At 41.7% G+C, this 144,179-nt stretch overlaps 1 protein-coding gene across 3 annotated transcripts; it reads left to right on the top strand.

Moving 5' to 3' along the window:
• Positions 1-26,578: 26,578 nt before the first annotated feature.
• On the top strand, positions 26,579-143,242 carry LOC126336714 (4-hydroxyphenylpyruvate dioxygenase). Of its 3 annotated transcripts, XM_050000708.1 has the most exons (13): positions 26,579-26,648; positions 54,970-54,996; positions 104,830-104,892; positions 115,943-116,047; positions 122,442-122,567; positions 122,655-122,744; positions 122,842-122,945; positions 132,131-132,208; positions 132,284-132,398; positions 133,929-134,048; positions 137,963-138,085; positions 142,691-142,807; positions 142,889-143,242. In XM_050000708.1, exons 1-13 carry the CDS (start codon positions 26,646-26,648, stop codon positions 142,961-142,963), a joined length of 1,146 nt encoding a protein of 381 aa, XP_049856665.1. In that variant the 5' UTR covers positions 26,579-26,645; the 3' UTR covers positions 142,964-143,242. The 3 variants fall into 3 exon arrangements, with proteins under 3 accessions (XP_049856665.1, XP_049856655.1, XP_049856647.1); XM_050000698.1 differs by having other exon boundaries at positions 122,442-122,744; XM_050000690.1 differs by lacking the exons at positions 26,579-26,648; positions 54,970-54,996 and adding an exon at positions 76,498-76,742.
• Positions 143,243-144,179: the final 937 nt, after the last annotated feature.

The following is a 144,179-nucleotide window of genomic DNA, read 5'->3' as shown; positions in this document are numbered from 1 at the left end:
CATGCTACTCTATCCTGTGCAAGCTTCTTCATCTCCCAGGAACTACTGCAAACTACATCCTTCTGAATCTGCTTAGTGTATTCATCTCTTGGTCTCCCTTTACGATTTTTACCCTCCACCTGCCCTCCAATACTAAATAGGTGATCCCTTGATGCCTCAGAACATCATCTACCAACCGATCCTGTGCCACAAACTCCTCTTCTCCCCAATTCTGTTCAATACCTCCTCATTAGTTATGTGATCTACCCATCTAATCTTCAGCATTCTTCTGTAGCACCACGTTTCGAAAGCTTAAATTCTCTTCTTCTCTAAACTATTTATCGTCCATGTTTCACTTCCATACATGGCTACACTCCATACAAATACTTTCAGAAAAGACTTCCTGACACTTAAATCTCTACTCGATGTTAAGAAATTTCTCTTCTTCATGAACACTTTCCTTGCCATTGCCAGTCTACATTTTATATCCTCTCTACTTCGACCATCATCGGTTATTTTGCTCCCCAAATAGCAAAACTCCTTTATTACTTTAAATGTCTCATTTCCTAATCTAAGTCCCTCAGCATCACACGGCCATTAACCTCGTTTTGCTTTTGTTGATGTTCATCTCATCATTTCAAGATACTGTCCATTCCGTTCAGCTGCTCTTCCAAGTCCTTTGCTGTCTCTGATAGAATTACAATGTCATCGGCGAACCTCAAAGTTTTTATTTCTTCTCCATCGATTTTAATACCTCCTCCAAATTTTTCTTTTCTTTCCCTTATGCTTGCTCAATATACAGATTGAATAACATGGGCGATAGGCTACAACCCTGTCTCACTCCCTTCCTAACTTCTGCTTCCCTTTCATGCCCTCGACTCTTATAACTGCCATCTGATTTCTGTACAAATTGTAAATATCCTTTCACTCCCTGTATTTGACCCCTACCACCTCTAGAATTTGAGAGAGAGTATTCCAGTCAACATTGTTAAAAGATTTCTCTAAGTCTGAAATGCAAACATAGCCCACACCATTATGGAGCCACACTCAAACCCTACCATCATCTCTTACCAACTGAAATCGGGCATTTGGAATACTATGGCCTTCATCGAAACTGTCTTGAAAGTCCGGGGCCTGCTGAACGTTATTCTCGCTCGCTTGCAGTAATTTAAGCTGTCTTTGGCTCACAAATAACTTTTTATACGAAAAAAATACTGTTGGGCTAGAGCAGCCCTAGGACTTCTAGAAACGGGGTTGGATTAGGGATGGCAGTGGGTGTAAGCATAACTCAGAGAAGTTGGAGGAAAAAAAACAAATGTAGTAGAAATATGGGTTGTTATCTATATAAAATACCGTGGGGGCAATACATTCATAACAGACCTATTTATGGGTGATGGATTGGACATGTAAATTTTACACTGTAGTGCCTAAAGCAATTTAGACCAAATGTGATCATATATGGGTTACTATCTGACAGGAAGGTACTCTTTGGGTAAGGCATCCCTAGCACATCTACGGGCGACATGAAGGTATGACTAAAATTACTGAAATCGAAAGATATTAATAGCCAATTTTTGGGTTGTAATAACCCCGATGACATGGAACTCCTAGGATTCGGGTTGGCGGTAGAAAGGCGTGCAACACAAAGCATAGCGGTGGTAGAGATGGAAACAATACTGTGAGACAAGGACATCCTTAGCATTACTACACTACAGGCCATTAAAGTTGCTACACCACGAAGATGACGTGCTACAAACGCGAAATTTAACCGACAGGAAGAAGATGCTGTGATATGCAAATGATTAGCTTTTCAGAGCATTCGCACAAGGTTGGCGCCGGTGGCGACACCTACAACGTGCTGCCATGAGGAAGGTTTCCAACCAATTTCTCACACACATACAGAAGTTGACAGGCGTTGCCTGGTGAAACGTTGTTGTGATGCCTCGTGTAAGGAGGAGAAATGCGTACCATCACGTATTATTGTAGCCTATCGCGATTGCGGTTTATCGTATCGCGACATTGCTGCTCGCGTTGGTCGAGATCCAATGACTGTTAGCAGAATATGAAATCGGTGAGTTCAGGAGGGTAATACGGAACGCCCTTCTAGATACCAACGGTCTCTTATCACTAGCAGTCGACAGGCATCTTATCCGCATGGCTGTAACGGATCGTGCAGCCACGTCGCGATCCCTCAGTCAACAGGTCGGGACGTTTGCAAGACAACAATCTGCACGAACCGAAGACTTTTGCAGCAGCATGAACTATCAGCTCGGAGACCAAGGCTGCGCCGGCCAGTGTGGCCGAGCGGTTCTAGGCGCTTCAGTCTTGAACCGCGTGACTGCTACGGTCGCAGATTCGAATCCTGCCTCGGGCATGGATGTGTGTGATGTCCTTAGGTTAGTTAGGTTTAAGTAGTTGTAAGATCTAGGGGACTGATGACCACATATGTTAAGTCCCATAGTGCTCAGAGCCATTTTTGAACTAGGGCTTCGTGTACCCTTGACGCTGCATCACAGACAGGAGCACCTGCGAAGGTGTACTCAACGACAAACCTGGGTGCACGAATGTCAAAACGTTATTTTTTCGGATGAATCCAGGTTCTATTTGCAGCATCTCGACGGTAGCATCCGTGTTTGTCGACATCGCGGTGAACGCACATTGGAAGCGTGTATTCGTCATTGCCATACTGGCGTATCACCCGGCGTGATGGTATGGGGTGCCATTGGTTACACGCCTCGGTCACCTCTTGTTCGCATTGATGGCACTTTGAACGGTGGACGTTACATTTCAGATGTGTTACGATCCGTAGCTCTACCCTTCATTCGATCCCTGCGAAGCCCTACATTTCAGCAGAATAATGCACTACCGCATGTTGCAGGTCTTGTACGGGCCTTTCTGGATACAGAAAATGTTCGACTGCTGCGCTGGCCAGCAAATTCTCCAGATCTCTCACCAACTGATACGTCTGGTCAATGGTGGCCGAGCAACTGGCTCGTCACAATACGCCAGTCATTACTCTTGATGATCTGTGGTATCGTGTTGAAGCCGCATGGGCAGCTGTACCTGTACACGCCATCCAAGCTCTGTTTGACTCAATGCCCAGGCGTATCAAGGCTGTTATTACGGCCACAGGTGGTTGTTCTGGGTACTGATTTCGCAGGATCTATTCACCCAAATTGCGTGAAAACGTAATCACATATCAATTCTAGTAAAATATATTTGTCCAATGAATGCCCGTTTATCATCTGCATTTCTTCTTGGTGTAGCAATTTTAATGGCCAGTAGTGCATGAATGGGGATACATACAGGGAGGGAAGGGATAACATATTGAAATATATGGAGAAATTACAACGAAACTAGGTACACATACGGCGTACTATCTAGAATAAACTTTGCGGAAGAAGTTGGGGGGTTTGATATCTCTAGCACCGCTATTTGTGGAGAGGGGGTGAAATTGTTAGCGTAACCCTGGAACTCTGGGAACAAATTCAACCAAATTTGGTATGTTTATGAGACTTAGTGTCCAAAAAATTGAATTAAAAGGGACACCTTTAGCACTCCTATGGGCGAGTTGGGAGTGTGGTGGGGGTAACATGCAAGAAATTGGAAAGTAGTAGTAAACAGGCTTCATTCTATTTTCTATCCGATATCAGACTGTGAAAAACGGGGAAACGCCAAGTATGATGCAACAGTGGGTGTTACACGCAGCAGCGCGAGAGAAGGGGCGTTGTTGCAGTCCCTATGTGTTTTACTTCATACACCGAATGCGGCCCACTCAGGAACTTGCTGGCTCGACCAGCAGCCAGGCGCTCGCGGCGTGGCCTGTGTGTGGCTCTTGTTTACTCCTCGTCCTCCGAAGGCCGCAGAACCTGTTGGACGGACGCGCCGCCGATCTCTGGGGCCGGTGCTACGGCTAGCCGACAACCGCTCTCGGTGTACGTATACGATGCACCAACTTTCGTCATCTTGGATCCCCACAGCGCTCTCGGTAACCAACTTGCAGTTCCCAGCTGCAATCAGTAATGGAGGACTCTCGGCAAATTTGAAACATGACATAACTGTTGTCTTTCGGGTGACCAACTCTCCGTATTTCCCGAGACCTCCCGTATTACAGCAATTTTTTTGTAATCCTTTATTGACTGCCTGTTTTCGGCCGAGATCACTGTTATAAATATTAATCCCGCGAACTTCTGCCGCTAATTAAAATTCTCGGACCAACAAGTGTCGAAAAGTTTTCGTATAATAACCAACACTATCGTTTACACATTTTTTTTCTATTCGTGCTTCTACGGAAAGACGATGATCTGGCTCCATGCAATACGAGGAGAGAAGAAACGATGACATAGCCTACGCTTGCAGTGGAGTCCCGGGAGATGGAATATTAAACCTGTTTCTCGGTCAACACTGGCAGCCCACGAATGCTCTCGACTCTTACTAATCAGCAACTATGAGACACGGAAACGACAAGGACTTGCGAAAGCGTATTATAGAGACGTTCATGTTTAAACGAACTTGTTATATAATTTATTTCTCAATTGACTCACTCATGACAACAACATTTCGCGGCGTTTCGAAAGGGCCAGCGCTGACAGATTGCTTAAGTTGGCAGCAATCGAAATCAGAGGGCAGCAAACACGAAATAAACCGACTTGCGTAGTCTTCTTTCCTTAATCGTATCTACTACATAGTAGTACACTTTTACATTATACTATATCAATACACGTTTTTGCATTCTAAAAGCTTCCTCTCGGTTTGTAAAAATACCGCCGGCCGCAGTGGCGCAACAGTCTGGAGCCGAGCGACCGCGCCTCGGGCATGGCTGTGTGTGATGTTCTTAGGTTAGTTAGGTTTAATTAGTTCTAGGCGACTGATGACCTCCGAAGTTCAGTCGCATAGTGCTCACAGCCATTTTTGTAAAAATACCCGTATGACATAACAGCGTAAAAGTAAGCCATGTGTGCCAATTTTTTAATACGTTAATCTCCATTGTCATCCATTACAAGAAATTTATATGTAGTTGTGCAGTTGAAATTTATTGCTACTAAGACTCCCCCCATGAACCATGGACCTTGCCGTTGGTGGGGAGGCTTGCGTGCCTCAGCGATACAGATGGCCGTACCGTAGGTGCAACCACAACGGAGGGGTATCTGTTGAGAGGCCAGACAAACGTGTGGTTCCTGAAGAGGGGCAGCAGCCTTTTCAGTAGTTGCAGGGGCAACAGTCTGGATGATTGACTGATCTGGCCTTGCAACATTAACCAAAACGGCCTTGCTGTGTTGGTACTGCGAACGGCTGAAAGCAAGGGGAAACTACAGCCGTAATTTTTCCCGAGGACATGCAGCTTTACTGTATGATTAAATGATGATGGCATCCTCTTGGGTAAAATATTCCGGAGGTAAAATAGTCCCCCATTCGGATCTCCGGGCGGGGACTACTCAGGAGGATGTCGTTATCAGGAGAAAGAAAACTGGCGTTCTACGGATCGGAGCGTGGAATGTCAGATCCCTTAATCGGGCAGGTAGGTTAGAAAATTTAAAAAGGGAAATGGATAGGTTAAAGTTAGATATAGTGGGAATTAGTGAAGTTCGGTGGCAGGAGGAACAAGACTTCTCGTCAGGTGACTACAGGGTTATAAACACAAAATCAAATAGGGGTAATGCAGGAGTAGGTTTAATAATGAATAGGAAAATAGGAATGCGGGTAAGCTACTACAAACAGCATAGTGAACGCATTATTGTGGCCAAGATAGATACGAAGCCCACACCTACTACAGTAGTACAAGTTTATATGCCAACTAGCTCTGCAGATGATGAAGAAATTGAAGAAATGTACGATGAAATAAAAGAAATTATTCAGATAGTGAAGGGAGACGAAAATTTAATAGTAATGGGTGACTGGAATTCGAGTGTAGGAAAAGGGAGAGAAGGAAACATAGTAGGTGAATATGGATTGGGGCTAAGAAATGAAAGAGGAAGCCGCCTAGTAGAATTTTGCACAGAGCACAACTTAATCATAGCTAACACTTGATTTAAGAATCATGAAAGAAGGTTGTATACGTGGAAGAACCCTGGAGATACTAAAAGGTATCAAATAGATTATATAATGGTAAGACAGAGATTTAGGAACCAGGTTTTAAGTTGTAAGACATTTCCAGGGGCAGATGTGGACTCTGACCACAATCTGTTGGTTATGACCTGTAGATTAAAACTGAAGAAACTGCAAAAATGTGGGAAATTAAGGAGATGGGACCTGGATAAACTGAAGGAACCAGTGGTTGTACAGAGTTTCAGAGAGAGCATAAGGGAACAATTGACAGGAATAGGGGAAAGAAATACAGTAGAAGAAGAATGGGTAGCTCTGAGGGATGTAGTAGTGAAGGCAGCAGAGGATAAAGTAGGTACAAAGACGAGGGCTGCTAGAAATCCTTGGGTAACAGAAGAAATATTGAATTTAATTGATGAAAGGAGAAAATATAAAAATGCAGTAAATGAAGCAGGCAAAAAGGAATACAAACGTCTCAAAAATGAGATCGACAGGAAGTGCAAAATGGCTAAACAGGGATGGCTAGAGGACAAATGTAAGGATGTAGAAGCTTATCTCACTAGGGGTAAGATAGATACTGCCTACAGGAAAATTAAAGAGACCTTTGGAGAGAAGAGAACCACGTGTATGAATATCAAGAGCTCAGATGGCAGCCCAGTTCTAAGCAAAGAATGGAAGGCAGAAAGGTGGAAGGAGTATATAGAAGGTTTATACAAGGGCGATGTACTTGAGGACAATATTATGGAAATAGAAGAGGATGTAGATGAAGACGAAATGGGAGATACGATACTGCGTGAAGAGTTTGACAGAGCACTGAAAGACCTGAGTCGAAACAAGGCCCCCGGAGTAGACAACATTCCATTAGAACTACTGACGGCCTTGGGAGAGCCAGTCATGACAAAACTCTACCAGCTGGTGAGCAAGATGTATGAGACAGGCGAAATACCCTCAGACTTCAAGAAGAATATAGTAATTCCAATCCCAAAGAAAGCAGGTGCTGACAGATGTGAAAATTACCGAACTATCAGTTTAATAAGCCACGGCTGCAAAATACTAACGCGAATTCTTTACAGACGAATGGAAAAACTGGTAGATGCAGACCTCGGGGAGGATCAGTTTGGATTCCGTCGAAATGTTGGAACACGTGAGGCAATACTGACCTTACGACTTATCTTAGAAGAAAGATTAAGAAAAGGCAAACCTACGTTTCTAGCATTTGTAGACTTAGAGAAAGCTTTTGACAATGTTGACTGGAATACTCTTTTTCAAATTCTAAAGGTGGCAGGGGTAAAATACAGGGAGCGAAAGGCTATTTATAATTTGTACAGAAACCAGATGGCAGTAACAAGAGTCGAGGGGCATGAAAGGGAAGCAGTGGTTGGGAAAGGAGTGAGACAGGGTTGTAGCCTCTCCCCGATGTTATTCAATCTGTATATTGAGCAAGCAGTAAAGGAAACAAAAGAAAAATTTGGAGTAGGTATTAAAATTCATGGAGACGAAGTAAAAACTTTGAGGTTCGCCGATGACATTGTAATTCTGTCAGAGACGGCAAAGGACTTGGAAGAGCAGTTGAACGGAATGGACAGTGTCTTGAAAGGAGGATATAAGATGAACATTAACAAAAGCAAAACGAGGATAATGGAATGTAGTCATATTAAATCGGGTGATGCTGAGGGAATTAGATTAGGAAATGAGACACTTAAAGTAGTAAAGGAGTTTTGCTATTTAGGAAGTAAAATAACTGATGATGGTCGAAGTAGAGAGGATATAAAATGGAGACTGGCAATGGCAAGGAAAGCGTTTCTGAAGAAGAGAAATTTGTTAACATCGAATATAGATTTATGTATCAGGAAGTCGTTTCTGAAAGTATTTGTTTGGAGTGTAGCCATGTATGGAAGTGAAACATGGACGATAACTAGTTTGGACAAGAAGAGAATAGAAGCTTTCGAAATGTGGTGCTACAGAAGAATACTGAAGATAAGGTGGATAGATCACGTAACTAATGAGGAGGTATTGAATAGGATTGGGGAGAAGAGAAGTTTGTGGCACAACTTGACTAGAAGAAGGGATCGGTTGGTAGGACATGTTTTGAGGCATCAAGGGATCACAAATTTAGCATTGGAGGGCAGCGTGGAGGGTAAAAATCGTAGAGGGAGACCGAGAGATGAGTACACTAAGCAGATTCAGAAGGATGTAGGTTGCAGTAGGTACTGGGAGATGAAGCAGCTTGCGCAGGATAGAGTAGCATGGAGAGCTGCATCAAACCAGTCTCAGGACTGAAGACAACAACAACAACAACAAGACTCCATTAGAACTCACGTAAAATCATGTCCAGATGTTCATCATCTCCCTTAAAACCACGACTAAATATTCGGAGCCCTAGTAGTATTCAGTAGTAATCCTAGATTACAAACTCTCCTCAAATTTACGATTACTGTTGATACCAATTCGAGGTTACCGCCGATCTAGTATTGTATAGGGTGTAAAACAGGAAATTTTGTTCAAATGGTTCTGCGCACTATGGGACTTAACTTCTAAGGTCATCAGTCCCCTAGAACTTAGAACTACTTAAACCTAACTAACCTAAGGACATCACACACATCCATGCCCGAGGCAGGATTCGAACCTGCGACCGTAAACTGTGCAACGTCCCCTTAGAAAAATTAGTGAATTACTGTGCTGGTAAATCCCTTACGTTATTTGCTTTTCAAACAGCTGAGCAAAACTCAGACATTTCGCGTTTCGCTCTTTACCTATTCTGATCAACACTAAAATGACACACAATATCTTTAGCGCGACGCAATCTGACTTCCAATAATCCCTACAAAAGAATGGCCCTGACTAACCTACACCTTTCACAAATCACTTACAAAAATCTTCGTTACTCGAACTACTGCAATACAGCGAGCGCCACTACTGCCAGCTAAATAAAAGATTCAAACTACTGAAGGCACTAACTACTGATAGGCATAGTTAGCAAATGAAATATTTTGATAAAGAACAAACAATGTATTTACCTTAAAAGTGTTCAAAGGTCATAATATATATATCAGTTCATGACATCCAGTCTTACAATTTACTCTCTCTGATGGACATACGTCCAGATCATCCGCTCTCAAAAATCCGCCATCTCACTTCCCCACATCCACCACTGCTGGCGGCTCACCTCCAAGTGCGCAACGCTGCGCGCTGTTAACAGCCAATTGCTCAACACTACAATAGCGAGTATTGCAACAATGCCGACCAGCCACAGACTGCACACAGCACAGTCAGTGATTTTCATTCAGAGCGCTACCTGGCGTTACCAATATAAAAACCTAAACAGCCTACCTACAACTGAAGCGCCTAGAACCGCTCGGCCACATCGGCCGCTTCTCCCATCCCCTTCCCCCACACAAACACCCTCCTCAACGACTATGACCTCCGACGACTTTTTCCTATGCCGTCGTTTTGCCAGCACTGATGAGATAAAAACAGGATCACTGAAGGAGCTGAACAGCGTAAAGAGAGGTGAGTTCCAGAAATGCATCCAAGTTTGAAAAAAGCGCTGATACAACGGTATTATATCTGAGGTGTATTGCTTTGAAGAGCACAGAGTTGATTATGGAGAATAGATACAAGTTCTTTAAGAAAAACAAAAATTCACGTTACTTTCTGATCACATCTTGTATTGTTTGTTTGTTTTTATCGGAAACTTGTTTCTGAAGGATATTTCTACCACGAGATATCGCTACGTACAAACACATGTGTAATGAAGCTATAGCCAAATCCGCATACTCAGTGCAGCCGCTTGTAATATAGTGTGCTGTGTCTCCGAACGTGAGCGGTGTAACGCCAGCTTCTGTGCACTGTCCAGACTGCCAACATGCTTCTGAGGCTCCTTTAAAGCTTGGACTGTGCGCACATTGTCACTTAAGGTAAGAAGGGTTGTCAACCGGCGCGAGAAGTTGCTTCACTGGTATCGGGAGTAATATGAGCGATGTGTTTGTCATTCAAGACGATAATACACGAACACGTCGCACCCACCTCGTAATCACGTTCCTCCAAGAGACAGTAATCGATGTAGAATGCTGACAGGAAGCCCACTGAGCACATTTAGGACCAGTTGATACTTGCAGTGTGTCGTCACAGGAACTCTCCTTAACATTAGAATATAGTGACTTGATGATCTCACTACAGCCCCATCGAAGACAGGCTTGAGCCGAAAATTCTATTTAAATTTTCTTACCATACAAATTCATTTAAAACACAACAGATATTAGTTTCAGTGCTGTCTATTATCACAATCAAAGTACAATTAAATATTTCTAAATTGTACTTCTGAATTTATTTCGTTTTCTCTTTTGGATTTGCAGAGGTTTTATTTCTTCCGTGTTTACAGTTAAAATTATTGGATATAGATTCCGCCTATTCCTTGATTCAAGGGATGGGTTAACTCGCTGATAAAACTCACATTTACATCCTTTGGTCTGCAGCACATCATACAGATAGTCCTACAAAACCATGTAATGTAAAATCAAGGTAAGAACAAAGGTCTCATTTTGTTAGATTAGTTACAACCTAGAATATATTCACTTTTACAGTTGTCCACTTTTACAGTTGTCCAATAAACAAAACCCACTGATGATGGCACAGTAGCGCTGAAACATGTTTGGGTAACAAGAAAAACAGTGTGTTGCATAAAAGGGGGAACCTATATCCAGTTATTTCGTTTTAGTGACTAGACACGGTCCAGGCCTAAGTTTTCTGAGTTATAAACATTTAAAAACCTAAACAATCAATCTCGGCAAAGTAAATTCTCTCAAAACAAAGCAACTATTAATTCATTCTTCTGTCATTATATCTCTAAATCGGTAGAAAATAGCGGATGCAGCATAAAACAAGTCTGTGTTGCTTTCTTTACATATAATCAAACTCGTGTTCTTGACAAATTTATCACAATATTTCAAATTATACTTAATTCTTCTATCGAAATTACTCCGAACAAGAGTGAGAAATGTAGGCGCAGTTACAGGGCAGAGAGTATAGGAATTTATTTCCTGTCTTGTAGGAAATATTTTCACTGGGTTTGGGAACGGTGGGTTTAGGGTGAAGGCGGGGGGGAGGGGAGAGGGTGGAGAAGTAAGAAGTAGCTGGCAGAACAATGGAAAAACTGAAAAGGCTCTGTCCTAAAGTTGCAGAGTATGCAGAACTGTTTAACTGTGGGGCCCTTCAGGTGGAGTTGGAGGAAGCAAGGAAGGAATAGATAAGGATCAAGGGAACAGAGAGATGGGGGCTACTTGGGAACTGGTAGTTGGCAGGAAGGCAAGGAGAAAGAGAACGCGATCGGTTAAGGCCCCCATACACAAGGTGACTGGTCTGCCGATTGGCTCAGGATCTGTGGCTCCTGTGGTCAGAAAAATAGGATCCGTGTTTCCTGGGACCTTGAAGGATCTGCCTGGCGTACAGGACCCAAGCCTCCAGCAGTCAGGGAAGAAAACCAGCCCTCATTCGAAGCAGGTAGCAACATGCATACTTCTAGTCGAATCTGTAAAACATTTGTCAGTCGCAAGTAGTAGGGAAAAACGACTCTGAGTGTATTGTATGTCTAAATCAAAAGAAAATGTGCCTCTATTGCTTAAATATGAATTACTGGTTTTTGTTTGAGCTCACATAGCGTTACCCAGGGTACACCATGAGGACACTAACTGTCTCACATCCCGAAAATATTTAAAAATTTAATTTTTTTTATTTTTAAATATATTTACAAAAATATTGTCATACTAGCCTGCAATGTATGCCCATAATTAAAACTGGCAATATTTCTAATTTTAATTTGTGATTCCAGATTTTACTTTATAGGAAACTTATTTCACATACAGCGTTCTTGTAATTTTTCCATCTTCGAAGTTTGGCGCCTGTTGCTTCATGAGTTTTAAATCTGGGCATGACTTTTTTCTTGTTTTTGTTTTCTGAGTAGTTTATTGCAGTTTTGATTTCGTGTTGAGTTTGCGCCCATACCTCAAGAAATCCGTATATACATGGTCTGCAGGAGAAGAACTGACTATTGTACATTCAAACTTTTGCATTCTTTGACAGTTTTCTGTTTACTGTAACTTAGTTCTGTACATGTACATGCAGGAAAGAGAGCGCTTTCGTCTATATAAGTATCCGCTCAGTAATCGCAAAATGTTTGTAGTTTTTCACATATCGACATCGCTGACATTAAGCTCTCAACAAAACAGTCACCAATCATATCAGGATCCAGCACTGTCAAACCAAATATATAAGACAGAAACTTCATGATTTCATTTCTTGAATATTAATCATATGCAGTATCAGCGTTTGTATCTTCCGCCTCCAACTCTGTGATCCGTGAAATTTACAATTTTGGGTTCTTACATCATTGTACACTTCACTTCCAGCTTTCATAATGCTTTCTTAAAAGTCTGAAAACATTGCTGGCAGAGATGATTTCAGATCTAGATTATCACATTCATCAACAACTGTTGAAAAGACGTGCTGACACGGTGAAGTTTTCTTGGCATTCAACGAAGAAATATCAGTTGGAATATCATGGCCATTAACAAGGCCATGTATCGTAAATGTCTGACAAAAAACTTTGTGCAGTTCTTGAAAGTTCCATCAACATACGTTGTGTCACACCAAGTATTTTGAGGTTTTCGGCTTGAGAAGGCATTAAAACATTCTTTTCAGCCTCATTATGTAACTGCATATCCACCCCATGTGTACTTTTTGCACTTAACGTGTCTGGAACAACATGAACCTCCAGAATACTTTTCTGTAATTTCGGTATAATTTTCTGCCTAGCTTCGTAAGTGGATTTACGAAAGCTGTCGACATCTTTAATGGTTGTCTCTGCTCAGTGTTCTCATTTCAGTTGGTTACATATATGATTTAATGGTCTCTCACATGTATCTTCCGTAGCTTCTCTCTTCATATCACAAACTATTTTTTTACTCTGAATTTTATCACCGGCTTTTTATGCATGGTTGTGGCAGTCTTGACTCTCGAGCACATCAGTATCTTCAATGGAGGAAGTTTTAATAAAACTTTTGCTATTCTTGATGTTACATGTCCATCGCACTATATCATATTTTGACCATTTTTGGAATCTGGAAACATAACCTTTCTGAAATAGCATTTTCAATAGCTGCAACAGCAGGGGGGGGGGGGGGGGAGACATGCTCATTATGAAGCGATTTGCCATAGACTGAAACCTGTGCCTGCAAACTACCATTCTTAGGGTGGCTGTATTTGTTGGCACTTAAGGTCCCTGTACACAGGCCAACCATTCAGCCAGCCCCCCCCCCCCCCCCCCTACCAAGGGATCAGCCCCAACCAATTTGCCTGTGTGTGGGCGATTTTGTAACTATTGGGTCTGTCGTCAAATTGCATCAGTTTGACGACGGGCCATTGCCTGCTAGCACTGACTGCTGCCAGCCGACACCGCATCAGTGCCAACAGGCAAGATCCACCAAGAAGTTGCCCGCATATAAAGAGCACATAGACAAGCGAGTTGGCACACTGGTAGGGCCTTGAATGGGCGGCTTTAAGCGCCCTAATACAGATGAACCGCTGAGTGGGATTACCCCGGCCCATTCCCCAGTGTGCAGGTGGTTTTATATTAGTTGGGCCCATGGTCTGATCGCATCAGTTTGACAGTGAAATGCTACCTGTAGGATACTCTAACCACTCGCTGGGGTCCACACAATATTGGATGGGTTGCGGCTATGGTTGGTGAGTCGGTCACCCAACTACTCAGTCTGTCTGTGGATATCGACCACTACCAGAGTTAAGTACAGAAGGCCCTTATGCAGGACTATTAGCAGGAAATAAAAGTAAACTAAACTCCTGCCAAAGAGGTCATGAAGGCCCAACGATACTGACCGGCCGCTGTCTCATCCTCAGTTCGTAGGCGTCACTGGATGCGGATACGGAGGGGCATGTGGTCAGCACAGCTCTCCTGCCCATATGTCAGTTTCCGAGACTGGAGCTGCTACTTTTCAATCAAGTAGCTCTTCAGTTTGCCTCACAAGGGCTGAGTACACCCTGCTTGCCAACAGCGCTTGGCAGACTGTATGGTCACCCATCCAAGTGCTAGCCCAGCCCGATAGCGTTTAACTTCGGTAATCTGACGGGAACCGGTGTTACCACTGAGGCAAGGCCATTGGCATTAGTAGGAAATGTGCTGCACATTTCAACTGGGATCAGGAAGCCTAGGAATGTGCAAAGAATTAGGAAGAAGAAATTGGTGTTGTTAGTTGGTAGCCTTGGGCGAGATTAAGCCCCTCAGGTAACTTGGGAGTAGCTTAATGGGCCAAGAGTGTTTTAAAACCAAATGCATGGCTAAGTCATGTGATAGACTTACGGTGTTAACGTTAGGACTTAACAAAAAAGGACCATGTTATGATAGTGGGTGGTGCAGGAAATAGTTCAGACAAGATTGGGGAGTATGACGTAGGTGGCGATATGGGCGAGATAGCCTTCCTCACTCGAGGTACCAAAGTACACTCTGTCAAGCTACTGCAGCGTCATGATCAGCCACATCTTACTGGAACTGTAGGGCGGATTAATGTGGGGTTATAAAGGGCACTGATGGCAGCCAACTTTGCGTGTATTGCTACGGTACCAGTATGGACTATCGATAGATGAGATTTCAGTAGAAATGGCCTACACCTAACGGGTCTGAAGAGGAAGACTGGAATAAAAAAGAAGAAAGGGATATTAGTGTTTAAGATCCCGCCGACAGCCGAGTCATTGTTGCAGAGTACAAATTTGGGTTAAGACAGATAGGAAAGGAAATCGGCTCTGTCCTTCTCAAAGGAGCCATCGCAGCAGTTGCCTCGAGCGATTTAGCGAAATCACAGAAGACCTTAATCTGGATGTCCAGACAGGGATTTGAACTGTTAACCTGCCTAATGCGAGCCCATTGTACTATCAGCTACGACACCTCACTCATTAAATTTGATTCAGCTGATACATCACAGTATAGGGGGGATCTTGAATTTTGGGTCATCCATCATCAAATACGTTTTGTCATGGGTACGATAAGTAGGTCTATTGTAGGATAAATCCAGACAACAGGCGTCACTGCTTAAAGCGTTTCTCTACCAGTTTAAAAAGTTCTGCAATAAAGATTCTGGTACATTAAGTTTGTAAGTAGGCTGTTTAGGTTCTTATATTGGTACCACCGGCGCCACGTAGCGCTCTGTATGAAAATCACTGGCTGTGCTGTGTGCTGTCTGTGGCTGGTTGGCATTATTGAAATATTCGCTATTGTAGTGTTGGGCAGTTGGATGTAAACAGCATGTAGCGTTGCGCAGTTGGAGGTGAGCCGCCAGGAATGATGGATGTGGGAAGAGAGATGGCAGAGTTTTGAGAGCAGACGATTGGACGTGTGTCCGTCAGAAAAACAAAATTTGTAATACTGGATGTCATGAACTGATATATATGTATATTATGACTTTTGTTCACTATTAAGGTACATACATTGTTTGTTCTTTCATTTGCTAACAATGCCTATCAGTAGTTAGTGCCTTCAGTAGTTAGAATTTTTATTTAGCTGTCGGTATTGGCGCTCGCTGTATTGCAGTAGTTCGAGTAACGAAAATTTTTGTGAGGTAAGTGATTTATGAAAGGTAAAGGTTATTATTAGTCAGGGCCATTCTTTTGTAGGGATTATTGGAAGTCAGATTGCGTTGCGCTAAAAATATTGTGTGTCAGTTTAGTGTTGATCAGATTAAGTAAAGAGAGAAATGTCTGAGTACTTTCAGTTTTGCTCAGCTGTTTGAAAATCAATAACGTAAGAGGTTTACTAGCACAGTCATTCATAAATTTTTCCAAGGGGATGTTTCAAGTTGCACACTTACTATGTAGGGCAAATTCACAATCACTTGTTCATCTTTCTTAGACTTCCATGTTCAACTGTTTTTATATTAGTTGTAGTAGAAAATATGCTTTCACACGAATATGTTGTCGAAAATTCTTTTGTGTTCTTTCTACTGCATGATGACGCGAGAGAACAGAGATTTGAGAAACACTACTTGATCGGTGTCCTGTGTCTACTGAAATTTCAGGCACACTATTTGACTGTTGCTCTACATCTGACGTTTCATAAACTGCCAAAGTTCTCTTTCTGACAATAAATGTAGCCATTTTTGATGACGTCTGTATATCATCACTTTGAAAGAAGGAAAATAATGCCATGTCACGAACGATACAAATAAACAGACTGAAGGAAAAGTGCACAATCTCTCACTATCACCACTCGAAGACCTTGTTAAGACATGGACCGACAGAGTGTGGCAATGTACAGCAGCAGCAGCAGCAGCAGAAGAGGCGTCTAGTGCTATAATAAGTTAAACGCACAAAATAGAGGAATTCAACACAGCTACCACTTGTGTAATACGTTCGGTGCCCCCGCCGCCCTCCAGGCGTGGTAGCTAGGGGAACGGCAGGTGTCCGATGCCACGCTCAGCGTGTTCTGAGTGTCGGCGGCGTCTAGTCTACACTATGTTTTGTTTACTGTGAGGGTCGGATTTGCGTCAGCCCGTGCCTGGGCACTCTGTAGTGAACGTCAGTTGCGATTTAGCTGGTGGTTTCTCTTTCTACCATTTGGCATGCGTACCATGTGCAGGAATGTGCATTTGTTACCAATTTATCGCTGTTTATCTACAAAACAATTACACTACTTCCCATTACAATTGCTACACCACGAAGATGACGTGCTACAGACGCGAAATGTAACCGACTAGGAGGTGTCGATAGTCAGAACACGTTACGTGTGCCATTGGCCGCCTGTTGTTCACCGAGATACCATGTCTGGCGGTTATCTAGGGTTTCGCTGAACGAAGAGACATATTTTGTATTATTTTATCACAAGCTTTTCAATTATTTTACATTGTAAACTTACCTGTCTGCCGGCCGCGGTGGTCTCGCGGTCCTAGGCGCACAGTCCGGAACGGCGCGACTGCTACGGTCTCAGGTTCGAATCCTGCCTCAGGCATGGATGTGTGTGATGTCCTTAGGTTAGTTAGGTTTAAGTAGTTCTAAGTTCTAGGGGACTAATGACCACAGCAGTTGAGTCCCATAGTGCTCAGAGCCATTTTTTTACCTAACTCGTGAAATCCCTGAAGTTACTACCTCACACACCAGGGTGTCACGACAACCAGTTTGGAAATCTGTGATACAGACAGAATGGGAACTGGCCCACGCAAATCGAATCTGCAGGTCCCTCAGTACAAATAAGAACTTCACGTTTCAATATGGTTTACCAAGCTCACATTTTCAACAAATTGTTACCTAGTTTTACGGATCAGGTACACATATAAATGCTGTTCATAATTCTCGACGTAATCTCACATATACAAACCCACGCTGTAGTCATACACAACACGCTCTTTCCTTCTCAGTACAATGCAGGACTGCCATGTTTCTACCACCCCATAACACACACAAGAAGCGAACACATCGGGCCGAGCGGTTCTATGCGCTTCAGTCTGGAACCGCATGACGGCTACGGTCGCTGGTTCGAATCCTGCCTCGGGCCTGGAAGTGTGTGATGTCCTTAGGTTGGTTAGGTTTAAGCAGTTCTAAGCTCTATGGGACTGATGACCGCAGATGTTAAGTCCCCATAGTGCTGAGAGCCATTTGAACCATTTTTGAACACATCGGAAGCCAGAACAAGGGAGCCATCTTTGTTCGGCTTCAAACTAAAGGGTCACACTGTCCACACAGCTGCCTCCAATCTCACTGACTGGACCCCGCTTAGTTAAGACAAAGCAGTGTAGCAAAAACAGTGTGACTATGCAAATAATTGACTAGTGCGCACAGATAACACAGTAAAAGACTACTCGTCAATAACAGACACATAAAACACGACATATGGAAATTATCAATAATAATAGACAATTATCAAGAAAGAGAAAGCACTGGAAAAAGTAAGATGGGGCATTTCAAAGACTTTACAATGCTTCATCAAAACACAGAAGCAATAAAGAATAAAATACAGAAATCTAAAGGCGAGCACAGTAGTTTGTACGACTATCACTCATCACTGGTGTAGAGACACAAAACCCCAATCGTTATCGACGTATGAAGTGAAAGACTCTTACTAAAGAACTACTTGAAAGTATGATGGATCATGTTTTTATATTAGAAAAGGAACAGATTTTAAATCAAGTTAAGCCCTTAGTACTGTAACTGAAGCCCAATAGTTTGAAATATCACCTATTTAATTTACAGGATTTCACATCAGTAACTAATTACTTCTTGTGTATCGATCTTCCAGTGGCGGTGTGGAAACTGTTTTCAACAAACTAATATAATAGACGAAATCTCAACTACAAAAGTAAACATACTTTGGTTTGGAGATGTACGCTGAACTGACAAAAGGCTAGGGATATCTGTTAATACGTGTAGGCGGCCTCTGTGGCCGAGCGGTTCTAGGCGCTTCAGTCCGGAACCGCGTGACCGCTACGGTCTTAAGTTCGAATCCTGCCTCGTGCATGGATGTAAGTGATGTCCTTAGGTTAGTAAGGTAAAGTGGTTCTAAGTCTAGGGGACTGATACCCTCAGAGGTTAAGTCCCCTAGTGCTCAGAGCCATTTGAACCATAATAACATGTCTGAACTTATTCTGTCCAACGTAGTGCAGCGACTCGACCTTACATGGACTCAACAATTTGTTGGATGTCCCCTGCTAAAATACTGAACCATGCTACCTCTATAGAGTATAGCCATCCATAATTGCGAAAATGTTGTTCATGCAGAATTTTCTACATGAACTGACGGCTCTATTGTGTCCCATAAATATTCGATGAGATTCGTATCGTGTGAGCTGGGTGGCCAAATCATTCGCTCAAAGTTTCCAAAATATTCTGTTATAGTGCATTGTCATGTATAAAACTTCCATCATGATTTGGGAAGATGAGGTCCCTAAATGGCTTCAGATCGTCTCCAAGTAGCCAAAAATAACCATTTCCAGTCAATTATGCGTTCAGGTGGACCAGAGGACCCAGTCCATTTGAAACGTCCCTTTAGAAAAATTTATACAATACTGTGCTTAAACTGAAACACAATATTTTTAGCGCAACACAATCTGACTTTCAAAAATCCATACAAAAGAATGGCCCTGACTAACATTAACCTATACGTTTCACATATCACTTACCTCACAATAATCTTGGTTACTCGAACTACTGCAATACAGCGAGCACCACTACTGTCAGCTAAATAAAAAATTCAAACTACTGAAGGCACTAACTACTGATAGGCATAGTTAGCAAATGAAAGATTTTGATAGAGAACAAACAATGTATTTACCTTAATATTCATAATATATATAGCAGTTCATGGCATCCAGTATTACAAATTTCAAAACTCCGCCATCTCTCTCCCCACATCCACCACTGCTGGCGGCTCACCTCCAACTGCGCAACGCTACGCGCTGTTAGCATCCAGCTGCCGCTGTCCAAAACTACAGTGGCAGACAACAATGCAAACCAGCCACAGACTGCACACAGCACAGTCAGTGATTTTTCATACAGAGTGCTACGTGGCGTTACCAATAAGAAAACCTAAACAGCCTACTTGTTTCTTTCTTGTCGGCCACGTGGTGGAGAATTTCTCTCTGAATCGTAACTGTGCGCTGGACCGTTGCGTCTAAAGTTATTCTGTCTCCCTTGATAGTAATTATTTTGGTTCCCATATTGTTTGTTTCTCTGATTGTCTCTGTGATAGTCACTATCGCTGAGAGGTGATCTTTCCCTGTAATTATTACTACTCTGCCAACGGTTGTCATACGGGTGGTGTCTGTTTTGGTCAAGATTTGTATTGTGAGAATAGCCTTGTCGTGTCCAGTTATTATTTCTTTCATCGCGGAATTGCGACGGATGTGACCTGTAATTGTTGTGTTCCTGTTTTCGCGTTCCACGATTGTCAGTGTCAATTTCTAATTCTTGTAAGAGCCCCTGAAAAGCTTCAATGTAGTCTTTGCAACGTCCTGCCAAAATAATATGCCGTAAATGTTCAGGTAATTTGATTAAGCAAATGCGGATGAGTTCTGAAGGGCTGTATGGGTTTGAAAGATACTGATTCTTATGTAACATGTCTTCAAAATATTTCACAAGACTGGAAAATTCAGATTGTTCGAAATGTTTCATCATTATGATGCCATGTTTTACTCGGTCTTGTGTAGCTTGAGACCAATATGCTGAGAGGAAGGCATGATAAAATTCTCCTTCACTGTGGCAATCGTGAATGACCGATCGCATTCTTACAGCTGGTTCATCCTCCAAATTCTAATCTGTGTTCTAATGACCAGTTGGGAGGAAAACCACGAGAGAATTGATGAAGCCACGCTTGTGGATGAATGTCGTTGCCAGAATTCTTAAATGTTTTGAATTTACGTTTAGTAATGAAGAGCTTATAGTCAAAATCATCATGTCGGCGAGTCGCATGTCGGTCATTGTTACGTCGTTTCGGCAGTTCCATCTGAAAAGTCGGTGTACCTTGCCAATTTCTTTCATGATTTCCGAAATGTCCTGTGTCATTATTTTGTGGTTGTTCTGTATTTCTATGTCCCTCTTCCCGTACTGGGGCGCGAGTGTCCTCTGAAATATGTAATTCTTGTATTACTTGAGCCAACTGATCTTGTACTTCCCGCATTTCTCTTTTGTACTGTGTGTTGATTTGATTTTGATTCTGTTTGAATTTTCTAATTTGTTCATACTCTTCAGTGTCAGTGAAGGCTACAGGTTTTATGTCATTCAGATCATCATCTACCTTTGTAGATAAGTTAGTCAACTGATCTGAAAGTTCGGTTACTTTATCAGATAGTGAACTAATTTCCTCCACGTGTTTTTCTGAACCAATTTTCAGAGTATCTACTGTGTATTTTAAGTTCTCTTGAGTTTTTGCAAGTTGCGTAACCGAATCGGTAGATGCAACTGAGTCAATTTTAGCTTGCAAGGTCTCATGATTTTCATGAACAATAGTTTGCAGGTCTTTTATGGCTGCTTCGTGATTCTGTAATGCATTTTCATGCCGCGAAAAAATAGGTTGGAAATGCTCAGAAATTTGTGTTTTTACGTCATTACAGACTTTTGGACATTTCGATTCGATTTTATGTAATTCAGTAGTTAAATCTTCACGTGTTTGTTCAAGCGTATGTTCCACTGAGTCTAACTTTTGAAGCTTTTGTTCCATTTGTTGCATTAATTGTAATAACAATGCACTGGTGTCTGAAACATGTTCCTTAGTGCTATTCGGCTATACATTTGAACCGGCAATATTCGCAGTTTGAAAAACAGAAAATGTGTCTTGACTTATTTGAGAAAACGGTGAGGACGCAAAACCTGAATCTACAGTATTTGCAAGATTGTGTCCTGTCATTTCGGAATCCTGAGGTGAGCTGTTGCCGACCGATCGATCGATAATGCTTCCAAGTTCACTAATTGTTTCACCGCCTTCATCATTATTTGCAGCCCGTTCCATTTCCCTATCCACAATTACCACATTACTTCTTTGAACATTAGTTAATTCATTTCATGGCGGTGCTAACACACTGCTTTCGTCTTCACTGTCATTTCTCAGTTTACTTTGGAGCCTAGTATTACGTTTTTCACACGCCATTATTGTCACAATATTTCACACGATAACACAAAAAAGCACAATTTGAAGAGCAAAAATAAGAGAACACATTAACATAGCACTGAAAATAATATCCAGTTAATAGCAAGCGCAGCTGCGAAATACTTCGTGCAAAACTACATGCATGCCACAACTATTTTACTGTACAACAATGAAAGACTACAACTACAAAGGAAATTCTCTCTATGATTACGCGCTAGCAATAAACAAAAGCTACACTAACACAAACTACAAGAAAAAAATCAGAAGATTCCAGTGAGGTATCCTCGGCTATGGGTCGACATATGAAACGTCCCCTTAGAAAAATTATACAAGACTGTGCTTAAACTGAAACACAATATTTTTAGCGCAACACAATCTGACTTTCAAAAATCCCTACAAAAGAATGGCCCTGACTAACATTAATCTATACGTTTCACATATCACTTACCTCACAAAAATCTTGGTTACTCGAACTACTGCAATACAGCGAGCACCACTACTGCCAGCTAAATAAAAGATTCAAACTACTGAAGGCACTAACTACTGATAGGCATAGTTAGCAAATGAAAGATTTTGATAGAGAACAAACAATGTACTTACCTTAATATTCATAATATATATAGCAGTTCATGGCATCCAGTCTTACAAATTTCAAAACTCCGCCATCTCTCTCCCCACATCCACCACTGCTGGCGGCTCACCTCCAACTGCGCAACGCTACGCGCTGTTAGCATCCAGCTGCCGCTGCCCAAAACTACAATGGTAGACAACAATGCAAACCAGCCACAGACTGCACACGGCACAGCCAGTGATTTTTCATACAGAGCGCTACGTGGCGTTACCAATAAGAAAACCTAAACAGCCTACTTACACATTCCATGTAAACACAGCCCACATCATTATGGAGCCACCACCAGCTTTCACAGTGCGTTATTGACAGATTGGGTCCATGTCTTCGCGGGGTCTGTGCCACACTCGGACCCTATCATCAGCTCTTACCAACTGAAATCGGAACTCATCTGACTAGGCCATAGTTTTTCAGTCATCTGGGCTTCAACCGCTATGGTCACGAACCCAGGAGAGGCACTGCAGGCGACGTCGTGTTGTTAGAAAAAGCACTCGCGTCGGTCAGCTGCTGCAATAGCCCATTAACGGCAAATTTGGCCGCAGTGTCCTAACGGGTTCGTTCGACGTACGTCCCGTATTGATTTCTGCGATTATTTCACGCAGCTTTGTTTGTCTGTTAGCACTGACAACTCTACGCAAACTCTGCTGATATCGGTCGTTAAGTGAAGACCGTCGGCCACTGCACTGTCCATGGTGAAAGGTACTGCCTGAAATTTGGTAATCTCGGCAAACTCTTGACACTGTGGATTCGAAATATTGAATTCTAAAACGAATTCCGAAATGGAATGTCCTATGCGTCTAGCACTAACTACCATTCTGCGTTCAAAGTCCATTAAACCTCGTAGTGCGGCTATAATCATATCGGAAACCTTTTCACACAAATCAGCTGAGTACAAATGATATCTCCGCTTTTTTTTTCATTTTTCTTTTTCTTTATTGTCATTTACACACCTGATACAGGTAGGCCAGCAGTGGCATATTAGCCGCTCTTCGGCCACAGGCTGGACTAATGATACAAAAGGATGCAATCGAAAAACAGACATGGTGGATATACAAACGTAGACATACAAAAATAAAACACACGGAACCGTTCATGAGTGCAGTGTCCAAAACAAAAACGTTCAGAAACGTGGACACGCACAGAGATGACAGAGACGACACACGCGAACGATGGAGCACAAACGATGGAACACTGGAACACGAACACGATGGCACACACAAACACTAGGCGATGATCTCTGGCGCGCGAGTTCACAATACGTGTACGAGTCTGGGGAACTGCCAAAATGGGCATAAGGTTGGGGAGGAGGGAGAGCGGAGGGTGTAGATGAGAGTGGCAGAGGAGATGGGAGGGGGTTGAAAGAAGGTGGGGGTAGAGAAAACCCGGGGCGAGGAGGGAGGGAGGAAGGGAGGAGTGAGGAGGGAGAGAAGGGAGAGAGGGTGCCCTCGGGAGAAAACACAGGGTGTAGCAGAGGAGGATCAAAGTTGGTAGGAGGGGTAGATGTAGGGGATGAGGGCATCATCAGGCAGGGGGAGTTGGTGGAAGCCACCTCGGGCGAGGGTATGGAGAGTGGAGAGATGGAGAGCAGGTAGGATGTGGGAATGCAGGCTCGGGAGTGGACGGGTGTAGGAGAGGATGGGAGAGACAAGCGGGTGAGGGAGATCATGTTTGCGGGAGGTGTAGAGGATCCATATCTGTTCGAGGAAAAGGAAGAGGTGCTGGATAAGGTCATATAGCTCTGCCAGCTTGCTGCTCGTTTATACCTTGTGTAGGCGTTACTTCCGCCATCTGTATATATGCATGACGCTATCCCATGACTTTTGTCACCTCAGGATAAATGTAAACACAAATATTACAAATGAAACTAGCAGCCTCCTCAAAATATCCTACAGAGATTTTTTATGCTCGTCAAATTAAACAAGTGTAACTACAATCATTCCATCAGTAATCAACCATGCTGTCAAAAAATAGATATGCAATGTAGCTGTAAAAATCTTGGACTCTCATTCCATTTCTGTAAAACAATAACAGTACAACTAGTTGTGGAAAAAAATCCCTAAGCTACAATCCTGCAAAATACATTTATTCCAAATGAAAATGCAAGTTCTTTCAAGAGAGCTAGAAAGCCAAAGTTGGGGTGAAGTGTACGTAGAAAATGTGGAATTCTCTAAGTTCTCAAAATTACTTAAACTGAACTTTGAAAGACAGTTCCGAAATAATGCTCACCAGTAAAAATATCTCACAAAATGAAATGGATAACAGCAATTATTTTCAAGTAGTACCAACTCCTTGAGTAGCTATCTTTCATGAAAGATCGTCCTAATGAGCCATAGTTCTTTAATATCTATCATAGATACAAAACGATTTATAGAATGGTGCTTACTGTTGCAAAAACCCACGTAATTACAAAACAATGTACAGTGCAGAGAATTAAAGCAAAGCAGTCTGGGATATGATTAAATAGGAAACAGGGAGAGAAAATGAAGAGTATAACCACTGATAAGAGAGGAGGATAAAGTAATAAGTGATCCAAACCACGTAGCACATTACGTGAGTCTCCCCTGTAAGTCAGTAAAACCGCTCGAATCATAAAAACAAAAAGACAGCATGTCTAGTTGGAGTAACAATATATGTGCTGAAACAACGAATACACACTATACTACCCGTCGGGTAGACCGTTTGCCGGGTGCAAAGTCTTTCTATTTGACGTCATCTCGGCGACTTGCGCGTTGATGGGGACGAAATGATGATGGTTAGGACAACACAGCACCCAGTCCATGAGCGGAGAAAATCTCCAATCCAGCCGGGAATCGAATCCGGGCCCTTAGGATTGACATTCCGTCACGCTGACCACTTTTTTTTTTTTTTTTTTTTTTTTTTTTTTTTTTTTTTTTTTGCCGGCCGCGGTGGCCGTGCGGTTCTGGCGCTGCAGTCCGGAACCGCGGGACTGCTACGGTCGCAGGTTCGAATCCTGCCTCGGGCATGGGTGTGTGTGATGTCCTTAGGTTAGTTAGGTTTAAGTAGTTCTAAGTTCTAGGGGACTTATGACCTAAGATGTTGAGTCCCATTGTGCTCAGAGCCATTTGAACCATTTTTTGACCACTTTTTTAATTTTTATTTTCGTTATCGTTCCTTGCATCTGCTCGTGGAGGACGTCGCAAGACACCCGTTTCAGTTCGTCGGTGATCCCTTAACTCAGTTTTATTTATTTATTATTATTATTATTATTATTACAGAGGGCAGCCAACCCTCTGACCGAACACGCTGAGTTACCGTGGCGGCATCACTCAGCTACCGGGGGCGGACGCTCCTTTGACAAACACAGTATATAATTCCTTTACATTAGGGAAATTTCCAGAGTATTTAAAACAGGCAAGATGCGGGCCTGTGCCAAAGAAAGTTAATTCAGAAGACATTGAGCAACCACTCAGGAGACTTCCACCAACTCAGTATGGGCTATTACATCGTTGGTCCCCTTCAAATGCAGACAACGAACTACAGTACAATACTCCAGATTATCAGTGGGTTGCTCCTTTTTGTTTTGGTTGCCCTAGCAACGTGCCACGGTTCTGCGACGGGGGGATTTCAGTATGTACGAGAACTACAGCCATGAACAGTACACACAAATAAAGTATTACGTAACTTTATTGTATTCGAGGTGATGATTGAAACTGCGGGACTATCTCTGGTATGGGACGGTATTGAACTGGGGACCTAGAAACGACGGAGAGTAGTACATAACTTCAAAACAGGCTACAGCAGTCCACTCACCCCTCCGCCGCCCCACACCGAACCCAGGGTTATTGTGCGGTTCGGCCCTCAATGGCCCCCCCCCCCCCCCCCCCCCCGGGAACATCTTACACCAATGTTTGGGTGGCAGAGTAATTATGGTGTACGCGTACGTGGAGAAAGTGTTTGCGCAGCAATCGCCGACATGGTGTAACTGAGGCGGAATAAGGGAAACCAGCCCGCATTCGCCGAGACAGATGGAAAACCGCCTTAAAAACCATCCACAGTCTGGTCGACACACCGGACCTCGAAACTGATCCGCCGGGCGGATTCGTGCCGGGGACCGGCGCGCCTTCCCACGCGGAAACTACCCCAGGTACTTGAGGATAAACAATGATGTGACATGGCTCCTTAACGAGAGTCAACAAGCAGAGTTTTCTCGGCGGCTCCGAGTCGCGCTCCACCTGTTGACGCGGTCCCCGGGTCACCTGGGCGACCTCGGCAGCCAGCGCGCTAGCCAATGGCGAGCCGAGAAGCCGGCGAGCCTCCAGTCCAGGCACCGCGGTTAAAAGACCGGCCGGCCACACCCCAATCAAAACACGACGCTCTGCAGCCAGCCGAGCAACGCCGATCATGGTGAGTCCCTGCCGCCTCTTGTTACCTCACTTTTCGCACGGAATAGTATTTCAAGGCAGGCACCAGTAGTCGCACGCGATCGTCTTAAAGTACATATACCAGATCTGCATAGACACACTGCGAGCCACATTACAGTGCGGGATGGAGGGTACTACGTAGCAATAACACACATTTTCTATTCTGTTGCATTAGCGTATGGAGCGAGCGAGAACTTGTCGTCTATACGCCTCTTACTTATCTTACCCTCGTTACTCTTACGCGAGATTCACTACGACGGCAGCAAAAATATCGCACTGTTTTCTAATTTAAGCAACCGCTTTTCTCAAGAACATCGTCGCCATTGTTATACATCTGCATGACTGTTCCGCAGCTCACACTTAAGTGCTTGTCAGGGGGGTCGTCGGATCACTTCCATACTATTTATCTATCATCCCACTCTCCAACAGCGTCCGAAAAAAAAAACGAAGAACAAAAAAAAAACGAAAACTTAAATCTTTCCGTGCGAGCTCCCAGTCCTCTTATTTTATTGCAGTGCTCATTTCTCTCAGTGTAGGTGGGCGTCAACATAATATTTTCGCATCCGGAGAAGGATTTTATTAAAAGATCTCGCAGAAGCGAAAAACGCACTCGCTCATATTCGTAATACTCTCGCCCCTATTTCTTGATAATACAGAACAGACTGTCCTTTTCTGAACTTTTTCGATGCCTCTCCTTTCTGGTAACGATCCTATACTACACAGCAATAATCTGGCATACTACGGACAAGTGGATTTGTTGCATCTTTTAAGTGTTGTGCCAATAAAACGAAGTCTCTGGTTCGCCTTACGCACATCATTATCTCTGTGATCGTTCCAATTTAAGTACTTTGTAACCTGAATCCTAGGCTTTTAGCTGAAATGACAGCATTTAGGTTTGTGCGATTTATCGTGTAATCTAAACGTAACGAATTCCTCTTAATATTCATGACCTGCCACTGTTCATTATTTAGGGTCAATTACCATTTTTCGCACCATACAGGTATCATTTCTAAATGATTTTGGAATTGGTTTTCAACTTCTGAAGACTTTACTAGACGGGAAATAACAGCAGCATCTGTACAGTATTTAAGAGGGCTGCTCAGACTGTCTCTTAAATCATTTATACATATCACGAACAACAGATGCTCTATAAAACTTCCTTGGGGAACGCCAGGTATCACTTCTTTTTTACTCGATGACTTTCCGCCAGTTGGTACGAACTGTCACCTTCCTGCATGAGATTTTCACTCTGCGACTGAGTGTGCGCTGATATGAAACTTCCTGGTAGATTAAAACTGTGTGCCGGACCGAGGCTCGAACTCGGGACCTTTGCCTTTCGCGGGCAAGTGCTCTACCATCTGAGCTACTCAAACACGACTGACGCTCCGTCCTCCCAGCCTTACTTCTGCCAGTACCTCGTCTCCTACCTTCCAAACTTTACAGAAGTTCTCCTGAGAACCTTGCAGAACTGGCACTCCTGAAAGTAAGGATACTGCGGAGACATGGCTTAGCCACAGCCTGAGGGAAACATCCCTGTGGCTAAGCCATGTCTCCGCAATATCCTTACTTTCAGAAGTGCTAGTTCTGCAAGCTTTTCAGGAGAGCTTCTGTAAAGTTTGGAAGGTAGGAGACGAGGTACTGGCAGAAGTAAAGCTGTGAGTACCGGCCGTGAGTCGTGCTTCGGTAGCTCAGTTGGTAGAGCACTTGCCCGCGAACGGCAAAGGTCCCGAGTTCAAGTCTCGGTCGGGCACACAATTTTAATCTGCCAGGAAGTTTCAACCCTATCAATCTATCCCAAGCCGAATAACCGCTTCCATAAGGGTCAGAGGTGGGCCAACGCGTTATTAACTTGCTGAGTTTGTGAACCTCTTTCTCTTGGATAAATCATCCATTTTTTGTGAAATTGCAATCATCAGTACATGTACTTCACATCAGCCGGTTTCCGTCATATTCGGATAATTCCTTCGTGGTTCGCCTTCTTTTTGTCTCAGAGTGTACTTCGTTGTTTTTATGATTCGTTTGTATTTTGAAGTATCATTTGCAGTTTTATTTAACAGTGAATTCATAAGAGACAGTTTATGTTCTAATAATGTTTAGAATGGCAAAGCATTTAAGAGAATGGACGTGGAATTATTAAACGGTAGGTTGGCTACCTATACGATATGTGAACCTGGCAGTCTCCTCTGCGGTATGATAGTTATATAATGAGTTCGTCTTACTGCGTATAAAGCGCTTTGTCCGAACTGTTTTATCGACATAAGTAGACGGCCTTCTTTGTACTGGTGCTAAAAACTAATATTAGCGGTTTTCTTATCTATTCGCAAACTGTAAGCGGTGTGTATATGCTTCAACAGTTTAATAGTGTTTGCTGAAGAGAGAAGTGAGATTCCGCTGTAGTTGAGTCTACCTGCAAGAAATTGTATTTTAACTTTAATTTGGACGATGTATATCAATTATTTCCTGCTTCGCATCTGCTTATCGTGGACTGTCAGCCTGGATGGGCTGTGTCATCGGGGATCTTACAGCGCTTTAATTGTTATGAACTCCAAGTAATTTGAAGTGGAATTCTCATTTATGTTTTTTAGTGCATTTGTATATTAAGTTTGTGGCTGCTTACTGCTGTACAAATCTGACTGTACACCAGCTCTCATTACGTATGCAGGCGGTTCTCAGCTTACTTTCGTATCCTTGTTTATTGACAGAGCGTAGTGCAAAGCTGTCAACGGCTCAAGGAGATCGGGTGTTACGTAATCTTTGGTCTCAGGTTGTTCTGTTTACACAGTACTTTATTCTCTTTCTCAAGTTAACGTCAACACGGTGGAGTCTCCTTAATGGATGTCCTCTAGATCAAATTCATCTCTGTCACAGGATGAATTATTTTCCTGCTTTGTCACCCTCGGTTGAAGCTTACAGATTTAATGAAACTATCACTTTAGTGTAAGTTTTTTTAATTTTTTTTTTTCCTATACACTTCACACCTCTCTGCTTCCATGCTTGATGGCGATCATGAACCATGTGCACCATGGTCCTATCTCACTAGCAGCTTTTATCTCATTTTGCCCTGCGCTGCATCTTTCTAGGCCATGCTTTCTGATTCCGGTTCTCTCAGGTACTTCAGTACTTCATTCAACCGTCCCTCCTTCCCTTCCCTCTTCTCCAACAGTCTTATCTATCACTTGAGCCTTGTCCTGCAGTTATGCAGGGTCAGCCATCATTAATCGGATTTGGCATGTTAATGTGTAAGGGGTGACCGGATGCCCTTCCTGACGCCACCATGTACCCCCTCCCCCCCCCCCCCCCCAGGACGAAAATAGTGTACCCCAACTCTCTGTGTCGAGTGGAATCCATGAATCCATGGAATGGTGTGAATGTGTTCAGATGTCTGCGAGCCGTGTAACTGAGGCGGAACATTCGCCTAGTGGGATGTGAAAACCGCCTAAAAACCACATCCGGGCTGGCCGGCACATCGGCACTCGTCGTTAATCCACGGGCGCATTCGATCCGGGGCCGGCGCGCCTACTCGAGTCTAGGAAGCAGGGCGTTAGCGCTCTTTTTTTTTTTTTTTTTTTTAACAGTAAGGAACTGAAAACTAGTAAGTGCACTCGTTGCGTCGAGTTGAGGACGCACGTAACTAAAACCATGCTAATAGTTGTAGAAAAAGGCATAAAGAAAGAGAGCAAAGTGCGGGGCGAAGGGAACCATGAAACAAAACTGAAGGGTGGAATCCATACCACCATTAACCAGTGCTACATCTTGCACCGGATGGGAAAACTAAAACTGCGAAGACCTTTTCGCACCGGGGACAAAAAGAGCAAATGGAACAAATACTACTACAGAGTGTGAGGGTTCACAACGAAACTCTCCATATGCTGTATCATCCAGGTATGACTTCTCGTAATGATGAAAGTAGATCCCACTTTGTACCGTGTAGTGTTCTATTATCGCATTGTAATTTTAGGTTCTCTTACCCGTGATGTTCTAGCTACGTGGAGGGTCGTGGAACGCACTCCACAAAAAATTGAAAAAATATTGTCGATACTTTGGGTTACGGAGGATCTTGCAATGTCGTTCCTGCAAATAGTTCCAAAAGTCTAAAGTGTCCTTAGTGCCGTCTTGAAACAAATAATGCACTGCATGTCCACGAAGCCACGTCATTGCATTAGTTTTAGTGCGTGGGTAATACGTTTCATCCGGGAATAAGATAGTCTTGGGGTCGATATGATTCGGCGTGACCCGAAGGAAGTATGCTGACATTTGCCTCACTAAGTGCCACACTGCTGTAGACTCGCCACAGCTAAGACGGTGTTCATCGTTGTCTTGAACGCCACAGCTCGTGCACTTGGGTGAGTCTACCATGTGGATCGCATGTAGCCTTGATCTGGTCACCTGCTTACCGTTGACAGTGATATACCACATCGCCGTGACGTCAGTGTCCAGTGTTACGTGGTGAATTGTCCTCCACACTACTCGCCAGTTGACGTTCGGGTGCTTCCTCTCCACGACGTTATCGGGTCGTCCACATTGCAGGACCCTATAAACCGTCTTTGCTGTCGCCAGTTGAGTCGCTGGTAAGGCAAGTCGAACGTAACTGAGTTCGAGGTAAAAGACACCGATGTAGAAGAGCGAAGAGGGGACGTGTTGTATCGGCACAGGCGGCAACAGGGAGGGCGGCGCTAGTTCTTCTATTAACAAATTGGTCAGACTGTCCGGACGGCGGTGCCATAGTTTGACTAATGTGCTCACAAATAGGGCGACCGATCTGTCATAGACGTGATAGAGGCCAAGCCCTCCCCGATCCGGGGGAAGGATGAGAGTCTCATATTTGATCCTGAAAAGCATTCCAGAACTCACGAAGGACCCAAAAGCCGCAAGTATACGGCGAGCTAACATCACCGGTATAGGTAATATCTGGGCGATGTGCGGAATGCGTGACGCTAAATGTGTGTTGACATACTGGGTCCGTTGGACGATGTCCAGGGCTCGTAGGCGGTTATTGGCAATTTCAGTCCGAACATTTCGTAAAAGCCGTCGAAAGTTGTGAGCAGCGGTCCGTCGTATATCGTCTGTAAAATCAATGCCGAGACATTTCAAACTATCACTGAGCTGTAGGGGGGTGACACTGTTCTCAGACAATCCGACCCCGATGTTCATCGCCACCGATTTTGCGACGTTGATACGACTACCAGTGGCCATGCCATATTTCGCTATCCAAGTTAGTGCGCTAGCGGTGTCGTCACCGTTGCGGATGACAATCATCAGGTCGTCAGCGTACGCTTTACATCGGAAAGTGTGGCCTCGTAACGTCATACCCGTTAGTCGTTGGCGCAGGCCGCAGTGGAGAGGTTCCGTGGCCACAGTGTAAAGTAAAGTGGACAGAGGGCAGCCTTGGCGTATCGATCGAGAAATGGTGAGGGGCTGCGAAGGTCGGACGTTGACGTTCACCTTGGACGTCGCGCCACGGAGTAGTCGCATGACGACAGTGACGAATGGCTGTGGGTACCGCATATGTTGGAGGACCGTTTCCAAATAGTTGTGGTCCACTCGGTCGAAAGCTTGACTAAAATCGATGGCCGCCAGTGCACCCTTCAGACGACATGCCCTCGCCAGTGAGATCAAGTCACGATATTCGCTGAGTGCTGTTTGAATATTATTGTCGCCTCCTAATGACGTCTGATCGGGTGCGACAACATTGCGTAGGGTCTGGCGTATCCGCGCCGCCAACAGTCGAGAAAAGATCTTAAAGTCGCAGTTCAATAGCGTCAACGGGCGGTAGTCCTGCAGTCGTGAGCCACCGGACGGTATGTGAATAGGAATAATCATCCCTTCCACAAGGGCCGCAGGGAGCGGCACGTCCGGAGATAGTAGTTCGCGACAGATGACCGTCCATCGAGAGGCTAATAAATATTGAAAAGTCCGGTAAAATTCCAAGGGGAGGCCATCAGGACCCGGAGACTTGTTGACAGCTCCTTTTCTAATGGCGTTTATCACTTCTTCTTCCGTAATTTCTTCCAACAAGGGCGCTTCCATTGCCGCGGTGACGGTGCCGTAAATCGTCTGAGGGACGTCCTCCAGTGCTGTCGGATCAGGGGTCTGACCGGAATAGAGCTGGGAATAATGATTGTAGAACGCTGTGTTTATGTCTTGTTGCGTGGTGAGGCGATGACCGCCCTCCGTGTCGATGAAGCGTATCAGCGCTCGTTGGCGTCGTTTACGTTCACGAAGGACGTGGAACATTGACGGGCGTTCGCTAGGTATCCGATCCTGCGTCCTAGAGCGGATGACTAACCCCTCTAGGTGGCGTCGCATATGAGCGAGGATCTGAGCCTTAGCACGGTGGACCGCCGTTTGTCGTTCCGGAGACGGCGCCATAGCATCGCAGTCGCGCAGGACCCGGAGGTAAAAGTCGAGTGTATGTCTTCGCCAAGTAGCGTGGTCGCGACCGTAGGTTATCAACGTTCGCCTCAGTGCCGGATTGGCGCAGTCCAACCACCAGCGGATCGTGGTGGGATATGCACGGAGGCGATTTTCACACGAATGCCACGTATCCTCAACAGCTTGGCGGCAATCCGGGTACGACAGGTGAGCGATGTTTAATTTCCATGGGCTGCGGCTTCTCCACACTTGCTGCCGCAGCAGGGTGACGGCACAAATGTAAGCTGAGTGGTCCGGGAATGCTGCAGGCCACAGTTCCGCATCCTGTGTTCCAGCGGCGAGAGAGCGTGAGACATAAATCCGATCGATACGACTGGAAGAGTGACTCGTGAAGTGCGTGAATCCCGGTCGGTGGCCGTGAAGATGTTCCCAAGTGTCCACCATCTGCAGGTCTCGAATTAGCGTCTCGAGTTCCGGGCACGGATTATGTCGTGGGAGTTGGTCTCTGGGCGCCAGTACGCAATTGTAGTCACCTCCAAACAACAGATGGTCGTGGGGGCCTTGGAAGAGCGGGGCGACGTCTTCCGCAAAGAATCGTGAACGTTCGCGACGTTTGTCCGTCCCGGAAGGTGCGTAGATATTGATAAGGCGGACACCCTGTACTGTGAGTGCCATTCCTCTTGCCCCAGGCAGAAACAGGATATCGTCCGCCACTATCCCTTCCCGAAGTACAGCGACACCGCTGCCTGTTGGGGAAGCTGGAGAGACGCAAGCATCTTAACCGTACATGCCTGGGAAATCGTCGACGTATACTTCCTGGAGAAGGGCTATGTCGATGGAAGCAGAGTTCAACATATCCTGAAGCAAGGATAACTTAGCGCCCGTCCGTATAGTGTTGATGTTTATAGTTGCAATGAGATAAGTTTGAGGTCTATCCACAGCATCCGTGTTGGCCATCAGTACCCCTGTAAGGCTGTCTCGTCACTCTAACTGATGGCGGGAAAGGGTCAACACTGGTGGGGTAAATTTCCCCCCGTGTCGTCCGACACGATGGTCAAGGAGTGTGCCTCACAGTCGTCCACCCAGTCGCCATGAAATACCATCGGCTGTTGGTGGCTGTTACTGGCTGCTGCGGCACTCCGCGCTGACTCCATCGGCTCTGCTGGCTGGGAATAGGCAGCGGCTGTCTGCTTGTGATCCTGGTGTTCTGTGGGGTCGGAGGGGCCGATGCCGTCACCACGGCGATCTGTTGAGTTTGAAGTTACAGCGGCCTCTGTACCGCCGGTACCGTCGTCGGAATTTCCACAGTCCATGTCAGACGATCGCTGCAAACACTCGTCCGATGGAGCACGCCGCCGTCTCTTGTGTTTTCGAGGGGAACGCTGTTTACGGACGTGTGCTTCAGTATCTGAATGTGGGTGGATTTCTCCAGCTGCTCCGGTGTCTGGAAGAAAAGCCGCTGTCGGCACAACCCTTGGGTCAATGTCCATCCTGGCATCCACGCCTTCTTGCAAGGTCGGTCGGTGATTATCTTCAGGTGGGGGTGCCGTTGTAGAGGCCGGATCCTGTACCATTATGGTCTCGCCATCGGGGGCGGCTATCGGACTAATGTCGTCAGAGTCGGTAAAGGTTGCTGCCCGTGTAACTTCCGCGTAATTGAGAGGAAGGGCCGTCACCGTAGAAGGAGTCATAGATTCACCTGTCGGAATTTGAGTAAGCCGTCGTCGGAGACAATCCGAACGGACGTGCCCTACTTGGCCACAACCAGAGCAAGTGCGTGGCTGACCGTCATACATAATGATCGCCCTACATCCGCCGATGACAAGATATGACGGAACATGTTTGGTCAGTTCAATTTTAATCTGTCGTACCCCGTTAAGAACGGGGTACGTTGTAAAGGTGGTCCATTTTTCGGCCATATGGCTGATCACTCTGCCGTAGGGCTGGAAAGCCGTGGTGACTACGTCCGGTGGAACTTTAAAAGGGAGTTCGAAGACGCGTATCGTACGTAGGCCAAGCCCCGCGTGATCGATAGAGACCGCCCCAATATGGCCATCAGAATGTTTGAATTTAAGATCGTTTGCATGTGCGCTCACGATTCTGTTGCACACCTCGTCACTTACTAGCTTGACGTAGACAACACTGCTCGTGATAGAGAGATGGATACCAATTATGTCTCGCGGGTCAATTTTAACGTCGTCACGTAGGAAACGTTCCACTTCAAAAGCTCGCGGTCGTGCATGATCGGGTTGAACACTGATCTTGATGGTGGTTTGTCTGTATGAATGTGCCATGTTGCGTCGGTAGTGATGGACTCTAAACTAGCGACAACGCAGTAGTAAACAACTACGCGCACTCGCGACTGCGCGGACGGGACGTAAACAAGACGTCCTCGCCGCAGCGCTGCGGAAAGCAGACTGCGCTCTCGGCTACCCCAGCGGGTTCTTCTCCCAGAGTACCGCTCCTTATTAAATAATCCCTCGTCCTCTATAAAACGGCAGAATCTCCCCTACAGAGCTATGTCCCCTGAGGTCGCATTATTCTCTAGCCTTGTTCATACCAAATCAGTACGCTTACCATTCTCACAATTTATTGATCGCATATTCTCAGCTTCTCTCCCTATTTCCTAATTGTGCTCCAACTTTATGACAGCTGCAGTATTACAATATACAGAACAGCGAAATAGACTGGATTTACTTTGGTCTAAACATGTTTTCTTAACATTATTTTCATCAACGAAACCATTATATATTTAAATCATTAGTTTTTCACTACTTCATTGATTCAGTTTCGATTGTTCCTGTATTGCCTTCGTTTACTAATAGTTCCATAAACCTTCTATTTGTTCCTCAAATATTCAGTCTGACTTTTATTTAATCCTGTATCAAATATTCCTTTTTTATTGATCGTGCTCTCATTAAACTGCAATCCTTTCCAATTTTTTTGTCTTTATCTCGTATCACCTTTTCCGAGATGAGGTAAAACAGAATTTAGAATGTTCCAAAAGTTCTCTGTGACGCTAGTACATTGTTCAGGGTGTATCTGATACGATTCCCTTTTTCTAAATCCTCGTCGCCAGTTTTGTAAAGGCCTCATCGCTACTGCTGTGGAGGCCGAGTTGCCACTATTGTTCGCCGGCCGCTGTGGCCGAGCGGTTCTAGTCGCTTCAGTCCGGAACCGCGCTGCTGCTACGGTCGCAGGTTCGAATCCTGCCTCGGGCATGGATGTGTGTGATGTCCTTAGGTTAGTTAGGTTTAAGTAGTTCTAAGTCTAGTGGACCGATGACCTCAGATGTTAAGTCCCATAGTCCTTAGAGCCGTTTGAACCATTGGAGCGACTGTTGTTACGGTAGCCCGAGTTTGTGAGTTCGTGAAACGGCTACTTGTGCAGTACACCGCTAAGACAATTTCTCGCTGTCACTATTACACAGCTATGCCCCAGAGTCAGGAATGAGGATAGGACAACCAAGTTCTACAACACTCCAACAAGTTAGTAACAAAATCACACAAATGAGTTAAAAAAGTTTAATTATCTTTGTGACTTGTCGAATAATGAAATCTGCAACACTATACGTGATATACCACAAAGAAGGCCCTCAGTGGCTAAGTGCAAATTATCGTAGGTAAACGTCACAGTACATAAAAAATGCAATTTACAACAACTGTCTGTTCACTTCCAAGAGTTCACTAAACCACGTTCCCTGTCTAAGTCAGCGCTAGACGATGATCTATAACCAAGTGGATGAGAGCTGCTCTTCTGTCTTCCGAGTAGGCTTGGTTGCGTTGTCATCCAGTCATCGCCGAATTGTAATCGGCCGGCAATTAGCCGAGGCGAAGTCGATATCTTCATCCTCTACGCTGCCCGTGGCGCTGGTGGAACTCGCGCAAGTCTCTATGGCACTGTCAATAACCGGCTCGCATCTTTGCACCTGTGGTGCTTTTGACCTGGCTGTGTCTTTTTCGGATGACACAGCACCCTCAATCTTTAACTTTTCCCTGGCCGATTTTGATGTCCACAGTAATTCATCAGCCCTTTCAATGTTTTATTTAACCCTATGCCCCACCTGCTCCGTATCATTTGGACTCTACAAACCAAATCGTTTCCTCAGCACAGTCTCCGTAGATTTCATTCAGACTTGGACTATTTTGTTATTATTACTGTTGTTGTTGTTGTATCTCCAGTCCGAACATAGTTCGATGCAACTCTCTGCAAGCCCCTGCATCTCTGAATAACTACTGCAAAATACAGCCTTCTGAATTTGCTTGCTGTCTTACTCCTGGCTCCCTCTACGATTTTCACCCCCCACACATTCCTCCACTATTAAACTGGTGATCCATTGATGTCACCGAAAGCGGTTGTTTTCACACGTTTGTAACAGCAGATTACTTATCCTTTAATTTTATGATGCTTCACCATACTATCACAGACTATCAGAGGCAAAGTCCAACAACTATTTCACATCTTACGTTAGTTACAGCACTTGTGAGACTAGTTTTCCTTGAATCCATCTGCTGGAAATTATTTTTTCAAGAAATTATGTATAATTTTAAATTGATCACTGGCTCACATACAACTCGCAGTTAAATTGGGAACATTTATTTTCGTTACGTAGTTCATTTCTCTCCAGTCTGCTATAACCTGTATAATTCGAAGCTACTATTTAGACTGGCGAAATTCAAGATTCTATGGAGTTTTTCGGCAGCCCGGGCACCCGTCTCACCCCCCTTCGGTGGATCTATTAAGTATTCGATAGTGTCTAGTCCCCTCCTTAGCACCACGTGGCTACTACTGGCTAGGACAACGACAACCTGACCCATGTAAAAAAAAATATTTTTATGACCCTGTTGGAGGCAGTTACTATGCGAGACTAACTACTTGTCAAAACTCATGCATGAACCATTTGTAAATATACATCAAAAAAGATTTTGCATCATCCCGGTCCCCAGAACTCCTGAAAATAGACGTTAACTGTGGATATTGTATCACAGACACAGTCCCTTTGACTGTTCAGAGATGCTACTAAACCCGCCCAAAGATGTCAACAACAATGCATGAGCAGCGCCTATTAGACGGAGGGGGTCCGACAGCCGATCAGTTTCAGTCATTACACCAGGTAGGAGGTCACGGTTCGTGTCGTCTGTAGTTCAACCACGCCTGTACGGTCCATATCGCGGTTCGATCGGGTCTTCATTGTTACTTTGTGCTAGGAAGGGCTCTCAACAAGGGAAGTGTCCAGGCGTCTCGGAGTGAACCAAAGGGCATGGAGGAGACACAGAGAGACAGGAACTGTCAATGACATGTCCCACTCAGGCCGCCCAAGGGCTACTACTGTAATGGATGACCGCTACCTACGGATTATAACTCGGAGGAACCCTGACAGCTTCGCCACCATATTGAGTAATGCTTTTCGTGCAGCCACAGGACGTCGTGTTACGACTCAAACTGTGCGCAATAGACTGCATGATGCGCAACTTCACTCCCGATGTCCATGGTGAGGTCCATCTTTGCAAACACGGCACCACGCAGCGCGGTACAGATGAGCCCAACAACGTGTCGAATGGACCGCTCAGGATTGGCGTCACGTTCTCTTCACCGGCGAATGTCGCATATGTCTTCAACCAGACAATCGTCGGAGATCGGTTGCAATCCGGTCAGGCTGAACGCCTTAGATACACTGTCCAACGAGTGCAGCAAGGTGGAGGTTCCCTGCTTTTTTTGGGGTTGGCATTATGTGGGGCCGACGTACGCCGCTGGCGGTCATGGAAGGTGCCGTAACAGCTGTACGATACGTGAAGCTGTCCTCAGAGGGCTAGTGCAACCATATCGGTAGCATATTGGCGAGGCATTCGTCTTAATGGACGACCATTCTTGCCCCCATCGTGCACATCTTGTGAATGACTTCCTTCAGGGTAACGACATCGCTCGACTAGAGTGGCTAGCATGATCTCAAGACATGAACCCTATCGAACATACCTGGGATAGATAGAAAAGGGCTGTTTATGGATAACGTAACCCAGAAAGTACTCTGAGGGATATACGCCGAATCGCCGTTGAGGAGTGGGACAATAAGGATCAACAGTGCGTTGATGAACTTGTGAATAGTATGCCACAACGAATACAGGCATGCATCAGTGCAAGAGGTGGTGTTAGAAATACCGATGTGTACAGCAGTCTGGACAACCACCTCTGAAGGTCTCGCTGTATGGTGGTATAACATGCAAAGTGTGGTTTTCATGAGCGATAAAAATGGTGGTAATGACGTTTGTGTTGATCTCTATTCCAGTTTTCTGTAGAGGTTCCGGAACTCACGGAACCGAGGTGATGCAAAACTTTTTTAAGTGTTTTGGACATTATCGAATATAAATGACTGAAGGAGGTTTATTAGACTCTAAGAATGATTTCTTTGGTCAGCAAGAGACGGTTACAGAGGTTGTCTTTGTTCACTAGTGCCACACATTACTCTATTTACCGAAAGACTAAACTTACAGTATATGGAACATGTCTTCACAGATGAGTTCAGGAACGCTCCCTTGCTCACACATCACGTAAGAACAACAGCGATAAAATTAAAATGATTGAGGGCACACAGACAATTGCTTTGTATCGCACTATCCAACTTGGCGCTAGAATATTGCTGTGGGTGCGAGACCACAACAGCCCTTTATCTGTCAAAATAATTTTCAGGCAAGGCATTGCGAACAACATTCCACGAATCCCTGTCTTCGGAACCAGTTTTCATTACATGACTTACCAATTTTACAGGGTGGGACAAATAAAAGTGACCTGGGGAACAGAGTTCCAGGTACAAACAGACACAGCTGAGGAAAGGAAATACAGTAGTAACCTGACTATAGCAGACGTTGAAAGTGACCATCATTCATCTCTTGGCACTTTTGGGGGGATCGAAGCTGGACAGCTGGAATTGCTGCAGTCACGTCCGTAATGTGCTGTTGCAGTTCTTTAAGATTATGAGGGTTACTGCTATACACCTTATATTTGAGGGCTCCCCACACAAAATAATTGCACACTGAATGATTAGGTGATCTAGGTGGCCAACTAAATCCGCGACCAGACTGACCTCTGCTAACAACTCTGTCAGGCGTGAAGACTGTGTAAATGTGGTCCACGTTTCGCCCGGCAGTAGGCGCAGTTGCTCCTTCCTGTTGGAAGTAACTGTACGTCTTTTCCTTCTCCTTAATGCTGCAACAGATTCACACCCAGTCGTATCCGATCCACTTTTATTTGCCCCACCCTGTATTACAGGCAAGTTGAAGTCTTTTCTACTACAATAACATGATCAGGAAATTTAAGCGTGAAATTTAAGGTTTTCTCTGAAGCGCTCTGCCACTACAGTTTCTTAGGCAGGTAGTCGGTAAAAGCATACGATTACCATGTTTGACCCAACTTTGATGCTTAACTTCACATAAGATATGTCACATTTCGAATGTGTGATAACATCACTAGATACTATAGAAATTTTTACGGAAGCAAAAAAGCCGCCGCCATTGGCTTCTAGCCTATTTTTACTATATATATCCCAGTCTGAATTTAGGATTTCCGGTTTCAGCGAGCTTTCTGTTCCTAATAGTAAGTAGCTTTTTTACTTGTATTAACTGATGCCAATTCTCAGACCTTAGCAAGGGCGATCGGGCAGTTTACTAACGCCACATTAACACTGCCCCTTTCCGATCAGCAAGGAAGAACGTTCTCCTCTGAGAGTGATGTAGCTGACCTGTCTCAGATTTCTGCAGACAGTTCATCGTTGTCCCTATGCTCCTCTAACCTAAAAACTCCGCTCGTACACGCCGCCAAACAAACTCTGCTTCCTTCGTTAGTGACATATTGAAGGGTGGCTTACAATTTTCCACGACAGCGGTCGAGAAATTGGCGTCTGAGATCGTGGCAGAATCTTTTGGGCCTCTGGTTTGTTCAACTCGGTTCTCCACAAGAGGACTGGGATCGATTCTGGATACAACGCTGCAAATAGTAAGCCGTGCTTACCTTCATCAGTCCAACCAACCATCGAAAGGAACCAGGCATGGTCTCACAGCTGGCGAGTATTCAAAAAGTGGCTCTGAGCAGTATGGGACTTAACATCTGAGATCATCGGTCCCCTAGAACGTAGAACTACTTAAACCTAACTAACCTAAGGACATCACACACATCCATTCCCGAGGCAGGATTCGAACCTGCGACCGTAGCGGTAGCGTTGTTCCTGACTGAAGTGCCTAGAACCGGTCGGCCACAACGGCGAGTATTACTCGTGCCGATATCAGCGATGATTTGCATCCGGTTGGACATAGTGTTCTCAATAGCCGCCATCGCGGCTTTCTTCTCATCTCGGACGAGATCTCCCGTTAACAAACACAGTGCACAGGGGCTTTTTTTTTTACCTATCTGCCTGCTACCGCACAGAGGGGCTCCATTAAGATGACAGTGATCAGCATACCCACGTGCTGCCCCCGACAAAACTGAACAGAAAAATCCCGTTCTGGACCAGATATGTTATCAATAAAAGGCAGCGTGTAAGTGAAGAGCCGTGCGTCCAGTTTCCACATCCGCCTTCGGTCCAGAGATACACAATACTACTACTGTCCGCCACTCAACCTGAAACTAACCGCTCAGGCACTACGCATCGAGAGACGCAGGGACCACAGGGATTCTAACAGCGCCATAGATGTCGCAACTTTCGCCACTGGTTCCCTAGGTTCAAGGCCTGTTAAAGGCCCAACCTGGATCGTTTTCTAACTGTCTGCATAAAATTCATCTGAGATAGGATGTGGGTACCAGCCCGGTATTTCCTTAGTTGGATGTGGATGAAAAAAAAAAAAATTGCTGGCTCACCTACCAGCCGTCGTCGTTAATCCACGAGGAGGATTCGATCCGAGGCGGATTCGCTGCCGGCCGCTGTGGCCGAGCGGTTCTGGGCGCTTCAGTGAGTAACAGCGCGACCGCTACGGTCGGAGGTTCGAATGCTGCCTCGGGCATGGATGTGTGTGATGTCCTTAGGTTAGTTAGGTTTAAGTAGTTCTAAGTTCTAGGGGACTGATGACCTCAGCAGTTAAGTTCCATAGTGCTCAGAGCCATTTGAACCATTTTTGAGCAGATTCGCTTCACGAATCCTGGAAGCAGCGCCTTAACGCGCTCGGTTATCTGGGCGGGGTCAGAGAAAACTTGGAGAATATCACGGGTACATTTTCTGACCATGTTATTTTAATTCGAAAGACTTCGACCTGTCAACTATAGAACTAGACTCATGTAACGAAAACTCATACAGGAGACAGGGATTTGTATAAGGTAATACTGAATCTCTTGTCTGACAATATTCTGAGTAGAGAATGGGCTGATGTGATTTCGCGCATACCGTGTGTAGGTAATAAAGTTTTTAATATCTGTAAACAGTGTGTATCGTAATTAGTAGCGAAAACTGACATGGGTGAATGTGTACAATGATAGAAGCAAAGCCTTTCCAGTAACCGTACTTCTGCAAACAGAGTATAAGCAATTGGGAGTGTGTGGTTAGCAGCGACAATGCTTTCAGTTTCAAATATTGTCATCGTTAGTATCAGTGTATTTAAAAAATAAACTCTTCTATTAAGTCCCCATTTAACTGGGCTCTAATTTCTCCCAAGAAATAATATACATGTTACAATTTGCTGGTGAGAGTTCTTCACATGTAACATACAAGTTACGCACATTAACAGTGTCTTATGGTTCAAAACTCAATATAACATTAGATTATATTTTCGTATTTCTGTTCCATTTTTTCCATGGAAGGCGAATATTTGTAAATTATAGAATTAAAAGGTCCCATTATTAAACCAGAAAGATAACAGCAATCTCATATTTTCACTCTTTCCTTTCAAATTAATAGATAGTACTTTTTTATTGAAGCTAGATGAAGCTAGAATAGTGCAGTACAATCACCAACAAACTTTACATATTCACATACACCTTTGCCTTTAACCCAAATGAATACAGATTCGTTTACAGATATTTTCCTCCTGTTACGAGTATACAATGACAAAGAAGAAGGAGAAACATATGCAGATTTACCAAAATCCTTATTAGCCAATTCCGAAATATGGTAAGTGCGAAAGGCAATAATGTCTCTGTCAACAAAACTTTCAAGTCCAGCAACACTTGGTACTCCAGTACCTCCTCGAACAAACGGTTGTAGACTTAATTTTAGTTTAGATATAAACGATACGTTTGGTCATGGTAACGATAGTACTTTTTTATTGAAGCTAGAATAGCATGTCCAGTTTTTCCTGCTTTCATTAAAAACTCTTGAAGATGAGAAAAATTGTGTCTTTTTTTATATTTAGCACTGGTACAAGTTTCAGTAATTCATTTCTGTTACAGAGCGATGTTCTTATTTTAGAAGAAAAACCAACCAATTTCCATAACCATTACACGTAGATTTATTTTTACATGTCTTACCAAGAGCCCGAGCAAAGGCAGCTAACGTGTGGGGTTGTCAAATGGCAGCTCGCTTGAGAGGAAAAATATTCTCCAACCGGTCCTGTCTACGTCGCTACAGCTTAGGAGAAGCGCTGATCTTTTCTTTGCGTCACGTCTCAGTTTTCTTCGTCTCTGTAGAGGATGTCCCAAACCTTTAGGAGCAAAATTACACAGATGCTAGGCTAGCGGCTAGAGGACTTTAAACTGCATATTTTGAGGAACCAATGCTCAATACTATTCAATCTATGCATTGAGCAGCCAGTTAAGGAAATCTACTGTAAGCACAGTTCGCCGTCTACCTGCGCATTCGTCTGTTGAATGGACCCATGACCACTCAGACGCCCAAAATGGGCTTGAAATTTTGTGTGATACGATTACTGTCTGAAAGCGTGCTTATTTTGATATAGCCATGTTACCTCTCGACCGTTTCCATACGCTTGGGCGTACACAAACACCATCTCGGCTTGTTACCGACATGAATACCGGACCATTCTGCTGCCTACAGTACGCTGCAGTAATCACACAGCTTGCGACGCACGATGGACACGCGGCACGTGTTCAGAGAAACTCTCATTCATCAGCGCCATCTACCAAGGCAAGGATGCATTTCTTTTTTCCTGTATTGGATTTCGATCCCCCCCCCCCCCCCCTCCCCTGAAAGGGAGAGGCTGGCAACAGCTTTGTACGCTGCTCTTCATCATACAGAATTTTTAAATCATAAGAAGATAAGAAACAATAAAAGCAGGCGATAAAACTGTGACGTAGATTGTAGAACTGCGGAAAATTGTAGAAAGTTAAAACAAAAAAAATTGTGGGTGGTGAAAATAAAATACACAGGAAGCAGACAGGGAAAATAGTAGACAGACAATTAAAAAAACATGGCGACAGTCTGGTTTCTGTTCGCAAGAGATATCAAAAATCTCACACAGCGATAGTATGATATCCGTTTGCAACACTTCGGGAAAGACGCACAACACTTAACAGTCACTGAAAAAACTGCACTAAAAAGGCGGCACGAAGATGACACACCACAGGCAAGGGCAAATGGGGGGGGGGGGGGGGCTGGACAGACAAGGGAGAAAAAGAGGGGCGAAGAGGAAAAACGAAGAGGGGGGACAGACGGAGGGGGAGGGTTCAGGAGAAGGGAGCAGAGCAGATGCGAGAGGGAATGGGGAAAGGCAGAGGAAGGGAACACAAAAGGACTCAGGGGAGAGAAGAGAGGCTGAGAGGGGGTAGGCGGGTAAAAAACAGGATGGAAGGGGGGGAAGAGGGAGCCCGGGAAAAGGACAGAGGAAAGGAGGGGGAGGTGAGGATCAGAGTTGATAGGAGGGATAAATGGAGGGAGAGAGCACATCATCCAGGAGAGGGAGTTGACGGAAGCCACCTTGGGAAAGGAGATGAAGGGTGTAGAGATGGAGGGTAATGGGACACAACAGTGAAGGTGCAGAAGAGGGCGGGGTTTGGAGAGGAGAGGAGCAAGCAGAGGATGAGGGGGATCAAGCCAGCGGGAGGTGTAGAGTATGCAGATATGTTCGAGGAATAGGAGCAGATGGGGGAAAGGAATGAGGTTGTAGAGGATCCGCGTGGGGGACGGGAGGCATATACGGAAGGCGAGGCGGAGTGCATGACGCTCAAGGATCTGGAGGGACTTATAGAATTTAGAGGGGGGGGGGGGTGGATGTCCAGGCGGGACTGGCATAACAGATGATGGGACAGTTTAAGGATTTGTAGGTACGGAGGATGGTAGAGGGGTTTAACCCCCATGTCTGGCCAGAGAGGAGTTTGAGGAGCCAGAGGCGGTTGTGGGCTTTGGATTGGATAGTGTGGAGATGAGGGATCCAGGTGAGGTGACGGTCAATGGTGAGGCCAAGGTAGGTGAGGGTGGGGAACGATGCATTTCTGGACACATGTTCATAAGACCGTTCTTTCCCCATTTCCAATCAGGACTCAGTCCCTGCAGTTTTTCGGTTTTATTAATATTCACCCTGTACTGGCTCTGTTTCCCAATTCCGCCGACATATTTCCAGTTTTTCACAGCATGTAAAGTCTATCTTCTACTGTCTCTTCTAGACTGCATTTACGGTACATGGAGACTCAGCATAGACCTATTTTGTAAAGTTCAGTCTTAGCAGTGACTTTCCGGTGAACCACATTATGTATCTGTGCGCGCAGGTGAAGTGTTTACCGGATAGTACAAGTTTTTCCACATTTTTCTTCCAATTTATAGTTTCTTAATGTTCTTGATTTTACACCTGTGCTTTCGTTGTAATTAGTTCCACAGCCCTCATGTCCTGATATTTCTATAGGTTTCTTCGCGTAGCTGTTCTCTACAAGCAAACCTTTGGAAGTGTTGAACTTTGCTACTAACTGGAATTCCCCCACTTTCTGGTTGTATTACGCTTGTTATGCATCTAGTCAGTCTAGCCTTCCTCGGGTTCCGGTGTACGAATGTATTGTGAAGTAAAGAGACCATGCATTTCACTGTGTTGTCCACTATCTATTCAGGCACAATCCACGGCGCATCCTCCAGCTTCATTAGACCGTGTTCTGGGTTCGCCTACCGGCCCGACGCGCCGTTTTAATCTACCAGGAAGGTTCAAAATAGTGCACACTCCGCTTCAGAGCAGAGCGAAAGAATGATTCACATTTCTGTCCCACTATGAAAATCATTTTTACGTACAAGCTTCTCCCTGAAACGATCTGCGTTGTGGGCGAGGTTAGACAATAATACAGGCACACAGATACGACTACGTATAGCATGATACCAGCTATATTGGATAATAATATTCGCGCAGCTCTTTCTAAAAAAGAACATCAGCCGTGGAACTTGGAAAGGCAATCTGTCTTTGACGTGCGCTACAGGAACTATTTTATCAGTGTATCAAAATGGTTCAAATGGCTCTACGCACTATGCGACTTAACATCTGAGGGCATCAGTCCCCTAGACTTAGAACTGATTAAACTTAACGAACCTAAGAACATCACACATATCCATGCCCGAGGCAGGATTCGAACATGCGACCGTAGCAGCAGCGAGGTTCCGGACTGAAGCGCCTAGAACCGCTCGGCCACAGCGGCCGGCTATCGGTTTATCGAGCAATACAAAAGAATCAACTTCTGAAAGAAAAAGGGCTTTGCGGCATCATAGACAATGAGACGGGTGACCAATCAGCAAAGAGTAGTATCAAGAAAGTACGTCTACCTTATACGCTATCTGATGAAAAGTATCCGGACGCCTGTTGTGTCCACTCCTCGCCTTTATGACGGCTTGAACTCTGCTGGGGATACTTTCAGTGCGGTGTCTGAATGACTGTAGAGAAGTGGTACCCACCTTAAGAGCCGAAACCAGTAAAGGTTTGGATGTTGGATGTTGGGGTTGTGGTGCGAAGTCAACGTTGGAACTCGTCCTATAGGTGTTCCATTGGGCTCAGGTCGGGTCTCTTGGCAGGGCAGTCCGTTTCAGGAATTTTACTGCCCATGAACCATTGCCTCACATTTCCTGCTTTATGACAGGATACACTGCCATCCTGATGCGAGTCATCGTTCCCGCCAACTGTTCCTCTGTGGTACTCAGTACACAATGCCGTAAAATTGAAATCCTTCCGCTTAGGTGACCACTGCCTAAAAACGAAAAACAGCCCCTTATTCTAACTCTCCGTACTTCACTTTTGGCATTATACGTGGCGGTAGATAATGGTCCAAGGACATTCGCATCCATATCCTTCCCTCTGATTGTCACAGGGTACAGAGTAATTAATCATTCAAAATCACTCGTTTCCAGCCATCCACAGTCCAATGGCGTCTTTTTTTTTCCCTACACATATTGTGCTAGCTGCACTGCTGGTAGCACTTTGAAACTCACGAGTGACTCCTTTCAGTGATTTCTAAAACTACTGTAAGTAATGCTCCAGTGTCCCTCTCCGTCAGTACATGAGGTCTGGCTGATGTTGGTTTGCCTGTGATTGTTCTTTCGCGTTTCCACTTCACAGTCGCACCACCAAAATTCGACCTTGGCAGCTTCAGAAGTGGTTGAAACGTCCCTGCCGGCCGCGGTGGTCTCGCGGTTCTAGACGCGCAGTCCGGAACCGTGAAACTGCTACGGTCGCAGGTTCGAATCCTGCCTCGGGCATGGATGTGTGTGATGTCCTTAGGTTAGTTAGGTTTAAGTAGTTCTAAGTTCTAGGGGACTGATGACCTCAGCAGTTAAGTCCCACAGTGCTCAGAGCCATTTTTGAACCTCTGCTTCCTTATACACTGGCAGCTTCGCCTCTCGTGATATTTAGTGGCCATTTCCGCATTACATATTGTTGTTGTTGTGGTCTTCAGTCCAGAGACTGGTCTGACGTAGCTCTCCATGCTACTCTATCTTGTGCAAGCTTCTTCATCTCCCAGTACCTACTGCAACCCACATTCTTCTGAATCTGTTTAGTGGATTCATCTCTTGGTCTCCCTCTACGATTTTTACCCTCAACGCTGAACTCCAATACTAAATTGGTGATCCATCGATGCCTCAGAATATGTCCTACCGATCGATCCCTTCTTCTAGTCAAGTTGTGCCACAAATTTAACATCTCTCCAATTCTATTCAATACCTCCTCATTAGGTATGTGATCTACCCATCTAACCTTCAGCATTCTTCTGTAGCACCACATTTCGAAAGCTTCTATTCTCTTTTTGTCTAAACTATTTATCGTTCACATTTCACTTCCATACATGGCTACACTCCATACAAATACTTTCAGAAACGACTTCCTGACACTTACATCTGTACTCGATGTTAAAAAATTTCTCTTCTTCAGGAACACTTTACTTGCCATTGCCAGTCTACATTTTATATCGTCTCTACTTCGATCATCAGTTATATTGCTTCCCAAAGAGCAAAACTCCTTTACTACTTTAAGTGTCTCATTTCCTAATCTAATTCCCTCAGCATCACCCGGCTTAATTAGACTACATTCCTTTATCGTCGTTTTGCTTATGTTGATGTTCATCTTATATCCTCCTTTCAAGACACTGTCCATTCCGTTCAGCTGTTCTTCCAAGTCCTGCGCTGTCTGTGACAGAATTACAATGTCATCGGCGAACCTCAAAGTTTTTATTTCTTCATGTCCCTCGACTCTTATAACTGCCATCTGGTTTCTATACAAATTGTAAATAGCCTTTCGCTCCCTGTATTTTACCCCTGCCACCTTCAGAATTAGAAAGAGAGTATTCCAGTCAACATTGTCAAAAGCTTTCTCTAAGTCTACAAATGCTAGAAACGTAGGTTTACCTTTCCTTAATCTTTCTCCTAAGATAAGTCGTAGGGTCAGTATTGCCTCACGTGTTCCACCATTTCTATGGAATCCAAACTGATATTCCCCGAGGTCGGCTTCTACCAGTTTTCTGTAAAGAAATCTTGTTAGAATTTTGCAGCCGTGGCTTATGAAACTGATAGTTCGGTAATTTTCACATCTGTCAACCCCTGCTTTCTTTGGGATTGGAATTATTATATTCTTTTTGAAGTCTGAAGGCATTTCACCTGTCTCATTCATCTTGCTCACCAGATGGTAGAGTTTTGTCAGGGCTGGCTCTCCCAAGGCTATCAGTAGTTCTAATGGAATGCAGTTTACTCCCGGGGCCTTGTTTCGACTTTGGTCTTTCAGAGCTCTATCAAACTCTTCACGCAGTATCATATCTCCCATTTCATCTTCATATACATCCTCTTCCATTTCCATAATATTGTCCTCAAGTACATCGCCCTTGTACAGACCCTCTATATACTCCTTCCACCTTCCTGCTTTCCCTTCTTTCACTACATATTAATGTCCGGATACTTTTAATCAGATGGTGTACGGTTACTGTAACGAAAGGGGAATTTGATGAATGATACCAATTTGGGACAACAGAACTTTGCAGGGATTCAATTACTCTTTCTAAGAAGAAAATGATACTAATTTATTTATATTCCATGATGATCTCCACAGAACGTCCACCGGCTGAAATACGGTTGTCCTCAGCATAACATCGTTATAACGCATAAAAATTAAGAGTTTTCGAAACTTCACTGTAAACATAACAAAGAAATACGTAATTTGTAAAGTTATTAAATAACAATGTACGTGGCTCATTAGCTGGGAAGCTAGCGCCAAATAAATACAATAAAAATGGTTGTAAATTGTGTACTAATGAGGAGAACTACCAAAATTTGCAGAAAATATCGGAAGTAATAGGAAAGCAAAGGTTAATATCCTTTGGACATCTCTACCAATTGTATTAGAACAGGCTAACGAATCAAATATTCCTGTATATCTGGATAAAAGAAATCAACAGTAGTACGGATTACATAAATAAGAAAAAAAACTAGAAAGGAATAACATCAAATAATGAATAATAATAGAATGAAACCATTTAATGAATAAAATATTAAATTTAGAACGCTTTCAAGGCGGAAGAAATAAGAAATTGGGAACAACATGGACAGTAGAAAGGAAAAGACAACATAGGGAGAATATGAAGGAGTTTTGGAAAAATGGGAAACAAAGATACGAAGATAAAAAAGATATTTTGAGTTCCGCATTTGGTAGTATTACTCAGTATAGGATCATTTACAATCACTATGTTTTTGACTTTAAAGGTTTGCAAGAATCTGTCTATATCTCACTATTAGCCTCGTCCCCCCCCCCTCCACCACCCACTACAGACACAGAGAGATGGAGAGAAAGAGAGAGTGCTTCAGTGTCTCGTCCGCCCCATAACATTCTCCTGCCTGCATTAACAGAAGGTCCCACTGATATCCGCGGCGCCAAGTGAAACCGAGACAAAACACCAACATAAAATTCCCTTCCGTTTTCCGAAAAAATGTGGCTCAATATTTGTCGCTGACGCAGCTCCACGAGTTTGTGTTGTGACGCGACACCTCTGTGAGATAGGGCTAAGGCGCACGATAAGGCACAACGCGGCGGCCTAAATGAGGCACGAGAAGACCCTGAAGAGAAAGTGGAATGTCGCCCCCGGTGCTCTCGCGGCTTTTGTGAAACACGACGAAACAGTCGCTCTGGAGGATACCGTGACCGCGAAAACATATTTTTCTTTTATTTAACCGGACGACAGTGACTGGGAATAACAAAGGAAAAGCTGGTCAAAATAAAAAGCCTTCGTTCGAACTTCAGCGAAATATTTGATTCAATTTCTATAATAATGAGTGAGATCACCCACGAGTTTAATTTTTTTACAGTAGTCAACACCTTTGACCCACGCTGACACAGATTCAGATTCATTTATTTTACGATGATTCCTGGTCCTGAGAACCAAAGGCATCGAAGAAAGGTAATACGATTTACCCATATCGCTATTGTAAACCTCTGCGACTGAAATGTCCGATAAGCAATGACGTCATGGGTGTTAAAACTTTCTAGACCTGCAACTTTATCGACTTTAGGTCCACGTACTAGAGCAACGGTGTTCCAGCCATTACCGTGCTGATTGGCATCATTATTGCTAAGGGTAAAGTTAAGAACTCCACCACAGAACACTGATGGACCATGCAGGAAGACTTGTGCACCAACATAGGTGGACTTAGAAAATTTCTGATCGGTTGCGTAAGCCGAGAACCGCCAAACGTACATCGAGAACCGGGGACTCGTGTTTGCGCACGTGTTACCCAATGTCGAACGGCGGCTAGGAGGAGCACAGACCAGGTTCTAAGGCCTTGGTTGGGACAAAGAAGTACGGCAGTCGAGCATGTGTCGCAGAGAAGTATCGGAACTGTACCCATTGTTCGGCGAAGTGTTACAGGACGTCCCCGTAGGGTCGGAGAGCAGTTCGAATATTCGTATCGTGCGTACGCTGAGACCGGCGTGATCGACGGTAACCGTTCCCTACGTTACCGTTGGAATGACAGAAACGTTGTCCACGTTTGGTAATTTGTAGCACTGTGCCACTTGATGCATCGTTAATCATTTTGACATATACGGTGCCACTAACTACAAAAACTAACTAAAACTAAACTTCGTCCAAACAGGCCTTGGAAGGCCTAACGGTACCGACCGGGCGTCGTGTCATCCTCAGCCCACAGGCGTCAGTGGATGCGGATATGGAGGGGCATGTGGTCAGCACACCACTCTCCTGGCCGCATGTCAGTTTCCGAGACCGGAGCCGCTACTTCTCAATCAAATAGCTCGTCAGTTTAGCTCACAAGGGCTGAGTGCACCAACCTTGTCGATAGTGGTCGGCAGACCGGATGGTCACCCATCCAAGTGCTAGCCCAGCCCGACAGCGCTTAACTTCGGTGATCTAACGGGAACCGGTGTTACCAGTGCGGCAAGGCCGTTGGACTGCTATTATGGACAGTTGGATTCCAGTTACGTCCTGTGGTGGAATTTTAACGTCGTCACAAAGAAACCGTTCCATGTCCAGCGCCTTCGGACGGGCGAAGTCTGGACAAAAGGTGAAACCCAAAGTCGTTTTGCGACAGCTGTATACCATTTTGGTCTATAAGGAAGGCGGCACTCTGCAGCGGGCGAAGCAAACGCAACACGCAACACGTGCCTCGCTAGCGGAGCGCTGGCGCGTGACTGCTCCGCAACACTGCCGGCCTCAGACTGGACTAACAAGGGGAGCCCGCCAATTGTGAAATTCAGATTCGATTCATGTTGCGCATAATAAAAGATCATGGCCAGAGGTGTAATGTGGCAAAGCACCAAGATGCACTTCTTAGCTGTTGTCGAGAAAATGAGTCGTGGTGCAGCGGTAAGCGCTCGGGTTCGTAATCCGAAGGTCGCCGGATCGAATCTCGTGCCATGCAATTTTTTTTGTTATTAGTTTATTGTAATTCAAATACATTAATGAATTGCTTATGCATGTTGGTGAGGCTGGATCATTCTCCAATTGTACCGCCTCCATTTTTCCGTTTTTTAAACAGGGTGTACCAAAGCTCTCCGCATTGATTTTCGACGATGTTATAAGTTGCGCTAGGGGCAGCATCTACCTTCTTTCGAAGTTAGCAGGCAACTACGCTGCTATTCGGCAGCTCGTTTCGGCCCATTCAAATCTGTCCTTCTAGTGTAACGAGCGAATAACGGAGTTTATATTTCATACCTGCCACAGCAAATCTGTGTTCGTGGGGTCTCTATTCTAATTCGAACGTTTGACTAACGCTATACGTATTCGTTTCGGAATATCGCTTCTACGTCTTCCGTTAACTATACGTGGTTAACATTAAGAAGACAATTAATAACATTTGTCAAATACAACTTTGTTTGCGGAAAACATAATGATGTTCGAAGTCGCCAGTTTTTCGACGACAAACCACTTTCAACAACTTATTATATGAATAATTGTTGCAACTGATTGCCGGGAATTATATATATATATATATATATATATATATATATATATATATATATATATATATATATATATATAATTATATATAATATTATTATATATATTATTATATATTATATATATATTATATATACATTATTATATATTATATATATATAATTATATATATATAATTACAAAAAACAAATACTAAAAAAGGGGAGCGATTAGATCCGGCGACCTTCGGAATACGAACCCGAGCGCATACCGCTGCGCCACGACGCTGTAGAAAATAATTAATCGTAGAGAGTATTTCACCCCAACGGTTTCTTTTAACTGTCGATTCTGTCGACAACGGCTGAGAAGTGCATCTTGGTGCTTTGCCACATTACACCTCTGGCCATGAGCTTTTATTATGCTCAGTATGAATCGAATCTGAATTTTACAATTGGTGGCCTCCCCTTGTAAGAAGTAAATCCTCTATCAGGTCCTGACGACCTCTTGATGTCTTCCGGCCACAGTGTAATCCTTTGCTACGTGGGTTATGCGGATGCGGTATAGAGGACCTTGGGTTCAGCACGTAGCTCTTGCGGCCGTTGTCGCCTTTCCAAACCTCGAAGCCGCTAATTATCATTCACGTACCTTCTCAGATGGTCGCCGAGTAAACCCTCTCCCCGTCCTCTCAGCGAGTACCAGGAAATGAACCAGTGTCCCCGACATGGCAGCCAGACGTGCTGACCACCCAGCTAAGGAATCGGACGCTAAACTATAAAGAACAAGTAAATTCCGTTTCCAGCTTGGCCATGAGCGTGGTGTGCTGACCTTATCCAACTGCATACCTCACCCAGATGACGGCATTGGTTGAGGATGACACAGTGGTCGGTCGGTTCCGATTGGCCCGTCTCTGATCAGAGTGGTGGAACTTTGCTTTGCTTTCCTTGTCAGCAAGATACGTTCAAACACCCTTGTTTGTATTCTAACGTCATTTGCCCACCTTCTATTACATGGTCGTCTCAGTTTTTGTTGTCTCGTAGAATCCAACAAAGAGCTTCGTTTCGCCCGGCTACGTATCTCGTCCACCTCGAGTTCGTTTTCTTTAGTCATAATTACGTCTTCCGCTCCAGTCTGTTCCATGCTGCCTTTTTTACCCAACGATTCCCAGTAATTCCCCAGCACGAATCCTTGTCTCTCTTGCTGAGCAGTCCTTAGTTTTGAATTGGTTCCACATTAAAAGTCCATTTTTCACTACTATAAGTTAAGCTGGTAATACGAACAGGTTGGGAAGCTTTCCTTTAAAGAGACAGTGGTAGCTTAGTTTCGAATGGTGTTCCAGTTTACCAAACGGGCTCTAGAAATTCTCTGTTATTCTGTTTATTTCTTTTGTAGCTCATAAAAAATTACCTTCAACTAGCAAAAAACTAGTCAATTGGCTGAACTACTTTAATGCTAGTTTATATCTTTTGTTTCCGATGTGTTGATTATTTCAGTCTTAATAGAACTGCTGTTTGATACTTCCTGTACTAAGTCACTACATCAGTTTTTTGAGTTTATTTGTACCAACGGCAAATAGTTCAATGTCACCAGAAAAGCGAAGGTTCTCCATTAACACACATTTCGTCATGGCTGTCCAAGATAAGAACTCTCATTGTATGACTACTAACAATATGGTGGTGTGGAACGTCCCTACCTGTATTTGCCTTCTATTCTGAATTTCTCACTCTCCCGATGTAGGCGAACTGAAATGCAGCATTTATGTTTAAATTCACTAGTATAATGATACAGATTGAATCACTACCCTTTTTCACTATAACTGTTAGCACAGATTAAGCCAAAGACTGCTTCAAATACTACGAGTGTAAGAGAACGTCGCTAACAATAGGCTACGACTAATGATGAAAGTAGCCGGCCGGTATGGCCGAGCGGTTCTAGGCGCTTCAGTTCGGAACCGCGCGACAGCTTCGATCGCAGGTTCAAATCCTACCTCGGGCACGGATGTGTGTGATGTCCTTAGGTTAGTTAGGTTTAAATAGTTCTAAGTCTAGGGGGCTGATGACCTCAGATGTTAAGTCGCATAGTGCATAGAGCCATCTGAACCATTAATGATGAAAGTTTTTAGACGAGAGTTCTCCGTGATGCTGACCCTTAGTTTTTATCTGTTTCAGACGACCTACACCGACAAGGGCGACAAGGTAAGCTAGGTGGCAGTCTGTGCTCGCTGTTGCTGCTGCGTAGCCTCTGCACCGAACAAACCGGTCCTACGAGACGCCGTCAACCACGCTGTCGGTTGTCAGCGTGTGACGTCCAGGCGATACGCAGGCCGTTTCCTTCCAGCCACTTTCTGAAGACTGTAGAAGAGCACTTCTGCTTCTCAATGTATTTTGTATTCGCCATCATCAGTACGCACCGCACCCTCGATATGAATTTCCCTTAAGTTCGTCACGTTTCGTTTCACAAATACACTACTGCCCATTAAAATTGCTACACCACGAAGATGACGTGCTACAGACGCGAAATTTAAACGACAGGAAGATGATGCTCCGACATGCAAATGATTAGCTATTCAGAGCATTCACACAAGGATGGCGCCGGTGGCGACACCTACAACGTGCTGACATGAGGAAAGTTTCGAACCGATTTCTCATACTCAAACAGTATTTGACCGGCGTTGCCTGGTGAAACGTTGTTGTGATGCCACGTGTAAGGAGGAGAAATGCGTACCATCACGTTTCCGACTTTGATAAAGGTCGCATTGTAGCCTATCGCGATTGCGGTTCATCGTGTCGCGACATTGCTGCTCGCGTTGGTCGAGATCCAATGACTGTTAGCAGAATATGGAATCGGTGGGTTCAGGAGGCATCGTATCACTAGCAGTCGAGATGACATGCATCTTATCCGCATGGCTGTAACGTATCGTGCAGCCACGTCTCGAATCCTGAGACAACAAATGGGGGCGCCTGCAAAACAATAACCATCTGCACGAACAGTTCGACGACGTTTTCAGCAGCATAGACTGTCAGCTCGGAGACCATGGCTGCGGTTACCCTTGACGCTGCATCACAGACAGGAGCGCCTGCGATGGTGCACTCAACGACGAACCTGGGTACACGAATGGCAAAACGTAGTTTTTTCGGATGAATCCAGGTTTTGTTTACAGTATCATGATGGTCGCATCCGTGTTTGTCGACATCGCGGTGAACGCACATTGGAAGCGTGTATTCGTCGTCGCCATACTGGCGTATCACCCAGCGTGATGGTACAGGATGCCGTTGGTTACACGTCTCGGTCATCTCTTGTTCGTATTGACGCACTGTGAACAGTGGACGTTACATTTTAGATGTGTTACTACCCGTGACCCTATCCTTCATTCGATTCTTGCGAAACCCTACATTTCAGCAGGATAATGCACGACCGCATGTTGCAGGTCGTCTCTCACGAATTGAAAACGTCTGGTCAATGGTGGCCGAGCAACTGGCTCGTCACAATACGCCAGTCACTATTCTTGATGTACTGTGGTATCGTGTTGAAGCTGCATGGGCACCTGTACCTGTACACACCATCCAAACTCTGTTTGACTCACTGCCCAGGCGTATCAAGGCCGTTATTACGGCCAGAGGTGGTTGTTCTGGGTACTGATTTCTCAGGATCTATACATCCAAATTGCGTGAAAATGTAATCACATGTCAGTTCTAGTATAATATATTTGTCCAATGAATACCCGTGTACCATCTGCATTTCTTCTTGGTGTAGCAATTTCAATGGCCAGTAGTGTAGGCTGACTGGCACTAACAAAAGATACTAAACTAAATCCTATCCTGGTCTGTGTGTTTTTAACTTCTACATTGAAGTTAGTTTCTTATCTCATAAACGCAAACGCAGAGATTCGTGCACGGTTTATTTTAAGGTAACGTACTCCAATGGGTAAGAACGGAGTCTTTACACGATAGCTTTGTTGTCCGCCTGTCCGTCATAATTTGACACTGGCAACCTCGTTCAAAAAACATGTACATAATGCCCCTTGAGCTACAATCATGAAATCCAACAAGAAGCCAGGTTGCAAATTACATGTAAAAGAAAAAAATGCAAAAATTTTTAATTTTTTATTATATCACAAAAAAATATTTTTTCGCATTTCTTTTACAACTGCCAGTCTGTCCGTCTGTTACGACCCATTTTCCTCAGAAACGGGTATAAGTATCAAGGTGAAATTAATTTCGAAGACTAAAATTTACTGTCTTCCCATTCCCATTTCGAAAAGTAGGGTAGATTAGTGGCACACATGTCGCCGAAGTGGCGTCCAAGCGAAAGACTTCCAAAAGACCATTAAGCAACACGCAATTGTTGTTTTTATCTATAGACATAATTAAGTTTGCATGGAACTCTCAGAGTACAAGCGCTACTCGCAATTGACCGGTTTTGTTTAGTTTTTAGCTGCAGCAAACATGGTGGTATTTGAACTTTGACGTTTATCTACACACATCAAAATGAAGTTTTGCATCACTCCAGTTCCCAGAACTCCAGAAGATAGGCGTTGGCTGTGGATAATGTAGCACAGACATAGTACCTTTGATTGTTCAGAGACGTCACTAAACCCGCCCAAACATGTAAGCAACCAAGCATGGTTCAAATGGTTCAAATGGCTCTGAGCACTATGGGACTCAACTGCTGTGGTCATTAGTCCCCTAGAACTTAGAACTACTTAAACCTAACTAACCTAAGGACATCACACACATCCATGCCCGAGGCAGGATTCGAACCTGCGACCGTAGCAATCGCACGGTTCCGGACTATGCGCCTAGAACCGCGAGACCACCGCGGCCGGCCAACCAAGCATGAGCACCGCCTATTAGGCGGAGGAGGCCCGACAGCCGATTAGTTCCAGTCATTCCACCAGGAAGGAGGTACACGGCTCGTGTGGTCTGTAGTTCATGGTGGAACGGCTGCTCATAAGCCACACATCAAGCCGGTAAATGCCAAACGACGCCTCGCTTGGTGTAAGAAACGTTAACAGTGGACGATTGAACAGTGGAAAAACGTCGTGTCGAGTGACGAATCACGGTGCACAATGTGGCATTCGTGGCTATGGCGAATGCCGAGTGAAGACCATTTGCCAGCGTGTGGAGTGTCAACAGTTAAGTTCGGATGCGGTAGTGTAATGGTGTGGTCGTGTTTTTCATGGAGGCGGCTTGCAGCCCTTGCTGTTTTGCGTGGCACTATCACAGCACAGGTCTACATTGATGTTTCAAGCACTATCTTGCTGCCCACTGTTGAAGAGCAATGAGGAGATGGCGATTGCATCTTTCAACACGATGGAGCACCTATTCATAATTCACGGCCTGTGGCGGAGTGGTTGCACGACAATAACATCCCTGTGGCCTACACAGAGTCCTGGCTTGAATCCTATAGAACAGCTTTTGAATGTTTTGGAACGCCGACTTTGTGCCAGGCCTCACCGGCCGACATCGATATCTCTCCTCAGTGTAACACTCTGTGAATAGTGGGCTGCCATTCCACAAGAAACATTCCAGCACCTGATTGAAACGTATGCCTGCGAGAGTGGTAGCTGTTATCAAGGCTAAGGGTGGGCCAACACATAATGAATTCCAGCATTAGCGATGGAGGGCGCCACTAACGTGTAAGTCACTTTCAGCCAGGTGTCCGGATACTTCTGACCACATAAGGTAGTAGGAACTGCTACAGTATAGTACAGAACGTAACTGAAAGAAATAAGCAATGAGACTAACAGAAATGACAGTTTTATTAAACAAACAATAATTACACTTCAGTCACAACCATTCGTGATGGTCCTCTCGACACTGCGAAAGGCGGGAGATGGTTCATTATAGGGTGTGTGATCACCGCGGGCAGCAGAGCACTAACTGCAACCGTGCTCTCATGTCGGCCACAAGATTGGGAAGGAGTTCTAGTGGTAGGGTCGTCAAGTTCTTCCACTAGGTTGACGACTGGTGCTGGCCGCAGTGGCCGAGCGGTTCTATGCGCTTAAATCCGGAACCGCGCAACTGCTACGACCGCAGGTTAGAGTCCTGCATCGGGTATGGATGTGTGTGATGTCCTTAGGTAAGCTAGGTTTAGGTAGTTCTAAGTTCTAGGGGACTGATGGCCTCAGATATTAAGTCCCATAGTGCTCAGAGCCATTTGAATCATTTGAGGACTGCTACATGGTAGTTGGTACATGTGGAAGTGTTGCAATACTTCAACAAATCCTGCATTTGCTCGATGGGATTTAAGGGGGAAGAAAGAGCAGATCAGTCCATTCGGCGAATACCCTCTCGTTCCAAGAACTCCTCTACCTGCGCTCTTCGGTGCGGTCATACATTTTCATCCATAAAAAAGAAGTCAGAATCGAAGGCCTCCTTGGAAAGATGCACATCAGGAAGGAGTAGTCCGCCCCGAGAGCTGAGTGGTCATCACGACGGAATGTCATGCAAAGGCGCCCGGGATCGATTCCTGGTTGGGTCGCTGAATTTCTCCGCTCAGGGACTGGGTGTTGTGTTGTCCTCATCATCATTTCATCCCATCGACACGCAAGTCGCCGAAGTGGCGACAACTAAAAATACCTGCACCAGGCGACCGGTCTACCCGACGGGAGGCCCTAGCCACACGACAATTCATTTTAGGAAAGAGTACAGTGCCACAATGACGTTGACTAATAAGCGTACCCTGTTTAAAGATTTGGTGGTCAGTACGGTCTTACAACATGATTCCTCCCCGCACCATAACACCTAAACCACCAATGCGATCACGCTCGACAATGCTGTATGTACCTTCATATGGTGAGAGTTGGGAACAGATTAGATTAGATTAGTACTTGTTCCATAGATCATGAATACGACACTTCGTAATGATGTGGAACGTGTCAGGTTAATAAAGGGTGTCTGTACAAGATATTGCATAACATAAAATATCACATGACACTAAATATTTTTAATTTTTATTTATTTATTTATTTTTTATTTTTTTGGTGGGTGGGTGGGTGGGTGGGGGGGAGGGAATTACCCACTTACTATATCCAAAAATTCATCTAACGAGTAGAAGGAGTTGCCATTCAGAAATTCTTTTAATTTCCTTTTAAATGCTCTATGGCTATTTGTCAGACTTTTGATGCTATTAGGTAAGTGACCAAAGGCTATTGTGACAGCATAATTATCCGTTTCAGAGCCAAAGTTAGATTTAACCTTGAGTAGTTAAGATAATTTCTTCTCCTAGTGTTGTAGCCATGTACACTGCTATTACTTTTGAATTCGTTCGGATTGTTAATAACAAATTTCATAAGTGGATATACATACGGTGAGGCTACAGTGAAGATCCCTGGCTCTTTAAATAAGTGTTTGCAGAATAATCCTGGATGAGCTCCAGTAATTATTCTGATTACACGGTTTTGTGCAATGAGCACTCTTTTATTGAATTATGAGTTACCCCAGAATATTATGCCATACGAAAGCAGAGAATGAAAATAGGCGTGGTAACCTAATTTACTGAGATGTATCTCGCCAAAAGGTGCAATGAATCTAATAGCGCACTTAATGCATCCAGTAAAACTGTCGAACTTTATCGTTCTGGTGGTCCAGCTATTGTGGTAGGGGTAGGCATAATGCTGCATGGGCGTACTGACCTCTACTTGCCCGGACACGATACACTCGCAGGTCACCATTATCGTGACTTTCTACTTCTTCCCCATGTACGCCTTTCCTCGGGTGCATTTGACCCTGACTTCATTTTTATGGATGACAATGTGCGATCGCATTGAGGAGACCCGTCCACGTCAGCCAACGTCCATTCAGAAATTGGCGACCGCGTAGGTAGAGGAACGGCACACCCTACCACAAGAACTCCTTACCAACCTTGTAGCCAGCATAGTAGGACGTTGCAGAGCAAGCACTGTCGTCCTTGGTGAACATACGGCCTATTAATAACTATGTGCCGCCGTATGTAACGCGCAGAGGACCATTATACACTACTGGCCATTAAAATTGCTACACCAAGAAGAAATCCAGATGATAAACGGGTATTCATTGGACAAATATATTATACTAGAACTGACATGTGATTACATTTTCACGCAATTTGGATGCATAGACCCTGAGAACTCAGTACCCAGAACAACCACCTCTGGCCGTAATAACGGCCTTGATACGCCTGGGCATTGAGTCAAACAGAGTTTGGATGGCGTGTACAGGCACAGCTGCCCATACGGCTTCAACACGATACCACAGTTCATCAAGAATAGTGACTGGCGTATTGTGACGAACCAGTTGCTCAGCCACCATTGACCACACGTTTTCAATTGGTGAGAGATCTGAAGAATGTGCTGGCCAGGGCAGCAGTCGAACATTTTCTGTATCCAGAAAGGCCCGTACAGGACCTGCAACATGCCGTCGTGCATTATCCTGCTGAAATGTAGGGTTTCGCAGGGATCGAATGAAGGGTAGAGCCACGAGTCGTAACACATCTGAAATGTAACGTCCACTGTTCAAAGTGCTGTGAATGTGAACAAGAGGTGACCGAGACGTGTAACCAATGGCACCCCATACCATCACGTCGGGTGATACGTTAGTATGGCGATGACGAATATACGCTTCCAATGTGCGTTCACCGCGATGTCGCTAAACACGGATGCGACCCACATGATGCTGTAAACGGAACCTGGATTCATCCGAAAAAATGACGTTTTGCCATTCGTGCGGCCAGGTTCGTCGTTGAGTACACCATCGCAGGTGATGCAGAGTCAAGGGTAACCGCAGCCATGGTCTCCGGGCTAACAGTCCATGCTGCTGCAAACGTCGTCGAACTGTTCGTGCAGACGGTTGTTGTCTTGCAAACGTCCCCATCTGTTGACTCAGGGATCGAAACGTGGCTGCACGATCCGTTACAGCCGCGCGGATAAGATGCCTGTCATATCGACTGCTAGTCATAAGAGGCCGTTGGGATCCAGCACGGCGTTCCGTATTACCCTCCTGAACCCACCGATTCGATATTCTGCTAACAGTCCTTGGGTCTCGACCAACGCGAGTAGCAATGTCGCGATAGGCTACAACCCGACCTTTATCAAAGTCGGAAACGGGGTGGTACGTATTTCTCCTCCTTACACGAGGCATCACAACAACGCTTCACTAGGGGCAACGCCTGTCAACTGCTGTTTGTGTATGAGAAGTCGGTTGGAAACTTTCCTCATGTCAGCACGTTGTAGGTGTCGCCACCGGCGCCAACCTTGTGTGAGTGCTTTGAAATGCTAGTAATTTGCATATCACAGCATCTTCTTCCTGTCGTTTAAATTTCGCGTTTGTAGCACGTCATCTTCGTGATGTAGCAATTTTAATGGCCAGTAGTGTATGTGTCGCCGTTTGTAATGTGCAGAGGACCATTATGAATTGCTGCGACTTCAGTGTAATTATTTCTTTGAATTTAAGTGTCATCTTTGTTCGCCTCATTGGATATTTCTTTCATGTACCTCATGTACAATACTGTAGCTGTTCTTTCTATGTGCGGTACAAGTTTTTTCGAGCTATGTTACTTGCCCAGTGACGTACCATGCGAAAGTTACTATCATCCTTAAGTTTTGCACACTTGTGTATACTGTTTCTCCATATCAAAAATTGTACATACAGCATTTGGTTATGTTTTCTTCCTCGCAATCGGTTTTGATCGAAAATCTGTACATTATGAAATTTGTACATATGCTTAATTGCCTTACGATTACAATACTATTATGCAATATGAATCGTCCGAGACTTTCTAATGCTATCCGTTCGCAGATTAAAATTGTGCGAAATAATGTTATAGAAGATTCAGCAGCTGGAAACCTCTCTCGCATACCCTGTATACCAATTATACCATTCATTTTAAGCAAATCAAGGTTTCGTTTGAAGTAACAATAAGGAAGGCTCCAGATCATTCACTTTAAGCGACTCCATTTCCCAATCAAGGTTTCGTTTGCAATAAGAATAAACAAGGCTCAAGTTCAGACATTAAAATACTTTTTCAATTGATTTCCAATCAAAGCGCTTTTCGCAAGATCCATTGTACCGGGTGTTCTAAAAGTCTCTCCATTTTGCCGTATGACTGTTAGCCACGCGTGCCGTATGCCGCAGTGAATATACCGAAATGAAACTCAGTGAAATACAAGCTATTAATTCATTGAATACTCATTTTTACTTACAAATTTTCGCATTGAATGTTGAAAGTGTCCCCCCTGTTGTTGAATACACAATTCAATTCGTCTAACCATGTTTCCAAACGCAAGCTGTAACATTTCTTCTGTAACAGAAGCAGTGAAAGTGGATATTGCAGTTTTCAATTCATCGACGGAATTTGGACGATTTTTATATACAGCTGCTTTCGCTGCACCCCAGAAGAAAAAGTCAGGTGGTGTTAGGTGAGGCGATCGTGGAGGCCAAAGTCCCTGTGAAATTATGCGATCACCAAAAACATCAGCAAGCAGTGACATTGAAACGCGAGCTATATGCGCGGTTGCACCATCTTGAAAATAACCGTTGGTACTGAGTACTTCATATATTTATTGACTGAACTTAACAATTTAAAATGCATTAATATTCTTGTTGCCGGCCAGTGTGGCCGTGCGGTTCTAGGCGCTTCAGTCTGGAACCGCGTGACCGCTACGGTCGCAGGTTCGAATCCTGCCTCGGGCGTGAATGTGTGTGATGTCCTTCGGTTAGTTACTTTTAAGTAGTTCTAAGTTCTAGGGGACTGATGACCACAGATGTTAAGTCCCATAATGCTTAGAGCCATTTCAACTATAATCTTGTTGTTAACAAGTACAGTCTTATGTTAAAGGTTTAAGACAACAAGTCAGCGTTACAAAAACACAAGTTCTCCGATAAATGGGTACGGAATACCACTGCTGTATCGTTGTGCGTTTATTGTTTCGCTGAAAAAAATGGCTCTGAGCGCTATGGGACTCAACTGCTGTGGTCATCAGTCCCCTAGAACTTAGAACTACTTAAACCTAACTAACCTTAGGACATCACACACATCCATGCCCGAGGCAGGATTCGAACCTGCGAACGTAGCAGTCGCACGTTTCGTTGAAAAACCCAGGCATGCGGACAATCATACGGCACCCACGGCGAACAATCATACGGCACTGCGGTGAGACTTTTTGAGTACCCCGTATGTTGCCCTTTCACGGACTGGTAGCTCACAAAATCAGTTCATACTCTTACCACCAGGATACAAAAGAACAGAAAATGTTGTACATTCAGAAGTTTTGTAATTGTACTGTGTACGAAAAAAATTACAAGCAAAAGACGAAAACAATGGGGTCTTATTCGTTCATATTGTGTACGATTTATTTTGATTCTCAGATCAAAGTGGACAAAGTTGCAACGAGAAGACGAAATTTGCGTATCGACACAATTCCCAGGGGTATCCTAGATTACTGTACATATTTACTTTCCATACGTGTTAAGCAATTGCGAAATATTGCCGGGATCGCTATAAGACATCAACTTCAAACACAAACTGAGATCGTAATTACGTGACAACTCTTACACCGTAGAAGTAGTTCTGAATGTATAATAACATGCCTTGTGTGTGTGTGTGTGTGTGTGTGTGTGTGTGTGTGTGTGTGTGTGTGTGTAGACAGAGACAGAGAGAAAGACAGGTGCTAAGTACTTCATATATTTATTGACTGAATTTAACAATTTAAAATGCAGTCATAATCTTGTTATTAACAAGTACAGACTTATGTTAAAGGTTTAAGACAACAAGTCAATGTTACGAACTGTGTATACATTTTGAGGCAGCTTAACTCAAGCTGAGCAAATTGCCCAGATTATATCCATCTAGTTTTCAAAACTTTTCCTCATTGGACACTCCCTTTCTGCTAATAATCAAAGGAAGAAAGATTATTTATTCCTCTTTTCCATTTTCGCTGTTTATACGTAAATGTTGAGCCTCAGGCATCCATTACTTCTTTTTTAAAGGAGGCTCGCGTTATACCGAACGTGATTTTTGAAACTATATGTGTGTTTTCCCTTAAAACTTCCGGGTTGATAGGCTGTGGTCGATGTATAAAACTCTCCCCTGACGTTTCGTCTCCGACTGCGGGAGACATCCTCCGAGGTAAAGTGCCGCTTTCTTAACGCTAGGGCAGCGCTGGAGCGGGTTTCCCGTGATGTAACGTGAAGTTGAGCAGCGATTTAGTGATCAGTGCTGCGTTGTTAGTAGTCACTTTGAAGCTTGTTGTGCATAAAGTCCTACAGAACGCCTTTTTCAGTCGAACAAAGTGTTTATCGTTGAAATTTTTCTTATGTAAATCGTTTGAAATGTTAAATGAAAGGTTCACGATAAAATATCGAGAGAGAGCTGATCCAGCAAACAGTGTTGTGCAGAAACTGATCATTAAATTTAGAGCGACAGGTTCAGTCGCTAACGGCAAACGTAACAGTGTAAAGAAAATTTATTCGCCGGAAAATATTGAACGTGTTCACGCGACTGTGGTAGGAAGTCCATGAAAATCAGCTAGACGTCTGTCCTCCCAACTGAACATCAAACGAACGCAATGCCAGATATCGTTGTAGCTGTTACGTATACGAACGTATAAAACAAGAGTCATACTAACATTAAAACCTACGGATTACGCCAAACGACGACACCATTGCGAATGGTTAATAACACACGACGCTGATTGCTATATGGATCCAAATCTTTACTTCATCTCAGACTAAGCCTAGTTTCACATTAGCGGCTACGTTAACTCTGAAAACTCAATCCCATATAACGCTTTGAGGTGCCTCTGTATGATCTGAATGCAGGCTTTCGATGTGCAGTTTCAGCCCAACAGATTATAGGCCCTATTTTCTTTAACAACACCGACAACTCTTAAGTGTATGTAAAGAATTGTTGCAGCCATTCATTGCACAGCTAACAGAGGAAGGAGAGTATGCGTTTCCACAGTAAGATGGTGCTGGGGCGCATACTTCACGGTTTTCAATGTCGTACGTCCACGAAGCTATCGGAAAAGAACGAGTTTCCGCAGGTTTTGGCCTCCCAGGTCGCCCCATCTTTTTGCCTGTGATTTTTATTTTTGGGGTAATTTAAAGGGTAAAGTCTACTCTACCAACCGGCGTACAATTGATGAGGTGAAAACCTACATTAGCAATGCGATCGCCGAAGTCATACCAAATGAACTGGCAATTTTTTCCAGAAACTTATCGAGGTATGCTGAGTTTGTATCGAAGTTCATGATGAGTGTTTTCAGCTCTTCCCGTGGACTATTGACTTACTGAATGTGAAGTACATACTTTTTTATAATAAAAATTTACTGCTCAGTAATTCACAATATACGGCCCAGCGAGGTGGACTCGTATTTGGGAGGACGACGATTCAAACCCGCGTCCGGCCATCCTGATTTAGGTTTTCCGTGATTTCGCTAAATCACTTCAGGCAAATGCCTGGATAGTTCCTTTGAGAGGGCACGGCCGACTTCCTTCCCCATCGTTCCCTAAACCGATGAGACCGATGACCTCGCCATTTGGTCTCCTCTCCCAAACAAACAAATTAACCAACGACCAACCAACCAATAAACGAGTGATAGTCTGTATTATACTTATAAGACATGGGGGCCCTATTTTCGCCACCCTGTATAAATGTGGTGCGTGGGAAAAAACATAGCTTATGACAAACATGTTAACGGTGAGCATATTTACATATTTTTCAATGACAAAGTATACTCTAACCCAGGGCTTCCCAACGTGTGATCTTTGGACCCCTTAGGGGCCCGCCGGCTCTTTCTAGGGGGTCCGCGGCCACCTTTCACCAAATCGTGTAAAATAATGAGTAAAATTATTGAATAAAAATGTGAAAATCAAATTCGTCACTACTTTTTTTCTTTGAAAAACATGTGTATAGCACTCGAAAGTTGGCAGTAACATTCGAATCTTTGGCAAGAATATTTGACAGCCGGCAACACAAACCAAAACATTGGTGCGGCTCCCGCTGTCGGAGGTTCGAGTCCTCCCTCGGGCATGTGTGTGTGTGTGGTGTGTGTGGGGGGGGAGGGAAGTTAAACTTAGGTCAATAGTGTGTGAAACTAGCGACTGATGACGAACATTTTTCTTCGGATCTCACGAAAAACCACACACACACACACACACACACACACACACACACACGACTGTTACGAAATATGCGTGTTCCTTACACAACAGTTGCCAAACAGTGAAAGTGAATAGACCACAGGCGGTAGTTTGTAAACAGCGAACAGTTTGGACGTGACGTTGATTGCTCTTGGAGAAAGGCAGCTCCAACGTGTGAAATGTCAGTTACCAAGTAATATTACTCAGGATATAGTGTGTTGAACAAAGTGAGTAAATCCACTAGTAAGTGTCTGGATACAGTGGGAATTCAAATTGGATCATTAGTTTCAGGTTATCTTCATTCATCTCTTAACCAAAGACTATTGATCCTTCGGAGGAGAGGGGGGGGGGGGGGAGGGGGGGCAGCTCCAACGTGTGAAATGTCAATTACCAAGTAATATTACTCAGGATATAGTGTGTTGAACAAAGTGAGTAAATCCACTAGTAAGTGTCTGGATACAGTGGGAATTCAAATTGGATCATTAGTTTCAGGTTATCTTCATTCATCTCTTAACCAAAGACTATTGATCCTTCGGAGGAGAGGGGGGGGGGAGGGGGGGCAGGCGAAGGAGGGTCATAGGGAACATGGTACTTACATTAAGAAGCTTTCCGTTCCCATGGGTTTTGCTCTGAAATTTAAAGTTACTGTGCTCTTGACTGACTAGGGGTCCGCCATGGATTTTCGACTGAAGGGGTCCGCCAGCTGAAAAAGGTTGGGAGGCCCTGCCTTAACCGTAATAGTCACTCGTTACACATCGTACTGACAGGTCACAACTCTATTATGACCGCCGGAACAAGGTAACTACCTAGGTAACTAATTAACTCTTCCCCACAGACGACCCCCTGAAAGCACTTTGCGAGCAAAGGACGCTCAAGTGAACCTAAGTCATTACCGAGAACGTAAGATATACCAACGGCTGACGTAGACTCGTTTGAGAGGATCGGAGATCTATCGGCTAGAAATGCAGGCCACCCAACAGACACAGACAGTGACTATGTCGGTAGCAGCGAAACGTTAACGAGACAGGATGTGAGCACGTGCCGGCATCTTGCAACTCCACAGCCATGACTCACGCGCTGTTTTGTGTGTTTCACTCGTAGCTGCTCTTTTAAGTCCAAACAACGTGTGAGCAATCCGCTTGGGTATTTAAAAAAAAGCTTGTCGCAAAGAGAGAGTACCAGAAGCGGAGAAGAGCAACACAGTCTGGAAAATCTTGTTGAAATTGTTTTCAACCGATGAAATATACATATCACGTATCTACCCGTGTTTCAGGAAATCTCCCTCTCGAAAACAGTAGACCACGAGGTTGTAAGATGTTCCTTACATCACTACTAGTTGAACGCAAAGCGGTGACTAATATTCTGCAAAGCAGGAAATAATACGACAAAAATTTCTCTCTGATTCGTTTATTTCCATCTCGTGCTAGCTTTGCGAAATTATGATTATGTGGCAGCTGTTTGTTCCTAGTGTTTGGACCAAATGTTCGTTTATTAGAGCCATCGGCCAAATGTATAATGTTCTGTTTTATGCTCTTTTAGGCCCTGCTTGGTTTCGTGTAATAATGCATTACTCTTTTCATAACGTGTATTTTGTGCGGAGAGAATGGTGTGCTGACCACATGCCCCTCCATATCAGTATCCGTGACACCAATCGGCTGAAGATGACATGGCGGTCGGTCGGTATCGTTGGGCCTTCCGAGGCCTTTCGAACAGAATTTGTATGAGAAATACTTTATGAACTTTGGGATCAGACTACTCGCGCTCCACATTTAACAAAGATTTTACTTCTGAATTATTAATAAGAGAATGTTTGACAAACTTTTTAAAGTCACAGACTGATAGGACATATTCAGACGCACCCAGCCCCAAAACACTTGTGGGCAGATGAAAATCAGCATGGTACAACACAGGATACACACCAACGGCACCGAGTGAGATGGACCAATGGTTAGGACACTGGAATGTGTGGTAGGGTCATATGGTTTTCTCTAGCACCTAACATGTTCTGTTTACAAGATCTTTTAATATAACACCCTTCCACTCTGCAAGACGAACCCTAAAACAGAAAATGAAGCTGGTGATCTGCACATGATGGTGTTCTATCACGTTTACATGCAATGGGTGGTACCTACCATGACAGATAGGTTGGGAGCAACCAGTTCCCCTCAGCCTTCAATGTCCTACCACATCAATCCATTGCGCTATTCGCCGGCCGGAGTGGCCTTGCGGTTCGGGGCGCTACAGTCTGGAGCCGAGCGACCGCTGCGGTCGCAGGTTCGAATCCTGCCTCGGGCATGGATGTGTGTGATGTCCTTAGGTTAGTTAGGTTTAATTAGTTCTAAGTTCTAGGCGACTGATGACCTCAGAAGTTAAGTCGCATAGTGCTCCGAACCATTTGAACCATTTTTTTTCCATTGCGCTATTATCTTTTGTTGCCCCCCATAGAGTATAAATATCTATGGGGTGAGCATTCGGATGCGCAGAACGGGAGCTCTGTCGGCAACATCTCCTGCCCTCAAGTCACGTGATTTTGGGACGGTGCATTTTAGTCCGTATAGGGCTTAGTGTATTTTGAGTGTCATCTATCGCTGCTACAGATATACCATCTTCAGAAATGCCGTATACGTGTTTTAAGGAAAGCTTAACAATCTGATACCAGGAACTAAAGTTGGCCTAAAGAAGTGAAGAGCAATAGCATTGTGCTTTTTCGCCACAATATCATATCTCAGATTCCACTTTATCTTCCACTTTACGTAAGAGTTCTAGGCGCTTCAGTTTGGAAGCGCGCGACCGTTACGGTCGCAGGTTCGGAACCTGCCTCGGGCATTGATGTGTGTGATGTTTTTAGGTTAGTTAGGTTTAAGTAGTTCTAAGTTTTAGGGGACTGATGACCTCAGAAGTTAAGTCCCATAGTGCTCAGAGCCATTTTTTCCGTAACAGGATAAGAATTGACAGTTAGCAATACTTTCTTATGCTTTCCATTGCACTTACTCGTATTTTCGAATCTCTGTTCTAATTAATTCCGTTGCAAAAACACATGACACTGTAGAACTATGAAATTATTACAGTGAATACTGTAACCGATTTGCACCACCTGCTTGTCCATTATTATTTTCAATTTTTCTTTATTTACCCTTCTGCTTTTTATAGAAAAGCAAAATATCTATAACATTTTCACCATCTCATCAGAAAAGTAAAACAGCACACTACACGCAAAAAAATAAAAAAAATACAAGATCAATGCCCGAATTTCGGAGTAATAAAAAATGATAGTCAACCATTTTTTTCGTTATCTATTGCATTGATTATTATTGTCGAATCTGTTCTAATTGATTACTTTACAATGACACCGCATAGGAAACTGTCTCGTGTAGAAATACTTAGGTACACACAAGCGTCTGAGAACGTGCATACATTATAGGAAATTAATCATATTGTCATGTATAAATTTTATTTGCATAGGAACGTAGCACCAATATGTATATACTGACTGGCAGTTTAATACACTTGCAAATTTATCTAGCACTTGTCTCGTAAATACATTGACATAAAATCGCAGAAATTATCTCTACGATACAAGATTTTACAATAGCGTGTCTCGATATGAACATATAAAATGCCTCATATCAGTATGACATTTATAAATACACATTTGTCGCACATACCTCTGAAAAGTAGCTAGTTCTTCTTTCACATACCTTCATAGCAACGACATTACTGCACCATCTCTGTTACTAAAACTCAAACGTGCAGACATATATTAAACCAAAGCGAATACGATTAATATTGAAGTTACCCCCTATTACTGCAAATTGTAGACAAGCAACGCCGTCCCAAAATCACGTGAATAACCCGGTTTGGTGTTGAAAATATTTTCAGTAGGCTAATCTCACTTCATTTATATACACTGATGAGCCAAAGAAACTGGTACACTTGCCTAGTGTCGTGTAAGGCCGCCGCACGCAGAAGTGTCGCAACACGACGTGGCATGGATTTGACTAATGCTGAAGTATTGCTGAAGGGAACTGACACCATGAATCCTGCAGCGCTGTCCATAAATCTGTAAGGGCACGAGGGGGTGGAGACCTCATCTGAACAGCACGTTGCAAGGCATCCCAGATATGCTCAATAATGGTCATGGCTGAGGAGTTTGGTTGCCAGCAAAAGTTTTTAAACTCAGAAAAATGTTCCTGGAGCCACTCTGCAGCAATTCTGGACGTGTGGGGTGTCTCATTGTCCTGCTGTATTTGCCCAAATCAGTCGGAATGCACTATAGACATGAATAGATGCAGATGGTCAGACAGGATGCTTAAGCACGTGTTAGAGTCGCATCTAGACTATCAGGCGTCCCACATCACATCAACTGCACGCGCCCCACACCACTGCAAAGCGTCCACCAGCTTGACAGTCCCCTTCTGACATGCAGGGTCCATGGATTCATGAGTTTGCCACCATATCCGTACACGTCCATCCGCTCGATACAATTTGAAACGAGACTCTTCCGACCACACAACATGTTTCCAGCCATCAACAGTCCAATGTCGGTGTTGACGGGCCCAGTCGAGGCATAAAGGTTTGTGTCGTGCAGTCATCAAGGGTACATGTGTGGGCCTTTCTCTCCGAAAGACCATATCGATTATGTTTCTTTGAACGGTTCGCACGCTGACACATGTTCATGACCCAGCACTGAAATCTGAAGCAATTTGCGGAAGAATTGCCCTTCTGTCACTTTAAACGATTCTCTTCTGTCATCGTTGTCCCGTTCTTGCACGAGCTTTTTCCAGCCGCAGCGATGTCGGGGATTTGATGTTTTAAAGGATACCTTATATTTGCGGTACAGTCGTGAAATGGTCGTACGGGAAAATTCCCACTCCATTGCTACCTCGGAGACGCTGTGTCCCATGGCTCGAGCGCCGACTATAACACCACGTTCAAACTCACTTAAATCTTGATAATCTGCCATTGTAGCAGCAGTAACCGATCTAACAGCTGCGCCAGACACTTGTTGTCTTATATAGGCGTTGCCAACCGCAGCTCCGTATTCTGTCTGTTTACATATCTCTGTGTTTGAATACGCATGCCTATATCAGTTTCTGTCGCGCTTCAGTGCATATGCCCTATGGTTCCACCTAAAACAAGCAGCTTATGCAGCAGATGTTCCTAATGCAGAGACGCATTATCAAAGTGTCATGGAACGTACAAAATCTTTCAGAAATTCTTGCACCAGCCCATGTTCCGACGAGTGCATGTCTTCGAAGCCACTGGAGAAGATTTTAACGTCAATAACTCAGTTATCTGATGATTTTTTGACATATGTTTAAATGGACCTAATCCTAGTTTTGGCGTGAGGAATCTGTCAACAGAGTTTGTAAAAGTATTCTCGACTCACCGAGTACTCAGGGTGTGCCAAAACTTTTGTGTCAGTGGACCCTAAACTGATTACTCTGAGATAGTAAATATTTACTTTTTTTCTGACGTAGATAACGTCCCCCTTATGACAACAACTTAAAAATGTCAACCTCCAGTTTCAGTACATCATTACAACATGACACACTGACAGGACGGAACTCTGGGTTCAGAATGACTTGGTCCCGTTGCTTGTACACGTGGCTGATGCTAGGGCAGTAATCATTGGTGTTGCACGAGTACGCTGCGCTCTTTGAAGTGCGCTTTTGACGAGAGTGCTTGTTGGCGAGTCGTACTGTCCTCCATCTAACACCATCTCATCAAACTCTGCGTCTTTGTCGAAATCTTTGGCAGGCTCTCTGTGCTTAAACAACCATTTCATCGCAATGTTGTATCTACGGCCACTTTTTCTATTTATTAATATGATTCCGCCTTTTCCGAAACTTTTCTCGGTACATTTATTCGGGTTTTTTTTCGGTGCTAAATCTCGTTGTACCTTTCATGAAACGTATGTCTGCAAGTTACAACCAGTCATGAATTGTGTAACAATATCAAACTCCACAGTGGTCACATCACGAACGATTACTTATTGTTCTTAAAGGTAGCGCCATCAACATCGATGCGTCAGACAGATGTCTCAAAATGTTTGTTTGTTATGGGGTGTGGAGGAATGTGAAACGGAGGTTGTGATTAAGTAGGGGACGAGAATTGTAGTCTATCTATAATGTTGTTCAATCTATGCGTTGAGAAAGCAGGAAAGGTAATAATAGTAATATTTTAAAAGAGAATTAAAGATCTGTGAGAAGAATTAAAGTTTTCGAGGTGTGCCAATGGCATTGCTTTCGTATCAGAGACGTCAAAGGACATGGAAGGTTAGTTGAACGGTATGGGCAATGCCTTAAAAAGTGGCTATAATATGAACATCAACAAAAGTAAAACAGGAGTAGCTAATAGGACGGAGTTGATTTAAATCAGGTGATGCTGAAGGAATTAAGTTAGGAAATGAGACACTATTAGTAGAACAAGAGTTCTATTTGTGCATCAGAATAACTGATGATTTCCGAAGTAGAGATGATGTAAAACGGAGACCAGAAACAGTATGAAAAGCGTTTCCGAAAAAGAAGACTATTTTAACATTAGTATCTGTACGTACGAAAGTGAAACGTGGACAATAAACATTCAGACAAGAAAAGAACATAAATTTTGATGTTTTGTGCTACAGAAGAATGCTGAAGATTAGGTGGGTAGATCGGATTACTAACGAGGTAACACTGAATCGAAACGCGGAGAAAAGAATTTGGTAGACGTATCTTGAGGCATCGATTTCGTAGAAGAAGTAAGAGGGGAAGCGTAAAACTTCTGACTACAATAATCAGTTTCAGATGGATGTTGGCTGCTGTAGTAGCTCAGAGACGAAGAGACTTGCATATGACAGGTTAGCGTGGAAAGCCGTACCAAACCAGTCTCCAGAATGAAGATTAGGATAGCAACAAGGTCAACATAAAACACGAGCCACTTTCGAACAAGCACCTGACACAATGTACATAAACGGCCTTGTAGATAACATCGGAAGCTCACTGAGGCTTTTTGCGGATGATGCTGTAGTATATCGAGAGATTGTAACAATGGAAAATTGTACTGAAATGCAGGAGAATCTGCAACGAATTGACGCATGGTAAAGGGAATGGCAGTTGAATCTCAATGTAGACAAGTGTAATGTGCTGCGAATACACAGAAAGAAAGATCCTTTATCATTTAGCTACAATATAGCAGGCCAGCAACTGGAAGCAGTTAATTCCATAAATTATCTGGGAGTAGGCATTAGGAGTGATTTAAAATGGAATGACCATATAAACTTAATGGTGCCAGACTGAGATTCATTGTAAGAATCCTTAGGAAATGCAATCCGAAAACAAAGGAAGCAGGTTACAGTACAGTTGTTCGGCGGCTGCTTGAATATTGCTCACCATTGTGGGATCCGTACCAGATAGGGATGATAGAAGAGACAGAGAAGATCCAACGGAGAGCAGCGCGCTTCGTTACAAGATCATTTAGTAATCGCGAAAGCGTTACGGAGATGATAGATAAACTCCAGTGGAAGACTTTGCAGGGGAGACGCTCAGTAGCTCGGTACGGGCTTTTTCGAGAACATATTTTCACCTATGAGTCAAGCAGTCTATTGCTCCCTCCTATGTATATCTCGGGAAGAGACTATGAGGATAAAATCAGAGAGATTAGAGCCCACACAGAGGCATTCCGACAAGCTTTCTTTCCACGAACCATACGAGACTGGAATAGAAGGGAGAACCGATAGAGGTACTCAAAGTACCCTCCGCCACACACCGTCAGGTGGCTTGCAAAGTATGGATGTAGATGTAGATGTAGACACGCATTCCTCACTCAGGACTCGAACCACCTGAAATATCGATGTCCTACCGTTTTTTAATACACTACTGGCCATTAAAATTGCTACACCAAGAAGAAATGCAGATGATAAACGGGTATTCATTGGACAAACTGACGTGTGATTACATTTTCACACAATTTGGGAACATAGACCCTGATAAATCAGTACCCAGAACAACCACCTCTGGCCGTAATAACGGCCTTGGTACGCCTGGGCATTGAGTCAAACAGAGCTTGCATTGCGTACAGCTGTCCATGCAGCTTCAACACGATACCACAGTTCATTAAAAGTAGTGACTGGTGTATTGTGATGAGCCAGTTGCTCGGCCACCATTGACCAGACGTTTTCAATTGGTGAGAGATCTGGAGAATGTGCTGGCCAGGGCAGCCAGGGTAACCGCAGCCATGATCTCCGAGTTGGTAGTACATGCTGCTGCAAAGTCGTCGAACTGTTCGTGCAGATGGTTGTTGTCTTGCAAACGTCCCCATCTGCTGACTCAGGGATCGAGACGTGGCTGCACGATCCGATACAGCCATGCGGATAAGATGCCTGTCATCTCGACTGCTAGTGATACGAGGCCCTTGGGATCCAGCACGGCGTTCCTTATTACCCTCCCGAACCCACCGATTCCATATTCTGCTAACAGTCATTGGGTCTCGACCAACGCGAGCAGCAATGTCGCTATACGATGAACCGCAATCGCGATAGGCTGCAAAACGTGATGGTAAGCAGTTCTCCTCCTTACACGAGGCATCACAGCAACGTTTCACCAGGCAACGCCGGTCAACTGCTGTTTGTGTATGAGAAGTGGGTTGGAAACTTTCCTCATGTCAGCACGTTGTAGGTGTCGCCACCGGCGCCATCCTTGTGTGAATGCTCTGAAAAGCTAATCATTTGCATATCACAGCATCTTCTTCGTGTCGGTTAAATTTCACGTCTGTAGCACATCATCTTCGTGGTGTAGCAATTTTCATGGCCAGTAGTGTATATTACAATGCTCAGTTTAGAATCCTTTACCTCACCGAAGCTAATCGTCTGTACAGTTTTGACCCGAAAGTTTCGAGACATTCTTTATGTGTTAAATGGTTCAAATGGCTCTGAGCACTATGCGACTTAACTTCTGAGGTCATCAGTAGCCTAGAACTTAGAACTAATTGAACCTTACTAACCTAAGGACATCACACACATCCATGCCCGAGGCAGCATTCGAACCTCCGACCGTAGCGGTCGCGCGGTTTCAGACTGTAGCGCCTAGAACCGCTCGGCCTACACATCCATGCCCGAGGCAGTATTCTAACCTGCGACCGTATCGGTCGCTCGGCTCCAGACTGTAGCGCCTAGAGCTGCGCGGCCACTCCGGCCGGCTATGTGTTAAATCTAAGATTCTGATTCTCTAAACTTACCTCGTCTTCAGCGATTTCTGCACGCTGCGCTAGCTGTATATAGTTGTCTCTGGAGATGAGCAGCGCTCTTCCAGAATTGACCCCAAAGTCTTCCATTGTAGCGTCTCACCTGCGGATTTAGTCTCCATTCCTCATCACTCATTACAGAAGTTTCATTAAACTAGTGTGTGTAGTAATACTGGTGAGTGCGAGTTACTGCACAGTTACGTTCAGAATATAGGCGCGCATAAAAGGAGTATTTGAGGTGTGTTTGAATGAAGCGCCGCCGGGAAAGACGAGAGATGTTGCGAGCTTATCGCGAAAGTCAAAGACCCCCGCAGGTTTACGATCCGTGACCAGGGAGATTGGTCACACAGGCAGTGACGTGTCGCCCCGCGAGACGCTGGCCGACTTGCGCGGCGCGCGCCGCCATTCAGCGGTCGGAAGCCATGCCGCACACCAGCGACCGAGTGGCGGTGGCGAGCCGCGGGCTTAGAGTGCTGGGGCGCGCCGTGGCCAACGGGCTGCAGCGGTCGCCACGCGTCGCTGGCGGCTGTCAGCGGCGCGACAGCAAGCCGGACGTGCGCCTCGACAACGGCAACGGCGTGTACCCGCGCCCGCGCAAGGTAAGACACGGGGCCGGCAACCCGCAGCTCGGCCTCATTTACCAGCCTCGTTCGGTATTCCATCGTGTCTTCCTTCGTCGTCGGCGTTGTCGTTGTTGCCGTGAGGCGCCGCTATACCAAGTGGAAGGGCGCGTCGGTCTTAGAGCATGAGATACGGTAACCTTAAGTCATTGGCAACACACAACGGTCACGGTAGCACCTGATTCCAGAATACCTGCAGTAGTTAGGATCTTGGCAGGGGTAAAATACAGGCAGCGAAAGGCTATTTACAATTTGTACCGAAATCAGATGGCAGTCATACGAGTCGAGGGGTATGAAAGGGAAGCAGTGGTGGGGAAGGGATTGAGACAGGGTTCTAGCCTCTCTCCGAGGTTATTCAATCTGTATATTGAGCAAGCAATAAAGGAAACAAAAGAATAGTTCGGAGTAGGTATTAAAATCCATGGAGAAGAAATAAAAACTTTGAGGTTCGCCGATGACATTGTAATTCTGTCAGAGACAGCAAAGGACTTGGAAGAGCAGCTGAACGGAATGGACAGTGTCTTGAAAGGAGGATATAAGATCAACATCAACAAAAGCAAAACGAGGATAATGGAATGTAGTCGAATTACGTCGGGTGATGCTGAGGGAGTTAGATTAGGAAATGAGACACTTAAAGCAGTAAAGGAGTTTTGCTATTTGGGGAGCAAAATAACATGATGGTCAAAGTAGAGAGGATATAAAATGTAGACTGGCAATGGTAAGGAAAGCGTTTCTGAAGAAGAAAGGTTTGTTAACATCGAGTATAGATTTAAATGTCAGGAAGTAATTTCTGAAAGTATTTGTATGGAGTGTAGCCATGTATGGAAGTGAAACGTGAACAATAAATAGTTTAGACAAGAAGAGAATAGAAGCTTTCAAAATGTGGTGCTACAGAAGAATGCTGAAGGTTAGATGGGTAGATCACATAACTAATGAGGAGGTATTGACTAGAATTGGGGAGAAGAGGAGCTTGTGGCACAACTTGACAAGAAGGGATCGGTTGGTAGGACATGTTCTGAGACATCGAGGGATCGCCAATTTGGTATTGGAGGGCAGCGTGGAGGGTAAAAATCGAAGAGGGAGACCAAGAGATGACTACACTAAGCAGATTCAGAAGGATGTAGGCTGCAGCAGGTACTGGGAGATGAAGAAGCTTGCGCAGGATAGAGTAGCATGGAGAGATGCATCAAACCAGTCGCAGGACTGAAGACAACAACAACAACTACTACTACTACTACTAGATCTACGAACTACCCTCTCTTGCCACGTCCCCAAAACTTAACTCGTAACGAGATCCCTTCGAAGCAAATTGTCATAAAGATCGTCTATTAGGGCTTCGTACAACGATAAGAAATGTTACAGTTTATGGAATAACTGTCTTTTTTCTTCTGTTTTATTTAACGTAACTTTATCCACAGTTTTCTTTTGCATTCACCACTCATTCACACTCATATGTGGAGTATATGCGCGTACCTGAACCCTAACTCCCAAGTTCCATCGAAATTCTTTGATGAACGGTTTTGGTTGTTCGACACCAACAGTCAATGGTAATGATACAGTAAAACTACAATGAAATAAAAACCCTTAGTTGCTTACAGGCGTTGACATACGTCAACAGGGACAGATGAAAATGTGTGCCCCGACCGGGACTCGAACCCGGCATCTGCTGCTTACCTGGCAGACGCCTTTTTTAAAAATCTCATTTTGTTAGTTGTATCTGCTCTCGGTGTACGTCGAAAGACACCCGTTTCAGTTCGTTTTTCATCCATTAATTCAGTTTCTTTATTACAGAGGGCAGCTGGCCCTCTGACCGAGCACACATCCATATGAGCCACCGAGGACACAGAGGATAGTGCGACTGCAGGGACTTATCTCTGGCACGCATCCCGCGAAACCCCTCATTCTCATCGTATTGTCCCGCTCTACATTCGTATGTCAAGGCCCGTAAGCAGCTAAGGGTTTTCATTTCATTGTAATTTCATTCTAACGAGCTGCTTGGTCACCGATGGTATCTGTTCTTTCGGACATGTCCGAAAGAGCAGATACCATTTTAGTATATATAATGATACAGTATTTTGTAATTGACTCTTCTAGTTTAACCATCGCCCTCCACGAATGTTTGTTAGGCGTAAGACAATTACACACTTTTCTCTCCGGTCCGCTATTATTAAGGATTCGCGTAAAAGTTAACGTTTTTCTCCTTTTCATAAATTGGAGGCAGCTCTCCGCGATATAATTTAAAAAAACGGTCTCAAAACCCGTCCCTCGTGAGATGCGTATAGATTTATCCCGGAATTGACCGCCCTGTAGGTGTACTCAGTTGAATGACCACACTTCACTATCCGCGATTTCGTGTAACTAAATTATCCTTTTGTTACTCTGATCGTATACCGTAGTTATTTAAAACTCGCTCCTATCTTTTTTCACAACGCACAATTAGCACTTCTTTACTTGTTTATTTCTAGGAGCAAACGAAAAAATGACGCCGTATCATCGGCTTCGTCGATATTAAGCAAAACACCTCAATATGCCCAATTTTAGCTCTTCTTAAAGGATCGGCTACCTTTTTCATTAATTTACTACATATAATTTCCAATGACACTAAGCAGGTATCGCCGTTATATTTTAATTGTATTCAAAAGCATGTTATTATTATTATGACCGACCAAATCGTAACAAATCGCGCGGCGCGCGTTTTTAACGATAGCTTTACACTCTCCCAGCCTTTACTCATGCAATATTATATATAAATATACAGACAGGACCGAAAGATCGATCTTTCTACCGTAACCAATAGAGGCAAATGCGCTATTCAAGTTCCGTTGCATCTGTCTTGACTCGTATTGTTACAGTATGTCTGGTAACAAAGCAAGAAAAAATATTTGTTTCGTAAATAATTCATCTTACTTCTCGACATAGTCTCCTTCGTGAGTCCACCGATCCTCCAGCTGTTTCAGCTCATCGGAAAAATACGGGCGTGTTTTTATAATTAAGTACCGTTTGAAATTTAAAAAAAAGACGTGCTAAGATACCTCAAAAATTTTATTTTTATATGAAAGCCTGTACATAAATCTACTTTTCTACATAATTTGCGTCAATATTGAGGCACTTGTCATAACATTGTACCAGTTTTTGAATACCCTCCTCATAGAAGCCTGCCGCCTGACTTGTTAACCACTGCATCACCATTGTTTTGACTTCGTCATCGCCTTGAAGACGCTGACCGCCCAGGTGTTTCTCCAAAGTGCAGGAACAGATGGTAGTCACTGAGCGCAAGATAGGGGCTGTACGGAGGGTGATCTAGAGTTTCCCATCGAAAAGATGTGATGAGATCTTTGGCCTGATTAGCCAGATGCGGACGGGCATTGTCTTGCAGCAAAACGATGCCTTTACTCAACTTCCATGAACTGTTGCTTTGATTGTTGTAGTACCGCTCAAGCAAAGTCAATGCACTCTTTAAACGTTTGGTTTTGTGCACATCCGTCAACATTTTCGGTACCCAACGTGCGCACAATTTTCGGTAATTCAAGTGCTCGGTCACAGTGCCATACAAAACACTGAGAGAAACATTAAGAAAGTCATCCCGCAAGGAGGAAATCGTAAAGCCTCTGTTTTCTCTCACCTTTAGTCCACTTCCTGCACCAAACTTTCATTAAAGACCGAAGGACGCCCACTCTGTTGTTCATAATGTACATTTGTGTGGCCATCTTTAAACGCTCTCACCCACTTTCTTACCATTCCATCACTCATAATGTTTTCTCCGTAAACTGCACAGATCTCACGATTAATGTCGATCACTTTTAGGCCTTTACCCCTAAGAAATCTTATAACAGCCCATATTTCACAATCGGCGGGACTCACAATTATCGGAGGTATCTTAAACACTCAGTTCACACCGTAAACAAGGAAGAATCAGATTGTAATGGCGTCAGTGCGTAGATTAAGGTACAGGCTTTCATCTAAAAATGAAATTATTGAGATATCTTAGCACGTCTTTTTTTAATTTCTAAACGGTACTTACTTTAAAAAAACACACGCCTCGTAGCTTCTATCAGACTCTGCAAAATACTCGTAGACTGCAACTATAAACTCCTCATTTGAAGAAAATTACTTTCCAGCGACTTAATATTTCAAGTTAAGGAACAGAATGAAGTCACTTGGTGCTAAGTCCAGTGAAATGGATGGATGAGGAACCGATTAAAAGTCCAGTTCATCCACTTTCGCCACTGTTATCGCCGATGTGCGGGATGGTGTATTATCCTGCGGAAATAGCACTTTTTTGCGTACCACCCATGTTCTTTTTTCAGCCAAAGCAAGTTTCAAACGATCAAATAATGAAGCGTAATAGGGTCCACTTATGGTCCTGCCTCTTTTACATCTATGAAGATTATTACTTGGGAATCCCAAAAAGTAGTGGCCATCACATTATGGTTCTTTGCACAGGTTTAATACCCTTTGTCAGTGCTATTTGGTACATGTCTCACACACGTGAGCAGTATTCTTGGATCGGTCGCAAAGGTATTTTGTAAGCAATCTCCTTTGTCTAAATGTTCGTAGTATCTGGATTAAATGTTCCTAATATCGTGCAAATGAATCTAAGTCAAACACCTTTTTGCATATGATTGAGCCTATGTGATCGCTCCATTTCAAGACCCTACAAACTATTACACTGAGGTATCCGTAAGTGTTGACCCATCCCAGATGTACTGATTGAATGTTCGTAGTATCCAGAAGGAATGTTCCTAATATCACGCAAATGAATCGAAGCCTGCCACATTTTTCCCTACGACTGAGGCTATGTGACCCCTTCATTTCTTATCCCTACAAACTGTTACACCCAGGCATCAATATTTGTTGACCGATCCTGTGGTGACTCATTGATACTGCAGTCAGAGGATACTCAGTTTTTAAATTTGGTGAAGTGCCCAGTTCTGAACATTTACAGCACGTTTCCAATTTTCAAAAAAATGGTTCAAACTGCTCTATGCACTATGCGACTTAACATCTGAGGTCATCAGTCCCCTAGACTTAAAACTACTTAAACCTAACTAACCTAAGGACATCACACACATCCATGCCCGAGGCAGGACTCGAACCTGCGACCGTAGCAACAGCGCGGTTCAGGACTGAAGCGCCTATAACCGTTCGGTCACAGCGGCCGGCTTCCAATTTTCGCACCTCTATCTTACTACGATATGTACTTGTATAAAGATTTGATCAGTTCTTTTCAGACACTGCTTCATTATAGATAACTGGAACATTTGCGGAAAGCTTTGATTACTTTTAATATTGTCTGCAAGGTTATTAATATACAACATGAAGATCAAGCAGCCCGACGCACTTTCCTGGACGACACCTAAAGTTACTTCTCCAGATGTCAACGACTCTTCATCCAAGACAACTCGCTGCATCATCCCTACCACCAAATCCTCACTCGAGTAACACATTCACTTAATTCCCCATCCGATAGTACTTTCGAATACCGTGTGAAAAAGGTGTATGCTTGGTTTTGAAGAACCAATGTTTTTGGTGTGAGAAATGCGAGAAAACCCGGCAAATTTCTTGATTTAGTGTATTCAAATATGTTTTTGTATGATACACGCTACACCGAATACACCGAATACAAGAAAAAGAATAAGGAAATAGGCACAAGTCTGAATCAAGCAAGTGTTAATTTATTCCATATATTCATAAATAAACACAAGCGTTGCTCTTAGTTAAAGGGTCTAAGATGGAACCGCCCCTGAATATATTCTTCTATAATGTATAACAGAAGTTGCATCATCAAGAAGTGTACTTTGCACATCGATATAAACAACGACAGTCAGTGTTTTTAGCACTTTTCATATCGACTGATGCGTTTCAAACGGATTATGTCCACGCAGAAAGAGCTTTGTGGGTGTGACGTAGGCTCAGCTGGAAGAGCCAAAAGGGTGTCGTACCAACCTCCACATGATTTTCACCTTACACAGTTTACAACGAAGGGGAATCAAGAGCAGTTGAGCTTTCGCTCTCTAATCTCCAACTTTATAGCTCTCTATTGTGCTTTAGTATTTCGTTAGGTGGTGGTGGTTAGTGTTCAACGTGTCGTTGACAATGAGGTCATTAGAGGCGGAGCGCAAGCTCGGGTTATGGAGGGATTGAGAAGGAAATCGGCCGTGCCCTTTCAAAGGAACCATCCCGGCATTTGCCTGAAACGATTTAGGGAAATCACGGAAAACCTAAATCAGGATGGCTGGAGACGGGATTGAACCGTCGTCCTCCCTCATGCGAGTACAGTGTGCTAACCACTGCGCCACCTCGCTCGGTAATATTTCGTTAGTTAAAATTTAATATACTTGTTGTGACAGTCTTAAAAATCTGTTTTGTTTGTGGCATAGGCACCTTTATCCATTATAGTAAGGGCGTGCTAAATTTAAATGTCTCAGTAGCTGCACCATCTAGCTAGAGTTTCACGAATGATTAGATAACATGAAGGCTCGTTAAATGATACTTTCAGTTATAACAAGGTGTTTGCTTACTATCCGAGTTTTCTTGATAAAGGGCTTTATTTGCTACTCTTTTTGTTTCTTGAAGTGCGCTTTGATGTCTTTGCAATATGTGCGTTTGATAAAAGAGCCAAAAATAAGTGTTGTAAGATATAATCAGTGGCGGCTCATGAGTATACGTTCTGTGTGTTCAAAGTCTTTAGACTCGGATAAATATAAGAGTGTGAAATTAATAGCATTTGCTATAAAACAGTTATACTTATAAACATATTTGTACAACAACAGCCACCGTCAATAATAACAACAACAATAATAATAATATAAATAACTTGACTCAATAACGAAAGAACTGTGTCTGTGGAATTTTGTTGGGTTGTACATAATTAAGTACAGTTTAGGGCAAGAACAAAATGAAGTTCAAGCTTTCGGTAGTCTTCTGTTTTATATTTTGGTTGTAAGTGAGAATTTTATTTTTTTTATTTTTTTGAGCAAATGTTTGGGATCCTTAACACCTATATCAGTTACCGAATTAATTTCCGCGTAGAAAATCAGTCATTCTTATGTTGCACCCATACAAGTTATTCTTCTTTCTTAATTAATCGCTTGTTGTCACGCTTATTTGATTTTATCACTTGTCAGTCAACAGATCTGGCCTTGGAGACTACATTTCCTATGCCTGGCCCCGGATATAATGGTGTGTGTGAGGGGGGGGGGGGGGGGGGGCAAACTGGGGTATCTGAATCACGCGGAAATTTTAGGGGGCGCCAAATTCATATTCTTGAAAGAAAAAAAACTTTTTTATCAAAGCGCCTAGCATACAGCGCACGTTGATCTATCGATTATTGATATGATTTTGAAACGCGTCCCTGACAGATTTTTCAGTATTAGACAACGACGTTTTGATTTTTCATGTAGCGTTAGTCTGACTTTGATGAAGTAGTAGATTCTTTCTCAGAAAGCAGTCGCAAGATTAGAGAGAAAAGAATGCTGGGACCTAAGGGGAGAAGAAATGTGTACTGTCTTGCTTGTCTCTTGTCGTTACTGGTTTTATGTTACCTATATTTAATTTTATTTCAGACGAAAGAGAAGTTCACTAGCTAATAGGCAACAAAGAGTGCAAATTTTCTGAAGAGTTCTTAATCTTCTGGTCACAAATAATCCTACCGAGGAAAGGCACCACAGGACGTTTTAATTTCACTGTGCTGAATAAAGGTTTGATGGCTTCCATTACAAAATATACGCGTCTAAATTCCACATTGCGAAATACAGTAACATGCGATTGAAGAATGCTGTGTGAAAGGTGTGCACTGTACGTTGGCACAAATAACATCTCTTACATTTCCTCGAACGTATGTTTTGTGTGTCAATCTCTTCATGAAAAGATGTTCGTAATAAAAAATGTTTTCAAAAAATTGCTTACGTGTGTATGTATGGGAGGGGGGCGCCCACTATCTAGTTTTTGCCCCAGTTCGGAAATATCGTACATCTGGGGCTGTCCTTTGCAGCTAACTGTTCCTGGTAACTTCTTTTTCTGTTAGCACTTGGAATAGATTCAACAGACTTCATGTTGACACTGCACACAAAAGCCGATTCCCGCACAGTAAACAACAAACTCCAAAGGCAAACTGCCGGTTGTGGAAACCATTAAATTCAGGTAGTGCTGTCTGCCAACATGGTCATTTTCCAAGAAAACGAATGAGGCGCCGAGGACCATAAGGGCCAAAACTACACCACTGTCGATCCCACATTTAAGAGAATATTAGAGAAACCATTGAAACAGCTTTTCGTGAATGTTCATATGTACAGTGTGGGCCTACAGCAGAGATAAACCTGACCTGCCATAGAATCAACCGATGTCAAAAGCATGAATAGAAGCTATAGGCTCACAACCTACGTTGATGTACTTCGTGCTTCTCAGCGACTCAAATGGATTACTGTAAAACAAAATTCAAATCTTATATACTATTGCTCATTCAGACTCCCACAAAATAGATTTTTCCATCAGTATAACTATAACATATACTAAGGTCCGACTTAATTTTACTGTACAGTGAATGAATTTGCGTATCTGAGGAGTCTGCTACTGTCTAGCGGTATTTATGCCAAGCGAATGGGGGTAAAAATTTGCTACTGGCTGGTGGCGTTGGTGTAAACTTGTAGTTGAGTGCACACTGTGAACTGTGCACGTTGTTTATCTAATCTGTATGTATTTGGCCCGTAAGGCAATTACGTCACGCCAGTTGCGCATGTGCAAAAGCTCCTTAAAACGTGCACAAGTGAAGCTGTGCTCGCAACCCTGATGCAAAGTTTCACCAAGTTTAGAGGAGCAATGTAGCACATTTTGATAGATTTAGCGCCTTATGTTTCAGATTATCGCATCTACATTAGGATTAACAGCATTCACAGAAAAATAACCAATAAATCCGCAAAGTGTCAATAGTCATGGTGTTCATGTACTCTTGTGCTCTCACGCAACAGCCGCCACTGAATGTAGTAGTAGGGAGAAAAAACCGGTACGATTCTGACCCTTGAGAGTTTGACGGCTCTGGTAACAGATTCACAGCCTTCCACAGCACGGAAAATACTGGCTGCCCTGAATAAATTATATAAGCCTACTTGTTGGTCTGTACATAACAGTGCACGTTACCAATATGATCCAAAAAGCTTACGCAAGAATGCAATTTTTCATATCTTAAGGTTCTATTGATCACAGGGATAAGTGGTCAAATGTTTGGGAGATCCCTTGACATAGTGAGCATTTGTATACCTATCGGGAGAATGGATATACTGTATCTATCCTATCGTACAGGGTCCAAATTTTAAACATCGTGCACTTTCTACAGCCGAGGCAATGTAAGCAAATTGGTCTGTTCCTTTGTTGGTGTGCTCTATCGTGGATTTAGGCGTCTTATAAAAGCATCATTTCTTCATGGGCGGATCATGAGAAACTCCCGGAAAACCATGATTTATGCATACGAAAAGTACCAATTGTGGGGATGGCCACTTCTACAATTTCTATTTATGGCTGATCGTCGAATATTTTTTCATATGGTCTTCTCGGGCATCTCTGCAACCGTTTTTTGGTCAGCATGATTGGCAGAAAACGGCAAAAACACGACACTTAGTTTTTCGTGAAACTCGAAATCGGGAACAATTTGCTTTTCTTCATTTTTAAATTTTGTTTCGTCTGTATTAACTTCTTTTACAACAGCTGCAGTGTCAGAAATATAATCTGTACTACTTTAACTCGAAGTCGAACCAGCAACATTTTTTGCGCAAAATTTATCTACTCTGCCAAGCGTTTTTAGAACATTGGCTTCTCGATCTCGCCTTTCCTCCGATAATTCCCGAAATGCTGCCACACTTACACATGAGCACAAAGCTTTTTACTTTAAACCCGGCACACTAGCACAAAGATTTTTTTTTTTAAACGCGGAGCGATGAACTGACCAACTTGGATTACTGTGCTACGAAAGAACGACAGTGCAGAATAATTCAATTTCGTTGTCGCTTGTTTCTCTGTTGTCAGTGAATAGTAGAAGCACACCTGTCAGCTGCAATTCGTCTCGTAAAGAAAACGGGACAGTCCCCTTTTTGGCTTCTGTTTCCCGCGTCCCCGGGATTTTAGCTGGGACGCAAATATGTTCTGAATATTCTTGACACTGTCTTTCTAATTTAAAAAGCAAATAATTTTTGCACTTCTTTGCAGCGAGGTGTGCTGGATCGACTCTTATCCCACTTATTTTTATAACATTTTAGCTGTTTCCGTGGGTAGAGAAGACAGACTACAAAGTTTAAGTAGTCTTGTTGGCAGTTGATGCGATGTGTTGTCATTTGTGTGAACACTTCTGTTATGTCTACACGCAAATGCACCGTTTGTTCCAGCGTAAAATAAAAATAACCTTTCCTCGAAGAAAAAAAAAGCTGAGTTAAGAAGTTTAATATAAAATTTACAATGCCACGTACTATTCTGTTGCACAGAGTGGGAGCTTTGATATCGTGCAGGCTGCAGCACAATAAATGAGACAAACGAAAGTTGGTTTCTTCTTCTTTTTCGCCGAAAAAAGTAACTAAGTAAATAAACAAATAAACTTTATAAACTCTTGTGAAGCGTATTTCACACATTATTAGATATTCTGCTTATGTTCTTTTCGTATAAACATGTGTTTGAAAATGTAAAATATTCCCAGTATAAACATGCTTTGTTAAATTAAATCAAAGCTCAGATATTGAAGACCACACAGCTTTCACATTAATTACAGTAATGGAGGGTTGACTCGATACTTCCCCGTAATTTCTACAAGACATTTAAGTGGAGTCGTATTTTACATACTGAGGCCCACACATGTTGCAGTATTTAAGAAACTGCTGATTAGTTTATCACAGCTTTTCAGGGGTCCCGGTATTTTCATGGGGAAAATATGGTAGAGTTAAGTAGAAGCCGACAACATTCTCGGAATAATAACGTTTCAAACATTGTATTGTAGGTTGTCGTCCTGACAGCCTACTTCAAAATATTTTGAACAATCATGAAAATGATACCAGACAGAAACCCAATGTAAATTTCCATTCATTCGCTAAGTAAACTATGTATATTTCCAAGCTTGTATTGTCGAATTTCGTTCTTAAGGCTTATTTAAGCTAGCAAGTTGTTTAACAATATTAAATTTTTTTGTCGTTTGTAAGCGCAGTTATTTTAAAACGTAAAGAGGTTAAAATGAGTACCGAGCAAAAAAATGCCGCCTCCCTTAGGGTGCCGCTTTAGGCCCGTGCCCAGTGGGCCTATATGTAAATTCGCCACGAGCCTTAGGTTCATCTTGATGTTTGTATTGCCACATGGGAATCACATAATGGTATATGTAAGTTTCAGTACTTCTTGTTCGCAGAGAATTTTGTTTCGCATGCTAAATGTTCGGCGGCAAACGTACAAAGTCTGACTACAAGCTGTTGATACAAAATTCGGTCCAAGACTGACTGACTTCAAGACTGATGTATGACTGACTGATGGCGGCATACAAATCATGCCTATTAATACGATTGTAAACACTTACGGTTATTGTTACATAGTGAATTTTGCATATTTAACAATTAAAGTTTTTACAAACAACTTCCCAAACTACATAGAAAATTACATGGAATAACAGTGAATAATTTCTTGCAAATACAGGAAGGAATCTGTTTCTTTTAGGACTATAAATTACGTTTTATAATTGCAACAATGTATTTAGTTAATTTGCTTATGTTATTTTACTAACTTAAAGAAAAGTTGTCAGGTGAACAGAGCGGTTAGTTTTACTGAATGAAAGGCCTAGATTCAATTAATTAAATTATGTACAAGTAAAACTTTACATTTCTATATAGTCGTACTTACAATTCTATTAACTAACACCAGTTGGAACATGAGCATGTTTGATACTGTCTGAAAAATTATCGTATCATATTTCTGTTTGGATAATAAACAGCGAATTTATGTATTGTATGTAAATTATGATGGTATATTAGTTTTTAATCCAACATTTTCCTTCATCCTATATACTGGTGAGGCCCAACGTTATCGACATCAAAACAATAGTTTAAATTAGTGTAAATTACTAATATTAGATACTTGCCCTCTTTGGGAGACTGGAATAGGATACAGGAATCCAAAAGGTGTTGCGGTATTACATTGTCAGGATGACATATAATTCCAAGTTCCTGAAAAGTTAACGAAAACCATAACACCATGTGACATGAGACAAAGGGTAGATGTTTAGTAAATGTCTTCGATTTCATTTGTCTTCTAACGCTGAAGAAAACACATGATATTACACATGAAATTACACAGAATTTAATATTACACCTGATTTTGTTAGAAGACAAACAACAGTTGCTGAGTCTGTTGCCCAAATGTGTCAGTAAGTGAGTTAATGAGATCCGATATCTAAATCACTTTTTTTCTGTGAATACTTATTATGTACAACTCACGTAACTTGTTTTCACTCATTGTAGAATACAACCACAGTTTTACTCTTCCAGAGTACTGAAGGATCATTGAATTGTGAGTGGAATACAAGGCAAAGTAAGATCAATTTTCATAGCAGGAAAAATTCCGTATGTTTATCAATAATATCAGTGATTGATAGGTTGTAGGTATTTGTGCTCTCATAGAATAAAAATCATACTACAGTGTTGCTTCAGATATGAAGTTATGAATATCATAACATAAGGTGTGTCAAAAAGAATCATCCGATTTGGCACAACTGTATTTCTGAAACTAATAAACGTATACAATGAATTTTGTTTATTGATGAACAGGAAACTCAAAAAGTTGTTTTTTCGTACCTTTTCATATTCTGACATTATGATGGTTCACCTTTTCCTTTACACAAAGAACGTGTTCTCGGAATTGTTCCTGCCATCGTCTAATGCTCTGTGCTGTAGAAGGATCATCCTCCCTGATGCCAAGAACGAAATTACAGAACTCCACACCCTGTTGTTTGTCACCCTCATGAAGAATTTGCAGTACCTGTATTTTGTATGGTTTCATGTGTGTAAACATGGACGCAACACATACCGGAGCATATCTGGGGCATGTTGAGCTGTTGAGCTGCACGGCGAACGGATTTCTGCGGTCTTGTGAAACTATGGCGGATGCGTTCGACGTCTGTGTCATATAGGCCTACTCGGGGATGGCCCGGAGATTTTCCTTTACACAAAGAACGTGTTCTCGGAATTGTTCCTGCCATCGTCTAATGCTCTGTGCTGTAGAAGGATCATCCTCCCTGATGCCAGGAACGAAATTACAGAACTCCACACCCTGTTGTTTGTCACCCTCATGAAGGACTTGCAGTACCTGAATTTTGTATGGTTTCATGTGTAAACATGGACACAACACATACCGGAGCATATCTGGGGCATGTTGAGCTGCACGGCGAACGGATTTCTGCGGTCTTGTGAAACTATGGCGGATGCGTTCGACGTCTGTGTCATATAGGCCTACTCGGGGACGGCCCGGGGATTTTCCTTTACACAAAGAACGTGTTCTCGGAATTGTTCCTGCCATCGTCTAATGCTCTGTGCTGTAGAAGGATCCACATCATATGTAATACGAAAGTCACGCTGAACAGTTATTACTGACCCGCACTGTGCAGAACGTAAAACGCAAAACACTTTCTGCTGTTCAGAATGGTTCAAATGGCTCTGAGCACTATGGGACTTAACATCTGAGGTCATCAGTCCCCTAGAACTTAGAACTACTTAAACCTAACTAACCTAAGGACATCACACACATCCATGCCCGAGGTAGGATTCAAACCTGCTACCGTAGCACCAGTGCAGTTCCGGACTGAAGCGCCTCGGCCACAGCGGCTGGCTTCTTTCTGTTATCCCGACATCATCTTTACTAGAACTGAAGTGGGCAGCACGCCGCTGCTACCCAGCGGGAACCATGTAAAACTTGAAAGTTTGCTCTTTCCAACAACACGCTGTTCATGCACATATCTCAAATAACATAATAGCGAAGATTATTTTTAAAATAGAATGATTCTTTTTTATACACCCTGTATTTCTGAGCCGCTTTGTCCGAGCTGCAAATTATTAAGCACATTTGTCAGTCGGAACAAAGCTCAGCTCGTGGTCTTATGGTAGCGTTCTCGCTTCCCGAGCACAGGGTCCTGGGTTCGATTCCCGGCGGATTGTTGTTGTGTTGTCTTCTTCATCATCATCACTCATCCCCATTACGGTCGGAGGAAGACAATGGCAAACCACCTCCGCTAGGACCTTGCCTAGTCGGCGGTGAAGGTCTCCCGCATCGTTCCCTACGCCACCTCGTCATCATCATTAATACATAGCACTATTTTAAATCTCCGGCGCTGATTTGTTCTAGTGAGTGCAATAAAAATTCTCTGGGTGGTACCAGAACTCCTTTCCGGCCGAAATTAACCGCTGGCTATGAGGACAACAAGGTGAGGCCGGCAAAAACATTACTCGGTTGTCACGAAATTCATTTCGGAAACAGGCGAGGTAAAGATCTCTCCACTTGACCCACGTAGAGGGCAAATCTCGAGGACACACGTCTTCCAGCTCTTGCGAGAGCTCTCTCCTGCGTCCACGGCCTTGATTTATTATATTCACACAAAACAGAAGCTAGTATAGCATCTGGTCCCTATTTCAGCAATTGGTGGGACGAATGTGGTATGACTTTGAAGATGTAGTGACATTTCTGACTAGCTCCCTTAAGGATTAGCAGGAAAGGTTGTAATGTGTTATCAGGATGACTTCTTTCATGCAATTTTTTGTGGGTGTTCATCAGCCACATGCTCCTAATTCATCTTTTTGACTGTCTTCTAAATATCAATTAAAATTTTAATAATATATTTTAACATTGATAAACACGACAGTTTTGCAGACTGTGTGACTGGGTGGATGAATGTGAGTGAAAATGGGAGAGAATGATTGTCTGCATCAGGGAGTTTGTTTTTTTTCGTATTTAATTTTACCTATTTTAACCACACTTGTATTAAATTAACCTCACCATTATGCATTCTCAACCTACAAAAATATACGAATGCATCTGTCTGATTTGTAGCTTCTATTTACCATAAAAAATTTCCTAATGATTCTCAGGTGATTCGGAAAGACTAAATCTCCCCTGTTTTCGGAAATTATAGTAAGATCCAGCCCCAGTTCTACGATATCACCAAACTGGGGAAAAACTTGATAATTGCCGCCCCTCCTGCCCCCGCCCTCTACGAGAATTTCAGTTAGAACGTCAAAAATATAAAAAAAAGACTTTTCAAAAATATGTTCATTTTGTAGCACACAACTTTCTAAAAAGTATGATATATAAAACATAGAAGACATGTTATTTGATGTTATTTGGTCTAAAGTATGCCAAAGTGCAGTGCCACATCTCTTCACACAGCATTCTTGAATCGCACGTCGCTATATTTCGATCTCAGGAATGCAAATGTGTATGTTTTGTATTGGAAGCCATCAAACCTGTATTCTAGACAGTGGAAATTAAAATGTCCTGTGGCGCCTCTCCTGCTTCCAGTCGATCAGTTTGACAACATACCCCTTTTAAAAAAGTTCACAATTAATACTGAGTGGGACTATTTGTGATTGGGAGAATAAGAAATCTTCGCAAAATTTGCACTCTTTATTCCCTATTAGCTAATAACTTTCTCTTTTGTGTGGCACAAAATTAGATATAGGAAACATAAAGCTAGTAATGTCAAGAGAAAAGCAAGACAGTACACATTTCTTCAATCCTTACGCATCAGCATTTTTTTTCTCTCTAACCTTGCTACAGCTTTACATGGCATGCTTTCCTTTCTGCGAAAGAATCTATTACCTCATCAAAGTTCACCAAACGTTTTTCTATATAACAAATCAAAATAACGTTGTCCAATACTGAAAAAAGCTTTTAATATGAATAGTACCGAGGACTGGTGTGGTTTCTCGATTTGATTGTGTCTGTTTTGTCACTGTCTGCCAGTTGAAACGAAATAGGCCTTTCTCATATTGCAGCAATATTATACACATGCCAAATAAGCGAGACTGTTTTGACACAAATGGTCATTTTTATCTACGTCATTTATATAAAGAACACAACAGAATACAGTAATAATGTTAAATGCCCAATACGCTTACTACAAGCAAAAAGTATGATGTTAGGAAATAGTTTCACATTTCATTCATATGCTCCAGTTTCTCAAGCGCGAGATCGAAAAGTAGTAATAGTAGAAAATTTTTATATAAATTTGGATTCGTCATGTTATTCCAGATAATTTGTGTAATATCCCTATTTCCCCTCCTTCCTTGTTCTAACAAACAATCTTATCACTAATTCTGTAAATATTCCTGCCATTGTCAAAACTTATTCTCTGGTTAATTTCACCGGTTTAGTTATCTCGAATTTATTCTCCGGTTAGGAGATTTCCCTCGATATTACGAGAATAGAACGCAATCGGCTGCTAACCAGAGACGGTCCCCCACTGGTCCTTAGTAGGCAGTGATCTTGCAAAAATTTTCAGTCAAAATTTCATTTTTTTCGTTTTTTGGATAAACCAAGACGATAACATGTAATCTTTCTTACCTGTTATTCCTATTAGTCGTTTATTTCGACTCTGGTGGTCTGAGTCTATGACTTCCGCTAATAATTATAACAACGCGTATCATTCCGACACCCAGTCAACCACATAAACAAACAAAGATTGGTATTCACCCATTCGGGTTTATTCGTCTCGGCTCGTGTAGCCCCACCCCCTTTTGTCTGCAGGAAAGTTTATTATTTTTTGATGCGGGGATTCCACTGGCAGAGACATGTACACTATGGACTCATTCAAAAATCAACTTATGATTCGCTCAGATATCAATTTAGACTGTGTTCATAAATGTTCAGTGACCAACAGGGATGCATTTCAAAACCATATGAATAATCGACAGACCAGCGTGCGCTGGATGTTAGACGCTTCGTGAAACCAGGTTTTTTTTTCCATATGAATTTGGCGCCTCCTGAAATTGCCGCCTGGGGCGGATACCCCAGTTTGCCCTCCCTAGATACAGGTCTGGTAAGATCGGTCAGAAGGACTTATACCGTTGACGTTTGCTGAAAGATATATGGAACACATTTTAAACAAATTTTATCGCTTGTTTTCCTGAGCTTTATCAGCTCCTCTGTCCAGGTTAAGCACGGATTCCTTAGGTAAATATCGTATGAAACGCAACTTCCTCTCTTTATACCAAAGTTCTATCATGTAAATAAGGACGGTCATCAGCGTGTACAGCCTTTCTTTTGAATTTCGGGGTATATTTAATAGTTGCACTCTGATGGATTAATAAAAAAACTTCACTGTTGGCAATATTCCATCAGGTACACAACGGGAGCGAGTTCTTCTTGTTCGTTGGGATTCAGTAAGCAGTTCTGTATGATGACCCGTCGTCGATCATCTCTGAGAATAGTGTGATAACAGCTACAGCAGTTCACTGTACACATAAATAACATGGTCACATATGTCCAGCAATGTCCTAACACCGTTCACTGCTCAAAGTTACCTCTCACGAGAATGTTGCAAGATGCAGCAGGATTTGTTGGTCTTCGCCTGGTCCAGTAACACACACTAAATATATGCAAATGCGAAAGTACCCTGCATTGTATGAATGTCGCAGCAAGGGTACATCATTACAGTCGTGGCCTGCGTTTAAAAGTCTCAACGAGAGTACAGTACGAAAAAAGTGCAAAAATTACGATTGTTTGATTGTAGGAAACACAAATGCCAGATTCTCACTGAAAAAGCTTTGAGTGCATGTAACTTATCCACGAAGAGGGTTCCAGTAGCTTAAAACATATTTAGCATAGTTTGCCTGTCTGGATTCCACGCCACACGAACTGAAAAGTTGGAAAAAGACCTTCTTGGGTTGTGATGAGTTCATATGCTTGATAGGAGAGAATTAAAGAATGTTCCAAAGGGATTATCAATGAGACGAGTATTTTACATCATGGAATGTCAAGAGCCTGTCTTCACGAAAGATTTTAAGAACACACAGCAGCTCGCTGCCTCCCTTTTACACATGTTATCGAGACTGTAGTGACAAATACACTCCTGGAAATGGAAAAAAGAACACATTGACACCGGTGTGTCAGACCCACCATACTTGCTCCGGACACTGCGAGAGGGCTGTACAAGCAATGATCTCACGCACGGCACAGAGGACACACCAGGAACCGCGGTGTTGGCCGTCGAATGGCGCTAGCTGCGCAGCATTTGTGCACCGCCGCCGTCAGTGTCAGCCAGTTTGTCGTGGCATACGGAGCTCCATCGCAGTCTTTAACACTGGTAGCATGCCGCGACAGCGTGGACGTGAACCGTATGTGCAGTTGACGGACTTTGGGCGAGGGCGTATAGTGGGCATGCGGGAGGCTGGGTGGACGTAGCGCCGAATTGCTCAACACGTGGGGCGTGAGGTCTCCACAGTACATCGATGATGTCGCCAGTGGTCGGCGGAAGGTGCACGTGCCCGTCGACCTGGGACCGGACCGCAGCGACGCACGGATGCACGCCAAGACCTTAGGATCCTCCGCAGTGCCGTAGGGGACCGCACCGCCACTTCCCAGCAAATTAGGGACACTGTTGCTCCTGGGGTATCGGCGAGGACCATTCGCAACCGTCTCCATGAAGCTGGGCTACGGTCCCGCACACCGTTAGGCCGTCTTCCGCTCACGCCCCAACCTCGTGCAGCCCGCCTCCAGTGGTGTCGCGACAGGCGTGAATGGAGGGACGAATGGAGACGTGTCGTCTTCAGCGATGAGAGTCGCTTCTGCCTTGGTGCCAATGATGGTCGTATGCGTGTTTGGCGCCGTGCAGGTGAGTGCCACAATCAGGACTGCATACGACCGAGGCACACAGGGCCAACACCCGGCATCATGGTGTGAGGAGCGATCTCCTACACTGGCCGTACACCTCTGGTGATCGTCGAGGGGACACTGAATAGTGCACGGTACATCCAAACCGTCATCGAACCCATCGTTCTACCATTCCTAGACCGGCAAGGGAACTTGCTGTTCCAACAGGACAATGCACGTCCGCATGTATCCCGTGCCACCGAACGTGCTCTAGAAGGTGTAAGTCAACTACCCTGGCCAGCAAGATCTCCGGATCTGTCCCCCTTTGAGCATGTTTGGGACTGGATGAAGCGTCGTCTCACGCGGTCTGCACGTCCAGCACGAATGCTGGTCCAAATGAGGCGCCAGGTGGAAATGGCATGGCAAGCCGTTCCACAGGACTACATCCAGCATCTCTACGATCGTCTCCATGGGAGAATAGCAGCCTGCATTGCTGCGAAAGGTGGATATACACTGTACTAGTGCCGACATTGTGCATGCTCTGTTGCCTGTGTCTATGTGCCTGTGGTTCTGTCAGTGTGATCATGTGATGTATCTGACCCCAGGAATGTGTCAATAAAGTTTCCCCTTCCTGGGACAATGAATTCACGGTGTTCTTATTTCAATTTCCAGGAGTGTACATTCAAGGACGAAAGTAACTTTCGTATGATGTGTCAGTGCCAAGTAACATAGCTCGATGAAACGTGGACCACACAAAGAAAGTACTGTTAGTAGGGTGTGTGATCAGCTCCAATGGCAATGCAAGCTTTACAACGTACTCCCATGCTGGCCACAACGTTGGTACGGATGTCTTATGTAGGGCGTCCCATTTCTCCACCAATATAGTTGAGACCTGCCGGATGGTTGTTGGTGCATGTAGAGGTGATTTAATATGTATCCCAGACAGATCTCACATATGCTCCGTGGAATCTAAGTCGGGGGAACGGACAGGCCAGGCAATTCATCAAATATTCTCTGGTTCCAATAGCCCTTCCACCTGCGCTGTTCAATGCAATCGTGCATTGTCATCCTTAAAAATGAAGTCATGGCCAAATGCACATTTGAAAAGACGCACATGGGGAAGGAGTAGAGTAGCACAATGACGATGACCGGTGAGTCTACTGAGTTAAAACATTTAGAGGTCAGTACACCCATGCAACATTAAACATTACACCTCCTGCATCAGAACACCTGGACCACCAAAACTATCATATTCGACCATGCTGGGCGTATCTCACATGGAAAGAGATAGGAACACATATTGCACCCGGTTACCATCGTTGCAGCTCCCTGTATCTCGTGTATTTTGTGTATTCAACAACTGCCATCATAATAAAAGAAAAAATGGCAAAACCAGCACTTTCAGTACACACAACGTATAAAGCCGTTAGAAAAAAAGAAAAAAAATGGGAAAAACTACAATTTCAGTCCACATATAAAAATTAACTAAATGCGTTTATTTCGCCATGTCATGGCCCAATGGGATTCAAAGCAGTCTTGTCAATCCTTGTGTTATTATCTGCCATGCCACTCTGCACTTGTTTGGAACAGTTCCTATAAACCTTTCATTGGCTAATTTTTTGAGTGAAGAAGTTTAGTTTTATGATTTTTTATATTTCAGATATATCCTGTCATCTGTATCAGACTGCTTAATGTCTATTAAACAGTTACTTTAATAAAAAGTAGACATGATTGTCTTACTGGGACAGCCACGATCGTTCTTTGAATAAAAATATGGCATTTCAGTCTATGATCACTATTTTTTTTATTTTCAATAACCGGTTTCAGGCTAGCTGCCCGTCTTCAGATCATATACTGCAGTTACGGAGTAATTCGTCAGTGCAGAACTATACTGTTGTGTACTGTACTGACAGGTTACTCTGTAACTGCAATATGTGATCTGAAGATGAGTAACGAGCCTGAAACCGGTTATTGAAAATAAAAAATTGTCAAACTTTTAGTTATTTTTATATACACTTCGCAGTATCAAATGGCTCTGAGCACTATGGGACTTAATATCTACGGTCATCAGTCCCCTTCGCAGTATCAACATTTGTTTCCTAACCTGTAGCAATATGGCGGTCAACGTGAAAGTGAGACATATTTCTCCGCGCAAGAGAGTTAATTTGCCGGTAAAAAGAACTCGTGTATAAATTGTAAAGACGAAATCACGAAGTTAAAGGAACGAGTGTCGAGCTTACAATTTATAATCAGTGCTCTGAAAGTGGATATCTCGAATTTCCAGTTAGGAAAAAGTGAGCCGAATACTCGACAAGTTCCGCAAAGCATCGCGTCTGCCAGCGAAAAGTGGACTACAGTTGCTTAAAAAACAGCACGCAAGAACTGCAAAATCGTGTAAACAGTGAACCTATCGGTGACATAATCTTTGTGCACGAAAATCCTTTTGAAGAGCTTTCAACTGTAGACTCTGATATATCAGCGAGCTGTGTCGAACCACATGGGAAGAAAAAGGGCATCAGAAACAAAGAACGACAAAGTCGCATCAACCACAGGAAAGAAACAATCCAGCCATGAGTGTAGTCGCCAACAGTGAATCAAAATCAAGTGTTCCTCAAGATGGATTATCGACTGCTATGAACAAAAAAGACTAAACAGTGCCGCCACGCAACACTGAAGTACCGGTACCAGCAGGCCTAAAAACAGTTATCAACAACCAGCAAAACGTGTAAAATAAACCTATTTGCAGATAGTCATGGACGGAACATAGCAGCGGAAATTCAACATAATGAAACTAGATGGAAAATTTCAGGTGGTTTCCTTGAACCATGACATGAAAACAGCAACAACAAATAACGACTTTTTCGTGTTCTTAGCGAGAACAAACTATGTAACAAGAAATGAAACGAGAGACCTAGTGATCTCACTCAAAAGAAGGATACACGAGCTCAGAAGCTCAAGCATGATCGTCTTCTGCATTCCACATCGACATGACTTGCCATTTTGGTCCTAAATAAAGAAGGGCAACTAAACAGATCCTAAATATATGCACGAGATTCAAAAATGTTACATTTGTAGATTCAAAAATGTTACATTTGTGGGCATAAGCTGTGTAGAAAGAAGATTCCACACATCCCACGTGTTATATCTCAAAAGACTTAATTATAACATGGATCCTAGAAGTAGTAAACAGCAAACTGAAAGTGAAGTGTTGTGCAACAGACACCATCCCTCTCAAAGACAAAAATTATGAATATTTGCGAGAATTAACCACGAAATGCCAGGTCAGTGAAGCAATACATCGGGAGGACAAGAGCGATGTTTTTAGGACCATAATACTTTCCACCAGTGCAATAGCAGATGTAAGTGCATGGCTTTCATGTGTGTCTCAAACAGACTTCAGTGCACACGAGAATAATTTATCATTTTTGCACTATAATGTACAGGGTTAAGGAAACAAAATAGATGCTTTATAATAATTTATCACAGGACTATCTCCATATATATAGCCTGTTCATCATACGAGTAAACCTGAAGTAAACAAACTAAAAGCGATGATTGGTCAGAAGCAGTAGCACACATGCACTGGTGTTCTTATGCACTTGGAAGTAGGTCCTACTTATGTATTAGATATCTTATTACTAAGTTGCGTTTAAGATATTCAAATGTATTAAAAGACATCAACGTTTTTCTTAATCACGCTTTAGCTACGTAGTTTTTATTTCAAAAATCGTGTACAGTCACAGTCTCTGCAGCATTGTGCTCTGATTGTCGCTCTATAAATGCGCAGTATGAAAATTGCTGAGGCTGCTCTCTGTTCTGTAGTGAAACACGGAGCACGGTTGAAAAGTGCCGAGAAATAAGCTGTTCTTAGTGTTTTTCATAAATTTACGGATATAAATGGCTTCTAAGTTTTCCCTGCGTATAGTATACAGTTGAAAATAAACTTATTTTGAACGTATAGCGCAGTCGGAAGCGTACTGGCAGGTAAACCGAATGTGGTTATTCGTGCGTTGGATCTAAACTCCCGAGCATCATTTTTTTGCTCGATCAATTTGAAATACCTATATCTCGTAATTTAAAAAAACTCATCATTATTTTTTATGAATAATGCACGTCTTCTTGTTTCCAATTACATATTGGATGCGAAATTGTTGATTCCATTTCAAGTACAAATTCTTAATAATCGATGTTTTATGGAAGATTGTTCATAAAAGTTGTTTAAATTAAGAAAACATAACAATTTAATTTTTAAGGCAAAATGAAAAATCTGATCCTCTCTATTTGGACTATGTCCATCGTTTTATACCACAGAGGTAGATAAGTATCGTAGAAACATGAAAAACAATTATTTTCACAGCATCGAGTACGTCATACAAATGCTGCATTCTTAGATTTGCTATTGTACCATTACAATATGAGCCCAATAGAACTGATATGGAGCCAAGTTGCGGGATTTATTTGTCCCAAGAAGTAACAAGACTGTTAAGCTCCAGACGTACTGGAAGTAACACAGCAGCTTTTTCACAGGTCACTGCCGAACACTGCGCGATATAGAACTGCTCGTCATAAAAAAAGAAGAGAAAATGCTGCGCCTGGTTGGCTTCGTGGATTCTGTTGTTGATAGGCTCGTTATCAACGTAGCAGGTGACACTTCCAGAACTGAAATGTGTTTCTCGGATTTGGATAAGGAAGGAGCCAAGAGATTACCGGACGACTGACTGTTATTAATACCTTCAATGGCCTCAATATTTAACTTTACGATGACACCCTTCAGTTCTCTCTTACGTTACACACAGCTTATGCACAAAGATTACCATATGGTTAAGTCGGGAATTTTCATCATTTTTGTTTTTAATTACGATAGTATGTTAGCTAAAAACGACAGCGTGTTGCGCGTTTCGTCTAGTCGTCTAAGGAGCGTATTGTGGGAGATTTGCAGTATATTATTTCATTCTGCTTAAAAATTAAATGACATTAGAAGCTGTAGTGCGCCTCTGCTCGTCTCTCTTAACGTGTGAACTGCAGTTCGCCACGTCACTGCACGCTATCTGTACCAGCTGACCAGCCAGAGCTGTCCAAGTTACATGTCCAGTGAAGCTGTTGTCCCTTATTATCGTAAGACGATGTGCGTGTAACGCACAACACATAATGTTCCCTTATTATCGCACTTTACAGTACTCGAGACAGATTGGCTGGAGTTCCACGTGAAACGGAATTCCAATGAGGTTCCAGCAAACGCGGAAGAATACGTAGTGTAATGGTTGCATCAAGTTTATTCTAATGACGAACGGATTACAGTAATAGTTACGAAACACCCGGAAACAGTGGACAGCATTCAGTACTGCAAATTAGAAGGCTATTGTAGAAATATATTAAAGGTGGTGGTGTTGCAATCTACTCGAGAACATGGAAGTTCATAACCACCACAGAAAAGTGCTATGTTGAGATACATTTCGAAATTGCAATTCTTAAACTCACAAGTTTCCTTCTTATCCCATCTGCTAAGTCTCCCCTGACCCAAGGTTCTGGGTGACTTTCCTGAACTCTGTCTCTTCCTAAACCTCACCAGTCGTTTTCCTTCACCCCTGTAACCTTCCCCTGAAACCCCTCTGCCGTAGAAGGAAGCAGCTTTTCAAAAACCTTGCAAACTGTAATACCTTTTGCGTGTGTGTGCTCCTGCCACCACTTGGCGAACAGATGTTTTATCTATCCAATTACATTATATCTTCCAAAATTGATTAGGAACATTATTATTATGAGTTATCTGAAATCCCCTATTTATGAGAATGGCATCCATCTTGAAATAAATATTTTATGATTCTGAATTATTGCCTGAATTAAATAGTGCAAAGCGTTAACTGATTCATAAAAATATAAAAATAAAATTAGATTTTCATAATTCAGACTCTTCTAGCTATCAGAGCAAAATAGGCAATTGAAATCTTGAGAGTCCAAACTTTTAATGACAATTGTTTTTGTAAGTTAATTAATTTCAAATACTTAAAATATAATCTCTGAAAGTCAGAAATGTCTGCTTTCAAACGATTGGTAACAAGGCCTCCTCTGCTGCTTATTATTGCAGAAAGCTTTTCCCATTATGTGTCACCAGATTTCAGTTAGCTGCAGCTTTTAATTACTCAGGCTTCAGTAAAACTAATAGCATCATTGTAATCAGGAGAGCAAATCTAAATAATGGAAATATGAATGTAACTGAGCTTTTACATCAGTAACAATTTTACATATGACTGTCTAGAGTACTTGTTATAAGTGCAACTGCATTAGGTGTAGAATGAGAGTGCAAAAAGTTTTAGTTATTCTTGGGAACAGAAACCATGACTGATGGATTAGATTCCAACTTGCTACATTTCAAATGCGAACAAGTTTCCTTCTATACCAGGAGCTTGTTCTGTACAACATAAGAAGACTTATGGGGATACGATGCTGATCTCAGAAAAACTAAAACCAAATATTCCTGCTTCCACTGCCTGTGGCATAACAAACCAGATGATCAGCATTACATCAGGAAAGACTGGCCAACAAGAGTTCTTTAACTCATTCCAGGTGCACACAACACAAGAAATGAGCCCCTTTTGTCGAGGGAGAAGATTCTGTAATCATCACTGCATGTCAAACTTGGCTTTGCTGAACAGTATGTCAAAGGTTCAGACAGCAACAGTAAGGCACTGAGTCTCATCAGACAAACATTCCCAAAGTTATAAGAAGCAAATGTAAATGATATAAATTTCACTGGACCTCAGATTTGTGTCATGTTGAAATCAGAACTTGTAACTACAACAACTCTTGAGGAGTAAAATGTTTGGAATGCTTTTAGAATGGCAGTGCAGCAGTTTCTGGGCAACAATAGAAGTGAGAATTACAGTCAACTGACAGAATTTGATACAGAGTTATTATTAATTTGGATATAGAAAACTGGGAAAAATGCACTGTTTCCTCATAAACATTTCTTTAGGCCAATTTTAGGATCTGTAAGTGAAGAACACAATGAACGCTTTCACTAAGCCTTTTACTGCATGGAAGAAAGATATCAGGGATGTTGGGACTGTGATATGATTGTGGACTGTATGTGGGTATAGTACAGTCAGAGAGTCAGAAGAACATAGGAGGGAAAGCCATTTTAATGTACATTTTTGAATGTCACCATTATTGTATGAAGATTCAGCATTATTCAATATTTTTGCACTCATTACCTGCAATTCTTGTATTGTATTGTATTTTTATTGATCCAGGCAATCATAGTATTGTACAGCTGTACATATGATATTGGACAGGTCAAGAGAGCTATTTACAAGTAATTTTTACAAATTGATTTTTACATTATTTTGTAGCAAGGAAATTATCTATCTTAAACAAAACAGTTAATACAAATCATAGAATTGTAAGGTTGTACATACGATATTGGACAGGTCAAGAGAACATATTTGCAAGTAATTTTTAATAAATTGATTTTACATTATTTTGCAATGAGGAAGTGAGCTATCTTTAACAAAACAGTAAATACAAATGTTGTATGGTAAAATATAAACATCCAATACAAATTTAATAGTAAAGTAGTCCAGTGTATTTCATAGACATGCACAGTATACAATTTTCAGACCTAATTGAACATTTATCATATTGTTTACATTTTTAACCCCATTCAAAAAAATGATCAACTGCATAAAAGCAATGGTCGAAGAGGTAGACCCACTGCATGCATTTCTTCTATAGGACACTAGTTGTATTAAGTAAGCATGCAATATTGGTATCTGTTCAGAAAATAGAAAAAATCATTATCAGATTAAAAATATTGACATTTAAGAAAAACTACTTATATATTCATAATCAGCATCCCCAAACTAAGACTTCCATTACCAAGGAGAGGGGGAGGGGTGGCAGTACTTTATGCCCAACTTTTACTTTATATTTCAAAATTTTGAAAAAACATTTATTGTTTTTAACGATTTCTTACACTACATTCCATATTATTTTAAATTTTTCACTAGAAAAAAAATTTCGTGAATGTAGGTTTTCACAAGAAATATGATATTCATATTTTCAGGTCCATAATCCTCATTACACAACTGTATATGTTTAAAAAGCATGTTGTGATTAAAAATCAATGACAATATTAACAATATTTGTATTTTTTTTTATTTATTTATTTTGGGGTCGGGGTCGTAAAGTATCCCTCTCCTTGCTAACACATTATGGCAAATGCATTGTTATTGCCGAGAATGTGCCAAAAGTTTTCAGGTTCTGGATACTACTTATACATAAGTATCTATATGACAAGTAAGCTGTTAATGTAAGTTCGTGACAATTAACAATTTTTATTTATTTTTTGTGGTGGGCACAAAGTAATCCCTTCTCCCTCCCCCCCCCCCCTACCCCTGCAGTCCCCAATAGTATACATTGTGGAAAATGCATTACTATTTCTAGGGTTCAGTAATAAACACAAAAAATAAGATAAACAAAAACTTCATGAAACAACACTTTGAAAACGATAGTTGCTACTCTCCATATAGCGGAGATGTTGAGTTGCAGTTAGTCACAACAGAAAGACTGATAAAAAGTGGGCTTTTGGCCAACAAGATCTTCACTGAAAATAGACAAAACACACACACTCTCTCTCTCTCTCTCTCTCTCTCTCTCTCTCTCTCTCTCTCTCTCTCTCTCTCTCTCTCTCTCTCTCTTTCTGTCAGTCTTTTTTTGTGTCTATCAGTTGCCATTTCTGCTATATGGTGAGTAGCAACTATCGTTTTTGTAATATTGTTACATTCCATCCTGGATTTTCCATTGTTTGAAAACTTGACCAAATTTTGTTATTTAGAGCTATATTACAATATGTTAATGCCTTGGTTATTGAAGATGTACCATTCACAAATAAACTGATCTGATATATATTCATAACAGCTTAAATATGTCACCATTCAGTTCAATTTTATTAATAAACAGTTCCAGCTCTCCTGGTTTCATACTTTTCATATCAGTTTAACTAACTTGTCTACAATCCTGTATATTCACATCAAACCCACCTCAGCATTTCTTGAAACCAATCAACAGAACTTTGTTACCCAGAAAGCAAAGTTGCTAATACAATGCTACTGTTTCTCTGTGCTCTGCTTTGTTGTAATGTGTAGGACTAATAATACAGGCAGTTAGTCAGTATACTAGGTCCAGTTCTGTAAATTTATATTACACTATCAATATTAATTACTGACAGCATATTTACTGAACATCTATTCTTTTGCAGCCAGATGGAGGACGATTTGTTCACTTTGATCACATCACTTTCTGGGTTGGAAATGCAAAACAGGTAAGTGTTTTCCAGAGCTGTTTATGTCTTTACTCTGAATACTATTTTTTTAAATAACATTATGCACCTGTTCTCTTGAGATGCTGAAGCTGTTTAAAAAGGTACAAGTAAGAATGCAGTTACACTAACATTTTTTTAAAAGTAGGACTTCTCAATTTCAAGGTCCTATCCAACTTTCCTTCAGTTATTTCATCCTCTCCATGACATCCATTCACTGATAATCATTTGTTATTTTACAGCAATAAAATCTTTCTCACTCAGTAAATACAATTTAACAAGCCAAAAATTTATCACATGTTTTTAAGACCATAGTCAAGGGGATCTTTTTCAGTGATAAACTCTGATCCTTTTGAAGTACCAGTAGGTTTATTTCTTACTTTCCTTTGGATGTTCTTAAAAGTCAAAAAATTCTTCTGTTCATTTTGTGTTTGTCTTTTGCTGCCTTTCACTTTGCTATATTTGTCACAGCATACCCCAAATGAATCTTACAAGGATTAGTTGTTTATATTAATTGCAGCTCTTTCTCTATCATTTTATATCTTTAAGTTACTATGGTATAAATAAAACAGTAAAATGACTCCCAGTATTTGGCATACTAACACTCATACGTGAATAGAGTTAATAGACCTGAACTGCAGTGTTTCAGCTTTCTCTCTTCAGAGTTAAAACACATTGTTATTCCAGTAGATATCGAAAAGTGCATTAAGCACCTGTTTTATAATTATATACTTAATTTATATTAAAAACAAAGATTCCAAGACTTACCAAGCGGGAAGGCACCGGTAGATAGGCACAATGAATAAAACACACAAACACACACACAGAATTTGAGCTTTCGCAACCGGCGGCTGCTTCGTCAGGAAAGAGGGAAGGAAAAGGAAAGATGAAAGGATGTGGGTTTTAAGGGAGAGGGTAAGGAGTCATTCCAATCCCGGGAGCGGAAAGACTTACCTTAGGGGGAAAAAAGGATAGGTATATACTCGCGCGCGCGCGCGCGCGCGCGCGCGCGCACACACACACACACACACACACACACACACACACACACACACACACACGCATATCCATCCATACATACACAGACACAAGCAGGGGAGAGGAGAGAAGAAGATAAGGTGAAAAGTTTGTTTGTGGAACAGAAGGCATGTGTGGCGGTGAAATGGAGCATGGAATGGGATAGGTAGATGGAGGACAGGGACTAGTGAAGATTGAGACCAGGCGGGTTACGGAAATGAAGCGACAGAGAGTTCCCAGTTGTATAATTCAGAAAATCTGATGTTGATAGAAAGGATCTAGATGGTGCAGGCTGTGAAGAAGCAGTCACTGAAGTGAGCACATTGTGTTGGGCAGCACATTCAGCAACTGGGCAGGCCAAATGTCTCTTTGTCATAGTTTGGTGGTGAACATTCATGTGGACAAACAGCTTGTTAATTGTTATACCCACCTGGAAAACAGGACAATGGTTGCAGCTTAGTTTGCAGATGACATGGCTGCTTTGTGTCTTTGATGGGATGGGAAATGCCTGTGACAGAACAAGGTTAGGTGTTAGTGGGAGGATGTATGGGATACGTCTTGCAGCTAGGTCTTTTGCGGTGATATGAGCCATGAGGCAAGGAGTTGGGAGCAAGAATGAAGTAGGGATGGACAAGAATGTTATGTAGGTTTTGTGTTCAGCAGAATACCACTTTGGGAGGGGTGGGAATGATAGTAGGTAGGATAATCTTCATTTCAGAACTTGGTGAGAGCTAGTCACAGCCCTGGCAGATAGTGTGTCTCAGTTCCTCCAGTACTGGGTAGTACTGAGTCATGAAAGGAGTGCTCCTTTGTGGCTGGACAGTAAATGTGTGGGAAGTGATAGGACACTAGAGAGACAAGGCATGAGCTGTCTGTTTCTGAATGAGACTGAGAAGGTGGTTTCGATCTGTGAAGGTCACAGTGAGGCCCTTGTCATATTTGGAGAGGGCTGCTCATCACTACAGATGCAATGATGATGGGTGGCTAGGCTGTGTGGAAGCAGCCCCTGTTGAAGTTAGAGATTGCTGATGCTTGGCAGGCTTTATGTGGATGGAGGTCTGATGTAGCTATCCTTGAGGTGCAGGGAAAGTGGCTTGTTGAGTGGGGCAGGACCAGGTAAAACAAGTTGGGGAGAAGGTGTTGAGGTCCTGAAGGAATGCGGATGGGATGCCTTCACCCTCAGTACAGATCACAAAGACGTCATCAGTGAATGTGAACCATGTGAAGGGTTTGGGATTCTGGATGGTTAGGAAGGATTCATCTAGGTGGCTCATGAACAGGTTGACATAGGATGGTACCATGCGAGTGTCCATTGCTGTAACATGGTTTTGTTTGTAAGTGATGCCGCCAAAGGAGAGTTAATTATGGGTGAGGATTAGTTGGTCATGGTGACAAGGATGGAGGTTGTTTGTCTGAAAGCAGTTAGGCATGGTGACAAGGATGGAGGTTGTTTGTCTGAAAGCAGTTAGGCATTGGGAAAGGCAAGGCCACGAGCTTTCGGGATAGAGTAGGAGGTGGCATTGACAGTGACAAGCATGGTGCTGGGTGGTAAGGGAACAGGAACTGTGGAGAGCCGGTATAGGAAGTGATTGGTGTCTCTTATGTAGGAGGGCAAGTTAAGCATAATAGCCTGAAGGTTAGAGCAGAGATTCTCTCTGTGGGGGCACAGTAACTGGTCACAATGGGGCACCTGCATGGTTGGGTTCATTGACTTTAGGAAGCATTTAGAAGGTAGGAGTGCAAGCACTGGTGGGGTGAGGACAGAAGATCTAGAATGGGCCTAACGATTTGATGAGGGACTGAAGATCTGTTGGATTTCTGGAATATAATCATAAGGAAATAATGGAGGAATACACTATATTTAAATTACTGGACAGAAAATAGAACAGTTAAATGGAGTTCTCTGTTTACATATAGGTCTGAGTATGTTATTAGTACTAGTTAATGAAGTTGCATTACTATGCTCTGAAGTTGGATTAAAAATGAACATTGATAAAACCAAGATAATGATCAATGAATGGACACCTGAGGGAAGTATATCAGTTGAAAGTACACAACTCCAAAGAGTCACAAATATATCTATGTGGGTCAACTGATAAACATGAAAGGATATTTAAAACCAGAAATATTATGATGAATTAAATTGGGCCAGCAAGCTTATGGGAGGTACTCTCCAATTTTGAAATCTAAGTTGTTGGTTGAGCTGAAGAAATCTATTTTTGGCCAATGTATATTGCCAGTAATAACTTATGGCAACAAAACATGGACATTAATGAGTTCATTGTTAGGAAGCTAACAGTAGCCCAAAGATCAATGTTGGGTTATATGAAAAAAGGACAGGAAGGGTGGAGTTGAAATAAGATGAACAATAAAGGTTACCGATGTAACGAAAAGAGTGAATACCTTGAAATGGCAGTGGGCTGGTCATGTTGCTCGAACAAAAGATGGTAGATGGTCTAAACAAGTCCTAGACTGGAACCTAATTTACCAAAAGAGACCTAGAGGAAGACTACCAGACAGATGGGACAGAGATATATGGAAGACAGTAGGATTCAATTGGCAATGGGAAGCTCAGGATTGGAAGAAACGAAAGATCTTACTGGAATGCTTTGTTACACACTGACTCAAAGAGGCCACATCATTAAGCGACAGAACTGGCAGATGATGGTGATGGTGATGGTGATGGTGATGGTGATGATGATGATGATGATGTTTTCCTTGTCCATAGTGTTGTAATTATAAATTTCTCACTTCATATAGATTTTTTGCTGTTATCTGTATACAAATGATAAAGTTTAAGACGTGTCAGCTGAAACTGCTGTTGATGGTAATACAGAACTTGATTTTCTGAAAATAAATCAGATCCTTAGAACGTGATGAATTAAAGTCTTAAGGCTTAGTGAATATTATGTTGAGCAGGTCTCTGAATGCTGTGTTACAACAGTGGTTTTTGAAAAACACATGTTAACAGTTCTGACAGTTTTCTGATCACCGCCGGCCGCGGTGGTCTCGCGGTTCTAGGCGCGCAGTCCAGAACCATGCGACTGTTACGGTCGCAGGTTTGAATCCTGCCTCGGGCATGGATGTGTGTGATGTCCTTAGGTTAGTTAGGTTTAAGTAGTTCTAAGTTCTAGGGGACTGATGACCACAGCAGTTGAGTCCCATAGTGCTCAGAGCCATTTGAACCATTTTCTGATCACCATGTGGCATCCATACACAAATAAAAGAAAATACTCTGTATATGTAATACATTGTATAAATGCAATGAAATATGTAGGGTATCTTGAGTATTTTAGACAAGGCTAATGTAATAATGTTTGTGACAGTTTGGAGCAGTTCTCTTTCTCACTCAGTTATTCATGATGAGCAGTGAGGAAAGAAACTTTTTACCTTGTATCTCTCTCACTTCATCATTAGACAAATCAAATGCCAATGTAATGTCATCTGAAGATAAAACAATATGAACAATGAAAGCTTGAAAGTTAATTTCCTCAAATATTTATTCAGTGTAAGTTTCTCTGTGATATCAAAAATACATCAGTTGCTACACCACTGACTGCATATGTAGGTGTACAAATACTACAAACAAAGATTCCAAGACTTACCAAGCGGGAAAGCGCCGGCAGACAGGTACATGAACAAAACACACAAACACACACACAGAATTACAAGCTTTCGCAACTGGCAGTTGGAATCTTTGTTTTTAATATATTTTTCCCATGTGGAAGTTTCTTTCTATTTTATTTACATGTACAAATACTACCGTATACTACTGAAAATGTAATCTGTGTGGAATTCTTCTCAGAGCAGTCACACTCGCACCCTAACTCTAATGATGCTGATACCCAACAGACAAAAGAAGGTAGAGAGAATCTGTGTTCTCATGTCTTAAATACATGAAAAGCAGCATTGCATCCAACAGTGTGATTTTGAGTCATAAGCAGCTACTGTGGCTACAGGGATTAATTAAGCTTAGAAGATGTATATTAGCAGTAACAACAAGTTTGGAACATTACAACAAGCAAGTACTGTATTAAGTTTCATAAAGCAGTTAGAGAATTTGTTAAAGAGATTATGCTGACTTAACTGGAAACTCACATTATTCGTTGGTACTTTAACATTGATTTTCTCTCTTATATTACCAATTGAGGACACCTAAAATGTCTGTATTGTTTTTTATTTTAAAGCTTCAAAATATGATTAAAATTACACTGCAATAATCATAACAGCTTATTTTTAGACTGTGATCCATTTAGTGATTTCTACACTGCAAATACTTATCTGACCAAGACAGTCAAATGTTGGTAGAAAACATGTCAGTTACTCTCTGATCATAAAAGGAATTTAGTGTGTAACAGAATCATAAACAATGATTCATGAAGGCTGGAAAAACCATAAGTGTGGAATAGTTAAGAAAAGATTTACAGAGCAACAGCATTGATGAAAAATTTAACTCTTCTTAGACATATTGCTCCCTTATTTTTAGTGTTGTCTTCTCCTGGAACAAGTGAAACAGTACCAGGGACAAGGGTTGGATAACATGTCTGATTAATGTGTCTTTCATTAGCAAGAAAAACCACAACCTAATTCAACGAGCTCTATCATAAATATATTGTTGCCCAAGGCAGTAGTTTTCCCAAAACTTAGTTTCTCATAATATACTCCCAACATGGTGGTACATGAAAATTCCAGGTAAAGTAATTACTTGGTGGAAATTAAAGTGTAGGACCATGTTCCCATACATGTGCCAATGGATCTTACATGGTGTGAGATCAGCATGTCGAATGGGGGCTGGCTCCAGAACACTAGGCAGTTGAGGGAAGAAAAGACAGTGAGCATTTAGAGTGCTCTGTGGTTACATTCTGCATTACAGCATGGTCTGAAGACAATATGTGGATGACTTCCCATGGTGTAGAATCACCAGGAAACTGGAGGGAAGACAATGTGTGATGAGTGTAGCTCAGGAGTTTAGTACTGCTCACAACATTATTTCACGTGCATTGGAAGTGTTCCAAACCACAGACTCTGCTGCCCAAAGGAGAGAAGCGGTTCGATAATGGTCACCTACAGCAGCAGATGAGTGCTACATTGTGCAACAGACAAGAATGGACCATTATCCAACAGCAGGTGCATTTATAACCACATTTAACATGATTGCAAGGTGTGCAATGTCATGTGTCACAGTGGCACAACAACTGCAGTATTTGCTTGATGATGAATACATTGTGTTCCTGTAGCTTTATTGTTTTTAAGAGTCTTGATACTAACTTTAACTTCTTCCAGTGTGGGTTCTGCCACTGACCTCTGGTGCTCTTCATCTCTGTTTACCTCCTGCTCCACCTCTTCTGCCATACCGGCATCAACCCCACCTTCATTTTCCGATTCTGCATTCAATAGTTCACTAAAATACATCACCCATCTGTCTAAAATCTGATCTTTTCCTCCAATCAGATTTCTCTCCTCATCTTTACAGAAAAATTCTCTGGGTTGGAATTCTTCTCATACAGAATTTCCTTGTTTCTTACCAGCATTTCTCTCTTCTAACTCATCAATCCACCATTTTTTTCAAATTCTCTCTTTTTCCTCCTACATTCCTTATCTACTTCCCTTCTCTTCTCGTGGTATTCTTCTATAGTACCTCTACTTCTCATCTGCAGGTGTCTGATGACTAGAAATATTGGAGCTTTAATCATTAATTACTTCATAATTACAGTAGCAAATTTATTCGTACCATGTGTCTGTAGTTTAATGCAACATGTTTCCCTCATTCTCCATGCTGGTGGGGGCCAATGTAAACAATGTCAAAACAATAGCTTAAATTAGTGCAAATTATTAATTTTTTGCAAAAAAATCTTTGGTGTATTCGAATCCAGATAATAAGAAAAGACAAAATCAAAGCAGCAGTTCAAATTGGTGTAAATCACTGATGTTGCACATATACCCTCTTCGGGAGAGTGGAAATGAGACTGGAAGAGGACACAAGATCCCAAAAAGGGTTGTGATATTACACATTTCTGTTTGTTTCATTGCATATTTCTTTCAGTTATCTTTTGCATTACGCTGTAGCAGGTATTTCTATATATGGTCAAAGTTTCATTGAGCTACATTACTTGGCCGTGACTTGTCATATAAGAGTTACTTTTGTCCTTTAGTTTCGCTCACCATTGTACCTTTACTGTGAAGTAAATACAAAATAGTAACCAGAATAAAGGCAATATGTTCTAAAGTGCACATCTTTGAAAGTAAAATCTGATGGCTGGTAACATTCAGTATCCTGTAGCTCCAGCCCATGCACTACAACGTGCTTGGATTCTCCTTGACATGTGTCCACAAAGTTATTGAGACACTCCTGCTCAAGATTGTTTCACTGTTTGACAGCAGTCCTACTGAAATTATCCAGTGCATGAGGGGAATTCCTGTGAAGATGCAATCATATTTCAACTGGACCAAAGCTTGCTCAGTCAGGCTCATGTCGGCAGACACACAGGCCATTCCACTCAGATGATTGTGGCCTCGTAAAGGAATATGTTTAAAAGGTGGGTGCAGTGTGCTCATGCATTACTGCATTGAAACACCAACCCTTTGATGAAAAAATTAACTGAATGACTGCACAATAGACTGGAGGCTCCTGTCCTGATATTGACAGCCCTCAGTTTGCCTTGAATAATGGTGACAGGTGCACAACAGAATATCTTCCCAGAATATTACTGATTCACCTCCATGCTCAACCATCAATTTGCATGCCTAGGACATGCATTGACTGCCTCCATCTTCTAAAGTGATTACAAAAAATCATACAAATCCTGCACCCATCTGTGAAGAGAACCCAACACTGTTGAATCAGGTTCCAATCAAGGTGTTCCCTACTCCATCTTTTTCACATGCCATGGTGGCAGCAGAGTTTGTACTATTGCTCATAATGGATGCCTAGAGGTTAAATTAATTGTGTGACATTCATTGCATACTGTCTTCGTTGACTCAGAACTGTCAGTGGCCTCCAGGAAGGTCTACCTGGGCCACTGCAATGTATCACTTCAAGGTCACTCAACAAGAGCTGTAAGGATGGTCGTATGAGTGACAAACAAACGTGAAATGTGAGGTGCTGCAACATGTGAACCAATTACAGTGCAGCAACAAAATCCTTGTCTGGCTTTGATGCTACCATGTTGCCGGCTTCTGTGTAGATACTGCGTATTAGTGTGTGACTGTCTGCTTCTGTATAGTTGTATGATGTTGTGTTACTGCCTTGACTATAGTTCTGTTTATTAAAGAATGACACCAAAATGGTGTAGTTCACCAAGTGACAACCCCTTGCATCATGGAGTGCCAATAATTGGAATAGTTATGAAAGATACATGAGTTTTATGAGCAAGTAAAATAATTTGCGTCTGTTCAGGGGCATGTGTCGATTCCTGCTGATAAAAGTTTTAGAGTGTACCTCAAAAACTCTAGGACTCAGCCAAAGAACTGTTATAAGGAAATGGATACTACTTCAAGACTTGCAAGATACTGAAGTAAAATTGTGGAGAAACGCCCCTGTGGAGAAAGCAGTATGTTTTTAAGTACTTTTGGCAAGGAAAAAAATGCAGCAACCTTGTCCAGTTACAGATCTTGATATGTTCCAAACTGATGCAGTTCATTGGCACATTTATGGATATTACAGTAGGAAAGAATACCCCACAATAATGAAGCTACTAATTTCTTTTAAAGACTGTGAACTTTTCTCAGGGGGGAAAATGTCATTTGGAATGGTGTTAAAAGGTAAGGGCTTTCACTTTAAAAAGTTAGATGGATGAAAACTGTTACTTGGAAAAGCCCATGTTGTTGCAGCTCATGGTGTTTTCTTGCATAAAATGGTAGGAAAGGATATCCATTCAGTTATATGGTTCAATGAAGCCTGGCTCAATTGAAGAAGCAGGTGTTCAATGCTGGACAGAGGGCACTCAGAAGAGCAGCGACCATCAGCTAACAGAAAGAAGATCGTGATTAAAAGAGGCCCAGGCAGGTTCTTCAAACATTTTTGTGTGTGAAGGACTTTTATTTTTTTAATCGAGAAAAAATACAACTACCATGAGGATATAGCCCACCCATGATTTCTGCAGTGGTTTAAAAATTTGCTGCTCTGGTTTAATGTTCTGATAGTGTATGTAATTGATAATTACCTTACCATTAAGTGGTATTATGCAAAACTTCAACAACTACCGACTGCAAAGAAATTATGGTGCAGTGGGTACAGGTGAGAGATATTGCTGTGGGCATGAGCATGACAAAGCCTCTGTTATATTGCCTTGTAAAACAGACTAAGCCTGTGATGCCTACATATGTTGTAGATGAAATTGCAAGGAAACTGGATCATATAGTAATTATGCTACCACCTTATCACTGCCATTCCAACCCAAATGAATTCATTTGGAGTGATGCCATGGCTTACATTAGAAATAATAACAAGTCATTTACAACAACAGAAGTGGAAAGGCTGATATGTTAAGGGCTCCCTACTGTAAACACCACCTCATGAAGGAACAAAGTAGGCCATGTTGGCAAGCATGTTAGAGAAGCACAGACTCCTGATGGAATTATAAATGCATGTTTATAACCAGTTAAATGCCACATTAAATCAGAGTCGTAGTTCGTCATCCACATTGGATATACTGAAATTTTAAATGAGAATGAAAAATTAATGATTTCTCTTGAAGAAGAAGAAGAAGAAGAAGAAGAAGAAGAAGAAGAAGAAGAAGAAGAAGATGGCGATGATGATAGTTTTGGTGCCAATGCTGGTGATAGTGAAGGAGAACTGGCTGGAATTGTGCCACTGATAGTGTAAATTGGTGGGTGCAAATGTATACAGAATATATTCTTACTTTCTGCAACCGAGTAAGCTATTCATCTTTTTCTTTATTTCATTCTACGATTGTGGATAGCATTTTTTTGGTATGCTTAGGTTCTCGATATTATACGACAGCTATTACTGTAACAATTTGGATCGGCTTCTCACAGACATTGTCATTAACGTTGGGTGTTGTTTATTTGCAGTTTCATACCCTATCAAACACTTTTTCTACATCATTGTTCTCTTTATTGTTAGAAAAATGTACTTTGTTGTACTTACGTATATATTATTACGCGACGGCTTATATACGTGTTGATTGCAACTTACATTTCCAAAACATACTTCAGAGTTGTGGACATGTGTGTTGGCAGCTATTGGAACCTCGCAATTGCAGTATAGCCAACTAGCCATGAGCTGTCAAGTGACACGTTTCAGTGGCCAGGGTATAGTGTGCTGTTGTGTTGCATTCTCCTTGGGATGCCTACAAGTCGCAGTTTGAAGATAGTGGGCATTTGCTGGTGTTATCAACAGTGGGCGACCACAGTGAGGCACATCTTCAATGTTTTGTGTTTCATGACAGTGGTTGAATGTTCTAATAATGTCACTGTGGTACAAGCCAATACAACAGGCACCTTCCCATGTTGACAACTCTCCTTACAATAAAGTGAAAATGTGCGCACCATCTAAGCTTGAAATGACGCTTTGAGTCAAAGGTACAGATTGAACAACCTACAAAAGCTGCATTGTCTAATTCATGATCAGAGACACAGTGAACTGAACAGATGTGCAGAGATATAGATTTATCGTGGTCAAAAGAGTATTGATAAAGATGTTTCTGATTAAAAAAAAGAAAACACAAACTATTCAAGTTACTAGCATGGTGGACACTTTGTATGAACCATTTATTTCATATCACAGAAATGACAATAGTTAGTATTAATATTTGCAAACAACAGACAGGTTACCAGAATTGATCTGCTTTTCCAATTTATTACCAAACCATTCCTTCTTATTGAAGGTTCTTCCCCATATAAGGAGATAAGAAAGATAATGTAAATATGAAAGAATATAATAGTGCAGTAATCAGTGTGAGGTTAACAGGATTTTGGTTACTGCCACATATGTCAACTATCCCATTCATGTTTCACAATTTAGTTGTTCTATATTGTAAAGAATCTGTTTTTCATTGACACAACATATTTTCAGGCTGCCAGTTACTACTGTACCCGGCTAGGGTTTGAGCCAGTTGCATACAAAGGGCTTGAAACAGGATCTAGAAAAGTTGCAGCCCATGTTGTAAAACAAAATAAGGTAAGTTGTGTAACATATTTTTCCTGCTATAAATAGGATTAAGTTACGATTGGCACACAAGACTCTTATAACCTGATGAGTGTGTTTGCAGCTATATGATACATTACTTGAGCCTACAGTTTTTTATGTTTCTTTGTATATTGTCAATTTAAGTTAAATGGATGAATAAAAAACCTACTCACCAAGTAGTGGCAGGAGAATATGCACACAGAAAGGTCTAACTTTTTAAATATTCAGAGCTAGTGGCTCCTTCTTCTGGCAAAAGAGACTTACCAGACAGGATGACAAGGAGAGACTGATTGTTGAGGGCTGCACCAGATGGGATTTGAAAATCTGAGAGCTTAAAGATGGGAGACGGGGTAGTATGGAAGACAGAATACTAACAAAACTTCAAACAAGAGTTAATAAGAGTGAAAATCTAAGTGCAGTCTATGTATCAGAGGTTGCGGGGGGACAGCGAAAAATAGAAAGGTCAGAAAATGAAAGATGTAGAAAACTAAAACAGAGTGAAGAAAGGAGCAGTTACTGTGAAGAAATGCTGAGACAGAAGGAACTGGCATAAATTAAGGCCAGATGGGTGGCGAGAAACAAGGACATGTTGTAGTGCTAGTTTCCACCTGCAGAATTCTGACAAACTTGTGTCTGGGGAAAGAATCTGGTACATGTGGTGATACAGGCAAAGAGGTCATGGCTGTCATGTTGTAAAGCATGCTCTCCAACAGGTTATTGTGTGTTGCCAATATATGTCCTCTGCCTATGCCCATTCATCCTGACTGATAACTGGGTGGTAGCCATGCCAATGTAAAAGGCTGAACAGAGTTTACATAACTGCTGGTATACAACAAGTGTCATTTCGAAAGTGGCTCTCCCTTTGATAGTACGCCACTTGCAGGAATAAGTGTTGTTAGGAGGATGCATATGGTAAGTTTTGAAGTGGGAATGGTCACAGGGGTAGGAGCCATCAGGTAGGGAGATGGGGTCTGACAAGGATATTGTGGAGACTGGGAGGGCAATGAAAAGCTATTTTTGGTGTGGTGGGTAAAATCCCAGACAGAATGGATCTGATTTTAGGGCATGATCTTAAGTAGTTATGGCCTCGTCCAAGAAGCTGATAAATACATTCAAGGCCAGGATAATAATGGGTGACTAGTGGTGTGCTCCAAGGTTGTTTTTTGGTGGGATCAACAGTACAAGGATTGAATGTGATGGCCTGAGTAATCTGCTTTTGAACTAGACTGTTGCGATAATTATGTCCAGTAAAGGCTGAGGTGAGAGTGGTGGTGTATTGCTGGAAAGAGTCTTAATCCAAACAAATATGTTTCCCTTGAATGCTGAGGCTTTATGGGAGGGAACATGTGAGATAGAAAGGGTGGCAATTGTCAAAATGTAAGTACTGTTGTTTGTTAGTAGGTTTAATGTGGACAGTAGTGCGTAGCTGACCTTGATGAAGATGAGATCAACTTCAAGGAAAGTGGCATGGGCTTTGGAATAGAACCATACGAAATTTAATTGGGAAAAGGTATTAAGAGATTCCAGGAATTTTAACAGGTCAGTCTTACCATGAGTCCATACAGCAAAGATGTCATCAATGTGTCTAAACCAAACCACAGGCTGAAGACTTATGGATCCCAGGAAACCCCCCCTCCAAGCAACCTATGAAAAGGTTGGCTTAGGAAGGAGCCATCCTGGTTTCTATGTCCATACCCCTTATCTGTTTGTATGTCTGCCCCTCAAAGGTGAAGTACTTGTTTGTAAGTATAAAGTTGGTTAAAGTGAGTAAGAAGAAAGGTGGGGTGTGTGGTTTAGGTGGATTAAGAAGTTCTATGGATTGAAGTATAAGTTCTTGTGATGGGCCTGAGGTTTTTAAGAGGGACAGAGGTCAGTTTGAATTACAGCAATCGGATCTTGATGGCAGACTAACTTGGAGTCCCTCCTAAAAATCTTAGGCCCCTCACAAGGATTTACACCTGAATCCATAGAACTTCCTACACTGATGACATCTTAACCATATGGACTCATGGTGAGGCTGACCTGATAAAATTCCTGGAATCTCTAAATACCTCTTCCAAGTTAAATTTCACATTGTCCTATTCCGAATCCCATGCCACTTTCCCTAATGTTGATCTCATCCTCACTAAGGCCAGCTACACACTCCTGTCCACATTAAACCTACTAAAAAACAACAGTACTTACATTTTGACAGTTGTCATCCTTTCCATGTCAAATGGTTCTTCCCACACAGTCTCAACATTTGAGGCAAACATATTTCTTTGGATTAAGAAACTTTCCAACAATACATCACCACTCTGATCTCAGCTTTCACTGGACGAAATTGTCCCAACAGCCTAGTACAAAAGCAGATATTCCTGGCCATCAAATCCATTTCTTGTAGTGCTGATCCCTCCAAAAAAACAACTTTGGAGCAGACCACTTGTTACCCAGTATTATCCTGGTCTTGAATGTATTAATCATCTTCTTCAAGAAGGCCATGATTTCTTCCTAAAATTATGCCCCAAAGTGAGATCCATCCTGTCCGAGATTTTTCCCACTGCATCTAGATTAGCTTTTCATTGCCCTCCCAATCTCTGCTATATCCTTGTCAGATCCTATGCTCCTTCTGCACCCATCTCCCTACCCTATGGCCCCTAACCCTGTGACTACCGCCACTACAAGACTTGCCCTATGCTTCCTCCTACCACCACTTACTCCAGCCCTGCAAGTGGCAAACCATATACTGTCAAAGGGAGAGCCATCTGTGAAACGATACATGTTGTATGCCAACTGTTATGTAAATGCTGTTCAGCCTTTTACATCGGCATGACTACCAGCCAGTTATCAGTCAGGATGAATGGACATAGGTAGAGGATGTATACCAACAACACACAATGTCCTGTTGCAGAGCATGCTCTACGTGACAGCCATGACCTCAACACCCCATCTGGATTCTTCCTCCAGACATAGTTTCTCAGAACTCCGCACGTGAGAACTAGCGCTACAGCTTTCCTTGGTTCTTGCATCTTTCTGCCTTAATTTACTTTAATTCATTCTGTTCCAGCACTTTTTCACTCACGATAGGCAGAACCAAAAGATCCACACAATTATAGCTTTTGGACACACACACACACACACACACACACACACACACACACACACACACACACACAACTCATTTGGACAGCTCTCTGCAGATGTGTGTACAAGTTGTGTTTGTGTGTGTGTATGTGTGTGTGTGTGTGAGTGTGTGAGTGTATGTGTGTGTGTGTGTGCGTGTGTGTGTGTATGTTTATCTACTGCTGACAAAGGCCTTAATGGTCGAAAGCTATAATTGTGTGAATCTTTTTGTTGTGCCTATCGCAACTCAGCATCTCCGCTATATGGCGAGTAGTAACTTTCCTTCTCTGGTATTGTTACATTCTATCCTGGATTTTTTCTGTTGACCTTCAAAGACCTTACAGTTACACATCATTGGATTCATCCCGATAGCCACGATCATAAAATAAGTACCAAACTATAGCATCCCCTTTAAGAAAACAAAGTTGACCTTCATATCTCCGAAGCGACCCCAACTAACAATCAAAAACCAACATCATATCATGGCCCCTGTTGTCCTATGCAACTTTTGTCCCATAAATTTTAAAGCTCCTATCATACTTTCAGAGTTTTTCTTGATGGCAATAGTTAGCAACTCGCCCTGGATATTACTGCAAAGAATTTTGGTTAAGTCAAGGTGCATGCCTGGAACAATTTTTCAATTTAAGACCGTTTATTGTTCAGTTTCTTATGGAAAAAGGGGAGCAGGAATGAAAATTAGGACATCCAGAATGAATTGCAGATCTCTCACTTTAAGTAGACTTGGCTGCAAACTACCCACAATAAAACTTTGCTAGTTGAGAAACAACTTACTTCTGATTTGGTGAGGATACATTAAAAAATAAAATCACTTTCTGGAAGGGGCAACTTCTGACAAATAACTATCCATTTTTCTGAGCTTGCTGGCATTAAGGAAATTGCAAATTTTGAGGAATTCATTGTGGCACTGAAAGAATTACAGGAATAGATTTCTGAATGTTTTGAGGACAATGCCAGTCTTACATCTGTTACTTCGCTGTTTTTGAGACTGTTTGCTGTTTCAGGAGAAAGTGCCTCTGTACATGTGCAGATGGTACCAACTGATCTGCAGTGATATTTCTGTATAGAAGGTAAATTTGTTAAGGATGAAACTATCCCAGGCCTCTAAGTTCTTTTCCACAGGAAGACTTTCCACTTCTCCATAATGCAGTTGCAAACAAGATACAATATTTTGATCACATATATGTATAAAAGGCTTTTTTGATTATGGAAGTGATCAATTATATGGCAACCAGAGTGCCAAAATTTTTCGAAAAGCTCTGTGTCTGTCCATATGTCAATAGTCTGAAACAATTATAAATTTCATTATGTCTTCACTAAAGCAAAAACATTAAATAATACTGAAGCTAGAACTTTCTGGCAGATTAAAACTGCATGCCGGACCACGATTCGAACTCAAGATCTTTGCGAAGGGCTAGGGTCCTGAGTTTGAGTCTTGCAAGGAAGTTTTTTATCAGCACACACACTGCTGCAGAGAGAAAATTTGATTCTGGAATCAGCCCCCAGGCTGTGGCTAAGCAGTGTCTCTGCAATATTTTTTTCTTTTGGGAGTGCCAGTCCTGCAAGTTTCACAGAAGAACTTCTGTGAAGTTTGGAATGTAGGATATTAGCTACTGGCAGAAGTGAAGCTATTAGCAGGGGCCATGAGTCATGTTTGAGTAGCTCGGTCAGTAGAGCACTTGCCTTTGAAAGGCAAAAGTCCTGAGTTTTAGTCTCGATCCGGCACACAGATTTAAGCTGCCAGGAAGTTTCATACCAGTGCACACTCTGCTGCAGAGTGAAAACTTCATTCTGAATATTAAAGCTTTTTTTGTTTGTAATCTGTGTAGTTGTAGTTGTTGTGGTCTTCAGTCCAGAGACTGGTTTGATGCAGCTCTCCCTGATACTCTATCCTGTGCAAGCTTCTTCATCTCCCAGTACCTACTGCAACCTACATCCTTCTGAATCTGCTGGTCTCCCTCTATGATTTTTACCCTCCACACTGCCCTCCAATACTAAATTGATGATCCTGTGATGCCTCAGAACATGTCCTACCAACTGATCTCTTCTTCTAGTCAAGTTGTGCCACAAACTCCTTTTCTCCCCAATTCTATTCAATACTTCCTCATTAGTTATGGATCTACCCATCTAATCTTGAGCATTCTTCTGTAGCATCACATTTTGAAAGCTTCTATTCTCTTCTTGTCTAAACTATTTATCGTCCATGTTCCACTTCCATACCTGGCTACACTCCATACAAATACTTCCAGAAATGACTTCCTGACATTTAAATCTATACTCAATGATAACAAATTTCTCTTCTTCAGAAACACTTTCCTTGCCATTGCCAGTCTACATTTTATATCCTCTCTACTTCGACCATCATCAGTTATTTTGCTCCCTAAATAGCAAAACTCATTTACTACTTTAAGCGTCTCATTTCCTAATCTAATTCCCGCAGCATCACCAATTTAATTCGACTACATTCAATTGTCCTCATTTTGCTTCTGTTGATGTTCATCTTATATCTTCCTTTCAAGACATTGTCCATTCCATTCAACTGCTCTTCCAGGTCCTTTGATGTGTCTGGCAGAGTTACAATATCATGAGTGAACCTCAAAGTTTTTGTGTCTTCTCCATGGATTTTAATTCCTACCCCAAATTTATGAAATAAGTAACCAGACCACTTGCAAGACGTTCAGTGTTCCTTGCACATCTGCATTGCCATCTGAATGTGGCAAATTCAATTTCCCCCTCTTCCCACTCAGAAAGCAAGGCATGATAGTGGGGAAGTGTGCAGTCAGGTAACAGAATTTAGCCCGTGAGTGGGAAAACTGCAATCATGCAGAAGTTTTAACCATCCCTGCCTCAGATCAATGAGAATTTGTTCTTAAAGCAATATAATTGTTCGTGTGTGTGGGGGGGGGGGGGGAGGGGAGGGGAGAGGGCGGGGAGGGGGGTCGGGGGGGGGGGGGGGAGCACTTGCTTGTACTCATGCACACCTTCACTCCTGTGTTTGCAATTAGATTACACTGAATTTCATCACAAAATTTTATATAGTTCATAAAGATGCTGTGGCCTTTTGATTATCTCTTTTATCTGCATCAGTATATATGTCCTACGAAGAGATTTACAGTATCATTTGTCTATATTTTAAATGAAGATGTATATAAATCCAAAAAGGGAAGAATATGAAGGATAGATGAAACTGGACTACAAAACAAATAAAATTTTATTTCAAATAACAATAACATATTTAGCTTATTAGCATCTTAATCTGTAACAGATCCTGTTCCAATTTGTTTCACCATATGAGCCCAATAATGAAGAAATGGGCAAGCACTTGGTCAAACACGGAGATGGAGTGAAAGATGTTGCATTTACAGTTGAAGATCTTGACACAATTGTAAAGGTAAGTATACTGCAGAAACATTTAGCATATAATGAAATTATTTTTGTTTTAGTTACAATAGATTTTATATTTTTATGTGTCTTTCAGAGAGCCAAAGAACGTGGTGCAGTTATTGTTAAAGATATTTGGGAAGAAAGTGATGATGATGGAATTGTTCGATTTGCAACAGTACAAACAGTAAGTAATAAAAATTAATATTCACATAGAAAGAACAGCCAATGGTTATTCTACAATGCATATATAAATTTCTTTTGCATTTGTAAATATTTTACAGTATGGGGACACAACACACACTTTTGTGGAACGTGGCAATTACAAGGGTGCTTTCCTGCCAGGCTTCAGGAAAGTTACAAATAAAGATGGCCTTAGTAAAATATTGTAAGTATTTCAAACAAGTTTCCTTTATATAGGATGGAGGCATTAAAAATGAAATAGGAAGCACTTTGGAGGAGTGGTTTCTTTTGTATAGTAATAGAGATGTGAAACAGATATGCAGATATTGGGCAGGATAGTCACCTAAGATAAAATGCCAAGAGAGAGACAGCATAACAACAGAATGTGGTGGAGTACCAACAATGGAATCTTAAATCTAGTTATATGCAAGACTGGAAAATTTGTAGGGGAGAGGGTAGAGAGTTAGCTATTATATCTGGTAGATATTGCAATAAAATAGCCAGAAATAAGGGGAAGAGCTATAGGGGGGAAAGAAAACAAAGAAACTAGGGAGGAAGCATAGATGATATTAACTTTTTTCATGGTTGTAATCCATATAATAACTTTCTGATGTCAAACAGCACCCTGGCCATGACATTGATCCCAAGATGACCCACAACTGGTCTCAGATAGCCTATACAAATTATGGTGTATGTTATCTTCCACATTAAAATAAATCTCAAAACATAACCACTGTTCATTTAGTCTGAACATAGCAGATTTGATAATAAGAGATAACCTAACAATGAACTGATGGGATGGAACATGAAGAAGAAGTGAGAAAGAGGAGCAGGGATGGGAGAGAGGAGAGAGAAATACTATGAAAAGAGGAGTGCAAATGTGGGAAAAAGGGGAACAGCATGGAAAACATCACAAGACAAAAGGGCAACAACATGGGCGAGTGAAGAAGGCAACTAAAAATAGGGAATAGTAGAGACTTAGGTCAGATGTCTGTGAGAACAGGGTGTGTGCTGAAGGGACAGGTTCTACCTCTATAGCCCAGTGTAGCTGATTCTGAGAAGAAGCAAAGGGGAAGTTCCGAATGCACTGTATACTGAAGCTGCTGCTGAAATCATTCGTGTTGTGGGATGCAGCATGTTCAACAATCAGGTGATGAAGTTTCTTGTTAGTGGCAATTTGGCTGAGGACAGCTAGTTAATTATCATACAAACAGACACAAGACTGCCAAGTAACCAGACCATGTATGGCATATTATGTGGATGATTTTACATACCTCCCTAGTTCTGATTAGATAGGAAAGGTCTTCAATTTGATTTCAGTATGAGTGGTGAATGGGTATATGAGTTGTCAACAGCAAAATGATCCATCCAGTGGAATATTTGCTCCAGGGAAAACATAAGGATGGATTAGTATATTACATGGGTTGTGTGGACAATGGAATAGTACTTTGTGGGATTTGAGTAGGATTCTTGGTATGCCATATTTCATCTTTAGGTGTAACAAGAGGAAGTCAAAGCTCTGTTCTGGGTGATACTGGGTCATGAAGGAAACACCTATCAGTGCTGCTTGAACAATGCAGAAACTATATTCCTGCTCTAACTAGGCAGGGTATTATCTGTCTGTGAAGGCTCTGTCAAGGTTAACAGCCCATTTTGATAACTCCTGCTTCCCACTGAAGATGTGGCATCCATGAGTTCCAAGGCTATGTAAGATGGGGACCTGTGTGGAACCGGTGACAGCTGTCAAAATGGGGGCACTATTAATGCTGCTATTTTATATGGACAAAGGTCTTTATGGTGTTAACAGAGAGTGGAAATTACTATCCAGGGAGAAAGCTAGTTTAGAAGAAAAGGTGAAGCAGATTTGTTTGTAGATGTCACAGTTTTCAAGAAAAGAGCGGAGTGTCAAAATCATGAAGATATCATCAATGAATTTGAACCAGGCAAGGGATTTGAAATGGTGAACAGATAGGAAGCACTCCTCTATTTGACCTTATACTCACTGGCATAGGAAGATGCAGTGCAATTACCTATGGCACTTCCACATATTTGTTTGTGTAACTGGGTTTCAAAGTAGACATAATTCTTGGTTAGAATGTAAAAGACCTCTGCCTAAACAGAGAATGGAAGAAACAGTTATGTGAAAATTTAGCTTTTCTCACTAGCAAGAGCAAAGTAAAATACCATTCACAAAACTACTGAGAGGAGAACAAGAAAGGAAAAGTAGAAGACATAGCAAAGGAAATGATTAAAACAGTACAAACTGCTAATGATCAGTGGATCTCAAAGAAAAAGGCAGAAAATGTAGGAAATACATAAAAACAGTGAAAAATACAATTTACCAGTAGTTCAGGGTAACAGAGAAGAAAATATCTGGGGAATTAACAGTGATGTGAACCAAACAAACTACACACAAGAACATCAATCAGTTCAACTTTGAATCTGTTTTATTTGTCAAATATGTTGTACCAGTGACTGCAGAATCTTATGCTTTTGGAAGAACTGCAACCACAATGGAAATAACTCAAACATCAGCACTAATCACTGACAGCAGAAAAAACTCCAACAGGATCTGCAACCACCTCAACAATATCAACACCAAGATTAGATTAGATTAGATTTACCTTCATTCCAATTGATCTGTAGTGACTAGGTCCTCCAGGATGTAGAACATGTCAGAAAAACAGTAACACAGGACAAATATTTACAAGTAAAACAAAAAAGCTAATGAACCTTCCACAGGTCCCAAGGGGAATGATCGGCCTTTTTTTCTTTTTCTTTTTCTTTTTAATGAACACTATTTCATTCATATATCTACCCAATAAAATAATGTTATCAATAATTGATTGTTTTTGTTGTTACTGAGAGAGATGTATCATCGGAATACATGATTACATTTTCTTTTACTAATGTTGCATGTCAGTCACATATAATATAAACATTAGTGGACTAAGTATCACGCCTTGTGCTACCCCATACTTTACTAATTGAAAATGAGAGTAAAATGTTTCCACCATATTGTTTACCTTTTCTACACGTTGTTCTCTCTTTTCTACAAATGATTTTGTTAAAACGCCTTTTGAGGGAACTTTGATGGGATGTTGGGAAGAGATGAAGACTGATTATTTCCTTCTCATCCTGTACAGTAAGTCTCCCCTGACCCGCAGTTCTGGGTCACTTTCCCAAAATCTACCCCTTTTCCTAGACCTCTCCAATCCTTTTCCTTCACCCTTCTTCCTTCCCCTTCAACCCTTCTGCCTGAAGAAGGAGCCACTGGCTTTGAAAGCTTGCCAATCACAACAGTCTTGTATGTGTATGTTTGCCGCCACTTGGCAGGTAGATTGTTTTATCTATCCAATTGAATAATCTCTCTCAGTAAGTAATAGCTCAATAAATGGTTTAGAAAGAAGAACTATCATGGGCATAGAAAGGACAAATGAATATTTAAATTAAAACAATCTATTTATGAATGAAAACAGTTAACATGGAAATATTTGGACAGAGGACAACAAATAAAGAGGAACTAAATATACTGATAACAAAAGTTAACAGTAGAAAATTCCCAGGCTTGACAATAGACATATTTACGACTTCAGCAAATCATATATGAAAGACATGCTTAAAAATAATCAACAGTGTATTTTAAATGAAGAAAATGTCTCACACAGTTGATGTAGATATACTATTAAAGATGTACTATGGATTAACTCATCCACATCTACAGTACTGTATAATAATATGCTGTGTTACAGCAAATGCCCATATAAAACAATTGCTGAAGCTGCAGTAAAAGCAATCAGGTGTATTGGAAGGCTATCACAAAGAGAATCCTATAAAACCAAATTCAAAGAATTTTAAAATTTTGACAGTCCCCTCCATCCATATATATGAAGTTATACTGTATTTCAAATTAAATTGTACATTAATGCTAAATAGAGAACTACAAAACTACAGCATAAGAGTTAAAGATGGCTGTCACATCAACAGTACCTGACTACAACTGTCGCGCAGGGTTAGCCGAACGGTCTGAGGTGCTGCAGTCGTGGGCTGTGTGGCTGGTCCCGGCGGAGGTTCGAGTCCTCCCTTGGGCATGGGTGTGTGCTTAGGAACTGATGACCTTGGCAGTTGTCCCATAAGACATCACACACACACACATTCTTTCTTTCTCTCTCTCTCTCTCTCTCTCTCTCTCTCTCTCTCTCTCTCTCTCTCTCTCTCTCTTTTTTTTTTTACTACAACTGGTTGATACAGACCCTGTTAAAGCTCGGTGCTTATTATGCAGCAGACTACCAAACAGTTAAAAAACATAAAAGCAGTATCAATTTTTAAAGCAAAATTAAGACAGTACTTAAAAAACAGCATTTTGAACAGTGTTAAGAGATATTTGAGACTAGTCCAAGAGAACTAGAAAGAATTTGCAGTACTAAAACAATATTGTTAGAAATGTGCAACAGATACTGTGTCAGTGAAAAAAGAAACATGAATTTTTTCACATGTTTCATTAACACTCTAGCATTGCAGCAGAAACTGAGATTAGATGCCTATAACTAGTAAATTAAATTTGCCTATGTTTTCATTAATTACTATACACATATGTAGAAGTAAGTCTACTGTAAAATTGTTATTTACCCTGTACCTGTAATTGTTAATGAATATTGGCATATCTAGTATTGCTCTAAACAGTGATGAGACAATAATGAGTAAAGAAATAAATGTTGTTGGCCAAAGTATTAGAAAGATGTTGGTGAGTTTGGAAAAGCTGTGAAAGATATTAATGTATGGTAGTAAGGCTACGGGTATGTAGCATGCTGGTGTACAGTGACATGGGACCTACAATAACAAGAAAGAAGTCTGATGGCATTGTAGTGTGAATAGTGAACAGGTACTGGAGCTGTCTAGTGTGTAGTAAGGGAGACTATGAACAATGGGTAGGACTCACTAACTAGTGAAGATGAAGGATCATTTGTGGAAGCATTGTAACCAACCAAGATGCGGTGAGCTGTAGCGAGACCACAGAGAAGTGTCTGTGGAGCTTTAAAAGCACATAAAATGTTGGAATATGTGAGGTTGTTCATTTGAGATGGTAGATTAGTTCAGGTGACCGGTTTTGGAATAAGCTTAACATTCTGAGGAGCTGTTGGATGTGGTGTTGGGCTTCCTGAATGAGTTCATTAATAGTAAGGTTAGTGAACACATTGTAAGACTCTCAAGGAAACTGTTGGCCACATCACTGAACTGAAGGGATTGTGCCTGAGCGTCTCTGGAATTAAGACTGTTTCTCTTAAATCAATAGAAGAATACTTGAGAATCATTTTGTAATTGGCTGTTAACACATTCATGATAATATAAGTAGCAGCTGTCACTCCATAGTTTACAGTTCAGATTCAGATTCATCATTCAACATCATTACATGCTACAGACTTATCTTATTAAAAATGAGCAGGGTAGCTATATGGTTGTAACATACCATTGGCTCACATGTCGAAAGGAAACGAGAAGAATGTTATTGTAGGTAAAGAAGATTTTAAATCACTACATCATTTTAGCAACAAGGTCTCCCAGTGGTATGAACTACATCTGATCACTAGCACTATAACAACACTACAGCATTAAGAAAGTAAACAAGACAATGGTATAAAAATTACATTAATAATAAAACAATGAAAATAATCAATTATTGATAAAATAATGCAAATGGATAGATAAGAAATCTACTCATCAAGCGACAGCAGGGTCACACACTCACACAAAATAAGTTAATGTTTACAAGCTTTCAGAACCAGTGACTCCTTCTTCTGGCAGAAAAGTTGAAGGGGAAGGAAGAAGAGTGAAGGAAAAGGACTGGAGAGGTTTAGGGAAAGGGGTACAGTTCAGAAAAGTCATCCAGGGAGACTTACTGGACAGGATGAGAAGAAAAGACTGATGGCTCCTTTCTATGCCAATCTTTTCATGGGTCGCTTGGAGGGGGCTATCCTGGGATCCACAAGCCTTCAGCCCCTGGTTTGGTTCAGATGCATTGATGACATCTTTGCTGTTTGGACTCAAGGTGAGGCTGATGTTTTAAAATTCCTGGAATCTCTAAATACCTTCTCCCAATTAAATTTCACATAGTCCTATTCTGATTCCTGTGGCACTTTCCTTGATGTTGATCTCTCCCTCACCGAAGGCCAGCTACACACTATTGTCTACATTAAACCTACTAACAAACAACAGTACTTACATTTTGACAGTTGTCATCCTTTCCCTGTCAAACTTTCCCTTCCATACAGCCTTGGCATTTGTGGCGAACATATTTGTTTGGATGCAGACTCTTTACAGCAATACACCACCAATCTCACTTCATCCTCCTCTGGACACAATTATCCCAACAGCCTAGTTCAAAATCAGATTTCCCGGGCCATCACATCCAATCCTGACAGTCCTGATGACTCCATGAAACAACTTCGTAGCACACCATTTGTCACTCAGTTTAATCCTGATCTTGAATGTATCAATCAGCTACTTTTCCAAGGCCATGACTTCCTAAAATCATGCCCTGAAATGAGATCAGCTCTGTCTGAGGCTATGCCCACCACACCTGGAATATCTTTTTGTCGTCCTCACAATCTCCACAATATACTTGTCAGACCCTATGCTCCTTCTGCACCTATCTTCCTACCCTATGGCTCCTACTCCTGTGACTGTCCCAGCTGCGAGACTTGCCTATGCACCCTCCTACCACCACCTATTCCAGCCCTGTAATTGACAAAACATACAATCAAAGGGAGAGCCACCTGTGAAATGACAAGTCATACACCAGCTGTTATGTAAACATTGTTCATCCTTTTACATCAGCATGACAGCATGACTGAGTGGGAACAGGCACAGGCAACACATAATATCCTGTTGTAGAGCATCCTGTGCAACATGACAGTCATGATGTTGGTGCGTGTTTCACCACTCGTGCCATCTGGATTCCTGGATTCTTTCACCGGATGCTAGTTTCTCAGAACTCTGCAGGTGGGAACTGGCACTACAACATGTCCTTGGTTCTGGCCACCCACCTGGCCTTAATTTACATTAATACTTTCAATGTCAGCATTTCTCTTTTCTTTACTCCCTTTTAGTTTTCTACATCTTTCATTTTGTGAGTTGTCTATTTTTTGCCAACCCCCTTCCCACCTCTGTTACATACAACTCACTTAGCTTATCACTCTTATTAACTTGTGCACAATGTTTTAGTAGTTATCTTTGTCTTGCACATTATCCTGTCTTCCACCTTTAAGCTCTCATATTTCAAACCTTGTTCAGTGCAGTCCCCAACAATCAGTCTTTCCTTCTCATCCCATCCAGCAAGTCTCAGCTGACGTGGGGTTCTGGGTGACTTTTCTGGACTGTACTCCTCTCCCTAAACCTCTCCAGTCCTTTTCCTCCACCCTTCTTCCTTCCCCTTCAGGTCTTCTCCCAGAAGAAGGAGGCATTGGCTCCGAAAGCTCGTAAACATTAAATCCTTTTGCATGTATTTTCCCCTGCCGCTGCTTGGAGAGTAGATTTCTTATTTATCCATTTACATTACATTAATAATAATCAACATAGAGAAGTTAATTCATGATGTGGAGTTTCCTGTCACTTTAAAAGGATGTGATGGCCTGGAAATTGAACTTGGGCCTTTGCTTTTCATAGAAAATGCTCTAGGAATGTTCGGGAATTGTAAAATTGTGCACTTCACAAAAAGGAAAAATATAGTGTCCTGTGACTAACATCAGTGAGTCACAGTTGGAATCGTCCATCTCCTTCAAATACCTGGGTATAACACTTCATACCTGTGTATAATACTTCATAGGGATATGAAACAGATTGATCACATACGTTCAGTCATGGGTAAGTCAGGTGATAGACTTCAGTTTATTGTTGTGGTACTGAAGAAGTGCAATCAGTCTGCAAAGGACATTGCTTCCAAATCACTCATGCAATCCATTCTAGAATATTGCTCAACTGCATACAATATTGCTGAACTGCATAGGACCTGTTCCAAATGGGACTGATGGGGATACTGAATGTATACAGGGAAGGGTAGCATGATTGGTCACTGATTTGTTTGACCCAAGGGAGAGTGACAATGAGGTGCTGGAGAAACTGAATTGGCAGACTCTTGAAGATAGATATAAACTGTCCAAAGAAAGCCTATTTACAAAGTTTCAAGAACTAGCTTTAAATGATGACACTAGGAAGATACTACAACATCCTACTTGTTATGCACATAGGGATCATGAGGACAAGATTAGATCAATTACAGCACTCACAGAGCCATTTAAACAATAATTCTTCCTGCACTCCATAAGTGAGTGGAATGGAAAGAAATTGTAATTTGTAATAACTAGTACATGACATGTGCCTCACAGTGATTTGCAGAGTGTAGATGTAGATGTAGATTGGAAGATGGTCATTTCCCCTATGTTGCTTATTTTGCTGGTTACTTGTGGAACACCACTGAGGTTACTTGCGAATACCATCTAAGAATGACAATGGAGTTTGTTTCAATATAAGACTCCTCACAGATCAAAACATAACGAATCATTCCTCTGCAATATGAAAGATTTATCCTAAATCTCATGACACAGTTACGAATGTTGCTGTTGTAAATTAAGTAGATTGTGTATATCATAATGTACAATTCAAGGGAATAGTTTCCACAAAGAATTCATGGGATATGAGGTTTTTGATTCCTGACTCATCATTTTTGCAGTAGCACCCAGTGACTTAAATTGGAAACTCGTTTGTGACAACAAATGATAAGCCTTAAATTTAAATGTTGCTCTTCTGCTGATGATTTATAAAGCAATGAAGAGTTCGTTTTTGCACATGTGTTAACACAACGGTCAAAGCAAAAAGTAAGGTGAATAACTAACTTTTTTAACTGCTGACAACAATGTAAAACTGTACTTAAGAGAAAATCATTCTACAGAAAGAAGCAGCATCACTAAAAATGATATAAAAGATTCCAGAATTTGTAGAGAACCTTAGAGAGATTTTCAAAACTTTTTAAGCTGTAACAAAAAGAGAAAAGTCTCTTCGAACATATATTTAATAAGAAGCGGGAGTGTCAAACTTTTATTCTTGTCTGTCTGGTTCTGGAAAATTGCAGTAATTATTATGAAAGCTAACATATGTTTTCATGCATGTCTGTTTCTTGTATTCTCTTCTTTGTTCTTTTCTAAGTATGAGAGTTTTTGATACTGATTTTTATTTGAGAATCTGCAGAGCTTTTTGCTTCTTTCAGTAATTTAATTAAATATTTTAGAAACTGGTTTCATCTTATTATTCTGTCTTCACAGATTAGGCCTATCAACCTGTTCTGGCCACAGTTCAAGGAAACTGGTTCTATGTGTTTAAATTCTCTACTTGTTTTAGGCCTCCTGGGAGACTTGATTTCATAGACCATGTTGTTGGAAATCAGCCAGATCTACAAATGGAATCAGTTGCTAAATGGTAAGTTATGTAAACTCTGTTTGAAATACTAATACATGAAAATCACAATTTTGCTAATCCACTTATTAATTACAGGTATGAAAAGAATTTGATGTTTCATAGATTTTGGTCTGTTGATGATTCCCAGATTCATTCACAGTATTCCGCTTTACGATCAATTGTGATGACAAATTGGGAAGAAACAATCAAGGTAAAAAAAAGTGCTTTAAATGTTAGTTATAATATGTTAACATGCTAGTTGTAATATACTACCATCACTATAGAAGAGGGGAATTCATTCATTCATTTTTTTCAGCAATGTACCTCACATCTTCAGTCCAAATAAAAACAAGCCTTTTAATTTAGGTATTAAAGGTATTAGATTTTTTTGAAGGCTGCAGAAAATTTGAAGGCTGCAGAGAATAGGGTTTTTGCAAGTGATTGGATGGTGTGAAAATCAGGCAGTAATATGTGCATGTGACTGTGATCAAAAGCGAGCAGCTGTTTGGTTATCTCCAGGCTTTGATGAAGGTGCACAAAAAAAGAAAAGAGTAACAGGCCTCTGAGATAATCAAGTAATACCGACAGAAAAAAGTTAGGCAAGAGTAATATAAAGAAGAGTTACTATACTACCTATGTCCTGTTCCATCAAATTATAAGAATTGTGCTCCATACTGTTACCATAATGTTAGATGTGTTTCCCACCACTTATTCTTGTGATGGACATGGTAATTAGACCATTTAGTAATTTTGTATTTCTTGTAATTGAGGAAGACCACGATGATGTTACACCCATTGCCAAGAAGATAAATACCAAACACCAGTTTGAAGATTGTCATTTTTCTTCAGGAATATTAATACGTCCCAAATGAAGTATTTCACTATACCAAAAAGTGCAGATCTTAGAAATTTCAGAGGTGCAGTTAGGATAGTTGATGTATAAAAATAAGACACACAGTACATACTTTTTGGAACTACTAGTTGCTTCATTGAAGAGGAGAGAGGAATAGGTTGAATAAGGTTAAAAAAAGGAGGATAGGTCTTTCAGACCCCAGGACGAGACACCCACCTTTAATGAGGATGAGGCTAGACAAAGATGAAGGCTGATGCATCAGAGAGGGTAGGTCAGAGACAATATAGTGGTAAGCACTTTGCTAGCTTCAGTGTCTAGATAAAGGCTCTAAACTGTGGCAATTTTAGGCCAGAGATAAGGACACTAGACTGAAGCTGGCACAGTGCTTACCTGTGTTTCCTCTCTCTCTCTTATGCTTCTTCCATTGATTTATGTCAAGCCGTCCTCATTACAGGTAGTTGTCTCCCATCTGGGGACTGTGTGACCTGTCCTTCATTTTTAACCATATCCAATCTTACTTTCTCTCTTCCCCAATAATGGAGCTCTTAGTTCAGTGTGTGTTTTGTTTTCTTTTATATGTGCCATGGATATTTTAATATACAATTACATGTTTTAAGTCCAGTACAGGAATATAATGATACAGTTAGTATGCAATACATGTGATGGGTCATAATCGTGGTTGACAATGATAGTATGTATTTGACTGGAGACTGGGAGTACTGAGTCATGGAAACAAAGCATATGATCTGTCATGCTGGCAGGAACTTTACAGTAACATTGCTTTAATTTAATGATGTAAACATTACTTAGTCAGTGCACATTCCTTGTACACTAAATGATGAAACAGATGTAATAATGACTTTTTTTAACCAAACACTTATTTTTCAGATGCCAATCAATGAGCCTGCTCCTGGAAAGAAGAAGAGCCAGATTGAAGAATATGTAGATTATTATGGAGGAGCTGGAGTTCAGCACATTGCTCTGAACACACAAGATATTATCAGTTCTGTGAGTAATTTCATTTATATTTTTTGCTCATCAAAATAAAATAGTTAGTAATTTATTTTTTGGATTCACAATGCATTTATGCACAAAATTGCCATAAAAAAATCAGATGTGTAAATTATTTCTGACAGTAATCTGAAATGAGGGAAGGAACAGGGATCAGAATGTAATGGTCCATTGATGACCATATCATTTGAGATAGAATACAATATCAGATAGGGAAAGGATTGGGGAAAGAAATTGGATGTGTCTTTTTCACAGGAACCATCACAACAGTCATCATAATTTATTCCAGGAAACCATGATATAAAAGATTCCAGAATTTGTAGAGAGCCTTAGAGAGATTTTAAAAACTTTGTAAGTTGTAACAAAAAGAGAAAAGTCTCTTGGAACATATATTTAATAAAAAGCGGGAGTGTCAAACTTTTATTCTTGTCTGTCTGGTTCTGGAAAATATCAGTAATTATTATGAAAGCTAGAAGCCTAACATTTGTTTTCATGCATGTCTGTTTCTTGTATTCTCTTTTTTGTTCTTTTCTGAGTATGGTTTTATGTGGATTTGAACTCCACTCCTGCATGTGAGTTCAGTAGCTTAATCACTTAGCAGCCTAACTTTGTTGGAAATGAACATACTTATGAGATCCAAACACTAGCATTTGAATTCATTGTTATTGCTATTTAAAATTTATTCATTTATCATTATTGGGAGTTGTAATAAATGTTGAGTGCATATGTAGAATCAGTGATGTATGTGTGTCACTCTCTGTAACAGCGGTGCCATGTTGAGGAATTACAATTAGACAAGTGAGAAGTCTCTTAACTTCTGCTCTTCATCAGTCCACATCTTTCTTTATCCGCAGCTTATGCCAAGTCTCATATGCATGTTTTCATTCTGTACCATTATCATTTCCCTTCTTTGAAAAATTAATGATTCAAAATGCTTAGCAAATATGAGATGTTTACTTTTTTCTTTGCAAAATACATTTTGGCACTTTGAGAGTTTGTTCTTTAGGTAAGAGTGTGTCTGCGCCCCTCATTATTTTTTATATGTTCATAGCCAAGAGCCATCCTTAGCTGAGGCCTTGTCCACATAAGATTCATGCTTTAATCAACAGATATTTGAGATCAGCTTTTAGCACAATCTGCAACTGACAATAAAAGTGCTGCGTTCCTCTATTACACACAAAGGTAGAAATCCAGTAAGTGAAAAAATGATGTTCTTGTATCCAAAACACCCAAAGAAGTAAAAATGGCTGTTAATAAGCTAAAGAGTAAAATGACCTGTGGATTTGATGGCATCCCTGATAAAATTATTAAATGTAGTGCTGATAATATTATCTCTCAACTTGCTAATATATTCAATGACTTCTTTGCAACAGGAGTGTTTCCAAGAAGACTTCAGCTATCAATAGTAATACCAGTTTATAAAAGTGGGTACAAGTTTGATATTAAAAATTTGAGACCACTATCACTATTAGCTGTATTTTCCAAAGTAAGTGAAAGACTAATGTACTACAGTATACTACTAGACTTTGTAAACAGACACAAAGTTCTTGTGACTGCACAGAATGGTTTCAGCAAAGCCAAATAATTGGAGACAACTCTCTTCAATTTCCTAAAACTTGTTTGCAAAGCTAGAGAGCATAATCAACTGAACTGTGGATTGGTTTTGGACCTTACCAAAGCTTTTGACCTTACAAAATCATGACCTAATACTTTTAAAACTATATATTTATGGTACTCATGGTGTATTCTATGAGTGATTCAAGTCATATTTATCTGATAGGAAACAAAGAGTGGAAATTTGTCAGGAACGAAAAGTTTATCATTCTGAATATAAAAAAGTTAATTGTGGGGTGCCTTAGGATACAAGAGTGGACCCATTGTTGTACTTGCTTTTTATTAATGACCTGCCACAGCATTTTTCAACAGCAAATATGGTATTATTTGCATGCAGGTGATACAAGCATAATTATGAAAGAAAGAAATGATTAGGCCTCTGAATTGCAGCAGAAAATTGACAAAACAGTACAAGTAGCACAAAAATGATTTAAAGACAATTATCTAATTATTAATGGTAAGAAAACTGTATGGATAAATTTCAACAACATAAGAAATAAAAGTAAAACCCATGTAAAGGTTACATTAGGGAATTGACAAATTCAGGGAAGGGATGATATATAATTTTTAAATGATGGGTGGATGGACACCTAGGAAGGGAAAACATGTAGAAATGCTTTTGAAAAGTTAAGCAAGTACAGTTACATATTAAGAAAGCTCAGATTTTGTTGCAATGATGAAACAATGTTAAGTACTTATTTAGCCCATATGCATAGCCTACTAAGTATTATATAGGCTACTATTCTGGGGAAATTACACTTTCGCAAAACAATCATTTAAATGTCAGAAGAAAGCTGTAAGATTAATAAAAGTTGTTACTTATGGAGAATCATGTAAAGGTGTTCTTAAAGAATTAAAACTTATGACCCTGCTGTCTAATTTATAATTGAAAATATGTTTAATTGAAACTTATCGAGTGTTTTCAACTTTGAACAGTTATCAAACAAGAAAGAAATGACTTTCATAGGGGTGGACACTCAATATCAGTATATCGGGACAGTGTATGATATAGACCAAAAATTCTTTTCGATGCATTTCCAGATGTGATCAAAATAATACCAGACTTTAATATGCCTAAAAGAGAAGTAAATGATCTACTAATAATCCACAGCTTCTAACAGCATTAATGAATATTAAGAATATTGCTCAAATCTATAGTATCTACCTCATTATCTGACTATGTGGAAATGGACAATTACCAAAGCAGTTCTAGATAGCAAAACTCCTTTTACTAATGTATTCCTATTAATTAATCTGTGTAAGTCTGTATCTTTTGTGCCATTCATGCAGATATTAATTTCTATGTTATGATACATATTTAACTAGAATATTTCTAAATACAAAGTTGATGTGACCCACCAAACAAAAGCGCTGGCAGGTCGATAGACACACAAACAGACACAAACATACACACAAAACCCAAGCCCTCACAACCAACGGCCGCCCCCCCCCCCCCTCCCCAGGAAAGAGGGAAGGAGAGGGAAAGACGAAAGGATGTGGGTTTTAAGGGATAGGGCAAGGAGCCACTCCAATCCCGGGAGCGGGAAGGCCCACCTTAAGGGGAAAAATGGACAGGTATACACTCGCACACACACACACACACACACACACACACACACACACACACACACACACACATATCCATCCGCACACACACCTGATAAAACCAGTCAAGAGATTCCAAGATGTGCTGATGAGAAAGCAGTCAGTCTAGATGTTACAACTTACATGTGACTATATTCGCATATACAAAATGTTATACTGTGTTGGATCTTGAAAAATCCTGTAACTTGCATGTGATAAAATGAGAAGTCAATAAGCAAAAACCATAAAATCAAATTTTACAGTGCACTGCCAGTAACTCGAGAATTTGCAAACAAAGCTCTTATATTTTTTCTATAATACAGAATCTTTCCTTGTGTAACCCCAACAGGTCAGTGAGCTGTTCAGGACCATCCATCATGCCTTTCCCTTCTGCTATCTTTTGGGCTCATTTTCAACCACAGACTTTCCACTTTTCCTCCATACTCGAACAAAGTATCTTACGATATAAAAGTTTAAATTGATGTTATAGAACATTAACTATATAATTTGCCTAATGATTTCCTCTGTTGATTGGTTGGTGTAGTATGTTTACTTGATTTATACATTTTCTTTAGTTCGATTATATTTCTATTTCTTATATAAAGAATGTAAAGTCACCACTCTGAGTTTTAAATAATGAATTTAAATTTTATTTGTGTTAGTTGCTGCCTCTTAGTATAGAATTCATTTTTATGTTTTTTATTTTTTTACAGATAACAAATTTAAAACAAAGAGGGATGGAGTTCCTATCAGTTCCAGATAGTTATTATAAAATGTTGAAAGAAAGACTGAAGAATGATAATGTAAATATCATGGAAGATCTTGACACTTTGCAGGTATTATCTCACAGTAAAAATTTTATAAGTATTTGACTACATGAGTACATGCAAAGTGTAATTATCCCCTCCTGGTGTATATAAATAATAAGGCATTCAATTTATATGTATCCTAAGAGTCTGACTCATGCAGTATTACTAATCTCCCCTAAAAACAGTAGTAGCCTACAATTACAGATGAATTCAGCTACTAGCAGTGCTCACAAAAACTTCTCGATGAATTGTCAATGGCAGAATGCACAACCAGTTTACTAATAACAGCTTGGTATCAGCATTTTAATTTCATAGCTAGCCACTATGCAACCTCTAACATAGAAAATTTGTTACTGTCATGTGAGTCAGTGTTGTACATACAGAGCAAATGTTTCTAGAAAGATACTGCAAAATTTAGAAGCTTTACAACAAGCTGAAATGCTGTGTAAAATATGAAGACCCATTTTCAATTTGTTATAAACAACCACTTCTGTTTTAAAATTTGTCAGTTTTATTGTTAAAGCAACAACAGCTCAGAAATGGATCTGGTAGTTTATTTACAGTGACAGTAACAAGAATGGTGTTGTGACGAAAAGGAAAATCGACATGAAAGGTTTTTTTGGAGTATTTTTTATGATTTTCATAAGGCTCAAGCTTCACAACAAATCACTTTGTTACTCTTCTGGTAATTAATAACCTTCAGGACAGACTGGTTAAATTACTTTACAGAATTTTGTCATGGTCATTCTTCCATAGGTGCTCAATTTTGTGAAGGGCAGCCAAAACCACTTGCTCTTCTAAAAAACCATTAATGCTGTTCAGTGACTGGTGAGGATGTGCATGTAGTTTACTGTAAGTTAGAGGCACCCTTAGACACAGCAAAGACTGTGTGTACATTTATCTGTGAAAAAGATCTGTTTCTGAAGGATTCCACTCGATCTGACTGAAATACACAATGAGCTCATGTGAACTGGCATCAGGAAATGCTAATTCCGTGTACAGCATCACAACACATGATGAAACTTAGACATATTCATAAAAGCAGCAAACAAAGCTGTAATCAATTTTCTGCATGTTTCAAGGTGAACCAAAATCAGTGAAAGTGGTTTGTTTGTGAAGTGCTACCAAGATTGGGTGCCAATTGATTGTTAGACAGAGGAAAACAAATTAATGTCTCTCAGACTGTGTTCACCTGATTTATCACTGAAGCACTACTTTTTGTCCCCTTATAAGGGCAGCACTTTCGGTCATATCAACTAACTTTCCAACCCCTGTTTTTAAGTACCAAACTCAAAATGGAGAAAATGTGTACAAAAGTAAATTTTATGGGCTAAATTCTGAGAACCAATCAAATAATTTGTATAAAAAATGTGTTTCTTTCACCATTTTTGTAAAAACTTAAAAGGTGGCACTCATAAGGATTCTGACCATCAACATAAACAAATTCTGTTTAACATGGGCTTGAAACCATGGTGTAATTTGACATTTTTCACATTAACAAATGATTGCCAGTGCTAAAAGAAGTGACGTGAGAGAAAAATCTCAAGACTGGATGACAGCTGAACCTAGACCTTTCAATCTGACATTATCTCACTTACCCTGACTATGAATGCTTAAAATATCAATTCAGAGCTACAGATTACCACATGGACATACTACCACACAGTAATCATTTACATACTGCATGTCACCATGGGCTTCCTGTAAGTTTCACAAAATTTGCATGCTTTCTTGCCTGTGCTTCTTTTTTGTTGGTTGTTCTGTCAAGAGTGTTGATGTAAATTATTCTTATTAACTGTCTAAAATAAACAATTTGAAAGCTGCATGTTTGTGATTGACAGGCATATAGCTGGTTTACAGCTAAATACCACTCTTTATTTCACACCCACAATGTGTTAGTCCAGATTATTTAGACATTTCTTAATCTGAATATCTCAAATTAGAATGGCAAAATGTGAGAGTTATTTTATTAACATATTATATAGGCACATTTGAAATATAGGTCACTGTCCTCCACTACAGATTTTACTAGCCACCCTCAAATAACATTTATGTTCATATGGCTGTGAATGTTATAATTAAACATCCAGATTACACTATGCAGCTGTGAAGCTTCATATATACATAACATGTTGTTAATACACTAAAAGCACATTAAAACAAGTTTATATACTCATATTTAATGGATGATAAAGTGAGTGAAAACAAAATTGTGAAAGTTTTTAAGTAGAATACCTCGTTGGTACCCTATAATGTGTTATAATGTTTATTTGGTGTTTTCTCTTAAGTTTCTGTAATTATTCTTGAGCCTCATTTGCTCCATATGCGAGTATGGTACTCAGGCCCTTGCTTTAGTCCTCAGAAATACTCTCTTGGAGGGATAAGTTGAACAATTGCTGAACATACGTCTTCCAATTTCTTCCCTACCTTCAAAATTTTAGTAATCTTTCAGATAAACACAATGTGCAATTCTTTCAAATCTGATGCACTGACAATATCAGGAATGGTTATGGTTAGTTAATTAGACAGTGTCTCTGAGTTCATGGAGTCTGAAATATTTATGTATAGCAATGTGGGCCAACATTCACAGATAGGGTGATAGTTTCAGTAATAAGATTAAAGTTCAAAGTGTTTGATGTTAACCAACTAAAAACCCATTTATATAGTACCTTGGCTGTTAGTATTAGATTTGTATCACTATTGAATGTTATGATTTCTGGAAACCTTCTAACAACTTTAAAACTAATCAACTTTTGAAAATATAAGTAATTTGAATAACAAATAATATATTCACCAAGTAGTGGTAGGAGAACACACATACAAACAAGGCATTTCAATTTGCTAGCTTTTTGAGCTAGTGGCTCCTTTTCTGACAAAAGGGTTGAAGGAGGAGGAGGATGGGTGAAAGAAAAGAACATGTGAGGTTTAGGAAAGGGGTAGAGTTTAGAAAAGTTGCCCAGAAACCTAGGTCAGGGCGACTTACCAGACGGGATGAGAAGGAAATAAGTTTTCACACTTCTTTCATAAATCTTTTAAATGGTTTCAATCAAATTGTGCACCCAAGCTCTCTTCATCTGTAACTCTTTCTGGGCTAATGTAATATTAATCTAAGTTTAAAATCAGCTAATTATTTTCCATAATTTTGTAGCATAAGGTTTGCTTATGACATTGTAATTATGTCAGAGACAGCAAAGAATTTGGAAGAGCAGTTGAATGGAATGGACAGTGTCTTGAAAGGAGGATATAATATAAACACCAACAAAAGCAAATCAAGGATAATGGAATGTAGTCAAATTGAATCAGGCGAAGCCTAGAGAATTACATTAGGAAATGAGACACTTATAGCAGCAGATGAGTTTTGCTATTTGGGCATCAAAATAACTAATGATGGATGGAGTAGAAAGGATATAAAATGCAGACTGGCAATGGCAAGAAAAGCATTTTAGAAGAGAAATTTGTTAACATCAAATATAGATTTAAGTGTTAGGAGGCCTTGTCTGAAGATATTTGTTTGGAGTGTGCCATCTGCCATGTGAGGGAGTGAAACATGGATGATAAACAGTTTAGACAAAAATGAACTAGAACCTTTTGAAATGTGGTGCTACTGAATAATGTTGAAGATTGGATGGCTAGAAGATGTAACCAATGAGGAGGCAGTGAACAGAATAGGGAAAACAAGGAATTTATGGCACTACTTGGCTGAAGAAAGGGAATGGTTGGTAGGACATATTCTGAGACTTGAATGGACCCTAAACTTAGTATTGGAGGAAAGTGTAGGGCGTAAAAATCATAGAGGAAGCCCGAGGGATGAATCCAGTACGCAGATTCAGAAGGATGTAGGTTTCAGTAGTTATTCAAAGGCGAATAGGCTACCACAGGATAGAGTAGCAGTCTTCAGACTGATGACCATAACAACAACACATGGGTCAACCACTAGAAGTTTCCAAGCTATTTGTGCTTTCAGATGATATTTTCCCAAACACTTGATAATTCAGAGTGTGTAATCATCAAAACCACACTATAAATCAATCATTCAGAACTCCAAATAGGTAAACCAGAAGATGAAAGATCTAGTGAATTATAACTCAGAGAGATAATAAATTAAACTTGCAATGAAAAATCTGAATAGACAACTTAGTTCTTACATTACTCTTAGGTATTCACCAGGGTCAAAAAAATCTGAGGAAATAATATTATAAATTATGAGAGAGAATTGTTGGTCACTATTTACATTCAGGATGTGAAGTATGTGTACAGACACTCAGAGATGAGTATGCAATAGGTTGGCAAAGTTTAAAATGAAGGGCAGGTCACTCAGATCCCAGGATGAGAGGTACCCATCCGTAGTGAGAACAAGGGTAGGCAAAGATGAAACAGGAGGTGTAATAGTTTCTCTGAACTATTAGTTCCAAAAGCTAGGAAGTGTATCTCTTTTACTTTTACGTATGTCTGCTGGCAGTACTACACATCCTCCCTGTTAAAGATGAATATAGGTCAGCAATTTTACCCCATAACATTAATTTCCTTGATGGAATTTTCCTTCAATACAACTGAGGAAACAATTTTGGATACAGTGTTCTTAGCTTATGCTCTATGACAATCAGTGAAAAATCATAACTTGTTTCATTTCAGGAACTCAAAATTTTAATTGACTATGATGAAAATGGTTACCTGTTGCAAATATTTACCAAGAATATGCAAGATCGACCAACTCTGTTTCTTGAAGTGATTCAGAGACATAATCACAATGTAAGTTCAACTAATATGTGCCACATAATATATTTATTTTAGGTTTTTTTTATTTATTAAATATGTCATACATATTTTCAGGGATTTGGTGCAGGCAATTTTAAGGCCCTCTTTGAAGCCATTGAAATAGAACAAGCTGAAAGAGGAAATCTCTGATGTTGTGATAGCATATGCAGGTTCATAATGTGGACAACTGGTGCACATATTACACTGATGCAGTGTTCATGTTCATGATTTGTATTTAGATTTCATTTTCTGGAGGGACAGTAGTTACCTGTAGAGAAAAAATTGATTACAGCCTACCTTGTCCCTCACAATGTAATGTATATACCACATACTAAAGTATCTTTAAACACCATACTTCAAAAGTGAAATGATAAATCTTTTGTAATACTGGTAGATTTATTAAATAAAGATTTTTAATTTATACAGTTATTTATTGTTCTTTTTTTTGTTATGATGTAAAATCCTTCCTTCTAATGGTGAATGAGTGTCTTAGAATTGTGTAGTTATCATGGAAATTCCAGAGTGGAAACAAATATAAAAATCAGAAATGGCAACTACTCACTTGCAGATGAATCATATGTGGTGTGCATACATACAGGGTGTTTAAAAAATGACCGATATATTTGTAACGGCAATACAAACTAAACGAGCAGCGATAGAAATACACCGTTTGTTGCAATATGCTTGGGACAACAGTACATTTTCAGGCAGACAACTTTCAAAATTACAGTAGTTACAATTGTCAACAACAGATAGCGCTGCGGTCTGGGAAACTCTATAGTATGATATTTTCCACATATCCACCATGCATAGCAATAATATGGCGTAGTCTCTGAATGAAATTACCCGAAACCTTTGACAATGTGTCTGGCGGAATGGCTTCACATGCAGATGAGATGTACTGCTTCAGCTGTTCAATTGTTTCTGGATTCTGGCGGTACACCTGGTCTTTCAAGTGTCCCAACAGAAAGAAGTCACAGGGGTTCATGTCTGGCGAATAGGGAGGCCAATCCACGCCGCCTCCTGTATGTTTCGGATAGCCCAAAGCAATCACACGATCATCGAAATATTCATTCAGGAAATTAAAGACGTCGGCCGTGCGATGTGGCCGGGCACCATCTTGCATAACCCACGAGGTGTTCGCAGTGTCGTCTAAGGCAGTTTGTACTGCCACAAATTCACAAAGAATGTTCAGATAGCGTGATGCAGTAATAGTTTCTGATCTGAAAAATGGGCCAATGATTCCTTTGGAAGAAATGGCGGCCCAGACCAGTACTTTTTGAGGATGCAGGGACGATGGGACTGCAACATGGGGCTTTTCAGTACCCCATATGCACCAGTTCTGTTTATTGACGAAGCCGTCCAG

Source organism: Schistocerca gregaria, chromosome 1 (assembly GCF_023897955.1).
Source record: "Schistocerca gregaria isolate iqSchGreg1 chromosome 1, iqSchGreg1.2, whole genome shotgun sequence".
Lineage (NCBI taxonomy): Eukaryota > Metazoa > Arthropoda > Insecta > Orthoptera > Acrididae > Schistocerca > Schistocerca gregaria.
Note: the sequence above shows the minus strand (reverse complement) of the source record. Positions and strands in the feature narration are given on the sequence as shown.

Coding starts and splice junctions, on each gene's coding strand:
- LOC126336714 (XM_050000690.1), top strand. CDS start 76,566: ATGCCGCACACCAGCGACCGAGTGGCGGTGGCGAGCCGCGGGCTTAGA. Junction 104,893..115,942: donor GGGTTGGAAATGCAAAACAG/GTAAGTGTTTTC, acceptor ACATATTTTCAG/GCTGCCAGTTACTACTGTAC. Junction 122,745..122,841: donor GATTTGCAACAGTACAAACA/GTAAGTAATAAA, acceptor AATATTTTACAG/TATGGGGACACAACACACAC.